The sequence below is a fragment of the Acinonyx jubatus genome, chromosome D3 (assembly GCF_027475565.1).
Source record: "Acinonyx jubatus isolate Ajub_Pintada_27869175 chromosome D3, VMU_Ajub_asm_v1.0, whole genome shotgun sequence".
Taxonomy (NCBI): Eukaryota; Metazoa; Chordata; class Mammalia; order Carnivora; family Felidae; genus Acinonyx; species Acinonyx jubatus.
In genome coordinates, this window is record NC_069392.1 from 52,729,827 (window position 1) to 52,874,005 (window position 144,179).

The following is a 144,179-nucleotide window of genomic DNA, read 5'->3' on the forward strand; positions in this document are numbered from 1 at the left end:
TGGTGACATGCATTAGGTTCTCCCAAGGATGTTCTTGCTTTCTGCTCTGGAAGCAGTGTTTTACAGCAGGCACGATAGCTTGGGGTAGGAGGTAGGGATCTCAGCTTCTACTCAATCAGATGATTCCAATTTCCATGAATGTCCGAGGGGAGATGAAATGCCTCAGCACTCTCTTGCCTACAAATTCCCTTTGAAGATCTCCCTCTAATTAATTTATAGTCCTTGCTTTCAGAAGTGCTTGAAGGTTATAGTCACTGGATCAGTAAGCCTCCTTCTGAGTAAGTCCTCTGGGGATATGACACGCACATATAGAAAATGTGGTGCAGCAGCCATAAAAATGAGCCACTCAGATCCTCCCCTGTAGGGAGCATACTTGACTGACAGGCCCAGCTGCTGCACTCTGAATCTATCACTGAGTTTATGCCAGAGCCACACTTCCCACAGATTGCTTCCAGCCAATGACCAAGTGTGTCAGGGATGCTCAGATAGCCTTGTTCCTATGAGGCGGAGAACTTTTCTACAGTAATTTTTGGCTCCAGAACTTCCCGTTGGCCTTCCTCAAACCTTAGACCTTTGCTGTGGCCGAGAATCTTCCTGCCCAGCCCTCCTTTCTTCCCTCGCTCCTTCACTGGACTGCAGTGAAGTCCTGAAGTTAGATCTGAACTGCAGTCTCAAGTCCTGTCTTCATTGGTGCTCTCCCCTTTTCCTTAATAGGCATTTATCTCAATACATCTCTTTCATGTCTACACCTGTCTTGGTGTTTTCTTCTTAGAGAACCTAAACTAACACGTATTTGTACTAAATACCCACTGTCTTCAGTTTTGAGGATTTAGCCGAAATTTTCATTTGAAACACCAGAAAAAAATCCATTTAATATCCCGCTACATATGCCATGGGTTCGAATTATAGAAGATTTGATTTAATGCCAGATATCTGAAACTCAAACTTTTTTGGGGGGGTGGGTGGGAGAGGAGGTAGATTTGAATCAACAGAACGTTTGAAGAAAAATCACTTTAGTCTAGATTCCTGGGATAATTTCGTAGGTTTCTAGCTCAGTTTACATGTCTAAATTGAAACAGAGTAGTAATAGAAAAGGATTGATTTGAGGCTCTGAGCCCAGTTATGTGACTCCTAAATTTATCTCTATCTCTTACTAATGCCGGTCCTGAATACAATACTTCATCACTGTAAAAATAATGTTATTACTCCCGTTTTGCAGATGATAAAACTAAGACTAAGAGAGAAGAATTCAACTGGCCCAAGTCAACCTAGTTAGGCAACAACAGAATCTAGATCTGGATAGGACGGTCAGTGGCTACAGTCTTGACTCTTTTCATCTAGTTAAAACTGCATCCAGTCATCTTTAAGATGTCTCCAATTATTAACTCGATGGATTTATACACTTGAAATTAAAAGATAACACTTTGTCTAAATTCATATTTTAACTGCATGGATTTTCTGTCAGCGAACAACCCTACCTTATTGGGTGATTTTAGTTTATTTTTCATTGGCTGCTTTACTGAGCTTCATCAAATGTATTTGCTTTGCAGAGCTGCAGTGGATTAATTCTGAATAAGTAATTTGGAAATGTTTTTATTCATTTCTGTGGAAACCATCTATTTGGATTTTCATATATCAAGATCATAGAGATTTGTCCCAGTCCAATTGCAATCTTAGTTACAGCAGTGCCGGCTTACATATTAAGGGCATAGATTTGCTCTGATGGCCCTTCAGAAATCTGTAATTGGTGTGGAACACTGACACTAACAGAATGTGTCTTATGAGGTCCTATGAGTTCGGCTTCTGCGGATTAAAGGAATCTTTCTTGATGGAACAAGCCCTTTGGAATTTATTAACACTATCTGCCTCTCCCATTAACTACTCACTTCTCACACAATTCATTTGATCTGCTTCTCCTGGCATTTTAGAGTCAAACCTGAATCTGAGAGTCTAACTGATATTCGAAGTAATATATACCAGACATAGTCCTTGACTTTTTACCCCCAAACAGGACTTTTCTTTGTTTGTTTGTTTTTGTTTTTGTTTTGGGATGAATAATGCTTCCTTATGTATTTCCTTTGTACAGAACAAGATTCTATCTTTTTATTCTCAGGAAATGTCATCCTGTCTCCATCATTACTTTATGCCCTCCACCCCTACACTCAGTTTTGGGATATTGGGGGGCACATGGTACCTTTTTTTCCTAAACATTACTGAGAGGGCTGTGTTTGTATGTGGGTAGATATTGGGGAACAGGCAGTACAGACCTTCTGGAGACTAGGAACCATGTTTAAAAAAAACAATGCTGTGGGGATGGTCTAAAGATCTAAATATCATGTTAGAAATTTAAGTTGCAGATATAAATTCTGAGACAGCTTATAATAAATATTTAGGATCTCTTTCTCTCTCTCCCTATTTATCTATCATCTATCTTTTTTCCTGTCTCTTTCTTTCCTTTTTTCTTTCATGTTAAATAATTTTGGTACAAAAATTGTTTCTTAAAACACTGATTAGTTACAATTAATTAATACTATGTAAAACCATTTATCTAATATGGCAAATATCACTAACCCAGAGGTGCTAGGCTTACCCATTTTGATGAACTTTTAAAATTCTGCTTATGTTTATATTATACTTAGTGGTATTACAGCTATACCAGCTTTCTTTTGGTATATTCTTACATTTAAATTTTATCTCTTGTAAGCGTTATGACAATCATATTCTTTTACTTGGAGTAAATTTAGTCCATTTACCTTTAATGAGATTACTGACATATTTCATTTTTTATCTCCCATCTTACTATTTGCTTTTTATTTCTTCTGTTTTATATCCACTTTTCTCTCCTTTCTTGCTTTTTCTTGAATTAAATATTTTCATTATACCATTTTTCGCCTATTCATTTGTTATTTTACATTTTTTCTTATTCTTTTGATGGTTAACCCAGAGAGACCACATGTCTCCTTGACTTATTATAAATGGTTACTTTTATCTCTTCCCTAATACTGCTAGAAACTTAGAACATTTGAACTGTATTTACCATTCCTTTTTGTCTTTCAAATTATTCTTATTTTACAATTTAATTATCTATATATTCTAAATTTCCTAAGAATTCACAATTTTTTTGTATGGTCAACATTCATTTATAGTTACCTGCATATTTATCAATACATATGTATATTACCCATATATAAACTTTTTTCTATTCTTTTTTTCTTTCTTCTCTCTGTGCTTCATTTGGATATTTTCTTTTTTTTTAAGTTTATTTATTTATTTTGAGAGAGAGAGTGAGTGGAGGAGTGGCAGAAAGCGAGGGAGAGAGAGAATCTCAAGCAGGTTCTCGTCAGTGCAGAGCCTGATGCAGGGCTCGAACTCACAAACCGTGAGATCATGACCTGAGCCGAAATCAAGAGTCAGATGCTCAACTGATTGAGCCATCCAGGCACCCCCATTTGGATATTTTCTATTAATCTTTCAGTTTACCAATCTTGTATTCTGCTATATCTAAATTGCTAATTAGAAAATTATCTAATTAACTCCATTCATTGGGTTAATTTAAGATACTGTATCTTTTTTTCTTTTTAGTTTTAGACTAAGCTATTTGATTCTTTTAAAATACAGATTCTAATATTTTGGTGAATTTTCCATCCTTTCATTTATATTGTCTACATTTTCCTACATTTTCTTTAATATATTGATCAAAGTTATTAGTTTGGTAACTCAAAAATCTGGATCAATAGTGCATTTATTTGTATTCTCTTTTTGTCTTTTTTGTTCTATTGATTATAGATTATATGGTCTTGTACTTTTTCTCCTGTATAGTAATTTTTGACTTAATATTGCTTTTTTGTATAAAAGAACTGTAGTGGCTCCATATAACTTTATTTTCCATTAGGAAAAGTTTCCTCTGAACTATTTTGTGCAAAGTGAGGAGGTGATTGTCTCAATTCATTCAGGAATTGAGGTTGGCTGGGGCTCATTTCAGGATTTTTTTTTTTTTAATGTGTACTGATATTTGAGAGAGAGAGAGAGAGGGAGGGAGGTTGGGGCAGAGAGAGGAAGACACAGAATCCGAAGCAGGCTCCAGGCTCTGAGCTGTCAACACAGAGCCCAGTGTGGGATTTGAACTCACGAACCAGGAGATCATGACCTGAGCTGAAGTTGGATGCTCAACCAACTGAGCCACCAGGCACCCTCCACTTCAGGATTTCTTAGTCTACCTTTAGTTCCTGTTCCTAGGGCAGTGTCTCCCAAACTCTTGGCTGAGAGTCTGGTCTTTGTATCCTCAGTCTGAAGTCTGATGAAGATTCAGTTCTTTCTTCCAGTGGCTTTCGGCTTTATTTTTTAATCTTCTTGACTCGTATACCTTTAAAATTCACAAATGTCTTAAGGGAATGAGGAGTCATATATTTTAGACAGTTCTCTTTACCTGGCAAATCTTTAATTCCTAAGCACTGTGAGATTGTGGAAACTTTTTCCTGTCTTCCAGAAGTTTTTGGCCTAGTTCCCTATTTTCCTGAACTCCAAACATTTCCTGTCAAGGAAAACTGGTTGTGCGTTTAGGGTTAGGGTTGTGCGTTAGTGATAAAAGTTTTCATTTTGTCACTTCAGTTCTGTATGACAGCTAAAAGCTTGCTTGTTTCTCTTTCCCACAGCAGATTCTCTGCCTGGGCCAAGGTTGATCAACCTGTGTCCAGGACTTGAAAATGTCCCAGGGAAAAAATTTACTGGTCATCATCAGCTCACTTTAGAACACTGTTCCCCTCTTTGGAACTTTAGTTCATTTAGTCTTAATTGCTTTTAGTGTTCTCTGATGCCTCACAAAATATTTTAAAAAATTAACTGATTCATTTTTTGTTAGTTGCCACAGTGAGCGTCTTGGATACTGTGGATTACTTCATTCTATGTAAACATTAAAAGTCCTTGCCCTCACACTTTTTCATTTTCTTCATAATTTATGCCACCATTCAGTACTCTACTCTGGAGAGGATTATAGTATATTTTATCTAGCAGTTTTCCATATGAAACTAAATTAGTTGTTACTTACCATATTTTCAAGAGTTACCTCACAAGCATTAATCGAAGAAAAAAATTCAAGTTATTTTCTACCTGTTCTTTGGACTGACTTTATATAGTCCCTCTGCCCTGTCCTTCCCTGATACCCCTAGTTGGACATAAACTCTTCCTTCCAGGAACTCTCACATCACCTTATTTATGTGTCTTTATTGCACATATATCTTGCATCATAGTTATATATATATTCTTTATAGGGCACATCACAGAGCTTTGTCCATCCCAAAAGAAATAAATGAGGAAAAAAACTGACAGCATAATACTGGAGATGCTCTCTGGTATACCAAGAGAATTATTACCTATTCATCCTCATAATTTGTGAAGAGATCCCCTAAGAAGCAATATTTGTGAATGTTTTCTGAACAGAGGCCAGAATTGCACCAGCACTATCTTATTTGTGTACCAGGGCAAAGATTTTTATAAAAGTAAGGGTTTAATGCAACTGAACAAGGGTTTTTTCATTAAAATTCTGGCTTTCACAGTCATTAAATAGAGGAAACATGGTTAATATGACAAAGGCAATTAGCTCACCCACACTTACAAACAGAGGCCATCGTGGAGTTTGTCATAGTGAAAGCAGTCAGAATTGTCCTTGAGAAAATCATGTACAACTTACGTTTTCAAGATTATGACCATAAAATTTCGGAGTCAGAAATGACTTTACTACTCCACAGATTCTAATACCTCAAAAATCAACCTCTTCCCATTTATTGAGCACAACTGTGGGCAAAACACTGTGGGGAAACACAATATTTCAGGCATTGTCCTTTCTGCACCAAGGAGATTAATTAAAACAAGGCATAAGTATGTCATATAACACCATCAATATAATAAAATATACGATGGATGCTATATGAATGTATGTATAGGTAGTAAATATTCTAAGGATTTAAAGGATATGATGACCAGCCTATGAATGGTTTAGTCAGAGACTTGAATTATATTTTCTCATCGGACATGTAGCCCCAAGGGCCTTTGGTTTTAAAGTTCTTTCTTTTCCTTTCATTTTTTTTCTTTCCTGTGAGTTGGATTAACATGGCCAATCATGTTGGAAAATAAACAAATACATTTAATATGGCACCCTATCTCAGCTGGTTTTAATAGTCTGAATTGCTTTTAAGAAGTACTTGTGAGACAAGTAAAGATCTTCCTGCCAAACTATATGAATACCATGTGTCCTGAATTGGGATGTTGGTGGCCTGAGTCCATTTGCAAGGAAAGTATAAGTTACCACAACTATTCTGGAAGAGCCTGGAGGTGGGGGGCGGCAGGGTGGGGGGCGGGCAGCGGCATTTCTCACTAGAAATGTTACATGAAGACAAGGAGCAGAGATGAGCTGAATAAACAAGATCTCTGGAGAGCCAGGGCTTTTATGTATTTCAAAGTGTTTGTTATAGTGAAACAATATTAGCAGTGGGTGGAACTGAACTGAGGAGTGAAATTGGTGGGAGGGAACCAGAAAGAACACGTAAGAATGCTGGTTGGGGATCCTGTGGCACCAGTACCTAAATCGAAACTTGCCAATGCTTGAATGTTCCTCTAGCATACTATGACCTTATTAAAAATTACCATAAAGACCACTTAGTCACATGGAAACAGGCTTGTGAAATGCTAAAAATTTAAGGCGTCAAGATGTAAATTTAGTTGCATAGAATGCAAAATGTCAAATGAAAAAGACATGGGTAAGAGTTCAGACCCCAAAAGATAACAATTATTGTGTTGTACGGTGGACTAAAGGTAATCTTTTTTTCCTGCCGTATTTCCCCAAATGTCCATAATTTGGTTATATTACATTGATAATTAAAGAAATATTACCTTTCTTCAATGAGTATTTTATGGCATTATGTTTTTTCAAAGGCACATTGTATGTTATCTCTACCCTCAAGGAACCCTGAATCTAGTAAAACCTCACAAATAGTATGGGATAGATAAAGTAAGAAAGCCATAGTAAGTCAGATGAAAAATATCACACAAGACTGTTGTGATCATGAAGGCTTAATGAAAGCAGTAGAGGTTGAACGGGACCTTGAAGGACATGATTTTAATAGATAGTGTTGAGCATGAAATGGCATTCTCTGTGGAGAAAACGCACAAGCGAAAGGGCAAAGATGGAAAAGCATAGCTGTGTTTGTGGAAAAGCAAGGATTCACACTGCTTAATGGACACTGTAGTAAAGAAAAATGTGACCTGAAAGTGAGGCTGAGGCCAGATTTTGAGGTATCCTGCAAGGCAAGTTGAAAAGTTGGACTTTGTCCTTGCATCCTGATAGTTGATCTGCATATTTTACTTTGGAGTTTACCAGATGCAAAGCATTTTCACATTCTTTATCTATGATTTTCACCATAATGCTTTGAAGAAGAGATTGTATCGCCCTAAGTACAGATGACAAAGTGGAAATTGGAGAAGCTAAATGACCCTCCCAGGTCACAGAGCAAGTTCCTTTTGCCCATTCTTGCACTTCCCTGTAGTTAATTTACACCAATAATGTGGCATTTGTCATGCTGCATCACCATTAATTGTTCCCTTTCCCCTCTAGCACAGCCTCTTCATATATGGCAAATGCAGACCATTCACCTGGAGTTTCTACATGACTTCAAATGGTCGACTTAAGAAGTTTCTTTGTTGTCAGGAGAAAATGGTGGTTAGAGGATGACTATTCTATTCTAATTGATCAATTAATTAATTGTTTTTAAGTAGGCTCCATGCCCAGCGGTGTGGGGCTTGAACTCATGACCCTGAGTCAAGACCGGAGCTGAGACCAAGAGTGGGAGGCTTAACTGACTAAGCCACCCATGCACTGCAGATGATGACTGTTTTAAAGCTTTGGTTTGAATCCTAGCTCCACTGCCTATCGGCTGTCTAACCTTATCAAATAGTTTACCCTTTCTGAGCATAAGTGTCCTTACCTTTAATATATGAACAATATTTACCTCAATAATTTACCTCAATAATTTACCTCAATAATTAAATCCTATTTCTTTTATTCCTTTTTCCTAATTTAATTCAATCAGTTCCCAAATGTCTTGAATTTGAGTGACTTGATTGGAAGCCAGAAGCCTGCCGTCTCTCTAAATGTAGGACGACTTTGCATGCAGTCAAATGTTTACCTCTCCCTATCCTCCCCACCCCCTGCCTGCCTAACCCTGTGTGTCATTTTGTTGTACATGGGGGTTTGGAAGGTCAGAGAGGAAGAGTCAGCCCAATACATAAAAACAAAACAAAACAAAACAAAACAAAACCAGAAGGGGAGGTTAGAATCAAGGATCACTTTACCTGAAGTTATATAATTCTTCTTAGACTGAGGAGTAGACAGTTCTACTGTCTACATGTTAACTCCCTCCAGTCATCTTGTTTTTAGCATCATTAGTGAGCCAAAACACTAAAGTAATATTACTCCTGCTAATGTTAAGAATCGACATTTAGTGAGTCCTTAATATATGCTGGGCAATAACCTGGAATAAAATAAGCCACTCAAACTTCAATTTGTAGAAACTTTTTTTTTTAACGTTTATTTATTTTGAGGGAGAGAGATGAGCAGGGGTGGGCAGAGAGAGAGGGAGAGAGAGAATTCCAAGCAAACTCCATGCTCAGTGCAGAGCCCAGTTTGGGGCTCTGTCTCACCACTGTGAGATCATGACCTGAGCCTAAATCCAGAGTTGGACACTTAACCAACGGAGCCTCCCAGGCACCAGAACACTTTTGTCTTATTCTTATGCCATTGTGTTGCATTCTTGAAGCACGTTTTTCGTATGCATCTGTAGAACTGAACCTTTTGTTATTGCACCATGCCTGAAAACGCAACAAATGTAGAATACTCCATCAAGAAACCCCATCCACTACTTGGCCCATGTTTATTGTACTAGCCAGGGCAGCCCTATACAGCTATAGCTACACAAAGCAAACATACTATTTAGATTTTTTTTTTTATATTGACCTTTCTGTTTCTTATTGCCATTTTATTTTCTATCACAGTTTCAACATCCTCTAGGTCAGGTGCTTCTAGGAAGTCAGGCTTGATCAGTCATGATCTTCCTGCTACCTCATCTATGGGAACTCAATCTATCAAGGGATGCTTTACCAAACTTATTTTAGCTCATTTGCTATTTCACCTAAAAAATGCTTTGACCTAGAGAACCGAGTTTAATAAGAACTCTGGCATTTATAGTGATGCCTTTTGGGATATGTTCAATAAATACTTGATACTTACAATGTCAATAATGATGACAATTTTTTAAGTGATGTGAGTGTCATGCAGCTGGGAAAATATAAATTTGGCCCTAACCGGGAAGCACAAATGCAGGCACTAATTTTTAGCCTTTAGACACAGCTTAACTGAAAAACCTGGTCCCTACGCTCACTCTCCCAGTTTTTGCCAGTCTATTTATGGACTTAAGTAGGTGGTTTCATGGGATTAAGAAAAAGACAAATTTTGTTTAACTGCCCATGATATTTGGTTAGTACTGGAGCTTTTGGGGATTCAGGCCATTTGGAAGAAACCCTACAGCAACTAGCCAATTGGCTCAGGAGAAGATGGTAACAGAGGCTACCTCACAGCAAGCATGGAGAGGTGAAGATTCAGTAGACGAACACAGAAACCCCATTTCTGTTGCTTTCATGGAATACTAGGAGGGATCAAATGATCCCCAATTGTGAGTTTAGTCATCAACAAAGGTACATTTGGCTGGGAAAAATTAAAGTAGGTTCTTCTAACTTGCAGGTTTCAGGAAATAGCTTCCAACCCTTCATACCTCTTTGCCTAGAAGGTTGACCAACTTCTACCTTCAGTGACATGCCTCAGTTTCCCCTACTGTCTCCCACACCCTTTCTTTGCACTGCACTTCTTTCTCAGATTTTAAAAAATAAAACACAACTAGATACTATGTATTTAGATAATTGTTCTAATTAGCGTGTGATTCACTTATTCTTTAGAAAGTGTGACAGCGCTGTTTAATACATATGGTACTTCTAGTAATTTACACAAAGAGTTATTAGATCTTAGATAACTTATGCCACTCTTGCAGTGGATAAATCAGATTCGAATCATGATTTTTTAAAAAAGTTTTTTTTAAGTCAGCTCTACACCCAACATAGGGCTTGAACTCACAATCCCAAGATCAATAGTCACATGTTTTACTGACCGAGCCAGCCGAGCCACCCCTCTACTTGTAATTTTTAACACAACATTTTTTCAGAAGCATTCCATAATTTTTTGCATTGTCCATACTGTATACATTTATATATTCCAGGAAGCTAAATGAACGTATAAAATGTATCAGCAGAATAAAAATATTTAGGTACTTACATATTGTAAACCTTTAAACAATTCAGTGTAGAGATTTATACATATGCCTTATAAGTAGGAGTATGAGACAGTTGAATTAGTACATAAAGTTTTTATTTAAAGTTTTCCCCTTTCAAGCAAGCTTCATTTACACATTCTAATACTGTACAAAATTTACAATCTCTGTGACTTACTTACTCACTATTCATTTCTAATAGTTTGTGCCTTTCTGAAATACAGAAAGCTTTACTTACAGTTCTCATAAATGCTCTTATTTATTTTGGCTAGAAATAAAAAATAAATGAAGAACAAGTCTAAGGAAAGTGAATATCCTTGTATAAACTGTGACTTTCAGAAGAAATGGTGACAGTTGACAAAAAAGGTTCTGAAGCAGACCTTGTTCTCTTCGTGACGTCAGCTGGGATTTTTCCCAATTACTGTAACTTTTCTTTCCTATATATATGTTTTCAAGGAAAAAGAAATGAAAGTTGATTGCACTGAATATATATATATATTTATATATATATTTTTACAACGGATCCTTTGGATCTGAACATACAAATAAATACAAAAACAACAAAGATTGCACTTTACTGTAGAAACGGCATTGGATTCCAGTACACCCATCTATCTCGACATGCTCCACGGTGAAAGTTTATCACCAAGGCATTTTTAGTCTGTGGCTTCCCCATGTTGTTGTTTTGAATGACACTTTTGTGGAGGGATTCAACAACACCTCTGGGTGATTAAAAAATATTTTAGGCTACAATTTAGTATTAACTGTTGTCTCAGCTCTGAAGCGCTTGAAAATCAAATTCATGTTCCTTCCAGTTTTGCTCTTTTGATTGTTCACATTGAAAACTATCTCATGCTCTCCTGACCTTCTGCTCCTACATTCCTCATGCTTCTAAAGACAACTAGCAATTGTTCAGCTAACTGATCTCAGGCATCTTTGGTGATAACAAACAAATACGATGAGTTGGAGAATAATCAGGGTAAGTCATGTGCTTTCCTAGAGCCAAATCCAGAGCCATTTCTAGAGCCAAAGGTGAGGAAGAGGGAGACATATTTGTTAAGAGCTATAATTCGTTCTTGTGGCTCTTTTAAGTGGTGTGTTTTAGGGACAGAGAGACAACTGGGATGGCACTTAAAAGAAATTTTTTCTTTCTTTTCATCCCTGAATTCCTGAAAGCAATCTCCCAGTTTCATCATAGGTTAAGTTTGGGTCAGACGTGTTATCCAACAGAATCTCTTCAATATTTATTGTACGAAAACTTTGTCAGTCCTACCTTTTGAAGGAAATAACAGATGTGTTCACTACTTTTTTACATACTGTAAAAAAAAAAAAGACAAAACATGAGCTTCTGTGGAATGAATAGTGACATAGTATGTTTTGTCTTAATCTTTCATATAAAATTGAGGACACAAATTATGACTGGCTAGCCTAGAGCCCACAGGGCAGAAAGCAATTGCTACGAGAGCCAACATCTTCCTCTTCTGTGATCCCGTGAGGTGCTGTAAGGGGCAGGCGGTACATGAAATGAAGTTATATAGAAACAAACATGTTCCCCTTTAATCTTATATGATTTTCTATAACTGTGTTGCCTATGGAGTCTGTGAAGGAGCCACAGGTTAGGAATATAGAATCGAGTGGCAATTTCTGTAATGCAGTGTAAGTATTTCAGTGGGTCGAATTCTGGATCGTTCATGAACACAATATCCCCAAAACTTCAACATAGGTCACATGCAGGTAGACTACAATGCACAATACTGATCTTAGGTCTGTCTGGGGCACTCTTCTGTATTGTATCTTTCTCCTTTTGAACGTTAAGATCCACATGAGGAGTTTTCGTAAAGCTGGGCCAAGTTAAAACCAGTCTGAAATGGAAGAGTCTGTCACCACAGGAAGTTTGGTGTGATCCGAGTTGCAGACACAGTATCTGTTCAAGAACAGGTCTTTTTCTTTTGTCATTACTTGTAAATCATTAGAACCCAAGGGCGGGTTTCGGCAGTTGTGCCGTTAGATGCACTGTTCCTAGTACAATAGTGATGTCAGCTGTCATTGTTTCCTAGAATGTGAAAGTGTTCATTCCAGGGTTCCCTGGCGTTATTTGTTGTAAGGTACACAGGCGGGCAAGATAACCGGTGCGCAGGCGGGACCTGCCAGTGGCTCTGCTACATCCCCTTCCAGTTCTGTCCAGGTGCCTTTTTCCGGGCAGTAGCATATTGTGGATGACTTGTAGGCCCCCTGTAATGGCAGAGGGGGGGCGTTTAGGGAAGAATGTTCCGAGAAGTGCAATGGCAATCCTACTTCTCACATTTACATTGGAAAGAAAATGTCAATTCTCTGCTCTTGCTAAAAAGTTCCAAATGAAAGTGGTGGATTTGAAACTGTTTTTCCTACAGGAAAATCTGAGATTCGCAAGACTGCAAAATCTGTGTGTGTGTCTGTGATTAATAATAAAAGTCGAGCGCCTTCAACACCTAGATGATCAGCAAAATCCTTTAAAATAATGGACCAAAAATTGGAATTTATCCAGCTGGTTTCAGTTAAAAAAAATTCATCTTAGATTTTCAAATAATTTGGGTCAAACAATTTGGTCAATTTTAAATCATTGCCTCACTTTTCCGGTTTTATTTTACTACTGTAGGGAATAAGAGATAAGATTCAAAACTAGTTCAAAATAAGCTGGACAAGAGGGCTTGTCAACTTCTTTGCACATTGATTTATTTTCAAGTGGCCACGTGAGAAATTAAAAAAAAAAAGTCTTTAATCTCGTTTCCTTTGTCAACCTCTGGGGGTAGTGCTTGTATGACACGTCGCTTCTAAAACCAAAGCAATTTGGCTTTTAGCATAGGCAAAACCCCAAAATTCCAACCAACCTGGTCATCATTTTTTGAAAGTGTCCTCCTGGTACCTGGTTCTAAATGTGTCCACTCTTGCAGCTAGTAATGTGCACCAGTGAACAAACCCCTTATGAATATGTAGTTCAATGTACATTTGCCTACATATAACTAATACCTTTTTAAAACTCCCCCCAAACGTTATACAAGAACCTCGTTTGATGCAAAAGAAATAAGCTAATATTATTAATACCCCAAATTAATATTAAGAAACCAACACCTATAAATCAACAGTCATCATTTAAAAAGTGAACATGTAGACCATGAGGCCATACGTGTCTATGTGATGTAATGCGATGTAATTCCAACTACATGGCCACCTCCTCAAGTGTTCTTAACAAAAGAGAAGAAATAAGGAACACAATAAATTTAAAAAAGAAACAGGCTGAACTTGTGTTAAGTCCTTATGTCTAACTTCCAGTTTTAGAGGAAATATGGAGACAGAGACTGTATTAAATGATATTGCAAGGTAATCATTAGCTAATTCCAGAATGTCAGCTTTTCTCTCTAATAACTGACCCTGTTTTTTTCAACAAGTTAATGGCATGGACGAAGAAGTGGAGTGGGGTGATTTTCCAGATTGCAAGAGATGGATGAGATATAATAACCAAATACAAGTGAGGGTATTGGATTCTGACTTGAACATATCAACTTAAAAAAAAATATATATATATATTTAAAAATTTTTTTAAAAATGTTTATTTATTATTGAGAGACAGAGAGTTGTCTGAGAGATGTCTGAGACAGAGAGACAGAGCATGAGCATGGGAGGGCCAGAGAGAGAGGGAGACACAGAATCCGAAGCAGGCTCCAGGCTCCGAGCTGTCAGCACAGAGCCTGATGTGGGGCTCGAACTCACAAACCACGAGATCATGACCTGAGCTGAAGTCAGACGCTTAACTGACTGAGCCACTCAGGCACCCTGAAATATATATATATTTTTACAAGTGAATAGGAAAACTTTGAATGTAGAATAAGGGAATTATAGTTAATTTTGTTGGGTGAGATGACAGTGTGTTTACATAAATGAATACTTTTTTATTTTTTTAATTTTTTTTTTTTTTAACATTTATTCATCTTTGAGAGACAGAGAGAGACAGAGCATGAGTGGCGAAGGGGTAGAGAGAGGGAGACACAGAACCCGAAGCAGGCTCCAGGCTCCAAGCTGTCAGCACAGAGCCCAACGCGGGGCTCGAAGTCACAAACTGTGAGATCATGACCTGAGCTGAAGTCGGACACTCAACCGACTGAGCCTCCCAGGCACCCCCATAAACGAATACTTTTTTAAAGATAAATACTGAAGCATGTAGGATGAAATACTTCAGCCAAAAGTTTTTAAGGGTGAATAGATGAAGTATGCCAAAATTTTGATGGATGTTGAAGCTGGATGCTAGGTTAACAAGAGTCCATTGTACTCTCAATTTTTGTGTAACCTTGGAAATTTTCCTGATAAAGATGGGGGAAAGTGAAAAGCCATGGAAAATTATATATCCTAAAGGGAATTTGTGGATAGTTAACAGGTTCCAGTGTTTATGCCTTACTGGTCAGAAACTTTTCAGACAATTCAAACAGTTCAACAAACTATTCAAACAATTTCAACGCAATATTTGTAAAACCACTTCAGTATCTTTACTTTAGTTGGAAAGCCAGAATCCCAAAAGCATGGCGAGAAGAGAGAAGCAGAGACCTACTGCATTTGGGGATATAGTTGATCAGACAGCAAGACAGCTCAATAGCAACCACACCAATTCTATTTTATTACTTAAAGTAACTTACTCCTAGCATACAAGCATGATACTCTTAAAAGGTTTATGTGTGAAAATAAATTCAAAATGGATGAAAGACCTAAATGTGAGACAGGAAACCATTAAAATCCTACAGGAGAACATAGGCAGCGACCTCTTTGACCTTGGCTAGAGCAACTTCTTACTAGACACATCGCTAAAGGCAAGGGAAACAAAAGCAAACATGAACTATAGAGACGTCATCAAGATAAAAACTTCTGCACAGTGAAGGGAACAACAAAACTGAAAGGCAGACTATGGAATGGGAGAAGATATTTGCAAACAACATACTGATAAAAGTCAGTATCCAAAATCTATAAAGAACTTATCAAACACAACATCAAAAAAACAGACAACCCAGTTAAGAAATGGGCAGAAGATATGAATAGATCCTTATCCAAAGAAGACATCCAGATGGCTAACAGGCGCATGAAAAGATGCTCAACATCACTGACCATCAGGGAAATCAAGATAAAAAACATGATGAGATATCACCTTACACCTGTCAGAATGGCTAAAATAGACAACAGGTGTTGGAGGATGCTGAGAAAGGGGAACTCTCTTGCACTGTTCATGGGAATGGAAACTGGTGGAGCCACTCTAGAGAACAGTATGGAAGTTCCTCAAAAAAGTGAAAATAGAATTACCCTATGATCCAGCTACTGCACTATTAGGTGTTTACCCAAAGGATACTAAAATACAGATTCAAAGGAGTACCTGCACTGTTTATAGCAACATTATCAACAATAACCAAACTATGGAGAAAGCCCAAATGTCCACTGACTGATGAATAGATAAAGAAGTTTATCTTTATCTATGGTATGTATATACAATGGAATGTTACTCAGCTATCAAAAAGAATGAAATCTTCCCATTTGGAATGATGTGGACAGAGCTAGAACGTATTATGCTGAGTGAAATAAGTCGATCAGAGAAAAAGAAATACTATATGATTCACTTATATCTGGAATTTAAGAAACAAAACAGATGAACATATCGGGGTAGGGGTGGTGGAAAGAGGAGAGAGGAAAAGATACCACAGAAGACTTTTAATGATAGAGAACAAACTGAGGGTTGATTGAGAGAGGTGGGTGGGGGATGGGCTAGATGGGTGATGGGTGATGGGTAGTAAGGAGGACACGTTGTAATGAGCACTGGGTGTTGTATGTACACAATCAATCACTGAATTCTACTCCTGAAACCAATATTGCACTGTATGTTAACTAAATAAAATTTAAGTGAAAAAAAAAAAAGGTTTATGTGTAGGTGGTAACATTTAGAGGGAAACACAAAGTAAGCACAAATAGAAGGAGAGGATGAGGAAATGTGGACACATACCATACTCCAGCTGTAGCCACCCACAAGGTAGATGCTGTCATCAAGCACTGCACAGCCAGGGCCACTTCGACCTTCCAAAATGGGAGTTTGGAGAATATTCCACTGGTCACCTTTTGGGTCATAGCATTCCACAAGCATTACGTCAAGGTGGGAGAAACCTAAGCGACATAGCAAAATGGAACCACATAAGAATAAACTCTCAGGGTGGCTGCCTGAGTGGCTCAGTAGGTTAAGCATCTGACTTCGGCTCAGGTCATGATCTCACGGTTGGTGAATTTGAGCCCCACATCAGGCTCTTTGCTGTCAGCACAGAGCCTGCTTCAGATCCTCTGTCCCCCTTTCTCTGCCCCTCCCCCACTCCCTCTCACATGCTCTCTCTCTAAAATAAGTAAACATAAAAAAAAAATAAAAAAGAATAAACTCTCAGGGTCCCAATTCAGGGCTAGGGCTTCTCCTTCTCCTCCTCCTCCTCCTCCTCCTCCTTCATCTTCTTCTTCTTCTTCGAGTTTATTTACTTATTTTGAGACAGAGAGAGAGAGCACAAGCTGGGAGGGGCAGAGAGAGAGGGAGAGAGAGAGAATCCCAAGCAGGCTCTACACTGTCAGCACGGATTTCCGACACATGACTTGAACTCACAAACTGTGAGATCATGACCTGAGCTGAAACCAACTGAGCCACTCAGGTGCCCCAAGGCTAGGAGTTCTTTTAAAAATAGCTCTAGGGCTACAAAATAGATAATTGTGTTTTTAAAGAGACAAAGGTATAAGTTTACTAGTGAAATAGGGAGACATGTTACGAGAGACCTAAAACAAACTCTGGGTATGTCCAATTCATTCAAAGCAAGAATGTCTGACTCAATGTCATTGGTAAATGTTGATTATACGGGGGTATATCTTATTTTAAAATGTTTATTAAAACCTTATTTAAAAGGTTTAAAATAATTAAACGTAAGCATTTTATAGAGTGCTTACAATAAGCTGGTTGTCTTCCAAATGCTTTCTGTAGATGAATTCACTTAATTCCTCTCAACCACCCCATGAGATAGTTATGCCATTATATTCATTTTAGAGAGGAGAAAACTGAGAGCAAGAGAGAAATAATGACTTGAGTAAGTCACACAACCAGTAAGTAGATAGGCTGAGGTTTAAACTCAGGCAAACAGGCTTCTGAGCTCATATTATTACAGGCTAAACTGTATTGCTTTTCCTAAACGAATATTTAACTCTCAAAATGTTTAAAAAAAATTTTTTTAATGTTTATTTATTTTTGAGAAAGAGAGAGAGAGAGAGTGTGCAAGCTGGGATGGGACAGAGAGAGGGACACAGAATCTGAAGCAGGTTCCAGGCTCTGAGCTGTCAGCACAGAGCCTGATGTGGGGCTCAAACTCACACACTGTGAGATCATAACCTGAGCCAAAGTCAGATGCTTAACCAACTCAGCCATCCAGGTGCCCAATCAAACTGTTTTAATTAAATGGTGTTCAGAATCTTTTACCTTTTTCAACAGTTTATGTTTATAAGCAACTATGATGAAGTGAATAGTTTCCAATATCTACTAAGGATCAAGGTCAAGTAGGGGGCTAACTTTCACTGAGGGCTTCTTCTCTCACCTCTGATGAAGTTTTTCAGTGACTGGGGCAGTAAGTGGGTTGCAGAGAACAACTTAAATTCTTAGACTCCACTGGGGCCCTGCCTTTAATTTAGAAAGTCAAAAATCTGGAGGGGGAGTGCTTCCTGGTCACTGAACAGACCAAATCCTTGATAATATTTTTCTTCTCTTTACATGTGTGCAATGGATATTTGCTAGCTGACAATTACAATGCATACACTCAATCAAGATCAACCTACTGGACTCTTCAAAGTAATTAAAAAGATAGACCAAAAAGTAGAATAATTTTCATTCTTGAAGAAGCGGACAAATTATTTCAGGCCACTAACTTCTTACATAAAATAAATCACATAGATTTGAGAGCAGTAGAGTGAAGGATTTACTGGAATCCTGTGGTATATTCCTTTCCTGTAAGATTATTGATGATAATTTCTGAAGCATGGATAACTGGAATGAGGACTGGGGAAAATTTCCAGTTCTGAAGTTCTAGTGGCATCATAGGAGGATACGTATGCCTTCTTGGTGCCCGCTACACATATGACATATGTTGATGATAAGCCTCAAAAACTATAAGGAAAAGATAATTACCCCTCTTTTATAGACATGGGATTAAGTGTCTTGAGTAAGACCACACAACCACAAGTCCATAACTGGAACCCAGATCCATACCCTTCTCTCTACACCATAATGCCTTCCTGAGCTGACCTAACTTTGATGTGTGTGTGTTCGCATTTAGGTTGTCATTACCCTGTCCAAGTATAACCTCAAATATTAAAGCTTCCTAGAATGTGGGGCAACTGGGTGGCTCAGTTTGTTGAGCATCTGACTCTTGATTGCGGCTCAGGTCATAGTCTCATCGTTCATGGGGTGGAGCCCCATGTTGAGCTCTGTGCTGACAGTGTGGAGCCTGCTTAGGATTCTCTGTCTCCCTCTTTCTCTCTGCCCCTCCTTCACTCGCATTCTCTCTCTCTCTCTCTCAAAACTAAATAAACATTTTTTAAAAATTCCTAGAATGTTTAGTCATCATTATGCAAAAGAAATTAGTAGAAATCACATTTTAATGTAGAAAGCTACAAAGTTAAACTGCATACAAATATTTTGATGAGAAGGAATGGTGTATGGCTTGAGATGAAAGAGAAGCAATGAAAGAGAAAAAGAATAAAAAGGGAAAAGTTGCAGCAGCAAAGGTAATCAATCCCTTCCCACTGGGGAGAGTACAAAGGTGAGCAGCATAGACTAGGGTATTGACATTTCTGATTGAATACGAACTTGGAAATATTTACATAAAAATTACACCTGTGTGGTCTTTATTATGTTAGGGGTATATATGTATTTGGAGAACCAAAAGGAATGTCTACATCTATCATTTTTTAGATGGTTGTATGATGGAAAAATAAATGCATAGAAGGCCTTATCTACCATACTTGGATGGCCTGTTTCACATTTGGTTCAATTTCAAGGATCATGGCAGGTCAGAGCCAGAGGAGATTTTAGAGATCATCTATACCAGTTTCTTCATTTTTAGGTAAGAAAACTGAGGCCCAATGCAGTTCAGGAATCTTAACAACACTGTTCTCTCTGCTTTCCTGTCAAATTCAGTGTGATATGCATGTGGATAGTTACACACATGCACGTAAACTACAAAAAGTTGTAGTTAGGGGCAGCTGGGTGGCTCAGTGGGTTAAGCATCTGATGTGGGCTCAGGTCATGATCTACAGTTCGTGAGATCAAGCCCCACGTTGGGCTCTGTACTGACAACTCAGAGCCTGGAGCCTGATTTAGATTTTGTGTCTTCCTCTCTCTCTCTGCCCCTCCCCCACTTGCGTGCTCACTTTCTCTCTCTCTCTTTCTCTCTCTCTCTCTCTCTCTCTCTCAAATGAATAAACTAAAGAAAAAAGGTTGTAGTCATACAGATATATGGAGAGGAGAGGAGCCCAAACAAAACTCTAAAAATATCATGTGTTTTTTTTTGTTTTTTTTTTTTTATTAAAAAAGCAAGTAGAATTTGAGAAGCATAGGTTTGGTGTTCAACTCTTAAAAGAAATAATTCCAAATTTAGACATGAAATTCTACTAAATGTTTTCTTTAAGAAAAATCACGTGTTAGGTTCTTTGTGCAGCTATGACTGAAGTTCTTTATGATCACTACAAAAAACAATTTTCTGGAAAAAATTTATTGCTATAACTTTGGAGATAGGGAATAATTTATTTTACTGAATTCATTGTTACAACAAATTGTGCTTTCAGTTATTAATGCTTCCGTTTTTTACTTTCTGTTGACATCATTATTCATTTCTTTAATGTGTGTGGTAACTTAAAAATAATCCTATCTGCAGAGGAGCCAAAATAAATGCCTGCCCAAGGGTACAGCTAATTTACACAGAGTAGATTTTATTTGGTCAACATGTTTTTTACTTGGTTAACTATGATTATCTAACGAGAAACCCCCTTAGCAAGAAACATGAGATGCAAATGATATTGTGATTAAAAAAAAAAAAAGAAAGAAAAAGACCTTTCAAATGATTTCCTCCAATTGCATACAAGCGATCATTCATTACAGCCAAAGTGTGGATGGCGCGTTTTGTGTTCATATCTTGTTTTCGAGCCCAGACATCCATTACAGGGTCATAGCAATATAGCCATGGGACATATTCTCCATTGTGTACACCCCCTGTGAATTAAACATATACATACAAGTCAAGAAAGTGCCTTGGAACTGAAGTTTGGAACAGAAAGTGGAGGAATGACTTGCCTGAAATGTATATCTTCCCATTGTGCACTGCTCCTGCGTGAGCAGCCAGAGGCTGGGGCAAAGAGGACACATAACGCCATTCGTTCGTTTCTAGGTTATAGCTCTCCACGCTGGACAAATAGCCGGTTTCGTTCCTTCCACCAATAACGTATAAATGCTTGTCCAACCGACATGCATAGAAACTGGCTCTTCTACAATGAAAACAACAACCCACCATAAGTCACAAAAGGGGCTCCGTCAGTCAGGGAAAAGGAGGTACATCCCGCTCTAGAAAGGGTTGCAGAAATTTGGAAATAACACACACAGCTCCCTTCTAAATCTGAGACCTTTACAGTAATTGTACGCATTGCCTGTTCTGGTTAGCAATTTCATATTAAAGTAACAGGAGAGGAGAAAGTCACCAACCCTGTTTCAGCTTCTTTTATCTTGCTTTTTTATACACTGTTAAAGTGTTCACTAATGTTTGGGATATTTGGTACCTTGTACAGATATCACAGCTCAGTAAGACAAAGTGAAAAATGAGGTAGATAATGTAACAATAATAAATTATCTTGACATTCACTTTTTTCATGGTCCTTCAAGGGTCATTGTTCCCAATTTATAAGAGAACTACATCATCAAAATTTTTCTTCAATTATCATTTTTTTTCTTCCCAGTACTACCACAAATAGAGAAACTTTTGTGAACTGAATAGAGTGCTGAAATTTTGCTCTTATACAAACCAATCGTAGGAATTTCACTGATAGAGCTTTTAGTGTTGTTTCTTACAAAGCTACAGGATATTTTTTAGTCTCTTTTCAAGAGAGGCAATTCATTAAATTATCCCATTATGCCTTCAAAGGTAAAAGACACAAGCTGTGTTGAAAGGGAGACCAATCCTGAGGTAGACCATAAAATAAGAGTGAGATATTGAGGACCTGAAGTAGAGTTTTATGGAAGACACAGAAGAGCTGAGCAAAAGATATTGTAAAGGACGATGTAAGACTCAGTAACTAGTAAGACATGAGAGCTGAGGGAGAATAAATGTTCAAAGGGGACCTGAAAATTTGGAGTTAGGATGACTGGGTTGATATATTAAGCAAGTCCTTGACCCTTTGCTTCTTTTTTTCTCATTGATGCTACTGGAATAATACACTTTATAAGGATAAGATATGAATAAGTACGATTGTTAAGTGCCAGGCCCCTCAGAGAATATAATTTATGTTTGATAAATGTATGGTCTTCATAAAAATAAGGGCCAAGACTCTTGGGCAATGTCAGTAGCAAGATCAAGAGTCCTAAAGATTTTTATCAGGAGATTTTCCAAGTTGTGTTTACAAAGTGCCAAAACCTCTAGGAAGCAGGAGACGGCGTCTTGATTAACAGTTTGGTCTCTGGAACAGATTGCGTGGCTACGTGATTTATTGGATGTGTGACCTTTGACACATTAGTTAACCCCTCTCAGCCTCAGGTTGCTCATTTGTAACAAGGGGATGCTAATGGTACCTTTTTTTACAGGGTTATTTGCAAATGCATATGTAAAGTGCTGTCATAGTGTCCAGCTTTTTGTTCATGTGTCAGAACCATCAGTTACCATGACCCGGGTAAAAATGTTATTAAAAATCAGCCATCAAGATGTTTGCATATAAACTTTGCCTAGCCATATTTTAAATGACAGTGAAACGTTTTAATGTTTGTGTAGGTGATTTATTACCAGTAGGTATGGTATATGTTATAGATGTTGATGTATTCAGTTTTATTTTTTTCTAGCTTTTTTGAGGCATAATTGGCAAATAAAGTTGTAATATATTTAAAGTCACAATGCAATAATTTGATATATAGATACATTGTGGAAGGATTCCCACAATCAAGTTAATTAACACATGTATCACCTCACATAGCTATTTTTTTTGTTTTTTGGTTTTTTTTGTTTTTTTGTTTTTGTTTTTTGTGTTGTTTTTTTTTTTTTTTGGTTTTCTACTCTCTTAGCAAATTTCAAGTATACACTACAATATTAACTATAGTCACTATGTTACATATTAGATACACAGAACTTCTGCATCTTAAAATTGAAAGTTTATACCTTTTGACCAGCCTCTCCTCATTTCCCTCATCTCCTGGCCCCTAGCAACCACCATCCATTGTTTCTTTAAGTTTGACTTTTTTCTTTTTTTTTTTTTTTCCAGATTCTACATATAAGTAACTGTGTTTCTCCTTCTCTGTTTGGTTTATTTCACTTTGCAAAACGACCCTTAATTTCATCCATGTGGTCACAAATGGCAGGATTTCCTTTTGTTATGGCTAAATAATACTCCATTGTAAAGATATGCCCCCTTTTCTTTATCTATTCATCTGATGACAGACACTTAGGTTGTTTCTATATCTTGGCTTTTGTGAATAATGGTGCAATGAACATGAGAGTGCAGATACCTCTTCAAGATATTGATTTCATTTTTTTTGGATATAAAACAGAAGTGGGATTGGTGGATCATATGGTTTTTATTTTTTTTTTAATAGTCCTGAAAATCATGGATAATTTTAGAGCAAAATTTTGGCTCTGTTTGTATTTTTTCCTGTATTTTCCTGATGCTTTTGAAAGAAATATGTGCTGTGGAAAATTCAGAAGGACAATGAAGAACAGCAATGATGGAAAAAGAGGAAGGAGGAAAGGAGGAAGAAAAATAAAGAGTAGGTGTGGCAGATTTCATAGTGTGAGTCTGGTTAACCTGGGTCTTCTGAGGGGTTCATGAAGCTCTGAAATTGTAATAAAATTGTAATAAAATGTTGCATATATAGGTCTTGCACGTATGCATTGTTTGGAGAATATGTTTGGAGAAAGGTATTAGGAAGAAGCTTTTTAATCAAATTAATCTAAAAATTTTGAGATTTCCTGTTACAGAGAAGTAAAACCCATTTAAATATAAAATCAGATTAAAAACAGTTGCAAAATTAAGTGCCTGCAGATGTCCATTGCTTCCTTCTATTTCTCTAACCAGATTTCAATTGCTTTCTCATTGAATAAGATAGGTCAAGGTTGTCTTAATAGTGCTTTTACCTTCTCAGTTAAAATGTGTCATTGAAAAACCTCACATTCTATAAAAATAGACGAAAGTAACATATTTCTTTGCGCCATCGACACAATCCCTCTTCCATATGATGATTCTATAACAAGTCTTAGAGCCTCTGAAATAATTAATTTACCAATCCTACTAATGGGCCATCTTTAAATAATTTGGACTATGCGGGCCATAAGGTGTTCAGTTCTTCTATGCGCTAGATACTGGTCTACAAGAGAAAATGCCTGCTAGTCATGACAAGTATGAAAACCCTCCACCAAATAAGTGTAGATAATGGAGAATAAGAGCAAAATCTCCTTGTAGTAGTGTGCACTCCTTTCATCTAGTCTAAATTTCAGTTTTCTCACTTTTTTCTATCCTGGTTCCTTCCTTCCTTCCTGACACTGAGTGAGCCTGTCAGAACTTGCTGTCTTTCTAGCCAAGATTTTCTTAATTTGATGCTTCGTGTGTACTCCTAGCTTTATCCACACAGTGTCACTGTTAGGATCTAAATGGGGAAAAAAAAAAATCAGTAGGTTCCGCTTCCTGACTAAAACTGCATTTTTATGTAGAAATTCCAATAGTGAAGATTCTGAGCCTATGACTTATTCCCTTGCATGTCCAAAGTGAGAATTCATGAGATACATTATAGGAACACTGGATAGTTAATGGTCTGTCAGCAACTGTGAACATTTGCTCCAGGCTAAAATTTTACCATACCAGGTCTCTCTTGGGAGTGCTCCCTGCCCCTCCTCCCCACATGAAGAGCACACATAATTAGGCTATTTGGGTGTTTTGTTTTGGTTTTTTTTTGGAAAGTAAGTTCAAGATTACTGAAAATTTTTAAATGGGATTACACTATTTGTATTGCAAATTGTTCATCTCTCCCTCCTCCAGCCCCTCCTCCCCCAATGCCAGAGGCAATAATAGTCAACGTATTGTGAGAAGTTAAAAAAGACTACCAGTTGCTGGTAGTCAACTTCCACAAACGCATTGTGAACATTGCGTATTGTACAGGTCTTTCCTCGTTCTTTCTGACCCTTTGGATGGTCAGTTTATATCCTAGAGCATGGGATTGAATTACTATAACCTTATCTCAGCTTGAAATCTTGACTTTCACCATCATGTTAAAAACAACAAAAGATTTTTTCAGACAGAATATTGTCTCACATTGTTTCTTAAGGCTTCTAGTAACCATTAAAATTTGGAAACATTTTTTACGTATTGCTTCTAGCTTTTGTCTTACTCTGTGAAATATAAGCTTTGCTGTCCGTGCTTTCCAAACTGCTTTTTCTTTTTCTTTTCTTTTTTTTTTTTTTTTTCTAGACTAGCTAGGGGTAAGAGCTACAGATGAATCACACCTACAATGTTTATTTTTATTGAAGAAAAATGTAAAGTTACCAAAGCATTTCTATTGATCTTAGTTTTAATTTTTGCCCTCTTCCTTTTCCTGAAGAATCAAATCCTATATCTGAGACCACAACAACTCAGTAGCATTACATTTAAGCGTGTATTTTCCTGTAATCATTTCACAGATAACAGGGATGCATTTCATGAGTCGGTTGAGTAAGCCTAGAAGCAGTGTGCCCATTTCCCTGCTGAACTGGGGGATAGTCTGCGCTTTGATTATAGCACTCCTTTAGAAGCTCTGATTAGGTGAGATATCCTAAGAATCTGTCCAGCCGGCTCGAAGAGTGGGTTATCCCAGAGGTGGTTTTCAACAGGCTTCTATTATTCTTGGTTTGGTAACTTCTCAGCAGTTTGGTACCAAGAATGGAAGGAGGGAGGTGGGGGAACTTCTGGTGAGCCTGATTCATGATCTATACAATGTACAATTAATTCAATTAAATGTTTCAAGAAACTTCAGATCTGAAGGGTGTCTCATATATATTTTTTTTCTTTTTTTCTTCTTCTTTGTGTGCTCACCAATTAAGCCATGATGGTAACTGACTGTATTTGCTACTTAGAATGGAGGCTTGGCAATGACAGAAAAATTTCATTTTAGGTTATGGATTGTTGCCAGGGTCAACCAACCCATAGGAGATAGGGAGCTAGAAGATTGACTGGGCATTTGTGAGATCTGCCTTTTCCCACTCAGCTCTGTAAGGAGCTCTTTATTTGGTCTATCGAGTTGATTGTTCTAAATCTAAAAAAAAACTTCTTTTACTAGGGACCTGACATGATATACCATAATGACTTAGAAAGAAACGTTAAACAGTCCATCCTGTCAACGGTGGCTGCCGGGCGCCGACAGACCATGGCAGGTCTTTTTATCAGGTCAATGAGCTGCTAAAAATTGTCTAAGTAGGACCCTGCCATGATGGGCCATAGTGCCTCAGAGGAAGTCATTATAGAATATCAAGTAAACAATACACATTTAAAAAAATTACTAATTAGGTTTTGCAGCAATACTTCTCATCCTTGGGGCTCTAGAGTGAGATAATTGACCGCGACGTGAGTTATGCCTCCCAAACGGAAGGCGTGAAGGTTAATTATCGTGGTGTGCAGCCCCCCAGCAAAGGGGACCGCGGTGATGAGATGCTGACGTTTCCAATAGATTATTGATATTCATTTTTTAAATATGTTTCTTAAAGAAAACTTTTTGGAATGGTTTTGATTAAAGGGTAGAGTGACACAGCCACAATAAGAGCAACCAGGAAATAACCCCAAAGGGAGAGAAACAAGGTGCAGTGGAGAGGACATCAGGCGGCTTTTATGCAGGCACGTATGCACGAGAGGAGGACTGGGAACTTTGTCTGGATATTAACTGACTTAGAATCATTTCTTCAGGTACCTTGGAACTGCACATTCCCAAAAGTGTCTGTGCTTCTTACATTGTGCCTCATCGTTTCCAGTGTATAGCTTTTAGTCTCCCGAAAGAGGGTTTTAATATATTTATAGAGAAGAGAGGGTTAGATAGGGAGTTTTCTCATAGCATAGATTCATACTGTCCTGCTGCAGGAATGCACATTTTTGAATAAATGATATTATCCGAAAACTTCTTTTTGACTTGGAATTTATGAAGGACCCGATTGGATCTTAGTGATGTAATTCAATCTAATCGAATGTTTATAAACGAGATGTTAAGGTGACGAGTCGTGAGGGAAACAGGAAAAGAAGTTATTTCTTAAATACTTCAGTTGAGAAGAAGCAATAGGTTGCAGCTTATTGTAATTATATCGGATACTTTGCTCAAGAGGATGCTGAAGTATTATTTGAAAAGAATCAAGGGCTCAGAATTGTGCATGAGAATTTGCATATGCATTGGCCTTATGTAGGTAACAACCAGGAGAGGCAAAACATAGTATAAATATATAGTATTTAAATAAATACTATATAAATATAGTAAGGTATACCTATATACTATATATAGTATATAGGTATACTATACTATATAGTATATATAGTATATATATATATACTATATATAGTATATAGTATATATATAGTATAGTATATAAATAAATTTATAGTATAAATATAGTTAGTAGTCACTTGTCCCTTGGCCGCTAGGAGACTGGGGTGAGATGAACACCAAATATGTAAAAAACTGAGATGATACTTTGCAAAACTCTTTTTTTTTTTAAAGCTAACAAACGACCTGTTCTTGAATGTATAATGGGAGGATAGTTGAGAGGGCAAATGTACAAGATATGAGTTAGTGAGACTTGAAAATTTAAGACTGAAATTTCTGTATCAAAATGCATACCATTGTAAGAATGGTGTTTTTTTTTTCCAATTATAGGATTTAAATATATTATCACCAAGAAAAGTGGGATAGGCAGTGAGATTTTAGCTGCACTTGCCAACAAATCAAAGTAATGTAATAATGGAAGACAAGCATACATTTTTTCCTCTTCCTACATTAAGACCAATAATTGATTTACTTGATTAGTTTTCCCCATTGAGTTAACAAAGGAGTTATTCCAAATGGGCCAGGCCAAATTTTGTATTTTGACTCGTATGTCTTTCCTTGGCTCCATTTAGCATAATTTGTGATAGGAAACCATTCAGCATCTGTGCTTCCTGTAAAGTAGCCACAAATGTTTCAGACATAAGAAACAAACACTTACCTTTCTTGCATGGGTGGAAGTTGTATCCAGCTATTAAATCGAGGATCATATCGACTGACAAAATTTGTACTGTGTTTTCCTGTAAAAATATATGTGAGACATTTAAAACTTAGTTTCCTTTGTTGTTTTGCACATCTAATAGTGTTTGTAAGATGTGTCTGTTTTCAGGTTTAACACACACATGAATTAAGTAGGGGGACTAGTTAGCCCAGTCTGAGAAGCATTAAGTCAGTAGAAGAATAAATGTGCCACCTCAAATATTTTTCCTTTTTCTTTTTTTCCACTCCATCTTCTCTTTCTTTCATTTTTTGGACTGAGTCAGAACAAAACTAAATCAGCCATTATGATAAAAGCAAGTCTGTTTACCAAACCAGTTTTACCACAAAGTTAGGGGGAAATTTTCTGAACTTTGGTATTTTTGTGTTTTAAAAATAGGAACTTATTGTCTGTAAATAATCAGTTCCAGAGACTTTTTAAAAAGTTTTTTTTTTTCACATTTATTTATTTTTGAGAGACAGAGCATGAGCAGGGGAGGGGCAGAGAGAGAGGGAGACACAGAATCAGAAGCAGGCTCCCTCCCGGCTCTGAGCTGTCAGCACAGAGCCTGATGTGGGGCTCGAACCCATGAACCGTGAGATCATGACCTGAGCCGAAGTTGGACACTTAACTGACTGAGCCACCCAGGCACCCCTGTTCTAGAGACTAACTTGTATAATATCTGTGGTTAGAGCCTTTTTTTTTTTTTAAATGATCCAAGAACCTAGCAGTGGTTGAGTCAGCCCTCTCCCCATGGAAATAACAGCAATCACTTCAGTGAGAGTTTGCATTAGGAAATCAGTTTTAGTCCATTCACGTCACGTAAGTTCTGTGTGTGTGTATTTGGGGGAAGCATGGTTGCAGGTACATGTGCTGAAGTGGGAAACATGAGTCCTCAGAGCTGGTGAACCAGCTTTTCCCCTCTGTTGTGCCTAGGAAGCACAGCAGTGCCTTTAAGGTATTAAAATGAATCCTATTTTACATATAGATTGACACCAAAGCAAGAAATGGAAGTGAAAGACTGTATTCCATTTTCTGTGTAGCACCTGAGATGACAATCATCTATAACACTTGAAGTTTTAGCTCTGAAAATGTTTTTGTTCATATATGTAAAACTAAACATTGAAATACAGGTACTAAACTTCACCACAGGAATAAACAGATAGGAGTGTGTGTGTGTGTGTGTGTACATGCTTGTGTCTATCCAACACAATTATTAATTGCATAAATATATTTTGAGCATTTATTGTATGTCTTATGTGCTCTAGGTTCTGAGAATATATTGGTGAACAAAAAAGGAAAAGTCCCTGTTCTTGTAAATGAATAAAGAAATATATATTTTCAAGTAGAGACGAATGTTATAAAGCAAGGATTGATAGGGGGCAGGCTAGTTTAAATAGAGTGGTTACCTGCCTACAGATGTTTTCTGCAGAATGAGCCTCTCACACAGTGGGCTTGGTGAGTAGAAAGTCCCAGGGGTTGGCCATGAGTTCAAATCCAGCAAGAATACTGGGGTGACTTAGACAGAAGTCAGAAGCATATCAAGGACCAGAATACAGTGTGCCTTGTGGACTGGTGCAGGATTGTGTCTTCTGTTACAAGAATAGGAGGAAGTCGCTGGAGGGTTTTGAGCAAATAAAAAACATGGCCTAATTTATCTCTTACAAAGATCACTCTGGCTATTGTGTGAAGAACAGACTGTAAAGGGGCCACTCTGAAAGCAAGGGAGCTATCAGGAGGCCATTATAAAAGTCAAGGCAAGGGGTGCCTGGGTGGCTCAGCTGGTTGAGCGGCCGACTTCGGCTCAGGTCATGATCTCGCGGTCCGTGAGTTCGAGCCCCGCGTCAGGCTCTGTGCTGACTGCTCAGAGCCTGGAGCCTGTTTCAGATTCTGTGTCTCCCTCTCTCTCTGACCCTCCCCCGTTCATGCTCTGTCTCTGTCTCAAAAATAAATAAACGTTAAAAAAAAAATTAAAAAAAAAAAAGTCAAGGCAAGAGCTGATGGAGGCTTGAATGAAGGTGGAGGCATTAAGATATGTTGGGATCTATTGTATGGGCAGTGCCGATAAAATTTTCAGATAGACTGAATATTGGTATGAGAAAAAGTAAGCAATTAAGGATGGCTGCCAGATGTTGAACCTGAGTAACTAGATGGAAGGTCATGAAATTTGCTGAAGTACAGAAGACCAGGCAGGAGGAGTTTGAGGATTAGGAAGAGAAACCATTAGTTCTTTTGTGGACTTAACCTTGAGAGACCTATAGGGTCTCAAAGTAGAAGTATATGGTAGGCCACTGGCTCAATGAGGCTGCAGATGCAAATTTTGGAGCCATTAGTCTAGAGATATTATTTAAAATCACAGAACAAAATAAAACCCTTTAGACAGAGGATATGGGCATGGAAAATAAGAGTCTTGAGAAAGAGCCCTGGAGTACAAGAAGAAAAACCAGCAAAGGAAAGGAATTGTCAGAGACAGGAGCGAAAAGTATGATATTTTGGAAGCCATGTCAAATAGTACTTCAAAAAGAGGAGCGAACAACTGAAAATTGACCGTAGTATTTGGCAACATGGACGCTGAGGGTAGTCTTGACAAGATTGACTAAGATCTAAGAAAACAGATGCAAGAGGAAGGCAATGCTTCTTAGGATTTTGCCACGAGAAGGAGTAGATTATAGCTGGAGGATGCAGCATCAAAAGTAGGTTTTTTTGGTAGTTTGATTTGTATTTTTAAGTCCAGAAATACTGGAAAGTCCTTGAGGGAAAAGGCAAGAGGGAATGAGAAATAGACCTTAGGTTGGAGCAGAAACAAAAATAGGAGGGAAGATAAAATACATGGGTAGCAATGGTGGTAAGTGAACAGATTTGGTAGTAGCAAGATGAAGATTTTATCTTCTGATTGCTTCTATTTTCTTTGAATTAAGAGACAAGGCCATCAGCTGAGAGTGCAGAGAGAGGTTTTGGAGAAAGAGGCATTTGAAGAGAGAGAAAGTGTGAGAGAGTTAACTTGGAGGGTGGAAGAGTATATTGACCAGGGAAGTTTGGTGGAGTTGGCTAGTAGTGAGCATGGTTCATTGGTAGCCAGTGTGGCTCTGTGGTTTTCTACATCCACATTTAGTTGCTCAGGAGAGGGAAGAGGTGGAAGGGAGTTGGGTTTAACCAGGGCCAGGGCTTTACGAGGAGAGTATAATGAAAGGAGAGGTGGATGCAAGGACTGCAGGTATACGTGCTAAGGTGATCATAGGAATGGGCACTAGACTATAAACCCAGTAAGGAGGGAGGTAAGGACATCAGGGGATGATGGACAGTGAAAAAGTAGTAGGGTAGAGTGAAGGAGGTGTCATTTCCAGGATAACTGTGGCTAGCTGCCACATGAGAGGGCAGAAGGTAAAAAAAAACAAACCCTGAAGATATTCTTTACAGTGATGGATTTTAAGGTTATGGGAGTGACAATAAAGCAACAGTAGAAAAGCTTCCTGCCTCCAATAATAAGAAGTTCTGGGCTCAGGTGGTGGAGCCATGCAGTCCCCATTAGAGAGGGTGGCTGGGAAAAGAGTATTCTCAGAAGATAGCCAGGTTTTGATTAGAAAAGAATGGAAGTGATCATTAAGAGGAGAGTTGAAGGATTCCGAGGATTCTGTGGACGTGATATTATGAGTTCTAAGGACCTTGTGAGAGTCTGGATAGTGTGATTGGATGGTAAATTAAGTTTGATTTGGAGGTGTACAGAAAGAGTTAAGAGTGAATGACCCCCAAAATTTGGATTCCACAAAGGGAGGCTCCAGCTCAAGGAAGAATTATGTCTAGAGTTGGTTTATAAAGGAGTTTTTGCAGAATGTGTAATCACTTTATTCTAGACAAAAATATTCTTAGTAGGTTTCAAGGTTCCAAAAGAATCTGAAGATAAATGCTGTTAATAGGAATGTAGAGCATACCCGCCATATATAAGAATGTTTCTTTTTGAAGTTTGGTTTAGAATTTCCACTTAGAGGAGGACATCTGCCTCCTTTTAGCAATGGGGCAGAGTGCCTTCACATGCTGAGCAGTGGTGGCAGAAATTTGCAATTGTGCTTTGGTTGTATTGGTAGTGGCCTTCACTCAGAGAAAGGCTAAGCAAGGACTGGTGTGATATGGATGTGGATGTGGATGAAGAATTTCCAGGGGCAGAGTCACTGGTGTGAAGGAGAGGTAAGGATGGAGGACTGGGGACAGAAAAAGAAGGAAGGCATTCAGGAGATGGCAAAGGATGTGGTGAGGGGTAATGAACCTCAGAAGAAATGAATGTGGTAGAGTGAGGAAGATGAGCTCAAAAGAAATTACTTGTTCCTTCTTATGGCTCCTATTGGACTCTACCAGCAGCTTAAGAATTTTGGTTACTTCACTCCTTTAGTTCCTTCTCATCTTTTCTACTTTTTCCTGATTCTTCCCCCAATTCTTCTCTTTTTTGTGGTGATGCCCTGTCACCAGACAGGTTTGCTGACTACCCCTTAGGTGATAGGTAAAATGGAGCATGGGTGGCAGTTTTCAGACATGGGGGAAAAAGAAGGAGGGGGGAGGGAAGGAAGTTCCCTACAGGCAGTGTTTTTGGGAGCCAATCATCAGTAAGTGACAAATGTAAATTGGTTTTCTGTAAGCTGGGGCAGTGAGAGGATAGATGCATATGTATTAAAATATTATAATGCATTCCTATCACTAATGATGTGAAGGGAGTAAATAGGAGTTATATTTCTAGCTGAGTAGAAAAAAAAATGGGAGCACCTGGGTGGCTCAGTCAGTTAAGTGTCAGACTCTTGATTTTGGCTCAGGTCATGATATCACGGTTCTTGATTTTGAGCTCTGCACTGATAGTGTAGAGCCTGCTTGGGATTCTCTCTCTTCACCTCTCTGCCCCTACCCACCCCTCTCAGAATAAATAAACTTAAAAACGTATGTATCCTGCTTAAACTTCTAGTAACTAATATGTTTTATGATTTCAAATTGTCTTGTAATCAAGACAATAGATAAATGAAATTATATTTGTATTTTATGAGTACATACGTGTTTTATGAGCATGTGTTAAATTTAACAATTTTGAATTTCATTCAAAGACATGCATCTCAGGCACCATTTTTGTAAGAACTAAAGTTTAACTTAAGATTTCATCTTTGGAACTGACATATCCAGAATATTTGAATTCATGGATTTTTAATTTTTCCTCCCTGGTAGCAATGAAATTAAAGCACGTTATATATTATCATCGGATTGTTATTCTTTATAAATTTTGGTATTAACTGCTTACTTTTTAATTGCAAAATGTATTATAGTATGAAAATCCCATTTTTTTTGAGATGATTGAGCCCCTTCGTGGTTCTCTAAATCAGAAGTGATGAAGATTCTTTGAGAATAAGGGCCCTTTCCACTGCGATACAATACTGACTTTATTTCAAAATATCAAAGGCAAAAACATGATTGTTATTTAATATTAAACAAAATCCGTATGTTTGCGTGAGGGGGAGTTGTCATGCAATATGGCTCTGGAGTCAGACAGACCCACACTGGAATCAGCCCATCTTCGTTCAAACTGTACGTGCTGGCCAGTTATTTCTCCTCTTCAGGCTTAGACTCCTCATAGTAACACTAGAACGATCATGGGACAGACCTCTTGGGATGGTTGTGAGATTCGGTAAAATGGTGCAGGGGAGTGCTTAGCAAATTTCTGGGAAATAATTAGTACTCAACAAATACTACTGCTAATGGTTTAAAAAGAAAAAAAAAAAAGAGTTGGCTATGGTTGACCAGACGGTTGTCGTCCGGGTTGCTCATTGTCACCGCCGTTCCCTCTCTGGAGAACCGCTCTCAGCTGTACAGGCAATGTCCCTGCCTGCCCTCCTCCCTGACGTGGGGGGAAGGCCCCCGCCAATGACTGAATGATTGACGGGAAGACTTGCCTGCTTGCCTCCTGATGTGACCAATTCTCCTCTGTTTAGGGGAGCCAGATCAGTGGTTCATCAGCATTTGCCCAGCTCTGTACAAGTGACTTCACATGCCACACATAGCAGCGACAGAATGACTCAACTTTGCAGGTAGGACTCCCACAGCTCTAAAAGGGGGTCTTACAGACACAGAGTTAGCTGCTAGGCCCATATTGAGAGTAAACATAAAATTAAAATACAGTAATGAAAGTTTTACTAAAATTCAATTCTGAGTCTCCTAGTGGCTAAAGCAAAAGAGGAGGGACACGGTAAACCATACAAATGCATTAGTGGTAATTTTCAAAGGCACACAGGGACTCGGTATTGTGGTCTGGCAAGAATTTGTCACATGGGTCTCCACATGGGACACACCGAGTGGTGAGTGACAGATGTCCCTGCAGTAAATGCGATGCTGTGTTTTCTACAGTATTTTGTCACAGCATATTCACTGAGGCCTTTAAAATGAATTCCTGTTCATCTCAGGCGTGGGGGAGGCAAGTCAGTGAAGCCCAATGGCACAGTTTTGTGGGACTCTGAGTTAGTTCAGAGATAACACTTGGACTCTCCAGCCTAGAGGAAGGAATATGTCCATGATGCTGTTCCTTATCGCCCCACCCAACCTCTCAGCTGTGTTTGATAGAAAGTTGAACAGTAAGCAGTTCTAGGTTATTTTAAGGAAGAGAGAGCATAACCCGGGGAGCAGGTTTTCTGTGTTGCTGAAAAAGTCTGTCTTAGAGGAGTGGGAAGTTCATAGTGTTTTGTGAAAACTAAATGGTCGCACCAAGACTGGTACCTTTTCATTTCATTTCATTTCATTTCATTTCATTTCATTTCATTTCATTTATTTTACTTTATTTTTATTTTTTGAGAGACAGAGAGAGAGAGGGAGCAAGTGCGTGAGGGGCAGAGAAAGAGAGAGAAGTGGGGCTCCCCCAAAGTGGGGCTCAAGTTCACCCGAAGCAGGGCTTCGATGTGGGACTCGAACTCACGAACCGTGAGATCGTGACCTGAGCCAAAATCAGATGCTTAACCCACTGAGCCACACAGACACCTAAGACTGGCATTTTAAAAGAGGCCTACACGATCTGGGAAGGGAGATGGGCTAAGAGAACATTGTCACCAGAAAGAGGACTTTGCAGCCTTCTCTTGTCATGTGTTCGTTTTAATCTGGCCTTCAAAAAGAATGTTCCGTAGATACTTTGCTTAGATAAACCTGATGGCTGTGCACTGTTGACTTACAAAGACTCTACTCAGTTCAAATTACGTTGGAGGGAGAACAGGTGAAATAGTAATGGGGAGTTACAGTGGATTGTATATATGCCAGTGGTGTTTTCGGGGCGGGTAACGCATCAAGCCTGTCATTGCAAAGGTAAGTTAGAGGAGAGATATTAAATATCATTTTTGCTCCTGTTCTAAACCTGTGTCTCACAAAGCCCAGGAACTGTCCTCTTTGGATAGGAACCAATAAAGCTGCAGGTTTTGGGAAAGAACGTCCTGCTCTCTTCAAAGAAATGTTCTTGGAGGGTGGCCGGGTTGTTTTCCTTTAAGATTTTCTAGAGTGAACAGATGTAACAATTTTCTATAATTTGCCTTGGTGCAGATGCTGAAAGAGAGCATTCACAATAAAATATATGCAGTATATGTAATTTCACTTGGATGTTCTGGGGTTTTAAAGTAAAAATGTGTACCTGCAAGCTGTTTTACGGTTTCTCAGTCATAATAATCTCTGTTACACAGAAGGCTACAACTGCAACCCCTCCTTCATGTGCAGGAGTTCCAAAAATATCTTGATAATTTTGCGCATTCGGCAAGGCACGGTGTTCTCCCTGGGTTGGCTTGGGAGCGGTGCTAAACGTGTTCAATTTCTCTTTGCGAGGAATTTATCAAGTAACCACATCCACAGGGAGGATGGTGGACAGTCTTCGAAAGGAGCCCCAACTAGAATGGGTCTCAAGTAAGAAATGCTGCAAGAGAACTTGAGCTGTGAAGTTCACTTCAGTCGGACTGCACATGACGCTTATCTACTGAAACTGCGTTATTACACTGATAAAACGGGAGGAAAGTGGTGGAGAAGGTGGTGAGAATTCTTAATAGCTGCAGCTTGCTACCTGCCTCTGGGGAGTCTGTGCTTATGTTTGTGACGTTCCTCAGGGGACGGATAAGGAGAGGGGCCGGGGCGTCACTGCAAAGCCAAATCCCCAGACGGTCCATGAGCGAATGCTCCACTGCGCGCGTCCTCTGCCAGCTCAACGGTTGACCCTCCCTCCAATCGTCAGCCCAATTTACCGACTGCTTCGTGTGTCCCTGCGCACAGAAGTGCATTTCCCACAGTAATCACAAAACAGGCTGCCACCAGTGCCTTCCACAACGCACATGCTCGCGCACCTACTATTGAGCAGTTCAATAGTTACCATTGGGGTTCCATTGGTCCTCTCCACCCAGCACAAACAAGAAGTTTTCTACCTCCACAACGCAGTGGTGGGCACTGTTGTACGGCATAACTGGAATGGAGGGGGGGAGAAAAGAAAAGACGCATGAAATTCTCCACCTTAGGACTTGAGACCTTGGCTCACTAGTTATTTGCTTCCACCAAAGGGTGTCAAATGTGAGAGTAAGTCGGAAGGAAGAAGACAGCAGCAGCCGCAGAGGGGACACCCGCCGGTCTCCAGTGGTTCAGCCGTGTGTTCACAGCAATTTCAAACCCAGCCCCTTTTGATTAATTTTACATAATGTTATTCCACAAATTAGTCAAGAACAACCTGTCTTGCCGCTTTCGAGTCTTAAGTTGTCCTCACCTGCCTGATGATGGGGATCGAACTCTAAAGCAATGACTGATAGTCCCAAATGGTCAGGGCTGGGGGTTACTTCTTGGAAGAAATAACCCTGCACGCCCTTGGAGCCGTTAAGATGCTCTGCCCAAACTTGGTTTGCTGGCAATCTTTCCATAAACAGACTCAGGGTGCTTGGTAGCTTTCTATTCCACAGCAATGAGCAAGCTGAATTTCCATACAGTTTTAAGTTTTTAAATTAAGGTCCTGCTGATTTAATGCCTTCTCCAAATGTATACGCTTAATTTCCTGTACAATGTCATTAGCAGCACAATCACACATTTTCTATCTATCTGCTTAGGAGCTCTTCTGTGACGAAGATAAAAACTGTCAGGAACATCACAAATATCCATCCGTTCCCCTGGTCTCGCCCTTCGCCCTGCCCCAGTGTGGTTGGTGTCAGGAGGGGGGTGTTATTGAGAAACCCACCAAAGCCCCGGTTGCTCTGTGTTTGTTTGTTCTCATTTACATTTTCTTTTGGGAGACACACACAGTATGAATAGGACAGCCCTGTCACCCCATGTGCTGTGCAGTGTTGGTGGCTGCTATTGTAATATCATATGGCAAATGTAAACTCGAGCAGAATTAGTTATCACATCACATGCAGTGGTTTGGACCCAGTGACACCCAGTAGGAAAAATGATGTCCTTGTTCGGCTCATCATATGGGCACCTTAAATCTAGGTGAGGACAAATGGGGAGGTGATGTGCATGTTCAGGCAGAGAACTTATTGCTTGACACGGATCAACAGAGCACTTAAGAAACCAGTGCAGTGGGAAATCAATATGAGTCAGGGCCAGCTCTTCCTCTGTGCTCTTTTGCCAATGCCGAAAGAGACAGAGCCTATCCTAGACCCAACTTATTTGGGATGATATATATCTCTCATTTCATTTTGTGTTCATCATCTTTTCTTTTTCTCAGAATGCACTTATGCTGGCTAACATATGTAAATAAAATTAACAAGGGATAGGCACAGCTTCGAAATCTATAATACAGCTTCGGAAAGAGCGAATCAGATCATTTAAGCTTCTTACTAAAGGATTTTAGGTGTTTGGGCTATTTTATGAGTTATTTATTTTTTACTGTGCGTATTCATTGTTTTTAAACTTATATTTCTAATGCTAGAGGCCTTGGTATGGAAACCCCTGATTTCTGGGACAATGTAGAAATTGGATGTGCTATGGATTTGTGTGGTCTATTAATTAGGTCATTGACGTAGGGAGTCATCTTGGGGATGCCCTTTTGCCCCTCAACCCTCAGTTATCTCTTTGGAAAATGCTTTTAACCACATAGCTCTGCAGAGATACCATATAGTTTCTCAGAATCTACTGGGGCAGAATATATGTTGAGTTCACTGACCAACTAAAATCAAATACATTTTGAACACCTTTTTTTTTTTTTTAATTAAACATCATTGTTTGGATTATGATGCTGGTTCCAGAATAGCAAATACAAAACTATGCTGCTCATATATGATGTATATTGTGTATATTGTGAACAGCCTGGTGCCACTCCAGTTCACCATCATGTCAGCTGGGCAGTGTAAACTCACAGGCATGGGTTATCATCTGCATGTGTCTATTCACATGGGACCTGAGGATAGGAATAGGGCCATTGACTATAACCAATGACTTTATGACTGCCACTCTTTCAATATTTAAATTTTTGGTCAGTTCAAGCCCCAAACCTTATAAAAATGAAAAACTGCATTATCATCTGTTCAACCAGAAGTCCTGCTTGGTAATGAAGCACAATCTCTGAAACTATAACAACACTTGTGTTTTGTTCTTGCCATTTATTTGCTCCCATTCAGGCAAGCAGAAATTAAGTGAAGGAAATAATACATGATTTATTCTTAAGCCTCTTTCTCATTTGATTACCCCTATTGTTATGCTTTATGCAAACAAATGAAACTATTGCACTAAACTAACTATTGGAACCTTCAAAATAAGAGAGAAGGTCTTTGCAGTCCTAATATAAAGGCTGTTGAAGGCATCCTCATTTTTTACTCTTGTTTTTAAACCTTGTATGCTGTATTTCTTGGCTGCGTATTTTAGTATTCTCGTTCCTGAATTATTGTCTTTTCTAAATTATTACCGTGAATCGAGGCTATAAATACACACAAATAACTCTTTGAAATTATTCTGAATGTGAAACGTTCCAAATTTATTAGAAAAAATCTATATTAAATCAATGTTTGAGTTTTGTAAAAGACCTCATTTGACTTCGGATTAAACCTGAAGGAAAGCAAAATAAATAGGGCAGTAAGCATGAGCAAACATCTGTTTAAAATGGCGCTGGTACTGCACGTATTTGATTACCTTTTAAATAACAAGGGATACATGCATGACCCTTTCCGGATTTCTCGAGAGGTGGACACCAGCCTCGCCCTCACAAGCAGGAATTGGAGGAGAAGTTTGTACTCATGTTCATATACAGCCCAGTGCGAGTTTTTAGCGTGTCAGTCAGTGAGTTAGAGGGAAAGGGTAAAGAGAAGCTAATCAGGATGAAATGAGATTAAAGGCTGTCTAATTTTACAGCAACTGTGATCCATCAGCCACTGTGAAAGTGACAGTGGAAATGAATGATGGAGACAGACAGGTGGGGCTGTACATTTCACTGATTTATCCTCAAATGCACTGGGCCTTATTTTATTGAGTGAACATGACCGCATTTATCATGACTGTCATCTAAACCCACTTCCCTCCATTTAAAAAGGTCACTTTACTCGGAGGGAGTAGGAGAGAGGCACTTTCAAATCAAATTTAAAATCTCATAACACGTGTTTATAAGGCCCTTTGTGAGAATTCTAAACTTTATTAAACAAACTTGAAATGCCAGAAGGAAAAGGAAGGAAAAAAAGTCAGAAAACTGAAAAAGAAGAAACCTTTGGTCACCTGAAGGGACACGTTCATTTAGTCTCTAAATTGGAAGCAATTTGTATCATTTTCCCCTTTCCCGCTCCAAACACGTGATAGTCTATTCTAGTCTGGGGAGTTAAATAAAACATTTACATTTAGTATTTTTAATTAAGAAAGTAGGAAGCAGGTAGTACTATAAAATTAACTTGGAGAGGATATTAAGTCACAGTATTTACTCTGCAGAATGATTAATCATCACCCACACAGTAGATGTTAGCAATTGTTACAAGCTGTCACAATTTACTTATGTACCTGTTAATTGTTTCCCCATAATTTTAAGGCCATAAAAAAAAAATCTCAGTTACACAGATTCTTTTACCCTTCCCTGTACCAGTGCAATAAAATGTCCTGGAGTGTTATGTACAGAGTTGGTCTTCGTGGATATGAAAATGGAGAGTCAAACCTTCAGAGTATTTTGTGTTACCTTTCATAATACTAACCACCATTTACCAAACATTTACCATGTGCCAAGCATGGTTCAGGTGCTATAGATATAGATAAAGAAATGAAATATATTATGATATTCATGTATAGTTACCTATATTGTATCTCCAAAATATAACACTTGTGTTTTGTTTTTGCCATTCCCTTGTGTCCACTCAGGCAAGCAGAAATTAGGTAAATGAAATAATATCTGATATTATAATGCATGATAAAATATAATTCCTGATAAAATGTAGCAATATTTTATTTACTGATATCTTTGATTTAATAAAACTAACTCCAAGGGAGGCATTACTCATTCACTTCATGAAAAATACTGAGGCCTTGAGAGGTTAAGTCACTTGTTGAAGGTCATACTCAGCTAATGAACAGCACAGAGAGAATCCAAACACAGGGATAACTGGATCCCCACCCATGTTCTTGTCCATTTCACTCTACTGATTTTCAATAGGTATGTTCATCCAACCAGCAAGTAATTACTGAGTACCTGTGTGTTCAATGATGGTGTTCCTGAAATTTCTGCATAATTTTTTGCATTGAATCATGTCTTAAAAGTTTATTATTTTCATATTGGAAGGAACCCTTAATTAGAGCAAGTGGATACTCCTACAAAATTTTCTTTTTATAAATCCAGATATTCAAATAGTTGGTTTTCTTAAAATAAGATACCGTTGTTTGATAAAGCCAGGAAAACACTGAACAAGTTAGCCAGTTAAGGATTGGTAGAGTCTACTGAGAGCTTTTATTTTTTTAAAAAACAATGAGGTCATAGTTTAACCCTGTAAGCAGATTCAAAGTATCTTGGGCACACAGGCCCTTTTCCTGACATGCAAAACACGTAGGGGGCTTGTATTTATGAAGGTCTTATTCTGTTAAGAGATCCACACTACTTTGTTTTCTCACATATATGTCAAAGCAATATATATCTCTTCCAGCAGAAAGTATAGGTATCATTCTCAACCACAGATGTTCATGAACATCCAAAGAAGAGATTGCATATGGCTAAGCCAAGTTTAAAGGATTGCTAAATCAATAGTTACTGAATGCTTATCATTTTGCTGTAACATTTATGGGGGCCTTGGTTTTCTGTTGGCCTCAAATATATAGACTTGCAAAACTGTCAACTATGACATACTTCTTAGGTAAAAAAAAAAATTAATGCCCATGGTAAAAATACAATCTTATAAAAAGTAAAGATATGCAGGACCAGTAAGTTTTCCTCCTATGCCTGTGCTTCCTGTTTTCAGTTCCTACCAGAGAGACGATCACCATTACTATGTTCTTGGATTTTCCTTTCAGAGAGTTTATATAGATAGGAGTCATTTCCTTTAATACAAATGGCTGCAGCATACAATGGACATACTGTTTAGTACCCTTCTTTTTGCACTCAAGAATGTATTCACTTACTCTTTCTCCGCCAATCAAATATTTGTCCAGTTGCTACTCTATGCCAGGCAATGTCCTACCTGCTGGGGTGGTCGTAGCGGAAAACAGCATCAAGGAACATGCTAGTCAGGGGAAGCACGTAGTGAACAAGTACACAAATAAACAGACACTTTTGTTTCAAATGATAGGTGCAATGAAGACAAGTAACGCAGGGTCAGAAGAGAGAGAGTGACAGGGTGGGGGGATGGTGCTAGTGGTTAAGGAAGGCCTTTGTGAGGAGACTTTTGACTCATCTCAAACTGCCTGAGGAGAGCCAGGAAACCATGCAGGGTAAAGGTGCAGGAATAACAAACACAAAGGCCTTGAGGCATGGGTGTGGAATGATTCCAGAACACAAGACCAGATCAGAGAGGCATTCAGTAACTATTTATTTAGCAATCCTATAAACTTGGTTTAGCCGTATGCTATCTCTTCTTTGGATGTTCATGAAAATCTGTGGTTGAGAATGATACCTACTTTCTACTGGAAGAGATAGATATTGCTTTGACATATATGTGAGAAAACAGAGTAGTGTGGATCTCTTAACAGATAGACCAAGATGAGGTCTAGGTGGGAGACCAAGGGCAGGCCAGGTGCAAGGATGCAGGCCCCCTCTGAAGAGAATACTTGGGTTGTCCACCACTGCATTCTTTTTTTTTTTAATGGCCGCACAGTGTTCCGTTTGATGGGGATCCTATAATGTATTCCATTCTTAATTCATTCACCAAGCATTTATTCAACACTCATTATGTGCAGACACTTTTCTGGTTGCTGATAATGCAGCAGGGAACTAAGCTCGCATAGAGCTTACATTACAGGGGAAAGAAGTATGTAAACAAATACATAATGAACAGGAACATGGCCAAATGAAAATAGATGACATCAGGAGAAAGAAAATGGGATGATGTGTTACAGAAGGAGTGCCTGGTTATTGTTCCACCCGGGGTGGCTGGGGAATGGCATTTAAGATAGAGTATGAAAGGTGACAGGGAGGCACCACTATAACACAAGGGCCAGGAGTCCATGCAGAGACCCCGAAGCACAAATGAGCTGGATGTGCCTGAGAGGCCCACGGAAGCCTCTGTGTCTGGAACTCTGAGGTTATGGGATGGAGTCAGAAGGCAGGCAGAGGCTGGGTAGATAGGTCTTCATAGGCCAAGGTAAGTGGTGTGGATTTCATTCTTAGCATGATGGAAAGGCATTGGGGGGTGGGGGCGGTTTAAGCAGCTGAATGACATAATCTGGTGTATGTTCATAAACATTACTCTGGCTCCTGTAGATATGGGAGTGAAAGAAGGGAAAGAGGGAGACTGGGTAGGGCACCCTGTCTGTCATCGGGGTGAGAGATGACAGACACCTGATTGGGAAGCAGTGCTAGGGATGGAGAGAAGGGACATGTATTGAAGGGCTTTGCTCCAATGGTGCCCTGCTATGTCCTTGTAGGTACACAGCATGCATACACAGGAGTTCATCTGTAGGATTGATTTTCTTCCATGGAGATTTCTGGGCCAAACTATGGCTGCATTTTAGATTTTGTTGGATATTGTTACACTGTACCCCTTTTTACATTTGTGTCTTTGCCAATATGGTAGGTGAACAATTGATACCAAGTTAAAATGTAAATATGTACATATTTCATTATGCTAGAGGTTGAACATCTTTTCATAAATTTAAAATCTGTTTTTCATATATTATTTTTTCTGTTGAGTTTTCCATTTCATGATATCAGAATTTATGTTACTTATAATTATGTGATTTGTGTTTTTGATGTGTTCTTTTCTATGGAGCTATCTAGACTGGCAAAATAAATGATATTCTGGAAGGATGATGTTGCTAGAATATATATTTGTAAAATATTTATTCCTTGAAGCAAATTCAAATAGCAGTTACATGCTGTTGAAAACAAATACAACATAAAAGAAAGATGCCCCACTTTAATAATATTGAATGAGTATTCCTTCCTTGCCATAGGATCATATAGGAATTTTTAAAAACAATTTCTTCAACTTTATCATAAATGTAATTGGGAAACGTAAATAATTTAAAATCTTATTAGTTTAATCCTACCCTCTGTGAAGACTTAGCAACTTGGCCAATGACTCCCTGGTGACAGAGACAGATACATAATAAAACATCTTGGATGAAGCAGGTGTTTGATAGATACTATTGAATAAATAATCCACAGAAAAGGCTCTATTACTTTTTTTTATGTCATATTCGGACTGTTCTATTTCTGTAAACTACCAACAGTAGTTTGTGAATTTGGGGAACACTTGATCACTGTGGACAACTAATCTGGAAAATTAAGCCCCGTAAGAAGTCTACATGGTCTGAGTTCAGTGGTGAGTTGGTCGATGCTCTGAATTAACCCAAAGGTTACCAACACTTTCTCCCTCATCCCCAACTTGTTCTGCACATCCTGAGCCAGGATCCCATAGTCCCATAGGAAACAAAATTATTGGAGTGAGTTATTTATATTTATATATACTTTTTTTTTCTGAAGAAAGTACATGTGTATTAGGTTTTGGAAGTTGTGCAGGAACCAAGAGAGGCTGTTTTCTGTCTTACAGTTCAAAATTATAGCTCAGGTAAGAGTTTTCCTGACAGAGAGCATTGCTTTGTTTCTTCCCGTACCTTGCAACAATGGTGCTAAACGCATGCCTTTATTGTACACTCGACAAGTCATGACACAGTATATTAAAATTGCCTGTCTTTTGTTTGTTACCACTAAAGGATCTGTGAGCAACTTGAGGCCAGACTGTGTCATCTTTATAGCTTTATGCCCAATACATAGTACCCAGGCATTGCTATAGCTTTTATACCTAATACATTAATTAGGAACGCTGGTTAATCAATAAATGTTAGCAGCATGAATGAATGGATGCTAACTAAAGGAGATGGTGAAATTTACTTCTTTGGTGGATGTGAAAAATGTGAGTCCCAGAAGATGTGGAGGAGAGAGGGGTGGAAGGAAGAAAGGGAAGAGAGAGAGGAAGAGGTGCCTTAGATGACTTTTAGAAGAGATGTCACCCTATAAGCAATACTTATGTTTTACACAAAGAAGGTTTGTAAGTTCCTCAAAAACTGTGACATATTTCTTTAGGAGCTATCATAGATTTAATTGTGCCAAGGTCAAAGGTTTTCAATAAATCCTTGTTGATTTATGGTTTTAGTTCTGAGCTCTGGGGACACACTAACAACCAGCTTAAAATAAGACTTCTATTATCTATGTAAGCAAAACTGACTTTCAAAGCCTTATTTTTATTTTAATTAGAATATTTTCACTAATTTGTTCCTAAATTATGACTGTGTTTTACCATATCAACTATTCAATTTTGGATACTTCCTGGCATGTTAGTTAGAAATTAAATGTAGTTTGATTTTCTCCTTTTGGAAAATAAAAATATCTTTGGGAATAAAAGTTGCAATCTCTTCCAATAGTTTTGTGGGTTTTTTTTTTCTGTTTTATAAAGTGTCGTGTTTTCAGGGACAGGTTGATGAAACATGTGTGTGCCTTGATGTTTACCCCTTCCTATGAGCCAATGCAATTGTTTCCTGATCTTATCTTTGGGGGGGGAAATGAGAAATTTCATTTTTCATTCTACACCTAAAAAGTCTCACTAAAAAATCAGTAAGCTCTTTAAATGAATTAAAGTAGCAGAGCACCACATATTATTTCAAGCTGTGAAAATAAGACCTTTGATAAAAATCAAGGGAGCCACAACTAATTACTTTGGACAGTATGACAATAGGGTAGCAAATATGATTGTCAAATAATTTGAAGTCTTTTAGATGATGGCCCCCTTGTCCCAAATTACTGAGGGCAGGAGGAAGGGAATGGGTGAGGTCCGTATGATGAGGATTCACCAAGAAGAGTGTTTTTGGTGTAGATCACATAAACTCAATATTGGAAAGTGAGCACTAGTGGTTTGCATTAAAACCCATGAGATATCAAGATCACTTGTCTATCAACTATTTTTTCGTTGATTTGATTCAAAAACATGTATTAAAGAACTAGTAGTTGCTGTGCTAAACTCTGGGACGCCATTCCTGTATTCCAGATCTCACAGTGTAAGAGAATATACGAACAGGGAAACAGGACACACAGTGCTCTTGGAGAAGAGCAATAGAAGTCCCAGGGAGGAAATGACTAAAACTTCAGGGAGAAAGAGAGGCTTAAGCTAAATCATAAGGCTAAAAATGCATTTTCCAAGTTGTCACAGCAGCCAAAGTCATTGTCAGAAAAAGGAATATCGATTCAAGAAATATTTATTGAGCTCTTCCCATGTGCCAGAACTTGGACTAGACGCCGGTGACATTATTTTTATTTTTGTTAGAGTATTTTATAAAAACTGATAATTAAAATTAGATCAATTTCCAAATTGAGGAAACGTGTTTGGGGAATGTGGGAACAAATAAAAGGGATGGACCATTATCTGTGCTGTCTTTTTAGGCAGCTGTCCTATGGCCCAACTCAGATTCCCTCTGCAGCACTCTCTCCTTAGACAATCGGCAGTAATGGTCTCTGCTCTAATTAAGTCTCTCCCAACATTTGCAGTCACCTGCTAGTTCCAGAAGCAGTTGGTAGGATTATCAGAACAGCCAACAATACTTTTGTTTCTTGCAGACCATCCTTCACTGCATTTGCTCTTGTGTTATTATGCTATTGCACTTATTTGACTTCAAAGGAAATTCCACTGCAAGGATTCAGAAGGATTTGCTATACATTCCTTCCATGGCCATTTCATGGTGTGTGTCTGTGTACATTCACACAAGGTTGTGTGTGTCAAATCTGGGAAATACTAGGGCAGTTGAGCCTAGCAGTGACAATTATACAAAGTCAATGCTTATGACACACAAAAGAAATTAAAGTGCAGCCCACGGTCTTAGGAGATGAGCCCAAGTTGGGTGGTATTTGCCACGGAAAGGCACCTAGAACTGTCTTGAGAAAGTTCTGAAATCTTTATTTCTGGGGAAAAGTGGAGAATTGTAACAGTGTGGATCTAAAGAGAGAGACAGGTAGGGAAAAACTATGAATACTGAAGTTGCCTTTTCACCTTTTTTTTGGCACCATTTTTTACTGGCAAAACTAGACAGTCATTGGATGCTAAGTGATATTTACTTATAAATATATTTATGAATGTGCATGAATATTTGGCACTTTCCCTGTCTTGGAATTTAGGCTGATACCCTAAGGCTGAAGCTAATCTAAAGATATATTCCAGGCCATCTATGCAAGACTAAACTTGTTCTGTCTGGTTACATGTGTATATACACACACACACATGCACACAGACACACACATGCACACTTGGACACCCCTATTTAGCCTGCATGTACAATGACGTGGAAGACTGTTAGCAAGTGGGGAGTTTTCCTTGAGAGAATGTTGTGGGAATTTGTGGGAACCTTGGACATTTTCCATCTGCAGGAGAACAGAATACTCCTCCCACCTCCACCCCAAACACAAATCAAAGACTGGTGGAAGATTCTTGGGCCAGATGTTTCTTTGTCTCTTGGGGTTTGGCAGGCACAAGGAGAAGTCTGAAGGCAAGAAGCTGGTAGGAGCCATCTGGGATGGGAATGTGGCGGGAGAGAGCTGGGTCAGAAGGGGCCTGCATTTGTGGATTTGGGGGGGCAACAGTACCTACTACCTGCCTGTGCACTGAGCTGGTGCTTGGGAAGCTTGCTTGGCTAAAATTGCCATGCAAGGATCCAAGTATATTAATTTCCAGGTCAAGGTGACCCTAATAGAAGCTGTGTGGTGGACAGCTCATGGTATAGTGGAAAGTCTTCAGAAAGAGGTTTATAACAGAACCCATAAAGACAGCTCATCAAAAACAAAGTCAGCTTAAAGCATTTGTCTCCTGAAAGCCAAGTTCTAAAAACACTAGGCAAATAAGACCTTTTCTCCCTGTGCCTTCCCCTCTGCCAGATCTATTCCTGGTAGAACCAGGTTACTCAGGATGGCCGAGTTTTCCTCCAGGGCTGGTCAGCCTTTCTCACCCTCATGTCAACGTTGGTACAGGAAAGGGCTAACCCAGCAGGCCTGAGACTGCTACCCATAGAAAATCCTGGCCTTTCTTAGAAAAGTTGACCTTTGGCTGATATCAGGGAATTTAGATTTTAGGGTTGTTCCCACTACCTTAACTAAGAGTGGCTATTTGTGCTCAAATTGAAAAACAAAGTGGTTTATCCTTAACACCTGCCTTTTTTCTGGGAGTATGGAATTTTGGACGTCTAGCTGACCAGCACTGAGTCTCTAATGAGCTTCACTGGTAGACAACATTTCACCGTATTACTGTAATTGGATGCTGGAGGAAATAAGTGTGTCCAGGGGGACTTTACTGGGAGAGGACTCTTGGAAGCTTGCACCTGGTTTCCTCCAGACTTTGCCACGTGCACCTTTTTCCTTTGCTGGTTTTGCTTTATATGTTTTCACTGTAATAAATCACAGCTGTGGGTACAACTATATGCTGACCCTGTTAGTTCTTCTAGTGAATCACTGAACCCAAGGGTGGTCCTGGAAATATCTGATACAATAGGAGACATAGAATCTTCAAGTGTATTTAAAGAATAAGGTTTTGATTTAACATCCGGTATAACTGAGGAGGCTTTAAGAATGTCTTGGGGCGCCTGGGTGGCTCAGTCGGTTGAGTGTCCGACTTCGGCTCAGGTCATGATCTCACGGTTCGTGGGTTTGAGCCCCATGTCGGGCTGTACTGCCAGCTCGGAGCCTGGAGCCTGCTTCGGATTCTGTGTCTCCCTCTCTCTCTGACCCTCCCCCGTTCATGCTGTCTCTCTCTCTCTCTCTCAAAAATAAATAAACATTCAAAAAAAAAAAAAAAAAAAGAATGTCCTGAGGTTGAAGCCCCAGGGATGGGTGTGACATCCAACAGAGAGGTTTTGAAAAATCAGTGGTTGGGAAAAATCAAGTTGCTTTTAGTGAAGTTCTTTCAATAAACTGATTACGGATGCATATGTTTATGATGAGACTGCTTCTGGACTTCTGAGGAACCCTCTTGGCTGGACAGGCATGGGTTCCATATTTCCTCTGGTTGGAATCAATGTGTAAATCTCTCCTGAGGATCTACTAGTGGCCAACTCTGTCCTGTCAGAGGTGCTGGAGGATTTGTCAAAGAAATCAACACTATGGCCCTTCTTAATTTCCTCAGAAAATTTACAGTCGAGTTGAAACACTGCATAGACATATTTGAGACCACTTGGAAGGAATAATGCAGTGGTGAAGGAGCTTTATGTCAAAGAAATATGAAGAGGGAAGAAGTCCCTGAGCCTTGGCTTAGGTGGTGATGTGCTTCTGCCTTCCATGTCTCTCTAGCATCACTTCCTTCTACATCTTCACAGGGTGCCTTTCATATCTTAAAAAAAAATCCAGAAATGGGGCACCTGGGGGGCTCGGTTGGGTAAGCATCTGACTCTTGATTTTGGCTCAGATCATAATCTCATGGTTTGTGAGTTTGAGCCCCATGTCGGGCTCCTTGCTGACAGCCTGGAGCCTGCTTGGGATTCTCTCTCTCCCTCTCTCTCTCTTTCTCCATCCCTCCCCTACTTACACGTGCGCGTGCATTTGTGCTCTCTCTCATGATAAATAAATAAACTTAAAAAAAAGAAAAAAAAAACCCAGAAAATGCGAACTTCTTTCATCCTGCTGGCCCTTCCAGCTCTCCTTAGAGCAACCCAACTCCCTGGACCACAAAGCTGGTGAATGAACACAGTGAATGATTGGTCCCATGTTGGTCCCACGACTCAGCCAGTCCCTTCAGAGGGGTTTTCGAACTGGAGCTGACAAGAGGAAACCTTTTCTTACTGACCACGGATCCTGGAGGTGCTTGTGGCAACAGAGAAGCAGTTCTGAACAAACGAGCTTGTGCAGTGAGGAGAAAAGAGACTTACAGAGAAAGAATCCTGATAAGATGTCAAAGTTTTGTTTCTGAGTCATGTGTAAGGCCATGTGCTGCCCTGCCCTCCTGGTGATGTGGACCCATGTGGTCTCTTTCCCCTGGGCTTTTCCAGCATCCTCCTGCCTCCCTGCTTTTGCTGTTGTTCCTATTTGGCTTAGTCTTTCCAGAACACTCACAATGATCCTTGCATCTGAGTCAAGTCAGATGATGACACTCATTTCTATTAGGTCTTTTCCTTACATCTTGTCACCCTTAGAATAAACATTTGAGTTTTCAGAATGGCCTACAAGGACCATATGGCTGCTGGCCACCTTCCTAACCTTCTTTTCTCTCACTCTCCCCTCCCAGGGGTGCTCCAGCCATACTGCTTCCCTGTGGTCTCCCCACCACCACAAACACATTCCTGTTTGAGGGTCTTTGCACTCTGTTCTCTCTGCCTCTATGTTCTTCCTTTGTGTATCTCACGACTCGCTCTGTCACTTTATTCAGGTGACTGCTAGAAAGAGAGACCTTCCCTGACAATCCCATTACAAAAGGACTCCCTTGTTGTTCACCACTTCTTTACCCGGCTGTAATGATCCTGATAGCACTCGTTAATGCCTACCATGATATAGGTTTTTTGTTTGTTTCTAAACCATTTCTATACCAACAAGTAGGCCATATACTAATAATACTAACTGCATGCTGCATGACTGTCATACTCATCACCAAATCCCCAGTGCCTAGAACAATGTCTTGCACATTGTAGGCATCCGGTAAATATTTGTTAATGATGAAATAGTTTAAGTTATGCTGAACTGTATTTCTGTGACTCACAACCAATACTTCTAAATTTCAGATGGAGAACCTAAAGCAATATGGTTAAGGTGAAATAGTAATTCAATAAGCATGTGGCTTTAGCTACTGGGTTCAGTAGTGGAGACTTAAGTGCAATTTACGTTTTAAAAGGGAAGATGGTACATTGTCACACAGATCTAGGTTTTATATCATTTAACCGTGTGAGCTTAGGTGGCTTGATTTCTCCATCAGTAAGATGTAGATTATAATATCTACCTCAAAGGGCTATTGTGAGGATTCAATTCAGTTGGATAACTTACGTAAAGCACCAGGCTCATTATCAACAAGCTATAAAAGTTAGTTCTTTTATTGTCCCCTTTCCACTACCAAGTATTTGTGCATTGTTTAATTTTACAAAAGACAAAGCATTTCCAGACAAGCAAAATTCCATTACTTGTGATATTAGCTACCTAATAAAAGTATGGAATTGTTAAAGCATAGATTTGATATAGAATTGACTTAAAATGTAGTTTTGACATATGGGAGTCAGAATGTGTGGTTCTCAGAAAATCACATCTGGACATGTGGATAGGATGAAATGGTCCAGGTCTCCACATTTTCAAGAGTCATATCGGTATGCTTACAGTGGTTTAAACTAACTTCCTAAAAACACACAGTGCATGAGGGTAAGAGATTTCAGTTAGTTTTTACTTAACATGTATCACACACCTACTACGTGCTGTGTGTGAAACAGAGAAGAACATGAGCACAGACCCTGATCACACCCATCAGAGGAAAAATTTACACACATATGTACATTTAGTGCAAAGCAGACTATAGTTAATGATATGACAGAGGTCCAAAATTCAGGGAAAGACAAGACAAATGAAGAGTAATTATTTTAGTTGTCCTGGAAAATCCACGCAGGTGGATGTGTGTTGGGTCTGTGCAGGAAGAGTGGGAAATGAACCGGTGCAGAGGGGCTCGAGGAATTCCAGTCAATGCCATCCGTGTGCAGAGAAGCATGGTGGCTGGGGAACCGTTAGGCAGTTTTTTGTGGCTAGAGTGTAAAGTTTGAGCAGCAATGGGATGTCAAGTTGAAAACTTAGCAAGAGACAAGGTCATAGAGTTCCCCGAATACCAAAGAGTCTACCACTCTTACCAGGGAAGCACGGAAGGTTTAGGGAGGGGAGTAAAGCCTGAAGTGTGTGAACAGGTAATAGATCCTCTCTTTCAATCTTGCTAACATCCTTGCCCCACTTGGGTATATATCTGCTAAAATAAAAACAGTCATCATCTTAAAGGTCATAAATCCAACGAAAGAGAGAAGGTTCTATAAGGGGAAAAAACATGAAGAGTAGGAACACTTTTCAAGTGTCTACCCAGAAAAAGTAAAACACAGCTAATGAAAGTAAAAATAGCTAATGAATTGTCCTCTTTCCTCAGAAGGACACATGTAAAGGCTAAGAGGCAAAGTGAGACATCAAAAGAAAAAAAAAGAAAGACCACTAACGATATAAGCATTATTTGTGGAGAAAGATGAGGCAAGAAAATTTTTATACAATAAAGGAGAAGAAGAGAGGAAATAGTTCTAATAACTAAGAAACTAGGCATAACGGTAAGCAAGGTTGTCATTCAAACACTACTTCCAAATTGGATTTGCATTATCTTTCCCCTCATGTTGATACAATAGGGAGTAATATTACATCTACCCTACAGAATGATGACTGCTCTGTGCATTGTGACCCAACAAAGTTTGAATCACTATTTAGCTCTGACTCTTTACTAAAATAGCTAATGAAGAATTGTCCTCTTTCCTCAGAAGGAATATCTCAGCATCAAAGATTAATAGAAAGGCCTAAATCCATTAAGCCCACCTCCTTCTCACTGTCCTTCGGAGCCCGTACCCCTCATGTCTGCACCTCCCCCCTGACTCAGCTTAGACTTCATTGCTCACCTCCATAGTCATTTTCTGGCTTACGTACTCAACTCTCTTGTTCATACTCGCGGTGCCAAACCAGATCTTGGTTATATCCAGCCCTATGTCAACACCCACACAACTGAATGTGACTGGAGATATTTATACCACCATGTGAACAGTCCTCATTTTATTAATTAATTTATTTTTTTCTTTGCTTAATTCACCCTTTGTCTTAGAAACTTAAAAAAGATATACAGGAAGGGTATGTAAAAGGAGAGTCCTCCTTTCCCCTTCCCCCAACCCTCCCTCTCCAGAGGTGGTATCCAGACCAGCCCTCCCACCATCCATTTTCAAACTTATACATAAGTAAGAGGCCAGGTTTGGGTTTGTTTCTTTTAGTAACCAAAACCATGCTATAGGTATTGTTCTTCAATGTGCTTGTTGAAGATGTTCCCAACCCAGCACATTCCTTTTTTTTGTTTTTTTGTTTTTTTTACCTTTTTTAATGTTTATTTATTTAGAGAGAGTGTATGAGCAGGGGTGAAGCAGAGAGAGAAAGGAACAGAGAGAGTTAGCGAGAGAGAGAATCCCAAGCAGGCGCCTTGCTGTCAGCACAGAGCCCGACTTGGGGCTTGATCTCATGAACCGTGAGATCATGACCTGAGCCGAAATCAGGAGTCAGATGCCTAACACACTGGGCCACCCAGGCGCCCTTCCCAACCCAACACACTCCTTTCATCCATTACATGTTCCCCCAAATTTGTGTCACCAATGGGGTTGCTTCATTCTGTGGTTTAAATTATGCTCACTTTTCTGCACACATTTAAGTACAGGGGCTGGAATCTGAGGGAGAGTCTCAGTTTGAGCCTCTGTTGATCTGAGGTGAAGGCATGTTGACTTGACGTTAAGTAGGTGGCAGGCAGTGCACGCTGACTTGGGCAGGAGGGTGGCTGGACTGTAGATTTGGGACCGATAGGCTGATGGCACCATGTGTGACAGGGAAGTGGCTGGTTTTGCTCTGGGTTTAGAACCGGCCTTATTTTATATATATGTAGATATATACACACATATCTATATCTATATATATAAGTTTTTATTTAAAACATTTATATATATATAAATAAAACTTGTTTATATATATATAAAAGTTTTATTTAAGTTTTTATTTATTTCATGAGAGACAGAGGGAGTGAGTGGGGGAGGGGCAGAGATCGAAGGAGATTGTGAATCCCAGGCAGACCACACAGTCAGCATGGAGCCCTACAGGGGTGGGGGGTTCACATTCACAAATCCAAGAGTTGGATGCTTAACTGACTGAGCCACCCAGGTGCCCCAGAACAGACCTCATTTTAAATTCATGATATTGTTGCCTGAAATTCCTACCATGTTTCTCTAGACTATTCATGATCTCATTCTTTTAGGTCAAGGGTTAACAAACTATAGCCCTTGTGCCAAATCTGGCCTACAGCCTCTTATTGTAAATAAAGTTTATTGAAACACAGTCACACCCATCAGTTTATATATTGTCTATGGTGGCTTTCATGTTGCAATGGCAGAGGTGAATAGTTGTGACAGCTACCTAACGGCCTGCAGATGATAAAATATTTACTCTCTTGCCCTTTACAGAAAAAGTTTTCTGACCTCTGTCCTAAATGATGATTGCACATCTTGTTCTCTCTCCAACTCTTTAACATCTGCTCCTTGACTTGCTTTTAGCTGATAACCTTGTTTTCTATTTCGCTAAGAAAATAGAAGCATTTAGAAAAGAACTCCCACAGGCTCCCAGCATCATACCTACCAAATTACCTATACACTGCCTTTGCTTTTGTTTCCTTTTGTTATTAAGGATGGATGGGCTGTCGCTGCTCCTTTCTAAAGTCAAGCCCTCTATTCGTGTAGTGAGTTCCATTCTCTCTCGACTACTCAAGGATATTTTCCCAGCAACATTATCATGTCTCATATCATCGGTCTTTTCCTGTTTATCAGATCTCTCCTAGCAGCAGAGAAACATGCTGGTAAATTGCCACCTTAAAAATTTTCCTTGGGTCAGTATCCTCTTCTTCCTACCCATCCCATTTCTCCGTTTCTCTTTACATAAACAGTCCCTGAAAGAGTTGTCTTTACTCAAAGTTTCCAATTTCCCCCTTCCATTTCTACCTAAACACTTTCCAGTTAGGCTTTTAGCTTCATCATTCCCCTGAAACAGCTGTTGTTGCGTTAACATCCAGTGCTCATCTCACAGGATCGATCTGCAGCATCTGACACAGATCACTGCCTCTTCCCCATGTATCCTTCTGGGAGACTATTCTCTCTGGATCCTCCTTCTACCCTCTCTGCCATTCTTTGGTCCTACTCCTTACTGCTTCCTTCTCATCTTCTCAGTGTGTAAACGTTGGCATGCCCCAAAAGTATGCCCTTTAAATCTCCTCTCACCTCTACCCATACTCACTACCTCGGTGGTCTTCCAGCCACATGACTTTAGAGCTCCACGTGGGTATCAGATGGACTCTCCAACGTCACACGCTCCCAAACAAATCCCTGGTTTTCCCCTGCAAACACTCTGCTTTCCAACTAAGTCAATGTCAACTCTGTCCTTCTACTTGCTCAGGTCAAAAAACTAAGTGGGCATTTTTGACTTCTTTCTCTCATATTATGCTTGATAAAATACAGTATTTATTCCCCTTGGGATTAAAAATATCCTTTTAGACTTTTTCTTTGCCTACTCACAAATAGATAAAGGTGGATCATGACATATATGATTTTCTAATCTGCTCTTTTTCACCGTGAATATATGGTAAACTATTTTCATTTCAAAAAATATAGATCTTCATTAATAGTTTTTAATAAACTATTGGTAACTGGTAAACTAATGGTAAGCTATTGGGGGGAGCAAATAAACTAAAATTTATTCAACAAACCCTAACTGTCAAGCAGAAGTTTGAGCCCAGTTAATTGCTGTGATAAACAACACTGAAGTGACTTTGAACGTGAATAATTATCTCCTTAGAACAAATTTTTAGAAGTAGGACTGCTGAAATCAGGACCATTATATTTCTTTAAAAAAAATCTATCTTTTTTATGTAAATTACATATAAATATAAATATTTTGTCAAGGTCCCTAGGTGAGAGTGATATACCTGTATTTATTGATGAAAACTGTATAACACCATAAGCAATTGATAATTTAGTAATGCTCTTTTACTAATTACATTTGAATTGCAATTATGAATCCAATGTATGCAGATGACATCACAGATTCAGTCTACAGAGAAAAGCCTTGTGAGGTGAATTCAAGGACCCTCTGCAATGATTCCGTGGCTCTCCAGGAGTTCACAGACTGGCAACCACAGCTTTGGTTGATGATGATTTAGACACGCAATTCACTTAGCATATGATCACAAATGGAACCTATTTCCTCTTTCATCCAAGTTGCTTACTTCATGCTGTAACAAAGTATTACAGGAGTAATATTAATTCCAGTACTAAGCAGGCAAGAAAAAGTTCTCATTAAAGCAGAGTAATTATAGATACATATCGGAGTAAAGTAGGATTTTAACTGTGGGCTATTTAAATTAACTTCCTAGACTGAATCTTTTCATGTGCGGTGAGGGCTTCCGCCTGGAATTCACGGCAACCACTTCGGTGTTCTTCAGGCTCTCGGAAATGCTGAAGAACTGCCTGTCAATTGCCATGGCTGCAGCCACTCCCTGCTGCTTCCTGCTCAAACTCCCCTTCCTTCGACTGTTGCAATTTTGAGCGGAGCCACTAGATGGCGTACACTGTTCTTTGCTTGCCCCCCAGAAAAAGCACCAAGAAAGAACTATGCGCAGATATGGGGCTCTAAGTAAGGCCAACAAAACAAAGAGGGAAACTACAACAGTAAGCTGAAAATGCAGAGAAAATTCTGGCGTTCAGAGTAATCCATCTTTAAACTTCATACACCTCAGTGCTGAAGGTAATGTGGTTTATTTCCTCTTTCAGAAACTTACAAGGACAAATACTTAGCAGTGATACTCTATGGTAATAATATTAAAAGGGGATATTAAAAGTAGGCCAGATTCTCCAATAATTAAAAGATCTGCAGATAAGTCCTGCGATGTTTATGTGGCACAGATGTAATGAATTAGAATTTACTGCTGTCCTTTGGTCTCCAAGAAACTTTGATCCATGCATCAGTATAAACTTGTATTTCTGTATATGGTGTACACATGGTTGGGGAAATGATCTGATTTTCTTTGCTTTTTAGGGAATAAATCCATACAACATTTTTAAATGGTAAATTGCTGTAAGAAGCAAACTTTTTAGAGAAAGTGAAGGAATAAATAAAGTCCTTTGCCTTACCTTAAAATTCTCTCTTGGGCTTTTACAAATACACAGGCATTTGACTATGGATGACATTTTTTTTTTTTAAGTAGCTTCAGTATTTATTTTACTCTTTTAAAAACTATGTTTATTTATTTATTTTGAGAAGGGGGAGGGGCAGAGAGAGAAGGAGGGCAAGAATCCCAAGCAGGCTCCACACTGCCAGTAGAGCTGACAGAGCTCCTGATGTGGGGCTCGAACACAAGAACCATGAGATCATGACTTGAGCTGAAATCCAAAGTCAGGGGCTTAACCGACTGAGCCACCCAGGTGCCCCTCCTTTACTCTTTATTGAATTCATTAAAAAAAATTTTTTTAATGTTTACTTATTTTTGTGAGAGAGAGGCAGAATGGGAATGGGGGAAAGGCAGAGAGAGAGGGGGAGACACAGAGTCCAAAGCAGGCTCCAGGCTCTGAGCTGTTAGCATGGAGCCCCACGCGGGGCTTGAACCCATGAACCGTGAGATCATGACCTGAGCCAAAGTCAAGCGCTCAACTGACTGAGCCACCTAGGTGCCCCTATTGAATTCGTTTTTTAAAAATAGTAAATTGCTTTCAGTTAGGAAGCAAACATTCTAGGGGCGCTTGGGTGGCTCCGTCGGTTAAGCCCCCGACTCTTGATCTCAACTCAAGTCATGATCTTGCAGGTTTGTGAGGTCTGCACTGTTAGTTAGCATGGAGCCTGCTTGTGATTCTTTCCCCCTCTTTCTGCCCCTCCCCTGCTCACGCTCTCACTCAAAATAAATAAACAGACTTTAAAAAAAGAAGCAAACATTTTCGTGAAGAAAACAAACAGGGTTGCTGGGGGGGAGGTGGGTAGGGAGATGGGCGAAATGGGTGATGGGCAGTAAGGAGGACACTTGTGATGAGCACTGGGTGTTGGTATGTAAGTGATGAATCACTAAATTCTACTCCTGAAACCAGTATTACACTACATGTTAGCTAACTGGAATTTAAATGAAAACTTAAAATATTAAAAAAAAGAAAGTAAAAAAAAAAGTCCTCCCCCTCACCTTTAAATACTCTCTCAGATTTTTACAAATAACACATGCATTTAAACTATGTTTGATCCTTTTCTGATTAAGTAGTTTCAACATATCTCCTACTCTTTCTTGTTGTATTAACCTAGGTCCTCTATGAATTATAGCTCCTCATCTCAGTAACAGTTAACTTTCTGAATCCTTAATAGTCACAGATGACTATAGCAAATCAGTAGGGGCATCCTTTGTGGGGAAAATAGTCTTCAAACCAATCAGGGCCCCTGAGCTGACAAGAGCTGCTCAAAGTTCATTTCCTCCACACAGTAATGAGATGGAAAAAAAACGTCTATAGGTGGATCTTCACTTGGAAAATCTAAAAAGTCAGTGAAATTACTAAAAGGCCTTAATGGTGCTTCTGAAAACAGATACTAATTTTATGTTCTCCTCTTTTGAATTACAGTCATCTGACATTTAGAAGTAATTTTAAGGAAAATTTTTTTATTAGCTGAGAGACGAGATTTCTTGGACTATAATGATAAACGATGACTGTATTTTAGGAATATGGTCAACTCATGATTATTCAGTGACCGGTGGTCTGGTTCATATATTATTCCAGTATTATTATTTCTTCTGTTACCTCCTTTCAGCCTGTCCTTTGGTCATTTAATTCTTCAGAGAGTGGGTAAAGCCAAAGGGCAGTGGTAAATGCAAATAAATTGATCATGTATTAGCCATGAAAGGCTTTGCTCTTGGGCGGGGGTGTGTGGTGAAAAAATAGGAAGATAAGGTTAACATTTTATAAACTGTGAAGTTTTTAGTTTGCTGGAATTTTAACAATCAATTTTAGACTTTTATTTCATATAATTAATATTTAGAAATTATTTTTTCATGTTGTTTTGTATCTAGTTTGTACTTTAATTTTTTTTAAATATTACTTTTATAGATATGAACCTTTTACATTATAACTCCTGAAAGCTTTAGATATAGTTTGTCCCGCTGTCCTCATTTGCCAGGCTATGCTGGGCCTATAAGAGCAAAATCAACTCAGATTGAGATTGAAATGTCCTCTGTCTCCAAACTGGCCTTCCCTGTGATCGTCAAGGTATTGGACCAATAACTCCAAAATCTCTTATGCATCATGTTGCATATACGAGTCATAGTAAATGAAGTGAGTGGAGTGAATATTTTGGTTCTATTTGGCCCACTTTTAGTGCATGGAAAACTGTTATGAAAAGTTCCTGTCACTGTTGTAGTCTTAAGGAAATAATAATCTGTTTACAACTGCAGTTTGATGATAGATTTCAGTAACTGGAAAGAAAACATGTGGAAGTGAGAAGGACAAGGGGAAGAAATTCCTCATGGTGGCCTGAAATTTAGGCATTACAGTTCATGGTTCCTCATGGAGCCAGAGGATGAATTACAGAATTAGTCTATGGGATTCAGACAAAACACTTCAGACCAAACAAAGGGCTATTACAAGACTCCTAACTGTACTTCCTTTACTCCTGAAAAGTTGGTATTCATTCATTCCTCCATTCATGCATTCAACAGATAGCTCTTTATTGAGCCCTACTCTATATGCATTGGACACACATAATCCTATTTTCTTAGAGTTGAGTAATTAATTCTCTTTTGCCTCCATCTCTTCTCCCTTTCAGATCTCAGTGATGCTATTTGCTTAATGCTGACTTCAGAATTTGTATTTCTAGCATTCTCTTCTCTGTCATATAGACCAATTCCAGTCCTCTCTGGGTACCTCCCCTTGAATATCTCCCAGTCTTTAATTCTCCCATTCTTCATTGATATATTCACCAAAAATGTATTGAACATCTATAATTGTACAGGCACAGGTCTGGATATGATAAATATAGACACCACAACATGGATGTTCAAGACCGCACTGATTCTCCTGTAAACTTGCATCTTCTTGGTTTCCTCTTTTGACCAAAGGCATCAGCTCAATTTGAGCAAGCCCCACCATCTCTTATCTCCTATTGCCCAGCATTACCAAATGATGTTTAACTCTATTTATGAAATGAGTTCTAATTTTACCATTCTTTCATTGTTTCCATAGCCATTGCTGTAAATCAGGCCCTTATCATGTCCTGCTTGGGTTATGCATAAATGATTAGCTTGTCTCCAATCTCTCCTTTTCCAATTTGCCCCAAATTAGCTTTTAAAATACAGGTTGAATTATGTTATTTCCCTGCTCAAAGATTTTTGGTGACTCCCCACTGAATGTAGAATAAGATCTAAATGGTTTCCACTTGACCCTTTACACCTGTTCTCAACCCACCTTTCAGCAGTTCCCAACTCTTTGCAGTTTCCTCAATTTAAAATGAAGTGTCACACACCTTTGTTCATGTTGTTCTCCCTCTGGCCAGAATAAGAACTCATCACCTTTGTAGGTTACTTGCCAGTTTACAAGGGACTTTCCCAGGCACCTTCTGTGAGGTAAGGCAGGGATTATTTTCTAGAATTTAAAATGGGAAGAACTGAGACAATGAACACGTAAATCGTTTACTGACGGTCATATGATTAGCAAGAAAGCCCGGATACTAAACATCAATGGACACTAGCACCAAAAAAAAAAAATAAATAAATAAATAAAACCAAAAAACCAGATTAGATTCAGGTGTAGCATTTTACTGAACAGAACGAATTTGGAATATAGGTTTCCATCAGTTTTTGGTGTCGTGTATTTTATCTAAGAGCTTCTTTTACACAGAAAGCCAATTCTCGCATTCCGTACTATATCTTTGGATTTATTACACTAATCAGAGCTAAAAAATAGTTTCAGTATTTTATAGTCACTGTAATGAGCTCCCCTCTATTTTCATCTTTGTGTATTTTTACAGTGACATAGATATACTCGACAACATTCCTATAGTTTAGCTTTCTTGAACATTTTGTAAAGATAGCACTTGCCAGTTTCATCAAAATTGATAATACCTGGTGCTACAATTTGTTGGAAGCACACTATTTCAACAAATATTTAGCTAGTACCTGTTTTGTGCAACTATGGTAGGCACTTAGTACACAGTCCATAGGAAAGAACACATTTTCAAAGCTTGCCCACAATTTTTGAACTTGAACTATAAACAAGGTATCTGTATCCCTTAAGTCCCTGTTCAAAGATCTGGATAAATGAGATATTTATGTCTTCATTAACAACTATAAGCCCTTTGGGGCCTCACTATATAACATTATATATATGAGTATATACGTATATAACATTATATACAAATGTATGCATGTGTGTGTGTCTGTGTGTGTGTATGTGCGCGTAGCTCAAACAATTTGATGTAACGCTCCTCCAGATTGATCACTGTAGAAATAAGATGTGAAGGTAAAACTGGCTTTGATGTCTGTGAGTTTATTGGCTGCTGGGGTTGCTTAAGCTGCTATTGTTGTTCAGGCACTACTCACTCATTTCTTCAATAATCACTACATGTGCTTGACATGGTGGCTATCAGATAAATAAGGCACAATATTCTTGCTTTCAATATAGGAAGGCAGATATTTAAACGACAACACAAAACAATAAGCTTCCTAAGGTAAGCGTGGGCAGCGTTCTGTGACAACACAGAGGAGACAGCAATTATTTGTCAGAGGTAGATCAGGGGTGACTCTGGCACATGGTCAGAAGGAGGTGCAGGGCCAAGTAGTTGTGACTCTGTGTGCTCCCTTAACACCCTGTACTTCCTTGTATCTTGAAGGCCTATCATATTATATAGAACTATTAAACTGTGTTTCGTATGAAGATTGTGGAGACTTTCAGAATATGGTGTCTTATTTGTATCCCAAATTCCTAGCACAAAGCTTGAAATGCTGGAACAAGTGTTGCACAAATTATGTGTGGAATTAGAACTGAAGAGCATCCGATGCAGAAGAGAGGGCAGGAGCGACGGCCTGGGTGTCAGAAGGATGACATTTCAGGGGTCTGCATGTAGTCTGGAAAAGCTGGAGGAAAAGGTGTGGGATGGGAGAAAGAACAGAAGTGAATCTGGGAAGGCAGGATTTAGAAGCTGTGGCGAGGAGGTAGATTTCACCGTGTGTGTTCTGGGGATTCATCAAAGATTTTATACGAGGGACTGACAATGTGAGTGGAGAGCAAAAGATGGGTTAAAACAGAAGATAATAATGACAGCGCTTATTCACAGGATGAAGGAGGGCTTAGAGAAGAGGGACAGGTCAGGGATGAAACTCCAGTTTTCAGGTTGGGGAGACGAAGATACCATTTACTGCAAGAGAGAACAGCAAAGATGAGTCTGAAGGCAAGACAGTGGTTCGAAGGCCAAGTGGAGATGTTCAGGAGGCAGGTGGAAATACAGTCTGGGAAGGAAACAGAGCTTAGTAGTCTGTCACCATCTAGTACGGATGCCACAGAGCAGGAAGGGTGCTCAAGATGAGAAGAGGGCTGGCATGATGTTTCGCCAAACACTAGTACTTAAAGGGTAACTAGAAAAGAGGCATCTAGGAAGGTACCCTAGACATCACATTCTTCCCAAACCTACATTTTCAGAGTAAGAAGATGACTTAGCCAGATAGATACAACCTTCACTGAGGCGAAGGATATATTAGAAGTGCAGAATGGATACTCTGTGGACCAGAACTCATGGCCAAATAAAACCCTCCTTGTTCTTCGTGATTTCAATACCAGGCCCACCAAGCTTCCTCACATATTAACAATTTAAAAATTGTCATTCCTGGGGCGCCTGGGTGGCTCAGTCGGTTAAGGGTCTGACTTCAGCTCAGGTCATGATCTCGCAGTTCCTGAGTTCGAGCCCCGCATTGGGCTCTGTGCTAAAAACAGCTCAGAGCCTGAAGCAGCTTCAGATTCTGCGTCTCCCTCTCTCTCTGTCCTTCCCCCGTTCATGCTCTGTCTCTGTCTCTGTCTCTCTCAAAAATACATTTAAAATGTTAAAAAAAATTAAAAAATGTCCTTCCTTTCCTATTCCTCAAGTTCTTCTCCTTTCCTTTGGAAACACGGGTACTTTAAGATGATCTTCTTCACATTGGTTTTACTACATGGAAATACGGGAGACGGGCGATGGCACATTGGCAAGGTGAACCGTAGGGTTGTGGAGAACAGGGTGTGTTCTCTAAAGAGAGGGCTCTTTGCCCACAAGTTGGCCATGGGCTCAGGGTGCTGGGGCTCTGAGGCTGGTGAGTTTTGAGCCACTCTGACAGTTACGTCCTCAATTCCATGCCTCTAGACATTTTGGTAACATTTGTGGGCAGGGGACAACAAAAGTGGCCAAGTCCATATTTAAAGTCCTATTAACAGAAAACTTGGGCATTTCTCAGTAGTCCAGTGTGGCGCCCACCTTTGGGAAGTTTTGGAGAGATCTAGGCCAGCCCTGACGCCCTGTGCCGTGCATCACAAGAACGGGTAGAGATAAAAGGTAAAAGGTAAGCTCCTCCTAAGGGGACCCATCTATGTAAGGGATAAAAGAAAGGAAAAGAATGACTTTCAAACTAGATCTTTATTGAAGTTAATAATACTCGTTAAGAATGATTCCTTATTGACATCTACATGCACTGAGCATTTGTTCAGACTTGAGTCCCATAACATTTACATTTTTACCTGTTTTTTGGTCCACTCGGGGAAGGCCTCCTCTCCCCCAACCTTGACATATTTGTTTTAAATGGCTAATTAATCAAGCTCTTCTTTTTCCCATGACTGGCCTTCCTCAGTTCCCAATCTAAAAATCTTTATGTGGTGAAAAATGTTAGAACGCTTCATTCTCACCCAAGTTTGGGGAAGCCTTCTCCAGTAGCCTCTGTCTTCAGATCACAAGCACAGTGAACTCACTTGCCTGACTCACCCGTTGAAATCCGCAATTACGCATCTGACCTTGAAAGACAGACGGCGTGACTCTCCCACAGGACCCTCCCAGGAATGGCTTTTCCTTCGGCATTTAGTGACAATCAGGAGGCCCCAGCTCAAACCTACGCTGTCCCTCAGACACATAGTGCCTTTTCTTTATCAGAAACAGAGCCTCCAGTCTAACATGATAGGAACGACAATGACAAAAAAAAGAGAGAAAAGTGTAAAGGAACCTGGGGAAATGGAAAGAGGCAATACAGTAGCAGAGCTGTGCTCTGTAAATAAGGGACCCACAGAGCCCTACAGGAATCCACACTGTTGAAGACAGCGGTCTCAGGTCTCACGACAAACACCAATAGTGCTTTCTGATAAAGGTGAGTCAGACCACGAATTTTTACTTTGTAACTTTAAGATGTGAAAAGCACAATGCTGTACCATGCAGAATGTCTTCGATTTGCAAAGAGAATCATAGGGAAAAAGAAAAAGTAATCCATCTTTTAGAAGTCAAACAAACATTCACGGTTATTCTTACTGTGAGCGACGGGCCTGGGATAATACTGGTTACAGGCTTGAGCTGTTAGTTGTTCCTGGTGGACAGGCTTGGTGGTGTCGTGTCGCTGTCCCTTTGTTACCTGCCTCCACTCCAGATTGTTAATGTGGTAGTGAGCCAGTTAGATCCAGTAGAAACTATAAAACAGCTCAGGTTTAAAGGAACTTGGGTAAGCCAAAGTAGATATTACAGTTCCAGAGAGCTGAAAATGTATCTGCATTTTGCCATTTTCAATCATCGAGTTTGGTGGTAAAAAAAAAGGCAGCTTATGAACAGCCGGTGGGGGGGGGGGGGGGTTTCTGATTGTCCCTGCAGATCCGCCCCCCACCCCCAGTTCTTCAAAGGGCTGATGGTACTGTGCACATCTAGCCTCCCTCTCCTCTGGCTTCTGCCCGGATTCGGTTTCAGAAGACTGAGGGGAGGAGGAGAGGAAGGTCAGGGTATTTCTTCCCCTGGCTTCCTTCCTGTGGGTCAGTGTGGGCCGCTTCCCTTGTTTGAATGAAGGTCCTGTTAGATGATCTTCTCAGCACAGCCCCTCTGTCCCTGGTTCTGCTAACTTCTCCCTCTCCCTGCTTTTTTCAGGCCTAGGTGGGAACAGTGCCCCACCGTATCGGCACCAGGGTGTGGGAAAGAGGGGTGTTCCACTCTTAGCCCTTGCCCATGTCTCTCCAACAAGCTCTTATATCTGCTTCCTGTTGGAACCCTGTGTCATTCATCAAGTATGCTTCAGCTTTGATAGGGCATCTTGTGAGTTCCCAGGTCTGCATTGTTTGCAACAAGGAGTTAATTATTTTCCATTCAAAATGGCTCAAGTGAGTTAAAGGCTTCTGATACATACTTTACTAAATAATCCAGTTGGAAAAAAAAAATACCATGTTAGAGAGAGATCAAATAATGTCAGTTACAGGTCAAAGAACTCCTAATAAGGTTTCATAGAACATGGCTTAATAGAAAGAACACTGAACTAAATTAGGTCAGAAGCCATGGGTTTGAGTCACAAAGTCATCAATTATTGCATGACCTTGACAAGTCACTTAACCACTCTGAACTTTAGTTTCCTCATATGTCAAACAGTAATAATAATGCCTGACCTGTTTATCCCACATGGTTATTATGGGGGACCCAGTGAATGGCAGACTGGAAAGTGCTTTACAAATGTGAGGACTGGATAGAGATACTACCCAGGGTTGTTACAAGAATAAAATGCATCCAGTAGATACACTTGTAAAGTTCCGTTATCCTGGAGAGCCCTTAATACATGTCTACTTTTATCCTTAAAATAGTACCGACAAGATGAAGGTGGTAGTGTTGAGTTTAAGAGGTAGAGGCCACTGCTTGGGGGGACCTGGTGACTCAGTCGGTTAAACGTCTGACTTTTGATTTCGGTTCAGGTCGTGATCTCATGGTTCGTGAGATAGGGCCTTGCGTCTGGCTCTGTGCAAACAGCACGGAGCCTGATTGGGATTTTCTCTCTTCCTCTCTCTCTGTTTTTACCCCGCTCATGTGCGTGTGTGTGCTCATGCTCTCCTTCCCTCCTCCCACCTCTCTCAAAATAAATAAATGAACTTAAAAAAAAGACAGCTGCTTGGGTTCATAATCTGGCTCCACCATGAACTTTCCTAGAAACAGTCCTTGACCTTGGTTTCCTCATTTTTTAAAATGTTTATTTATTTTCAGAGAGACAGAGAGAGAGAGAGAGTGAACAAGCAGGGGAGGAGCAGAGAAAGGGCGACAGAAAGAGAGAATTCCAAGCAGGCTCTACACTGGCAGGGAGCCCAATGCAGGGCTCAAACCCATGAACTGTGAAATCTGAGCCAAAACCAGGAGTTGGATGCCCAGCCGACCGAGCTACCCAGGCACCCTGACCCTCATTAATAAATGGAGAAAGTAATGATCTCAACCTCACATCGTTACTCTGAGTATTTAATGAGATAATCCATGTAAGGCATGCAGCACACTGTGTTACACAAACAAGTTCCCCATCAATGTTAGCTTCAAGCCGTGGAGCATCTCAGCGAAGACAGTGTCATACAGTGGTTAAGCATCCAGATTTTGAAGTAAAAAATTTGTACCTTGGAATATCAACTATAATTTTCAACAAGTTATTTAGTCATCCTAAGCCTTTGTTTCCTGAATCCTTATCAGGGTAGTTGTCTCTGCCTTAAAATGTGATCTAAATAAGAAGATGTATGTCATCTGTTCGACATGGTGCTGGGCACATAATAAATGCTCATTAAAATGTTCATTATCGTCTTGGTGTTGCTAAAATCAAAACTCTCTTCCTTATCCTTTTCTCCTTTACTTCTTTTGCATAGATAGTCTGCAAAGAGGCTGGTTTTCATAACAGATATTTGCAAGTTCAAAGACAGAATAAAGACAAGCAAAAAATATGACCATATACATGCTGGACATGTCCTTGAGAGGCCGACACTGTATCAGCCTAAGCAGTATACGACTTTCTGGAGGACCCCATGACTACTGAGTCAATGTTTAGCTACTTTGGGGACTGGCCTGTGGCCCTGGCAAGCGTGAGAGTTAATCCCCTGATGCAACATTTGCCCAGTGTCTGTTGGCTATGTCCGGTGAGCCAGGCAGGGGAGTGGAGCGAGTCAACAAGGTAGATGGAATGTCTGCCCTCATGGTGCTGGCGGAGAAAGTATCTCATTTATGTTCACAACAGAGTCTGTCTCCAAAGTTAAAGAGGAAGATCACAAAATATTCCCTGGGAGTCAGTATGGCTTGTGACTTAAGAGCATGATCTCTGGACCAAGACTACTTGAGTTTGAATCTTGGCTTTGCTTCTTACTCAGGGCATCGAACAAGTTATTTTATCTCTTAACGCCTTGGTTCCTCTTCTATAAAATGGGAGTCGTGATAGATCTTGCACCATGGGATTGTCGTGAGGGTTAGATGAGCTAATGCATGTAAAGGGTTTTGCCAGTGTCATAAATGTTAGTTATGAGACCGTAAGTATTGTTTTACTACCGAGAGGTGTGATTGATGAATAAAATAAATAGATCCTTAGATTAGAGTGCAAAGGTTGGCAAATTACGCGCTGCAGGTCAAATCTAGCTCTTCCCCTAGTTTTATAAATAAAGCATTCCCAGAACACAGCCACACATATTCATTTATATATTGTCTATGGCTACTTTCATGCAACAACAGCAGAGCTGAGTAGTTGTGACAGAGACCTCATGGCTGCAAAACCCAGAAGATTTACTATTTGGCCCTTTACAGAAAAAGTTGGCTGACCCCTGGATAGACAGCTTCTACTAACAATATTTCTTCTCAAAAGGAAAAGGTGCCACAGGAATTTTTTATTCTGGGAAACGTGTTTATTTTCATGTGTTTGCATTCTGGCAAGTGACACATTATACACTGCAAACAAGTGAAACTCAGAAGACCTCAGAAGGTACTGCTCTGTGCCCTCCCTGCCTCCATCAGTTCTGCTTAAGGAAGCAACATGCATGAGGATGATGCTACTAACCTACTTTCAGCAGAATAAATGTCCTGTTATTTTCCAGTAGTGTTAATGGATATGCACTGTTCCATCTCTCTTTCAGTGGGCTGGCATTACCAGCAGTCACATATGCCCCTATGAAGCCGGTGGGGCACAGCTTGTGGCTTGGGAAAAGAATTCCTTCTATATGAGGCCAGCTGGGCTGTAAAGAGAATTGGACTCTTATCCTTGGTTTTCCTCCAACCATGAGAGACTAGGGATTGGCCATTATATTTGCAAGTGACTACAGTTTACTTGGTAAAAAGAACAAAAGTTGCTTCTTAAAAAGATATGTATTTGACGTTTCTGTTTTCCTTTTGAAAACGGAGTCTGGGAAACGTCACAATTTTCCAAAGGTCAAGAAAGGTTACTCTGTCCAGTGAAAGCGCTTGGTAGTGCTACCCTTCTGGCCTCATCTTGTCCTCGGGTCTACCAAAGCTTTTCAGTTCAGGGCTGAGACCAGCTGGCGATGAAACCCTAATGCTGTGGTTAACAAATGAACTGGACAGTAGAAATATATATACACAAAATATGAGAACCATCTTGGATTATTTTCTGAATTAGATCTAGAAACCCACTAACATGTATTTGTTACAAACACAATGTAAGATATCCGACCTTGCAAATTAAAAAAAATTTTTTTAAATGTTTATTTATTTTTGAGACAGAGAAAGACAAAGCATGAGTGGAGGAGGGGTAGAGAGAGAAAGGGAGACACAAAATCCGAAGCAGGCTCCAGGCTCTGAGCTGTCAGCACAGATTCCGATGCGGGGCTCGAACTCATGAGCTGTGAGATCCATGACCTCAGCCAAAGTCGGACACCCAACCGACTGAGCCATCCAGGCGCCCCCCACCTTGAATTTAATAATAAGATTGAAAGCACAAAACCATTACACTTCTCCTTAATTCATCTGCACATAGATCTTTTGATTATCACTCAGGTGGGAAAAAGGACTTGGGTTTTTGACAAGAATAAAGACAAAAAAGGAAGATCTATCATTTTTTTTTTTTAAATGGAAGCTCTAAAGTGGAAGAAGTAATTTAATCCTAGGAAATATTTATGCACACACAAAAGCAGCTACTGGTATTTGGTAAACTTAGTGATTACAGTAATGAAATACTTCCGACAAATTTATGAACGGACAGGGAACGAAGATCTGAGATTTACCGATACACTACAGACGAAGGAGGCCCTCTGTGTCACTAATACAAGATAAAACAGACAAGCAAGGAAGCATACATGCACAGTTTTTCCCTCGTTAGCGAATCATGTGTCGGCACACAGATCTTACACGGATCTTTCTGCAAGTGAGGAGGTACATACAAAAGCAATGGCAGGAGTGGCAAGTCCCTTAGAAGGGAAGATCACCTCATTTCTAGGATGATGTTCCCCTAAGAATAACTCAATCCAGCATTCTTTAATTAATAACAAAGGAAATACTGGAAAGTTCAACAAATAGATATGCATGATATCAATGATATTAATATATTCAATTTGTGCAGAGAACATTCCATTCTATTCTGCATAAAATGCTGAAGTGACCCGTCCAGTGTTGCTTCACCTTGAACTTTTTTTTATGATATGCACTTGGCTATTACTTGAGTAATGAGAAACAGAAGAGTGCAGACTCTCGAGCTTTATTTGGGTACACATTTTGGCTCTGCCATTTACCATCTGTGTGATCTTGAGCGAATTACTTGATGTCTCTGTGCCTCCATTTCTTCATCTCAAGTAGGGATCATCATGGCGCCTAATACCATAGTGGTGCTGTAAGAATTAAATGAATAAATGCAAGTGAAGTGACTAGGATGTGTGCCTTCCACACAGTAAGTGTCTAACAGCTGTCTGTCTGGTTGTATGTTTTCCTTATGTGTATCGTTTGCTAGGGGTTGTGAGGTAATTGTGTCTCCCGATAAGATATGTTTAAATCCTAACCCCCAGGACCTGTGAACATAAACCTATTTGGCAATAGGGTCTTTGTGAATGTAATCAAGTTAAGATCGGGTCAGACTGGATTAGGGTGGGTCCTAGAGACAATGACAGCTGTTTTTATGAAGGAAAGGGAAGAAAGATTTGGATACAGAGGAGTGTCACGAAGAAGGAATCTGTGTAAAGACAAAACAGACATTAAAGTGATGGAAGCTACAAACCAAGGAATACTGAGGATTTCCAGGAGCCACCAGAAGCCAGGAAGAAGCAAGGAAGCATTCTCCCTTACAGTCTTTGCAGGGACCCATGGCTCTGCTGATACCTTGATTTTAGACCTCTAGCCTCCAGCAATGTGAGAGGGTACATTTTTTGTCAGTTTAAAAAAATTTTTTTAATGTCTATTTATTTTTGAGAGAGAGCAGGGGGAGGGACAGACACACACACACACACACACACACACACACACACACACACACACTCACACACAGCATCTGAACCAGTCTCCAGGCTCTGAGCTGTCAGCACAGAACTTGACACGGGGCTCGAACTCATGAACCACAAGATCATGATCTGAGCTTAAGTCAGATGCTTAACCAACTGAGCCACCCAGGAGCCCCCAAATTTTGTTGTTTTAAGTCACCTAGTTTTTGGTATTTTGTGACGGCAGCTCCAGGAAATGAATACACCAGACTTGGAGAGAATGTGAAATTAAAAGGTGAAGCTCTAGTACCTAGAAAAGAGCTCACATGTGGTTCATTGGGTGTTCTTTGGATTTACTTATTTCACGGGGTCACCTATTTTTTTCTTTGCACAGAGGGGACTAGGTTTGGGCCAGCAAGGTCGGGGTGGCAGACAGCTCTCCAAAGTAAAGCTGGGTATCGCAAAGCTGTCATCTAGAGCTTGCTCTTGGTGCAGAAGCCACTTACTATGGGAGGTGACTTAAATGTAAATTTATTAAAATTAGATAAAATTGGAAACTCATTTTCTCTGTTTTAGCCAACATGTAAAGTGCTCAATGGCCACATGTGGCTAGTGGCTGCTGTATTGGACTTTGATGTTAGAAAGAACGTTTCCATCACTGCATTAAATTCTATTGGATAGCACTAGATGATATTTTTGTTGTTTAAGATTATTTAGGAGGTAGTAAAACAAGCATACAAGTTATGTAGCAAAAAGGAAAGTGGCAGGGGCGCCTGGGTGGCTCTGTCGGTTAAGCCACGGTTAGGCTCAGGTCATGATCTCACGGTCCATGAGTTCCAGCCCCACGTCGGGCTCCATGCCGACAGCTCAAAGCCTGCAGCCTGCTTCGGATTCTGTGTCTCCCTCTCTCTCTCTGTCCCTCCCTGGCTCATGCTCTATCTCTCTCTGTCTCTCAAAATTAAATAAATGTTAAAAAAAAAAAAAAAGGAAAGTAGCATACTCTTGTAATAAGGACAAACAACTCCATCATTTATTAAGGAAAAAAAGAAAAAGTGAATATGGTAAAATTGATACTTGGGCAGCTGTTCACAAGGTAAGTCTCACTTGTTGAATGAGCTATTGTTTCCTTCATAAAGTCACTTATATCACTGCTTTTCTGTAACTTGGACAAAGGGTATCTTTTAGACTGAAAATTAGTATAGCCAAAAACTATCCTATATCCAATGCCAGGCATCACCAAGGCAAGATATGGCCTGTTTTTATCTTCATCTCTGGTTGAGATACACCTTGTATAAAATTGGTTAATATTTTGGTCCCTTAATACTGTGAAGGAAGTAAATGCCATAAGGCGACAAATGAGATCAAAATCTGTGAGCCACAGTCTCTCTCCTCCTCTTCAGATCTAATCATACAGATGAATAAATTGCTATAAAAATACCAAAAATAAAACTAAAAACAATGACTGAATCATTTTTTTAAAATCTCATGTACTCTGTGTTCAGGTAGCAAGAAATTTAATTCCAGTCAGACCAGTCTCCTGTGATTTTTTTTTTCCTTTTCATCTAAGATATTTTTAATGCTCAGAGGCATTATAATAGAAAAGCATGTATTTTTGCTTGGTTTATACCCATCATCCTTACCATTACAACAAGACAAAAGCATTAAAGTAAAATTAATCATGTCAAAAGATTTTAGCAAAAACAAGTGAGACCATGCATAAAGCATCGCTTTGTCTAGTGTGAAGTCATGCTCTGATTAAAAACATATAATGAAAGCAAAAGCGATACATCATTGCCTTAGCAGTAGGGTTTTCTGAAAGTGCTTTGCGGTTCTCAACATAAAAATGTGGGAAGATTTTGGTCTTTGAAATTCACAATGATTATTGTTCTAGCTAAATAACTGGAGTTCAATCTTATTTTTTTTTTAGAGAAATTAAGACTTAATGACAAAACAAGGCATGCCAGTAGGATTAATAATTAGCACCCGCTAGAAGGAGCAATTGTTTGCTTTGGCATCCAGACACAGAGGTAAGAACATGTCTGCTCAACAGTCCCCTTTCGGCAAAACCATTGTTGAAGCCAGCTAAATGTGGCCAGGCTCTTAAGGTATCTTCTAGGAAGCATGACTGTTTGTTCCATCAAAAACAATATAATTAACAAGTACAAAGGTGTGGTCAGAGAGTGATCATTTGTATATGACACACAAAACCAATTTCTAACTGGCCACAGAGTCATGAAATACACATTTATTTCCTAACTCCAGCACAAAGTGATCTTGAGAATCTGAAAAGAAACAGTTTGCTTATTTGCACTTTGCCTTAATTACTGCTTTATTTTGATGGAGGTATTTGCATAGAATAATCACTCACCCCAATTATCTTTCCATTTTTTGTTGTAATTTTGAAAGTCATTTTAATCCTTTTTTTAATGAGTTCTCTTTAAATGATAAAAACCATTCTGGTCTATGGGAATTCTGTGGATCAATGCAATTTTTATCTATATACATGTTTGCATATCTATATTATAGTTGTGTAGTAGTTTACATATAACAAGCAGTAGAAATAGTTAAAATTACATAAACTCAGACATAATTAAACTATTTGAGGGGAGTCAAAATTTTATTTATTATTATTATTTTAATGTTTATTTTTGAGAGAGAGAGAGACAGAATGTGAGCGAGGGAGGGCCAGAAAGGGAGGGAGCCACAGAATCCAAAGCAGGCTCCAGTTTCCCAGCTGTCAGCACAGAGCCTGAAGTGGGGCTTGAACCCACAAACTGCGAAATCATGACCTGAGCCAAAGTCAGACACTCAACTGACATAGTCACTCAGGTGCCCTGAGGGGAGTCAAAATTTTAAAAATTCCACCCCAGGGGCACCTGGGTGGCTCAGTTAGTTAAGCGTCCAACTTCGGCTCAGGTCATGATCTCGCAGTCTATGAGTTCAAGCCCCACCTTGGGCTCTACGCTGACACCTCAGAGCCTGAAGCCTGGTTCAGATTCTGTGTCTCCCTCTCTCTCTGTCCCTCTCCTGCTCGTACTCTCTCTCTCTGTCAAAAATAAATAAACATTAAAAAAAATAAAGATGATAAAAATTCTATCCCAAATGCATTGTAGTATTTGGGATTTATTTATTTATTTCTTTACTTATTTATTTATAATACCTTTCTTTCAAAAAAAATTTTTAAATGCTTGTTTATTTTTGAGAGAGAGAGAGCACGAGTGAGCAGGGAGGAGCAGAGAGAGAGGGAGACACAAAATCCAAAGTAGGATCTAGGCTCTGAGCTGTCAGCACAGAGCCCAATGTGGGGCTCGAACTCATGAACTGCGAGATCAACTGAGCCGAAGTTAGATGCTCAACTGACTGAGCCACCCAGGTGCCCCTCTTTCTTTTTTTAAAAGTTTATTTATTTATTTTGAGAGACACATAGAGAGAACAGGGGAGGGGCAGAGAGAGAGGGAGAGAGAGAGAATCCCAAGCAGGTTGTGCACTGCCAGGGTGGGAGCTTGACGTGGGGCCTGAACTCAAAACCATGAGATCACAAGCTGAGCTGAAATGAAGAGTTGGACGCTTAACTGACTGAGCCACCCAGGTACCCCTGGAATGTATTTTTAAACATTTCCTTTAATACAGAGGTGTCTAATCTTCTGTGAATAAATATCAGTCCTGTCAGCAAAGTCACACTGATGCAGGAACAGATAGAAAGATGCATGAAGCAGCTCTCTCTTCTAACTCATCACTGTTCACAGAAGGAACGAGGATAGTTTGCATGTGACAAGAGTGGTTCAAATATTCACTGAACATGGGTGCATGGTTTGTAATCATCAGGGATATTCAAGAAATATTTTGATAATCCTGAGAGCTTGGGAGGATTGTATTTTTCCACCCACTTTGAAGTTAGGTGTGGCCAAGTGACTTATTTTGCCAATAAAATGTGCTAAATTCAGAGCAGGAGCTTAGAGTCCATACAAAATTGTCCTCTCTCTTGCCATGGCAACAGCGACAAGTTGAATCATGGAGCTATCATGAGCCTGAGAACTGGAATAAGAAGTGCAACAGAGATTCCAGAAAACCTACCAGAGACAGGTGACTTGAAGAGAAATGAGCCAGTGAGATTTTGGGATTGTCGTTATGACTCCCTAGTCTAGCCTAACATAGGGTTTGCTATCAAGGAGGCCCACAGTGGCTGATGACAAGGAAGTTGAGACTGGAGGGTGGAAAGATGAAAATGCATGTTATGGCATGGAAAACCACTTGGTAAAACTGCTGTTTGGTCTTATTTAGATAGCTGATTCGTTATTTAATAATCTTTCACCTCCGGGCGCCTGGTGGCTCAGTCGTTAAGTGTCAGACTTCGGCTCTGGTCATGACCTCACAGTTTGTGAGTTCAGGTCCCACATCGGGTGAGCATAAGCCCCACTTTGGGTGAGTTTGTGCCCTGCTTTGGGTGGATACAAGCCCCAGCTGAGCCCCACTTCTCTCTCTCTCTCTCTTTCTCTCTCTCTCTCTGCCCCTCACTCTCTTGCACCTCCCCCCCCCCAAAAAATCCTCCACTTCCAAGGCTGGAAAACAGAATGTTCACAATGTTCACAATTGTTTACTGTTGGTAGCACTTGGCAAGATCTACAAAAAAAGAGGTGATCTCACCAACAAAATTGGCTTATTTATTTATTTAAAGTTTATTTATTTTGAGAGACGGAGAGAAAGAATCCCAAATAGGTTCTGTGCTGTTAGCACAGAGCCTGACGTGGGGCTCAATCTCAGGAATCATGAGATCATGACCTGAGCTGAGATCATGAGGCAGACGCTTAACTGACTGAACCACACAGGTAACCCCAAATTGGCCCATTTATAAGCAGGATTAAGGAAATGGAGTCCAGAAATTTAGGAGTGTGCAGCATTGAAAGAAGTAATTTTTTTAAAAATCTCATCTGGTAAGAGCTTTTGGTTTTGTGTATCATACACAAAATGAAGTGAATCTTGAGCAAAAAGTGTAAATTAAAACTCAGCTGACAGAGACAAAGTTAAAGATATGGTTTTCACAGTAATTTCACCACATTAGAGTATCTCAGAAGAAAGTTTGAGTGAAGGGCGAGATCCCCAGTAAATTCTTTTAACTCAGGGAAAAGAATAAAAAGGGAGCTTTCCCATTAAAGACTGATAAATATACAAATAGAGAGAGTATTAGAGTGTGTGTGTATGTGTTTGTCTGTGTGTGTGTGTATGTGTGCATGGATGTGTGAAAAAGAGAGGAAAAATGAAAATTGAAAAAAAAAAGAAGGAAAAAGCAATCTAAGAAGTATATCGGAAAAGAACTGTGGGCATGGTCACTGGCCATGGAGTGGATGTAAACATAAGAAGATAGCTAAGTTTTCTAGGGAGTTAACTGCCGAAAGAGCCACCAGCCTGGATTAAAAGAGGCTGTGAAAATTAGAGACTTAAAATAACCACTGTCACCTAAATGTCTACAGACATGAAAGATACTTAAAAACTCTTCGGCTTCCAGGAAGAGCATAGTCTCAGGTTCACTTCAGATATGTCCAAGGAAGATAATGGAAAAAGATAATGGGATCTCCCATAAGGTGGAACCAGGGGCTGTGGGGGACAAAGGACAAGGAACAGAACTAGGGAGGTCCCTAATCAAAGAACACAAAGTTGGATAGGCACCCTTCAAAATGTCTGTTTGGTGGGATTGCTAAATTGTGATGCTCTTTCCAAATGAAGATGTTGATTGTGCTGATCCTGTTCCTAATCCATCACTGTGCACGATGTGGGAAGAGACTACATAATTTGATTTTTTAGTTTGTTTCCAGATCCAGATCAAGAACAAATGAACCTGATATTGAGATGATTGTCCATCACCCAGACATCATCACTGAGCTTGATGATTTAGGGTGATCTCCCCTTGTGGGGAGGGGTGAATGTGCTTCGAGCATGGCAAGGAGGGTGGATGGAATATTTAATGTCCAGTAGGACAGATTATAGTGGACACATTGCATTGTTCACCAGGTACCTGGATTCTCTTCTTCCTGAACCCTGGTAAGATTGCACTTCCCTGCCCACTTAAAATGGGGCGCGGTCTTGAGACCTAGCATAAATGCTAAATGTCACTTTTAATTGCCAATGCAAGACATTGCAGCACATTCTTCCCCCATTGCATTGATGACAGAAATACACGTTAAGATGCAGCCCCATATGCCTGGATCCTTAATGACTGATGAACAGTTGCTCTCTGCCAACCCGTGTTGGACACATAGCATGAATGAGAAATAAATTTTTTGTTGAGATCTTGGAGTTGTTTCTTACCACAGCGTAATCTAGTCCATCTTGATTGACACACATCGTTTCATGCTAGACATAGAAATTTCGCTCTGAATCAAAGGTGTATCTTCTTTCTCAAACCCTCGATGAAAGACAAGATTCAACCTTTTGGCTTCCTCTGTTTGATTATATGCAAAACTAACTAAATAGACTAAAGATTTATTAAGGAACAGCTATCTTCCAGATACTGAGCCTAGAGCTTGATTTCTATGATTTGACTTAATTCTCACAGTAACTCTAAAAAGGTGGGTATAATTATATTCACTTTGCAGATGAGAATGATCAGAGTGAAAGCAGCATTCCAAGATCTCACAGTCAGCAAATGTCTGGGGGTATATTTCAATTCAGATCTATCGGTCCTGAAAGATGTCACTCTGTGGTGTGTGTGTGTGTGTGTGTGTGTGTGTGTCTGTGTCTGTGTTTTGTTGTTTCATTTTTGACACTGCTTCAAAGACAGAGTGAAAATGTTAAGAAACCTGCATTGAATTATGGCTTGTCCAGTAATATGAAATGCAAATTTTCATACTTTGCAGTTTCGTCCATAAACCAAGATAATATTCTTAACCTCTAGGAGTAGAATATTCATTCAATTAACCTATACCAGTTTTAGTCTCTGAATGAGGTTCTACGACAAGTACATTGGATCCATTTAGATTTTCATGGGTGAAATGGGTCAGCACAGATTAAATCTCATTCATCTGCTTGGGCTCTTGACTAATGGCACTTGTTGGTGAGACAGATTGGTGTGGTACATGAGGCAGCACTGTTTGATGGAAATACAGAGGCCAGTGTTCTCTTCCTCATCCTGCCACTAAATCATCGTGTGACTCTGGGTATGACACCTTCTCTCTTTCAGTCACTTAAAGTAAAAGCCAAATTTGTGAACCTGCCATAGATGTGCCTCCATGGTCTGGTTTCTGCTAATGTCTTTTGCCATATGTCATATCTTTCTCCCCTTCACTCTTTGATTTCAGCCATGCATCTTCTTTCTGTGGGGTCTAAGTACTTACTATTAATTTATCATTAACTAACTTGGAACAATCTTCTTTTCACATCTTTACCTGGCTAACTCTGTCTCATCCTTCAGTTCTTAGCTCAAATGCCTCTTCTTTGGTGACATTCTCTAGGACAGCTAAACTAGATCAGCCGTCTCTGTTACAGATCTCACACACCTTTTACACCTTTACGCTCTTCCTTCAGAACACTATCACATTTTATTATTATATATTGCTATCTGGGATTATTATTATTTTCTATAAATTAAAAAAAAATAATGTTTTTTTTGGTGTTTTTTTTTTTTTTTGAGAGAAGGAAGAGAGAGAAAGAGAGAGCACGAGTCGGGGAAGGACAGAGTGAGAGGGAGACACAGAATCCGAAGCAGGCTCCAGGCTCTGAGCTGTCAGCACAGGGCCCGACGCGGGGCTCGAACTCACGAACCGTGAGATCATGACCTGAGTCGAAGCTGGACCCTCAGCTGACTGAGCCACTCAGGTGCCCCTATCTGGGCTTATTATTAATGCTGCCCCCCCACCCCCCGCACCACCAAAATCTAGGATTGGTGTGATAATATTTGCTTTGACTCAGCACTGTTTTCTCTGTATTGAGAACAATGCCTGCTGAATAGAAGATCTCAATTACATTTGTTGAATGAATGAAATTAATGTGTAAAATGAGAGGGCTGGGCAAGGAGATCATCTAATCTTTTAGTATTCACATTCATTGGCTTGCCAGACTTAGTCTGCAATTTGCCTAGGAAAGACACAGAACAAATTTAAGCAGCCCATGTGACTCATACCTCCTTTCTACCAGACTCAGTAGCAAATATTACAGCTTGTGTGCAAAGAAAGCATCAAAATTATTTGTACACATGCTGTTCTCCAGAGAAAAAGCAATTGCTATATTCAAGGGAGGTATAAACCAGAAATAAAGTCAACTAGTTTTTCCAGGCACCCAACTTCCTTGAAATACAGTATTTTGGAGTGACCATCACACATATTTAAAAAAAAAAATCTATGAAAAATCCACTAATGCACTGGGGCATGAATACACAGTAGCAAATAATTCAAGATATATAGCAATGTGCAGCCAAGTATCTCAAATTAGAATTGAGCTCATTGAAGGTAAAATTAGATGCTAACATATTTAAAAAGTCCAAACACAATTCTCTCTCCTTCTTCTTGTCCAGAGTCATGGAAACAACCACTCCATGACCTGAAATAAGTTCCAAGCTAAGAGACGACTGCCATGCTATTATATAACGTCTTTAGATCACTACGTTTTCACTAACACTGAAAACTAAAATTAGAAGAGTATTTCTCCTCAGTTCTTGCTTCTTAAACCTATCTTAACAATTCCTTGAAATAGTCCCATATAATATGGTTCGTGGTTAACCCTCCAGCCCCAACATATACTTTCCTAGCCTCAGACTCTCCAAAAGATGCATAAATTCATTTCAGTTTCTAGAAGGCACCAGCTCTCTCTTGCCTTTTGGCATTCCTGGTCCTAGACCCTCCTACTAAAATACCTCCTCATCCACTTCTTTGCCTTAATAATTCCTACCCATTTTTTTCAACTTCACAGAAAGTCATTTTGAGGAAATCTTCCCTAACCTCTCCTCTTTATTTATTTTATTATTTTTTTAAACACTTATTTATTTATTTTTTTTAATTTAACGTTTATTTTATTTTTGAGACAGAGAGAGACAGAGCATGAATGGGGGAGGGTCAGAGACAGGGAGACACAGCATCTGAAACAGGCTCCAGGCTCTGAGCTGTCAACAGAGTCCGACATGGGGCTCAAACCCACTAACCGTGAGATCATAGCCTGAGCTGAAGTCAGACGCTCAACTGACTGAGCCACCCAGGCGCCCCATCCTCTCCTCTTTAGACTAAGAGCCCCTTCTGTGTTCTTCTCTAGCACCCTGAGGGTTCCTTCTCTATCCCTTAGCACACTCTATTATAATTGCCTCCTTAGGTTCTCGAGAGATTATCTTTTATCTACATTCTATCCTCCCACCCAGCACAGAGTGGGTATTTAATAATTGCTTGTTACACGAAGGAACAAAGTCTGTAAACAAGTCTAAATTCTTCCCAGACAGCTTCAGAGTCCTTCTGGGAGCACCTAATTGTTTTCTGAGGTTCTTCTGCAATGAGAAATGCACTATCTATAGAGTCTATCTACCTGTCTAGAAATGAAATGAAATGAAATAAAATTAAATACTTTGTGGGGTTTGGGTCTAAAGATAATGTAAATAAAGGAAACCCACAGGTATAAAACCCTCAATTTAACTTACTTTTTATGTCTTGCTAAATAAATAATCATAAGAAATGAATATTAGCTTTTGACTAACTTGACTTTCCCTCCAACACATCCTCGAAGAACAGAAATAAACTGAGGTCAAGAAACAGAAGGGCTAAGGAAAGAAGTCCAGATGAAAGTATCAATACACAGGTTTATGATTTTCTGAATAATCAGCAATTATTGGATATTGGATATGATCAACCCTGTGTTTATCTTTTGGGACTGAAGTTCAATGTCTTTTATAAAATTTGTTTTCTTGGTACTATTCCTTCAACCTTTATGGAAAGTATAGTTAGCCTCTGATCTTTGTGACGTTCCTAAAATTAATCGCTGACACCCTGCCCAGGGCCGCCCCTGTGGGGATGGAATCAAGTTCAGTGTCCTCCAGGGATCAGAGGAGACAACCCAGGAAACCTGGGCACAGGGGTTTCTTTTATTTCCTGTGACTAAAAAACACAAGGCCCCAAAGCCTTGCATTACCAGGTAGAGTCCAGAGCTGCAAATCAACCGAAAGGGAGGGGGCAGAATACGCATTTCTTCCTACCTGTGACAAAGGGAACCCAGTGGCCGAAAGAACGAAGAAACCTTGCTAACTTAATTCTTCTAATTTTCATTCTAACGTTATGAAAGGGGAGTCGTCTTTGACACATGGAAGGACAGATCTGTGTTTTGAACTCCTTTCCTTCTCGTTGCTTACAGAAGGCACCTAATAAGTAGACTCTCTCATCCGAAATGTAGGAAAAAGGAAGCCAGTCCCCAGGAAACAGCTTTCCCCACCAGTGAAGGACTTGGCCAATGAAGAAGACAAATAAAATAGACGGCTCCTTAGTGCTATCTCTCAGGGTGGGGGTGGGGGGATGCAAACCACTTCTACATGTGGGCTTCATAAAAACTTTGATCTGTAAGCAATGTGCTATCAAAAGTACAGAGTAACCACAGGAATTATTTTGTGTGATCTCTGCACCAAGGATTTGGGGCCTGCAAAGTACAGGAGGCATGTTTTTTTTGCACTGGCCATTTTAGTATTCATGTCTCCTGTACTGCTTTCTAATAAGTTAAGAATGAAACGGGAGACTGCGTGCAGGAGTGAGAAATGCAGGAAGAGCAGAACTGTAAAATAAAAATGAACGAAAGTGCATCTCAACCTCCCGTCCGTTATTAACAATCAAGAGGACAACAATGCCAATTTTACTGTTACTGCTTAACATTTTGCACTGACAAAGGGACTTTATAGTCATTTTTGCCTGTTATTTCTCGATACTTTTTTAAGAGAGACCACGGAGGTCTGTCACCATTCTCAACGTTAATTATATAATGCTGTATTAAATGATTTTTCCGAAGGGGAGGATAAAAATGCAATCTGTGCCAGCATGTTCCAAAAAAACAGTCTTTTCAGCGAGAATAATTGTTCCCTTTGCTGTTCAGGTAGACCAGACCGCTGACTGGCTGATGGTTGGATTTTGTTTTCTTTATGTTCTGTAGATCCACTCTCTCACTTTTACTCTCCCCTCCTCCATTCAACTTATTATTTGTGCACCCCTTCAACTGTGATTCTAAAACGTAACGTAACAGGGTGAGAAAAGAGAGAGAGGATGACTGCCTTTCCTCTTAATTCTTCTTTGTTATATAATTCATGTAAGCCATGGCTCCCACAGCGGTGGTCATGCTCCTGTCCGTGGAATGGCATCTTTCTCAAAGGAGCATATTTGGGAGACAGGCTGAGAAATGCGTGCTCGAGCCAAGTGGGCGAAGGAGTCTTAAGATTCAGAGGCTTTGGCTAACCTCGAGTTTGCTAGTTAAGCTTGTTAGTTTGTTTGTATGGAGACAGCCATTTAATAAATAAGCAGACCCCAAACCAGGCACCATCTCCTAGCCTTAATTGTCGTCCTGGTCCCCCTGCCAGAAACTTCAGCAGTTCATCTGGGTCAAAAGAACGTCAGTGGGCAGCTTTGAAATCCATAATGCTTCATTGGATTTGGGGAGAATGTGGATTTTTGGTTTTTTTATTTCACTGAGAAACATTTCTTCCTTTATTGTTAGATGGCCCAAATAGTGTGGAAATCTTTCAGTGACCTGACTTATTTATTAGTCAAATAAGATGCCTGGATTAAAAAATACAGACCAACAGCAGAAATCATCCAGGTAAGCTGTCTATATCTCTCCAACCAACCTGAAAAATATGCCCTCACTTGAGGCCACGTGGTCACAGCCCAACAGGTAATAAACTCTATTTTTTAAAGTACAGGTTCCAGTGAAATGAAGAGTGTAAGTGGAGTAGACATTATTTCAGAGCTAGGAGTGTGCCTGACTGTAGAAAAAAGGTTCAAGGTCTTGGAGTATGCTCCCGTTATAAGAAGTCTATACATTAATGTCTTTGTTTCCTTCCACGTCAAACCTGGTGAATGGAGTCAACAGATAGATACCCATTTATCTTTACTTCTTAGTCTGTGGATTGCCACATCCAACATATGAAAACCATGGAAGACAGGCTCCTGACTCGGGGGCAGCGGGTCCAAGTGTTGTATCTGTGGCAGTGCAATTTGTCTCTCCTCTGCACGGAGAGCCTGAGTTGACCGATAAGGGTACAAAACTATACACAATCCTTGTGCTAATATTGGTAGTGATGTTACAATACTAGTCATGATACCTGCAATTTGTGGAGCTCACACAATGTCAGATGACTTATAAACACTTTATTTTAAAAATACTCAAATGGTGCTGACAAGAATGAAGAAGCCATGAATTGGGATATTTACATGCCTCGCTCAAGATCATAGACATGGGTTTGAATCAGGTCTGACAGATTCAAGTTCATGCCTTCTTACCAGTTCCTTCTAAGTAAAGAGCTAAATCAGGCAACGTGAAAGATTTGAGTAGGGTGACCTTATGTTTCAGTGTATACCTATTGTCCCATCAGTAGGTCCCCATTTCATGCTCTAAAGTGTCCCAGTTTGGAGAATAAATTGGATGACCACCCTGTCTCCCAACAAGGTTTAAAACGAACATAAGACTTTTCTTAGGTATTACTCATGATGCTTTAGTGAATCTTTTTGCCTTTAATGAAGGGCTTCAAACCAATAACAAATTGGACCTTGCCTGGTGTGTCTGGGAAAACAGACGGATTTGTGAACGAATATCACTTACTGCTTGAGTGTGATATCCTTTTGCCTCTGTCTATCTCCGTCTGTCATCGCTCTTCAAGAATCTTTGTCTTTCCTTCTTCTCTCCTCCCCCTAGTATCCGTGTCTTATGCTGCCTAGGCTTTCTCTATTGATCAAGTGTCAGGTAATTGATTCTTTGGTTTTACTTTAAAAATACCGGTTGGTCACTCGTTGTTAACAGTACTTTTGTCAAAAAGAGAATAAAAAACATTTGAAGACATCTCTAACTTCTTTTTCTTTCTTCCTTCTCCTTAAGCCTGCAGCTATTATCCCCTCACTTCTTTACTATAACCGTGGTGTACAGGCGTCCAGGGAGCTTCCGCGTTGTGCTCGCGGACAACGCTACTGGTAGTTTCGCTGGGGTAAGCCAGCTCCGAAATGTATTATTTCAAGCACCACCTCACATGTCTGTGCTCCTCTTCTGCTCTTATGGGCAAACTGTTGTCCTGTTTCTATTCTTTTAAAAGGCTTTAGTAAGAGGAAAGGAACGGATTTAAAAAAAAAAAAAAACAAGCTGATAAAATATATAACTGCTTCAAAGACACAATGCTGTAAGAAAATGTAACTTTTTCTTTTGTCGGTTTTAAATGTATGGCTTTGATTTATGGATCAAAATTACTCATTTATTATTTTATCTATACAGCTCTGGGCAATTTTGACAGTTAAAATTTAGTTTTATTGACCAGTGCAGCCACTGTGCCCACGAGGGGCCTGGTGCACACAGCCTGCTGCACTCAAGAAATGATGATTTTTGATTCCATGACTGAGTCAGATTGGGAATCATAACCAATATAACAATAAGTTCCAAATCTCGGTGCCCAAGGCAAGAGGTTTGCTATAAAACACAATCACCCTGTAAGGAGGGGAGGAAGAGAATCTTGGGCCGAAGTCTGCAAGCACAGTTTAATGCAGCTGGGACAGGCCCTGGGTATCTGTCCACCCAAACTGTGGAGCAACAGAAGGGAGTGCTTCTCTAAGACCCAGTTCCACAGACTAAAGATTAACGAGCAGAAATGCTTAAAAGGCAAAATGCATGTTAGTTACATAGAAATGAACTAAACAACCATCAGGATATGAGAAAATTTAGTGCTATTCACCAACCTTTCACTTTCCAAGAAACCAAAAAATAAAGAAAGAAAGAAAGAAAGAAAGAAAGAAAGAAAGAAAGAAAGAAAAGAAAAGAAAAAAGAACGGAAGAATTTCTTTTGGAACATCTCAGTTACTACCCCCTCTCTGTCACAGAAACACAAACTCGTGCAGTGGTTAGGCCAGTTTAATTTAGGCCTATTCCACGACCAAATTGGCCACCTCTGCAATGTTAATGTAGTCTTTTACTCTAAATCCCCTGGGATACATAAACAGACCTCCAAAGGGTAACAAATCAATAAAATGTCTAATTTGATTAACCACGTTTTCGCATCCATCAGGACAGCTCTGCGCGGAAATAAATAGGTGGGTAAATGAATAAAGAAGGGCACTCACTTGTGAGTATTTTCCACGTCTTCTTGTCATCATCATAGTACTGGACCAAATTGCTGGGGAGCCGGTCCGGCCCGGGAGGCAAGCCTCCAACCAGTAACAGCATTTTCTTGTTAGAGCGAATTCTTCACCCAAAACAAAAGAGGAGATGGAGAACCACATTATTGTAGAGCCTCTTTAGTGGCAACGAAATCATAACCATCAAAAGAATGTTCCTTGCTTGCAGATTTCTATTTCATTTTTTCCTGTTTCTTTTCCCATTCATGTCTCAACAGTTTTTTTTTTTTGAACCAAGCAGAAAAATGATCAGAAGAGCAGCATATCCCCATACTCATGGAATAATAAGCTCCCTTTATGCAATTTGTTAGAGGTTCATTCTAGAACGACCTTTTTCTTATATTATCCCTTTAAATCATCACTCTTTACAGCTGAGTACACATGAAATGCTCTGGAGTTGTACTAAGGTTAAGCATTAAAGTTGCATGTCAAAAATCGTATTAGTCAAAATCATTATTATAAGCCATTCTCCACTCAAAGAACCTTGAAAAAATTAAGGTTATGCAGAGAGTTTGTGAGCCAACTCTTTAATCACCCAGGGAACTTCCAATACCAGTTTGGTACAATTAGTAGCACGGGGCTAACTGGGGTGGGTTAACCAGTATCGAGGAGAATTTTGTTTGTTTAATTTAGCTGAGACTTCTGCCTTCATCTCCTTCCCAGCGCCCCCTCCCTCCCCAGCCTCCCCCCGCCCCCCACCCCATCCCTGGGCACCACTGGCGACACAGCAGCACCAATTGGTAAAAATGAGACTGTGAGGTTGTTTTGAGCCTCCCCAGAGTGGAGCCCTGCCAATGCTTGCCACTGATCCAGCGGCATGAACCTGCTCGACTGTGCAAAGTCACTCTAATTCCCTCCCTCTGTTTTTCTACCTTCTCCCCCAGGGGGCAACCACTGAAAGGAGTGACTACCCACCCATCAAGAGCTGGCAATTCGCTGCTATTAACCGTGACTGTGATTCCCAGTCTGCCTGGCAGTTCCTGAGAACAGGCCTGCAACGTCTCATATGCAGTAAAAGCTATAAGATGCACCCTGGCCGGCACACTCGACCTGATGGATGTGCGATCCTCAGGAAGGGTAATGGATTGAGCACACTTGCGATTGGAGCAGGGAGGGGAGGCCCAGACCCCCACAAGGGGCCTGCTGATTTAACGGTCGCTTTACATATAATTGAACTTTTCATTTACCTGAAAGGCTGAAGGTGGTGGTGGCAGAAAGGGAACAACCATGACTGAAGGAAAACGTCAATAAATACAAAAGGGTTCCCCTTAAATATGATCACAACCCGCGGTGGTGGCTCTGAATCTATTATTACATATTCAGCCTGTCGTTCTGATTCAAGGACGCTTGGCAAAGTACGCCCTTGTGGAGAAGCACTGTTTGTTGGTTAAGAACCTAACATTCGGAGAGTTAACTTAATACAGTTAATGACATTTCCATGTGAAGGAAGGGAACAAGAGAATTCCTTTAATGAAACTCTGGTGCCATTGAATGCATTGTATATGCCTCAGTAGAAAAAAAATACCTTCTGGAGAAACTCCTATCGGGGAATGGTGGATAGTAAGTATAGCCATACTTATAGAAGAATGCATACTGTGATAGCAGCTTGCAATATTAATTTTGTCACAAAGAAAACCCCTCACTTCTTTGAATTCACAGTACTTTGGAACTGTACCCATATGCCTTATAGACCTGTAGTTGTGAAACAAAAACAGAATATGATAGCAAAGAGCTCCATACTTTTTTTTTTAATTTTTTTTTCAACGTTTATTTTTTTATTTTTGGGACAGAGAGAGACAGAGCATGAACGGGGGAGGGGCAGAGAGAGAGGGAGACACAGAATCGGAAACAGGCTCCAGGCTCTGAGCCATCAGCCCAGAGCCTGACGCGGGGCTCGAACCCACGGACCGCGAGATCGTGACCTGGCTGAAGTCGGACGCTTAACCGACTGCGCCACCCAGGCGCCCCAAAGAGCTCCATACTTTGAGGATTTCAGTGATCGGGGTGGTTGGTAAGAGGGGTTATGGGAACTCAGTGCAGTAAGTACCTTTCTTTTATTTTGAAATGAGAACATACATGACTGATGTGCTATATAATCTCTTAAATGCATGGTTACAGAACTATTATAAGAGGATTTTATTATTGTAGTTTTTGGGTCCAAATAATCAGCCAGCCTGTGAGTATATGAGGAATCAAGATGAGAGCAGATATTCTGTTGCTTGTTCAGGGCATCTGCACGAGGACCTCTGCTGCAGCTCTGGTGGTGGCAGATAGACCACTATCTACGGTTAGATGTAAGAGGAAAGGACTCAGTGAGGTGGTAGTGTGACCAAAGCAATATAATTAAATTTCCGTTATGATATTTAAATAAAGGTACTCCTTTTAAAATGTGTTTCACGAATGACACATGGAGATAAATGAATGGCTTACATTCGTTTGTAAGGTTGTTTCATTAATTGATAAAGCCCACCTCCCTGGACCAATCCACATCGGTGATTTTCAACAGCGATTTAGATGGACCATCTCTGCAGATGAGGAGGGGATCTAGAGTCTTTGTTCTCTCTGCCTAAAGAGATGCTTGCTGCCATCTGTCCCCTGAGAACTGGCCTGAGACTACCGATCCTAAGCCACTGAATAGCTGGCAAATGACAACAACCCTCACCCCCGCCAACGATGACACGATTCAAAGCTAGCACAGCAGCAGTGACGGCCTCCACAGAAACTAAGACGAATCTCTAAACCAGCCAGCCTCCGCAGGGAATGTGACGAGGAATTCCTCGGAAGGAAAGGAAATCCCACCTACCCTCAGCGGCTGCGTGTTTCCTGTGAAGGCGAAGTGTTTGAAGTTCATCATGCGCGGCCTTCTTAGTGAGTGAAGACACATTTTAAATCCCGTATCACTACATTCATATCATCATCTATTTCATTTATTATGGCATTGCGCTTGGAGCATCTTGTTTCTAAAGCTTGTCGTCACTCACTTCTCCAAACCAGTATCGATATTATTTAAGTCTAAACAAAGTTTAAAACTCTACCTGGTGAGGGTGAATCACACAGAAGCCAAAAATAGGATAAAGCGTGTGAGAAGTAACAGAGTGCAGAAGAAAGAACACATAGACTAACAAAACACGTGGGAGTGGTTCCTCACCATTTTCTCCATTGACTGTCACAACAGCCTTACGTCCCAGATAGAGCTCCATTTTACAGGGAGGTGAGAAAGTTCCCATAGTCAAAGCATACACTGTGTTGAGACCTAGGCCTTCATATGCTACCACGCCTGTGATCTTTTTACAATTCAAATTTGTTTTTTTTTTTTTTAATTTTTATTTTACCATAACTTCTGACTAAGACCCAGATGACCTGGATTCTAGGGCTAATTTTGCCATTCGACAGAGTAACTTTGTATAAATTACTTGGCTTTTTGGAGCCTCTGATTTCTCATAATAGATGAATAGTATCTGACTTGCCTCTTGAAGGGATTGCCATGAGGATTATCCAAAATGAAGTGAAAAGTTCTATGTAAACTCTAAGGTAAGTGATTATTGATCTGTAGATATTGGCAACACAACGTGGGCTTCATTTCAACATACCAAGCCCGATTAAATAGTTAAAAAAGAAAAATAATATTTTTCTCTGAGATTCTTGTTGAGTTCATGTATATAAATACAAGCTAATGAAGAGGACTTCACTACCCAGCTGTTATCTTATGTGTTCTTAGAAAATTATCACTTTAATTACATTGGATATCTTTTGAGCCTTGTTATAAGAAAATATACATTTGGACAGTACATAAAACTGAACCTTTCTGGATCCAAATAAAGGACCCTAATAGAGATCACTCTACATTTCTTATTTCATAAGAGTAAAACAAATGAGACAAACCATCACATATTTTACTTTGATTTAAATGCAATGTCAACTATTCAATTACTCCTAGAAAGTAATACACGTGAATAATTCCTGTGGAAAAGCTTCCATTCTTTTTACAATGTGCAATTATAATAGTGACAATGACAATAATGACAGATAATAATGCATGTGTATCGGATATTGAAACCTCTGATTATCATGCTATTTATTTGATGTGTGTGAACTTCAATTTGAAAACACCATGATAAAAAAGATACCTTGTGAACCAGAAAAGTAAAATTAGGAGAATCTGAATTAACTTGCTGAAGGGGGTTTCAATTACTCTTTTCTAAATAATTCCAACAGAGCCTTACAGGTTTCATTTTAGATTAGCAAAATCTACAAATGTAGCCCTTTTGCAGTGATTAGAGTTCCTTCATATGGCTACCTGTATACCTGTTAGAAGCCCTTTATATAGGGAACCAATTTAGCCAAAATTAATATGTTCTCTTCAAATTTGTTAATATTTTTAAAATACATGTACTCCTTTTTACTCTTCAACTTGACACCACCTAGATCAAACTAATGTGTTTAAAAGACATGGAATTAGAGACAAAGAGCTTAGTATGTCATGATTAATAATATTATTTCGATGCTTTTGATTTGGGCTCCTAGATTCCTGCATAGAAAAATATAAGGTTAAAAAGGCGATGGAATTTGAAGGTCCCTTTTGTTCCATCTCAGTAATTGCCCAACATTTACCATGTGTCATATTTGTGTGTGTGTGTGTGTGTGTGTGTGTGTGTATACGCATGTGCTCACGCGCATATGTAGTTTGGTTACGGGGATGAATGATTGAAGGATGACCTAAAACCTCCTGGTGTAAACAAATTTTTCATCATACTGGTGCTATAAGTACAGTAAAGTCTCATTTATTTATATTTCAGTGATTTGGAACTTTAATTATTGGGAAACAGGCCAGATAAAGTTTACCTTTCCATGATACATGAAAAAAGTTTCATCAACTAAATTGCAAGAAGAATTTTAACCTGTTTAACAACTCAGGAGGCCTGCTGGCATTTTAGAGCTACCTATGTCCATTTAGACCAAATTCATTTTACAGACTACAAATCTTTCTCATTTATGTGGTAAAGAAAATATTCTATAATCTTCTAAGACTCATTAAATGAGGGAGTTAGAAGACAACTTTGAAGTAATCTAGTTCAGTGATCCCCAAGCCTGGTGAGTCACCAGAATCATCTGAGGGGATTACAAGATTTAGATTCTTGATATGGATTCTCCAGGCTCCACTCCCAGAGATGATGATTCAATTGGGATGAGGCCTTAAAAATCAGTAATGTTTCACAGTCTTCCAATTGATTCTAACTAACATAGAGCCAGATTTGAGGTCACTGATTTGGTCCTGCTCTCTACCTAAAGTAGAAATCTTTTCAGTAGTTTTTTTTTTTTTTTGGTAGGTAATTATTCTTATCAATTATGTGATTTATTTTATATTTAAAAAAATTAATGTTTATTTTTGAAAGACAGAGAGAGAGAGAGAGAGAGAGAGAGAGAGAGAGAGACAGCGAGTGGGGGAGGGGCGGAGAGAGAGGGAGACACAGGATCTGAAGCAGGCTCTGGGATTTGAACCCTCAGTACAGAGCCGGATGCAGGGCTGGAACTCATTAACCTGTGAGATCATGACCTGAGCTGCAGGCAGATGCTCAGCCGACTGAGCCACCCAGGAGCCTCTCAAGTATGCAATTTATAACAAAATGGACCTTAGTTTTTCAAAACTGCTTTATTGTGGAAAGATGTCGGACAGTTGTGTTAAATATCTGTTCTTCTCCTTGTGCTGAGCTGAAAATCTACCCAAGTCTTTTAGAGAAAAAAGAGCAAGCACTTGTGTCTGTTCTGGCAGGCTTCAAATATCGCAAGATAGTTGCCATAGGTCTTTTCTTTTCTGTGTTAAAAATCCTTTCTTTCTGAGAAAGTTTCCGTTTTCCCTACATCACACTCACCTCCTTAAAATATCTCTGCACCATCATTGTCCCCTTTTAAATATGTGATCAGAATTGTATACAATATAACAAATGTGGTATGTGATATGACGTATACATATTCATATATATAAAAATACATGCTATAAGGTTTTCTAAAATTACAGTAGTCCTTTAGCAGCCACAGTGCAGTGGTGGATTCCTGTTAAGCTTCCAGAGGACTACAAATATAAAATTTTTTTAAAACCAAGAGTTTTCAAGTCAGGTTTTTCCTATCCTGTATTTCTTCTAGTTAAATATTTTAAACTTCAACACGTGATTATTTTTAAATGTTTTTCTATCTTCTACTGATTTAGGTATTTTGTTTCAATTCACTTTTTTTTTAATTAAAAAATGTTTATTTATTTTTGAGACAGAGAGAGAGAGAGAGAGAGAGACAGAACATGAGTGGGGGAAGGGCAAAGAGAGAGGGAGACACCAAACTTGAAGTGGAGTCCAAACCTGGAGCTGTCAGCACAGGACCTCACGTGGGGCTCGAACTCACTAACTATGAAACCATGACCTGAGCTGAAGTCAGATGTTTAACCAACTGAGCCACCCACGCACCCTTGTTTCAAGTCACTTATTATTTAGCAGTTATTGAGTTTGTACTATGTTCCAGGTACCTTTCTAAACACTAGAGCTAATGATGGGAATAAGAGGTATAAATTCCTTGTTCCACATGGCACTTACTTCCATCCTAGAGGGAACATCTATTGAAAATATCATGGTTCTTGAAGTAGAGAGCCTGGTTGTTAAGGGCATAAGCCTTACAACTTGGGCGAGACCCCTGGTTTCAGTTCTTTCAAGATGAGTGACCTTGGGCTCTTTTCCCCTTTTAACCTTATTTATAAAAGAGTGATAACGTGGGGCGCCTAGGTGGTGCAGTCGGTTAAGCGTCCAACTTCAGCCAGGTCACGATCTCGCGGTCCGTGAGTTCGAGCCCCGCGTCAGGCTCTGGGCTGCTGGCTCAGAGCCTGGAGCCTGTTTCCGATTCTGTGTCTCCCTCTCTCTCTGCCCCTCCCCCATTCATGCTCTGTCTCTCTCTGTCCCAAAAATAAATAAACATTGAAAAAAAAATTTAAAAGAGTGATAACAACAGACGTAAGACATAGTTTTTTTTTTCCAGGAATAAATTAAACAATATATGCACAACATTTATAAAGTGCTAGATAAATTCTATCATTACCATCCTCCTCTTCTTCCTCATCACCATCATCATCAGTATTAGCTATTTCTTTGTGTAACTTGCAGATTTGACAAGGTAGTGTGGCCTATGTCCCCATCCAAGTTTTATTACCTAAAAATAATAGTGTTGTATTTCTTTTGTTCAGGTGTTTTAATTATCGTAACTTGTTCACAATACTAACTCATTGGGGTTTTACTCCGGAGTTCCTCATATATAGCCTTTAGGAGTATATAGCTTTTTTTTTTTTTTTTTTTTTTTGTAACATAGAGATTTGATGGAAAAACTAGGCAGTTATGAAGTAGCAAAGTAAACTGGGATAGATAATCATCTCCCATCCTCTTAAGGCCAACTTAGTTTTAATTTAAGAGTCAGTCACACGTGAATTTAAATTCTCTTTCTACCACTTCATAGGTTCATACCCTTGGGTATATTCAATCTCTTTACACCTCAGTTGCTTCATCTGTAAAGTGGGGGTGCTGTGAGGGTTAAGTGTAATGGGAAAATAAATGGTTGTGAATAAAATCACCTTCTAGAGCCAGTCCCTTTAACAAATGAAAAGTACTTTGTGCTGCTGATGCCTTGAAAAATAAGTGTCTCTGCATAGTGAAGGAAGAGAAAAACTGATACCTCCAACATAATCCAGTAGGGAGAGGCTGGAGAAGATTGGAAGAAGTTATGACTCATTCCCATTACTTTCCAGTTTCAACGGACTTTCCTAAACCTATGATGGCTTGGTATTTTCTACTAGCAGGGAGAAAGGACAATTTCACATCTGGTGGTACAGCAGGGATGTATAGGGGTGGTCTGGAAGGCAGGAAAAGCCAGAATGAGGCAAGCCCCCAGGGATTCACAGAAGTGACGATGGTTTTGGGTTTCCACCGGCCATGAGATTGGTGGGGTTTCCAACAATTTTACCAGATCTGGGAAGCCACCAGCTGACATTTGGCTCACATGTGGAAAATATTTATGTCGTTCCCGTGGTAATCAATTAATGATAACAATTATTATTATGCATGATTATTAACTTTACAAATCACTCATGTGAAAATCAATCATTGGCATTTGACTTTTTCTTATATTGCTTAGAAGCCTTTCAGAAACCATAGGTTGTGCTGTTTATAAATAGCCAGAATCTTTACTGCATAAGCAAGTTTCACAAAAATATAAAACCACTGGGCTTCCTACAGTGGTGTGGATCCAGATCTCATTAACAAATTCAACCTGCTCACCCTTTGGTCTGCCATCTCTCTGTTAAAGATGTCACCAAACCCTATCAAAGTCACCAATTAAAATAAACTTTTTTGATGTTTATTTATTTTTGAGGGAGAGAGAGAGAGAGAGAGAACCTGAAGCAGGCTCCAGGCTCTGAGCTGTCAGCACAGAGCCCCTGGCAGGGCTTGAACCCATGAGCTGTGAGATCATGACCTGAGCCAAGGGCGATGCTTAACCAACTGAGCCACCCAGGCACACCTCAAGTTACAAAGTTTTATGATAATCTTGACCCTTATAGTCGATCTTTTGCCAAGTCCTATAGATTCTAGAGCCGTAAAGTTTCTTCAGCCTGTCTCTTCATCCCAGTCAGACCACTATTAGCCTGGTTCAGCTGGGTTGGCTCTCTCCCGAGCTGATGTAGCAGTGGTGTCTCTCCTTTCTGCACTCCCATTGAATCTCCCCTCAAATTTGAATAAATTTGTCAAATTAATTTCAGCAAAGCCTGATGTTAACTATCAACTACTTCAGTCTTCTTTTGAAAAACTATCAAACAATTCTCCATTGCCTATCATCTACAGGGGGCACATTTCCCCCACATTGTAACTTCCCTTTTCTCTCTCACAGGTAAATGCCTTCCCTGAGATTCTTTTCAGGGATAAAAGAGTTTCTGAGCTAAGGTCTGAAAAAACTTGAAAGACGAATTTCAGCTGGAAATTGCTTAGACCATGGGGAAAAGTAAGCAGAGGAAGATCCGGAGTGATTGGCCAGGAGGAGACTTTGAAAATCAGCTAGCCTTCCCTAAACTTCCAGCTAGAACGGTCCCCAAAAGTCCCCAGAGGACAGCTGCTACCCTTTTCTTAAATTTTTCCAGAGAAGTAAACTCCCTTGAGAATTTGTTCCAGCTGATTTGCTGTTGTATTTAGGTTTCTTTATCATAGCTGTTCTTGGTAATTACACAGCAGCTTTCATCGGAAGAGCCTTTAAATAGACCTGATAATGCCTCTCTGAGGTAGGTAAACACAAAGTATCATTATCCCCATTTAACAGATGAAAGAATAGAGGAAAAAGGGCTTGGGCATCTTTTCCAGTGCCTCGGGATGGGTTTTATTTCCTCTATTTCACAGAGGAAATGTCTCTAGGGTTTCCTCACACCACCCTTCTGTGATTCTCAGGGTCAAGTGTAATTGAAAATGCCTTAGCTTCCCATCTTCTGACATTGGTGCTGCCCCTCTTCCTACCACCGTGAGTCTGGCTGCATGATGACAGGGGACTGGTCAGTTGTACACATTATTCAGTTTTTCTAAGATGGAAGTAACTTTAAGATTTGCTTGATCATATCATAAAGACAATTCATGCTTGCTGAGAAAAATTCTGTCTATACTTATAAGCAAAAAGGACTTAGTATCTAATAGGTGGTCAATAAATACTTCTTGTGTAAATGAGAAAATGATAAATTAAAGAACGAATGCGTGAAAAGAGTCACTGGTAATCCCACCTTTGAGATACATATCATTACAGATTCTTTATCATCTTTTTTCCCCCTCTCATCTGTTTTAACTTCCAGTCAGTGAGTGTGGTGGTGAGGACATGAGAAGGCAAAAGGGGATGAGGAAAAGTCATGTTTCTGAACTATAAGGTGGGAGAGTCAGAGAGTAATACTTTGCGGTACAGTCTTATTAACACACACCCAGATCTAACCTGCCACCTTTACTCTGCACTGCCCCAAACCCTTTTGTTTTTTATGCCTACCTGCACATGTCCAAATAATGTCTTACCGTTACCACACATCCATGAGTGTTAGTGGATACCTCTGTCTTTCTCTTTGTTCTTTGAGATTATTATTGTCTCATAGAAGGGGAGCTACCCGGATAGAGAAATGTTACCAAATTTCAGTTATTAGCACAATATTGAACCTTCATGACATTTGCTACCTTCACACACTGATATTATTTAATATTTTATTTAAAGCTGCTCACTAAAAAAATAAATTAAAAAAACCGAAAAACAAAAAACATAAAACTGCTCACTTAAAAAAATGTTTAATACCATTCTACTCTAAGGTTCCCAGGGCTGGTTGCTCCCAGAATCACCTGGGAAAGCTTTTACAAAGTATCAAGAATGGAGGCAACCTCTCAGAGATTCTGGTTTAACAACCCAGGGTGGGACCCAGCACTGGTTTTTGTTTGTTTGTTTAAAGCTTTCTGTGGGATTCAATTGCACAGGTAATACTGAGAATTACTGCTCTAAGCACTTGTATTTATGAATTATGGGCTTCATGGGTTAATTGTTTATTTCTAATACATGCTCAAATGTAGTAATACCTCAGAAATAAATAAACATTTAAAAATTTTTAGAAACGGGGGCGCCTGGGTGGCTCAGTCGGTTAAGCGTCTGACTTCGGCTCAGGTCATGACCTCACGGTTCGTGGGTTCGAGCCCTGCGTCAGGTTCTGGGCTGACAGCTCAGGGCCTGGAGCCTGCTTCGGATTCTGTGTCTCCCTCTCTCACTGTCCCTCTCCTGCTCATGCTCTGTGTGTGTCTCTCTCAAAAATAAATACATGTTAAAAAAAAATTGAAACGCAGTATTACCTAACTTGCTACGAGAAATTTAGAAAGGGCTTTTTGTGTACCGTCTGAAATTGCCTCACGTCCTCCCGGTGGTAGGTCATCATAGTTGAGGACACGCTATCATGAATGGAAGAAACCGGGACTTTAAAGTTTGAATCTCTAAACATTGGGTTACATTCCACCCCTGCCACTAGTTACGTGTTTGGCCGTGAGAAGATCAACCTCTTTGCTGACTACGGCTTTGCACTTCGCAATCCCAGATGACCACCTTCACGCGCCTCACCTCAGCCCCTGTAGCTCGCCAGGGTCTCCCCAATTCTTCCCTGGCATGTACGAATTCTGGGTGAGTTGGGAATGTGACCATGTCTTCCTGTGTGTGGATGGGGTAGTTTGCTCGTGCCTTTGCCTCTTTCCTCTGGAACCAAACCTGTAGACTGGTTAATGGAGGTAGGGGTAGATGCGACAAAAAAGCGTTCATCTGAACCCATGAAATGCAGGCCTCCCCGGGGCTTAGCTCATAAGCCTGAAGGGCCAGAACAGGGCCATGTTTACGCTGTACAGAGCACTTCTCACTCCATCCTTGGTCCTTGGCTTCACGAGGGACCATGGCTTCCGGCCAACTTGACACCCGCTGCATGCCCTGCCCTGCTCCTTCCACACCTCCCAGATTAAAGCTTCCTTTAGCAACTAGAAGCAGCTGAATATCTTCTTTGCTTGATTACCTATATAATCCCTAATTCTAATACCTAGTACTTAGTGCCTTTCTTCTGAAGAGCATAAATTGCAATGGAAATGGCATCTCATTAATCCTCCTCGCATCCCTGTGAGGAAGTTGAGTGGCAAGTATTACCTCCTGGACTAATCCTCGTGCCTGCGCGTGGGACACCGGGTCTCACTGCTCACTAGCACGGATGCTTGCTACCGAACGAGCTGGCAGGGACAACCAACGTTTGTGTGATAGGAGAAAGCTCTTCTCCTTGTTCAAGGGAGAAGTGGTTCTATGCAGCCTGTCACAGAGGAGCCATTCGAGCTCTGTGTAGCTCGGTGACAGGGGGAGATAGAGCATTACTCACGCTAGTGATGGACTCATAAGTAATGCCTGCTCTTAAACTCCTAATAAAGCTCAATGTTTAGACTCTGCTTCCTCCTGAGAACCAGTCTCATTATTGAGACTTCTCTCTCTCTCTTTCTTTCTCTCTCCAGCCCATCTGGCCCGCTTTTTGAAGAGATAAAGTGACTTCCTGACCTGAGGAAACTGGTACCTGCTTGCTGCCCAAGAAGAAGTGCAGAAAGACACAAGGATACTGTTGAAAATTCACGTTCGGGATATAACAGACCTGGCTACAATTCCTTGTCTCTGAGAGTCTGGGACGCAACGGTCAAAACGAATAGATTAACAAAATCAGCATTCCGAAGGAATCAGCGTTCCAGTGATGCTGAGGGGGACCATGGCTAGATCCTACCTCGTGATCTACAGCCTGATTTTATCCATTACTCTAACTCCAGGGAGAGATTTCTCTTGGGGAAGCTAGGAAGCTTGTTCTGAGGAACTGGAGCCAGCCTCCCGCCAAGCGGGCTGTTTCCAGTTGGAGAGTCACTGCAGGAGTGGCCATACAGGAAGACAGTGAGAAAAGTTAGTTAGGAACCGAATATATTACTCCAGGCTTCTCTTGGAATATTCATGGCAACGCATAGGTGTCCATCTTCAATTCAAGAAAAGGGAGTTTCGGCTGATACCTTCTAAATGGGCCCAGAATTTGAGTTTAGGGGAAGAATAATTCTATGAAACCATCCTGGGGTTAAGACAAATGAAGAAGGTTGCCCTTACTTTTGGGTAGACACATAGCAAGGGACTGAGGCAGGCGCGGGGTGTGTGTGTGTGTGTGTGTGTGTGTGTGTGTCTGCTGTGGAGACAATGAGGTGTGGCTTGTGGGATCCAGCTTAGGGACACCCTGCTGCTGTGGGTGAAATAGGAATCTCTTATCCTCCTCCTCTTTTCCTCTCCCTCCCTGTGGGGAGCCAGTTCTTTCTGTTCTTTGCTGCTTCACCAACCCTGGAGGGCCTAATGCTAAAGTAAACCCTAGCTCCAGGGCTCTGTGAGGCTGAGAGACTCTCCAGCGTTCCCCCGGCAAAGGGCATCTGTGTGGAAGGCTCACAGACCCTCCCAGTCGGCCAACGCATGACACTGCCCTCTTCAGTTATCAGATTTTCGCCAGGCGGAAACAAATTATCTTGGGAAAATTGACCACATTCTCTAAAACTGAATTGTGAACACTGTACTGTGTGGCTTGACTTATTCTGAAAATTCTCTGGTGCAGTAGGTACCCCAGTCTCATCATGAGGACATAAATCCCTTAGAGTCTGGTAATTCCAATAACCTTCTCTATCACTCATTTCCCCTCTCCTCATGTTAGTTTACCAGAGTACTTTGAATTTTGCAACACATTTCCCTCAGACGTATCTTTCAGTAAATTACTGTTCGCATTTTCTCCCTTCTTCTATCATAGATATGTAGCAAATTGGAAAACAGAAGCAATTTTTTGTTTAGTCTTATGATTTTCGAAGTGTGGTCCAAAAGCCACCAGTAGCAAAACCACCTGGGATGTTGCTAAATATGTAGGTTCCTGGGTCCACATTCCTGATCAGTTCATGAAGAATCTCTGAGGTAGGGCTAGGGAAGATATATTTATTTAAAAATCTCTATTGTTGATTCTTAAGAGAAATACTGACTCACGCAAGACTTTCTGAGGTCGAGGAAAGAGGATATTTTTCTCTTATAAAGGCTTTGTATTGCTGGAAGAGCTATTAATATATTGCTGACTTGGATCACTGCTCAATTGCCTATATAACTTTGCCGTACAGACTTAGTTGAAAAGTTAACAATTCAGTTAGCTTCCCTAACCTGCTTTCAGATGCCTGTATCCTATCACTGGCTCTTGTTATAAACCGAATTGTTTCTGCCAAATTTATATGTTGAAGGTCTAACCCCCAATGTGACTGTACTTGAAGACAGGGCCTTTGGGAGGTAATTAAGGTTAAATGAGGTCATAAGGATAGGGCACTAATCCGATAGGACTGATGTCCTTATAAGAAGAGGAAGAGACACCAGAAATCTCTGTCCCACTCTCTCTGCCAGTACACCCACAGAAAAGGCCATGTGAGAACATGGTGAGAAGGCTGCTGTCGGTAAGCCAGGAAGAGAGGCATCACCAGAAACCAATCCTTCCGGCAACTTGACCTCGGACTTCCAGCCTCACAGAACTATGAGAAAACAAAGTCCTGTTATTAAGTTATCCAGTCTGTGTGGCAGCTCAAGCAGGCTAATACAGACTTCCTTACAACTGTCCAACCAACAGGACCACAGGGCAGAAGAGACCAATGAGGCTCACACTCACTTTTGGGAACTAAGCCTTGAGAAGGGATCTTCTATGGTCAAACCTGCACAACTACCTCGAGAAAGGATCTTTCTAATTTCATCACAAAATAACCATACCTTATAGCAGCCTACCAGCTACACTCTATATGGAGAATTTGGAATATGGGGAGGCAGGCTCTTTAGTCCTGTTTGGTGCCCAAGCACTGTACATACGCAGTAAATGTTAATGGATAACAATGTTCCAGTAGAGGAAGGGCAGCTAGTAGGGATAATAACAGATATGGCTAATGGAGAGAAGTGATTCGTATAAGCTTTTGTGGCGGACTCTAATTAGTGCCTATAAAGCCATAGACACGAATTTCTTTGTGCTTTCAGAAATTCTAAATGCTTCTTACGCTCTGAAACTCTATAGTTTCCTTGCCATAAAAAAAGTGAAACATTTTCCAGAAAAATCTTTCAGAGTTGCGAATTATTCTTTCTAGGTCAAAAAGACTGTTGTTTTCTGGAACTCGGGCTCTCAGTTTGACTAGGCTGATGGAAGGCTTGAGGGGCTCCTGTCTGTACAGGGGGTGCTTCTTCCCTGGAATAGAGTTTTACTTAGACTACCTGCTGCTGGTTTCGTTTGCTGTGTCCTAAGTCTGGAGAAATCACAAGCCTTGAGTTCATGTGAGTGCATTACAGTGATGTTGACATATTTCCATTTTGCTTCATCTGCTTTTGTCTCTTCCCAAATGTTTACTCTCAGAATGTCTGAGTGACAGCTGAAGTTTGTTAGGCTTCTAAGGATACTGAAATGACTGCCTAGAATGAGTACCTTCTCTCCGTAAGACCTCCACAGACGGAAGAAGATGGCTGCCTTCTAAACACACACACGAGTGACCGATTTGGAGAGGTTACCTGCTTTCTTGGGATCTGTTGGCAGTGCATACTAAAAACTGTAAAGTTATCATATTTTCTGAAAACACTTTGTCCCCTTGAGTCTCCAGCTAAAGAAATCCACGTTAAAATTCCTACCACTTTGCACCCAGATCTGTGATGGCCTGGAGTCTTCTTTGTTATGTAATGGAGACATAAACCTTTACAGAAAGCAAAAATTTGATTGCTCAAACAGATGCATAATCAAAATAGAAACCGTCCACACAGAAGCATAAACACTCAGTTTAGGAAACAATGTGCTGAACATACTTCCGTATCCACACGCTCAAAGCAACAGTTAGTGAAGTAACATGCCTAACCTACTAAGAGTAGCAAACGTAATTTCTTGTCAAGAGTACCAGGTATCTTTTGTCCCCGAGGAAAACTGCCAGGAGACTGCAGCAAAGGAAGATGGAAGAGGACAAGTTACTCTCATGCTGAATTTAGCTTTTCCACGTCAGAAACTGCCTCGGTGATATGTGTAGTGAAGCCCTCAGCTGAAACCCAGCCATGACTGAAAATTCTGGGCTGTACTATTTTCTGCCGATCCCCATAAGGAACACTTTTGCCTCCCCTTCCAATGGAGAGCACTTGTTTAGCAGTTTTGTTTTCTTTTTACATATGTCTTCTTCTTCTGCAGTGGCTCTTCTGCATTAGCATTGTCTTGGCAACCAAAAAATTTAACCTCATGTCATTGTCTCGGCAACCAAAGAGTTTCCCCACGTTTCCCTAAAATAATTATTGTGTAAACAGAGTTTGAATAAAAATGTCTTATGTACCTCTAAGAAAATTTAAATAAATAAATAAAGTACATAACAGTTTTTTGAATACAATTTTTGCTTCACCAAGTCCAAACTATCGGTTGAGAAATACAATGCCTAAGTAAATATAAAGTCAAAATCATCACACGAAGAAGAAAACAAACAACAAAGTCAACCACAGATATTTTCTCCTGTCGTACCCAACACCAGGAGTTTTAGTAATAGACATATGTGTCATACCAGCTTATCTTGAGAGTTTTCCACTGTACGTCAGCATGCATTTTCTTTGCATTCTCATCAGCTGCAACACCCAATTCCTGCAGAAGGTGGGCCCTGGGGGTGATGCAGGAGCCCTAAGAAACACTACTAAAGATGCTTCAAAGGCTCATAACTCAATAAGAAGGAGACAACCCAGCTAAAAAATGGCCAAAGTCTTTGCATAGACATTTTTCAAAACAAAAGGAACACGTGGCCAATACGCATGTGAAAAGAGGCTCAACATTGTTAGCCATTAGGGAGATGCAGACCACAGTGAGCTAGAACTTCACAGCCACAAGGACGGCTATGGTTAAGAAGATGACAACAAGCCTTGGTGAGGATGTGGAGAAATTGGAAGCTTTACACCCCGTTGGTGAGAATGCAAAGTGGCACGGCTGCTTTGGAAAACAACCTGACAGCTCCCCAAAAGGTGAAACATTTGTTCCTTGTTTTCTAAATACCATATGAGTACTTCCACTCCCCAGTATACATATATATACACATCCACAAGAAATGGAAACATAGGTCCATACACAAACTTGTACATAAATTGCCCATAGCAGCATTATTTATAACAGCAAAAAGTGGAAACAACTCAAATGCCCACCAACTGATGGGTGAATAAAATGTGTTATAACCATACAATGAAATACTATTCAGCCATAAAAAGGAATGGAGTACTATTATGTGCTTCAATGTGGATGAACTTTGAAAACATTTTGCTACATGAAAGAAGCTGGTCGAAAAGACCACGTGTTGTGTGATTCCACTTATCGGAAGTGTCCAGAAAAGCAATACTATGGATCTCCGGAGCCAAGAAAGTGGATTGATGGTTGTCTAGGGCTGAGGGGAGCAGGAGAGAGATGGGGGCTGATTGCTAACAGATATAGGGTCTTTTGGAGGGGGGTGATAAATGTTCTAAAATTAATTATGGTGATGGCCGCACAACTCCAAAACTACTGGGTTTTACACTTCAAATGAACGAATTGTATGCTATGTAAATTACATCTCAAGAAAGCCATTCGACATGAATCCACCATGGTTTTTCTAATGTTTCCAATTGCTGACATGGATGGATGAGGAGGACAGAACAGACTCCAAGCCTGGCCTAAGCTCTGTAGTTCACTCGAAGGTGGATAAAACGGACACTTTTAGCAGAAACCTTATCACTATCAGAGCAACACTTGGGATTCATGCCATGAGAATCCAGCTCTAGAAAGAATGTATCGTATGGTATTAGGAGTCCTAACAAGTAAACAGAAGAGCAAATTAGATATAAATAGAACTACTCTTGTGAAAATAAAATCTATCAATTATTACGTGTTCATAGCCAGGCACTATGTTTAGTGTTGTACCTACATTCTTCCAACATTCAGAATTGCCCAGATGAAGTGGGTATTAGTATGTAAACTTTATAGGTAAGCAATCTGAAAACAAGTAAATTACCTAAAGAAAGCCAGCTTATAAGTGGTCCAGGTAGGATCTGACCCACGTCTGTGTGACTTTTGGGTCTTAATTACTATGCCATAGAACTGTTTAAGATATTTTCATTATAACATAACCATTTCATTGGTACCTCCTCTTATGCCATACTCTCTCCCTTATTCATATATGTGTATTTCCTAGCTTTACTTTGTAGTCCCTACCTACAAATGTCATTTTGGATGAACACTCAGGAAAACCTTCAAATAGGGAGATTACAGGGATTGCCACTAACAGTCGTGGTGTAGTTGTCATAGTTACCAACCCACCCAATTGGTCTTTGCTACGAGGCACACACTTCTGCCTCTGTATAATACACCAATATTGGCTGGGTTCCATCACAGTATCACTGAACCCTGTTAATGCATACGAAGTAGAAAGTGCTGAGGTTCTAGTGTGCATAGTAAAGCATTAAAGTTTTTCCTTCAAAGTTTCCCTCTCGGACTCACAGGTATTACATTCTCTCTTCTAACCCCTTCCATTTGCCCAGGACGTTCTGGTGTGGTTGGTCTTGAGAGGTGCTGAAAATCAGGGCCACACAGCGGTCTGCTGCTTTGTTCTAAGCAGGATTTACAAACACGGTTATTTTCTTTTGGTGAAAAACTGATTCTCCCAACCCAGTAACTCCTCACTCAGAGCCAGACTGTGAGTTGTTGACTGAGCTGCATCCACTCCCACATACAAAATAGACCTTCCGCTGCTAAAAACACATGTTGAAAATCTCTGTACAGAAAAACTTAAAGCTGGCAGCCAGCAATACGCACTCTGGCTGTGGATACGCACACAGACACGTACACACATCCATCTATCCGCATTTTTCCACAATGCCTTTACATTTGCAAGGACTCTTTCTTCTCTAATATTGGTGCTGTCTCTCTTCCTCCTCCTCTCCATTTCACCGGCCTCGCCTGTCTTCAGAGGCACCTGAAGGCACATAAGGCAGGGAAGTGAAACCGACTGTAATTCTTCAGTTCACTTCTCTGCAGCCTCCAGTGAGCCAGTCTCCATACGGTGGCCCAGCTGAGCTCTGAGGAAGTTCAGAGTCCCTGCGCAGGTGCAATTTACCAACCGCTCACAGGCGCGCTGGGAGCCCAGGACCTGACATATGCATGTGAGGGGCTCAGGGACAGCAGAAAACGAAGCCTCCAAACTTGACTTTATGAGATTAAAAAGAAAACGGACTCTCCTCTATGAATGGAAGAAACCAAAGGCTTTTATACCTAAAAAGGCCATCATTTTCCCTTTGAAGAATTATATATAAATTACTGAGAGTAATCAGAAAGTCTAATCTTCCCACTTCCTTCTGATGCCCTTGTGTTCACCTTCGGGTTCCCTCTACTTCATTCTTCTGGTCTTAAGAGTCTCTGACTAATTCTGTGCTCCAGTGAAATCACAGATATGTTCGAGAGGTTTCTTGACAGGCAAAAATGTATTTGAGTAAATTTTGCTTAATGTATCTTTTAAAATTAGTAAGTTAATTTTAAAGAGCATTTTCTGTTTATATATGTATAACACACGTATGTGTGTTATGTGTATACACATATACACATATGTATATATACACACACATATCTATATCTATATATCTATATGTCTATGTTTTTGTTTGTTTGTTTGTTTGTTTTCCTTCATTGTCTCAGCCTATCTTCACCAAAACCCTGGCAGGTAGAACTATAATTATTAACCCATTTTACTGATGTGGGGTTCAGCTAAAGTGGAGCTAGGACACATATTTAGGTTTATGACTTCAAAGGCAGTGTTTCTACCATATTATTGCTTATTGTCTCAGTTCAAATTAACAACAACAACAACAACAACAAAACCATGCTGATTGTTTCCACTGTGGAATTCAGCCATGTACTTGATAATCCTTGACAGGTCCTTCCTCTATGATTTGGACAATACTTCCCACATAACCCCTAGCCACATACACTTTCTGTCTCTGGAAGGTACCAAACTTTTCTCTGCCTGGTGCTCACGTGTGTTCTCTTCTCCCAGCACGTTCTTTCCCTGGGAGGCACACCTTGCCTTCCTCCAGACCCATCACTCTGGATATCTTATCTTTCAAGGCTCATCTTAAACTTCTTTGTAGAGAAAGTCTTCTGTGGCCACCCCGATGAGGTTATAGCACTTGGTTATGTTGTCCCACTACATGGCAGTTGGCTACTCTATAGCATGTATTACCGGTATGACTGATTTATGTAATTCTTTATTCATTTTCCTTACACTGTAAACTACACAGAGTCAGCAATATGCCAATACCTAGTCCTTGGGGGATAGTCCACATCAGAACTTCTTGTTGGTGGTTTATTGCAACGCATGATCCCAAGTTCCCACTGTCGGGGTCGGTTGGTCATAGGCATGGGTTTAGAAAAGCTGCCCAAGGTTGTGAAGGTCCCCTCGCTTCTCAGGTCTCTTGCCAGTTCCAATTATACTGAATTATCAAGATGATTTTCCAAAGAATGCGCTATATTTTCATCTCCTCCTTTGGCATAACAGACTGTCCCCTTTGAACTCTGACACTTCTGAAAGTACTGCATTAACTAGCACAAGAACACAGAGGTTTTTGTTTTTAAGTAGGCTCCACGCCCAATGTGGGGCTTGAACTCATGACCCTGAGATCAAGAGTTGGATGCTCTACCAACTGAACCACTCATGCACCCAAAGAACACAGAGTTTTTAATAAAATGTCTTGATTAACTCAGATTACAAATATATGATTACTGAACTGAACTGAATCATAAGAGTGAAATACCACGATTGACCTTTTTTTCTTGGGGAAACATTCCTTTTTTGTTTCTTTTAAGGACTGACGTTTTTCTTTTCAATGGAACACCATCTATAACCTTGTAAACTATATAAGTTGGGTATGTAGTGACTTAAATGCTTCTAAATTTGTACTTCTTTGTCCAAAAAATATTGAACACTTACTTACTCTCCAAGCTCTAGAATTTCCTTGCCCATCTTTCTATACTGCTAGTCCTCTTTTTCTTTCTTTTTCAGATGCTTTATCTTTTAATAATTTCTTTGATTTCCCATATTGCCTTATATTTTCCTTACTGCTTCTTTTTCTTCTTTTTCACTTCCCTAGGATTTATTTTCTCTCTTTGCATCGTAAGTATTCACTACTTTCATTTCCCCACTATTGTAGGCTTTCTATACTACCTTTCTGCCTTAATTCTGATGTTGCAAATAGTCCTAACCCTATTTTCATTAATATTATTTGTGACTAGATAGACTGTTTTAATATTCACAGTGAAACAGACATATTCACTGGTTCATCTGTGTTACAACTGAGAGTCCTTCTTCTGGTTAAACTCATTCTCTTGCCTATATCATAACAGTGTTTCTTTTTTTAAAGAAATCATCATTAGTAATTCATGCATCATGAATTATCTTGGAAGTTAATGGAAAGGACATAACAATGAATATATTTTCTGAAATTCTAAGTGAATGACAGAAGGTATAAACATTTATGGCATAACAATTGTTAAAATGGTTTTCTTGAAACAAAATATAAACAGAATAAATTTCCAATTAGAGTAATCTTATTTTATGTTATTAGAATATACAGGCTTTTTTTTTTTTTATAATTCTGGCTTCTACCTGTTGTATTCATCACCTATAAGTATCACCAGTGTGAATAGCTCTCTATTGTCCTCACAGAAACAAAGCGATACCACTCTAGTACTCAGTGCACAGAAACCTAGAGGAAAAAACCTCTTGGTTCTAATTCAAGCACCTAGGCTTTGTTTTAGTTTCTTCCATTTTCACAATTATTTTTCATAGTTAAATTTAAAGTTCTTATATTTATTGATTTATTTAAAATATATTGGCTCATTGTATTTTTAGTACGTTCGTTTCATAGTGATAAATCCCAGCAACCCCATTACATAGCTTTTTAATCTCAGAACTGATAATTAGGTATGGTAGACCAATGGTAAAAGATTTCAGCTTTCCAATATATTCCTCTCACTCCTTTTCATTGTTTGGGTGGGTTGAAGAAGCATTAGGAAGTTGTAACTTTTTTTTTTTAATTTTTTTTTTATGTATTTATTTATTTTTTTTTCAACGTTTATTTATTTTTGGGACAGAGAGAGACAGAGCATGAACGGGGGAGGGGCAGAGAGAGAGGGAGACACAGAATCGGAAACAGGCTCCAGGCTCTGAGCCATCAGCCCAGAGCCTGACGCGGGGCTCGAACCCACGGACCGCGAGATCGTGACCTGGCTGTAGTCGGACGCTTAACCGACTGCGCCACCCAGGCGCCCCAAGTTGTAACTTTTAATCTCTTCTGTGGTGTGATAAAACAAAGATATGGAAGGCTTGGATTAGAGTTTGCTTTCTGTCTAAGCCATATTTATAATATACACTCATAACAAGGGAGTATTCTTCAGATGATGATGACCTACTTCCAACTCAACCCTATCTAGATAATTAGACAAAATTATCTAGCCTCAATTCTGAGCCTCAATTTTCTAATAGCTAAAAAGATGAAAAGAATGTTACAAGGACTAGAAAGAATGTAAGTAATATGTCAAACTCATGGTAGGTACTCAATAATGATAGCTACTATCACTGTTGGTAAACAGCAGTGTGTGTGTGTGTGTGTGTGTGTGTGTGTGTGTCTAATAATCTTCAAAACAACCTTCATTTTTAGTTCAGCATCGGCTTTGTCAATTCACACTTAACTGAACCAAATCCTAAGTGTTCACTTCAATTATATTTAAGGCCAATATCAATTCCAGTTGAACTCACATTTCTAGATCAAGGTCAGGTGCTTGATCTACTGAGGGAGACAGACACATGAACCAAACCTACAAACCTACAACAGTGCTTCTTCAGAGGTTAGTCATTTTCGAGAAGGCAGGGAGGTTCTATAGGCATACTCAATGCAGTAAATTCACTCCAAAGTCAGGAGTCCTGACACCACTTACCATTTGATCAAAGCAGCTGGAGATCTGAGATGGCACTTAGAGAAATAATTGTTCATGTGCTCATTTATGTGCCTTGATTAGCCTGCTGGATATGTGCACGTCAATCTGAGCAATGTGTTAAATGTATCTAATTTCCTACTGGAAATCATTTAAATATCATACAAATGATATTTAAACCTCTTCTGAATGACTATGTTAGTTGGTTCTATATATAATATGCTTGATAAAAATGAGCAGCTCATTCACTTTTTAAATTAATTACTATTTACCTTCTTAAGATTGCTACTTAAATTCTTAAGTTTTATTATGGAAAATTGAAACTAATTTGGCATTGGTAGAATTATTGAGACTTGTATTCTTTCCAAGCAGAGAAAGAAAGATCAATTGGATTCTTTCCACTAGAAGAAGGACAAAATTTTGTGTCCATTTTGGTCACTGATGTATCCCAGGTGCCTAAGACAGAGGTTTCTAACTATGACTCACAGAGCAAATCCAGCCTGCCTCCTGTTTCTAAATAGCCTCCCCTCCACTCCCCCTGCCCGCCAAATGGTTTTTACATTTTTAAATGGTGGGGAAAATATTTTAAAAAGAAGAATATTTCTTAAGATGTGAAAATGATATGAAATTTCAGTGCCCACAAGTGACATTCTAATGTAACACAGCAATGCCCATTCATTTACATATTGTCGTTGGCTGTTTTGTGCTACAAGGGAAGAGTGGAGTAGCTTCAACAAAGATCGTGTGACTTCCAAGGCCAAAAATAATTACTGTTTGGTCTTTTACAGAAAAAAAAAATTCTGACCCCAGAACTAGAACAGCATCTTTCCTTAATTTTTTAAAAAGTCAGATATATTAATACTTAACCCTCACATGTTTCTTTCCACAAGGAAAGTCTTGAGTCTATGTATAACTCTAAGAATGATCACTAGATCATATCCTCGCATGGAGAGGCTCATAGCAAGAAGCAGAACACTGTGGATGAGAACAGTGCCATAGTGCCAGGGCTCAGACTTTGGCTCCATCACTTACCAGTTGTGCAAGCCTGGGCAAAATGCTTAACTTCTCTGTGTCTCAGTTTATCCATCTATAGAATGAGGTTAATTATGGTACCCATCCCTTAGGGCTGTTTTGAGCATTAAATAAGTTCATGTTTGTAAAATGCTTAGAACGTCCTCGGGTATGAAGTGGCTGTTGTAAATAAAGGAACTTTTTTTTTTCTTACTGTATTTTTAAGTTAAGAAAATAGAGATACTTAGAAATTAGCTAAGGTAATGAGTGAACCTCCACATGTTCATAAATATGGAATAAATACAAGTATGAATTAAAATTTAAACATGTCCACTTTTTGTCAGTAAATCCTCTAAGCCAATACAACACATTAATATCTACTCTAATTGCCTTTTGATTGTAGGATATAACTATTTGGCTCCCATACCTGTGGTATAATTTTGTAATCAATGGTCCTGTTTCACATAATAAACAAATTGTGTTCTGAATGGTTGAGTAACTTCTGATACAAAAATCTAACTACCTAACAACTTCTAATTCGAGGGCATCAAATTGATATAAAAGGAAGTAACAATTTAGAGAATACATGGATAAAAGATTAGTTTGCTTTGCTCAGGTTGTTTTTCAGGCCTTATGAGGAGACCCAATCGAAAATATTGTCCTACATTTAAAGAGACACTTTTTAAGCACCAAAGCCAGGAATCAAAACTGTGTATTAGGAAAGCTAATGGCTTTTTAATCATTACAAGTCATTTTAGCCAATAGATAATTGTCCTTCTGATGTTTAAATAGATTTTCAAATTAATTTATGTGAAATCTTTAAATAGACTTTTTTAGAGAGTGAAATCTTTATAAGGTAGGCTTCTGTCTTCTATAAAATATAATCTCTGAAAAAGTACACTTCAGTACAGGACTGTAAAAGGGACTGTAATAGCTGATGGTTAAATGTTTTACAAAATATGGTTATTTTCACTAATGCTTTTCTATGACAGGTGTTTTCCTGTAGGTTCAATAGGCTTTTGTTATGTGCGTTAGTAATGTAGATTGAGGAACACATTGGTGAAGTGCGACACTGAAGCTTTCTTGTTTTATAATCTTAATTCTTTCAACTTTCAATGAGCATTTACTTATACATTGTGTGAGATGCAATGAAAATGTAAACAGGAAGGTAATGAATGCAGTCCAAATGGACTTATTTGAACGACTACTAAATTATGCATTCAATTTTTAAAAATACAAGGAAAAAAGAAACTTTGGGGATTACTTAAGCTAAACTTAGACTATATGCCTTCTGATATTTACTTTTTAATGCCTTAACATTGCATATTATGTCACTTATTAAATTAAATTTTCATGCTTTAGAAGCTTTCAATAATGACTTTCCCAGAAACTTTTTCAAGAACTTATTTCTTAAGTTTTATATTTCTTGAAAAAAAAAACAAAAAGAAAATAAGAAATAAGACTTCAAATGTCTTAAGTTTTGTCTACCCAAGTCCTTTTCTCTTAAATTAGTTATGCATATATTTGCATATCAGATAATAAGACTCTTATTTTTAATTTATCATTCTCAATGCTTAATTTGCTAAGATAAAATACAAATTTGAGCATAAATGGCATATTTGGAAAGACTAAGCAACTAAAACAAAGATTAAAAATTAATTTGGGTATTTATAAGGTCTGTAGGCTTGGGTTGCTTTATTTTTCTAGATGTAATAAAAATTCAAAATTACTTAATAATCTTTAAAAATATTAAAAATATTGTTATTACACTAATAGCCTTACTTTCTATAGAGAAAACGTATTCTTAAACAAGTAAATTCTTTGTGAAGTCATTCTATTTCCTTATATTTTGTACTTTTTCTAACAGAGGAGTTAATTTTAATTTTTCAACTCCTTGCCTAAATTTCAGGATTTCTTTCATATTTAGACCTTAAAAAATTTAGGTGGATAAAAAGTAATAAATATTGTGCATCTCTAGTCAATTGTTTTCAATAAGAGTGATGTGTTTGCAAAAGCAATTGTTCAACACATTTATCCTTCTGTTAAACTACATGTAAGTCTAAGAGAACATTTTTATATTATGCTGACGCTATAATAAATGGGCCAATGTGATACTATTGGTCGCAACTTATAGCATCTTTGTCTACATTAAAGTTAAGATCCTGATGGGTAGCCTTACATTCTTTCTGCGCATTAAAATTAGAATAATGTAATTAATCCCGAAAAATTAAAATGCCACAGTTATCAATAATGGAACAAAATCGAACTTGTAGTACTTTGAGATCATCAATAGGCTCACATGAACTGTTTTCTTGTCTGCGTCTTCCGCTTTTAAGGAAAAATACAGTTTTTCTTCCTACCGCAGAACTATCAGATTCTTGCAGCATCCATGACACTTGTAAGCATTTAGTGGTCAGACGCCACTACATATCCTTCAAATGATATGGCCCAGTGAAGCTGGAAGGTGTCGTCACGGAGCCGGGAAGCCTGCTATCTTAGCCACCCGCCAGGGCAGAGCCAGCAGGCCCCAGCTGGTTACTGAAGCCAGGTTAAGGTGGAAAATGGATTTTGCATTTTGACAGTCAACTGTCCTAACACTGGACCCTGGAAGATACTTATTAGACAGAAGTGCATCAAGGGCTTGAGAAATTCTTTATGAGATCAGATCTGTAATGCGCCTATCCTCCAATCATTCTTAAAACAAGTTAAGCCTTGATCTTATTATCCCTCTGGATTTCTGAACCTATGCTAGATTTTACATGCTTTTAAAAATATGAACAAATACATGTTCAGGACTATAGCTGTGTTGTCTGTGAATTCTTTGAATATGTATAATATATGCTAAATTAAGTATACTTGTAGGTCATTTAGAAGTGATAAAAGTTAAGATTACAGAATATTAATCAGCAGTGCCCATTGGTGTGGTGACATCTGCCCATCACATTAAGTTTTGATCTTGAGATGAATGAAGAACTCTTACAAAATAAAAATACATTTCATGTTCTTGTCCATACTTAGACTCCTGTGCTCACTATTCAAGTACCCAAGGGTTTGGGTTCTCGCTTGTGTTATTGTCCTACTGTCATTTCTTGACACATTTCATTAACTCATCTCTCACAAATACTAGAAAATCAACTTAGAAGGTTTGTAAGTCCAAGGTTTCCCATACCCCTGTGGGCCTCACCTGAACCCCAGTGCTGTCTAAACTGTCTTCCTTCTCTTAAAACGTTTCTAGACATTTTAGAAACATCCTGACTAAAAATAAATATTTAATTCCATAAAACTGCACATAGTGACCCCCCCCCCCCCGCCTTTAGATATCCTTCGGAATGGGAAAATGCCATGATGCATTTTTAAACCATGTAACGCTTTGCTGGATTAGGCTGGGGTAGCCTGACATCTGAAATCATGATGTTTTATCATGAGAAACTGAGACGATACTGCTTCTCTTTTCTAAAAAGAGAAAGAAACCCTCTGCTAGGGCTCACTAAAAGGGGTTTTAAAATTGGAGCCAACGAAACACCACGACTGTCAATGCCTACAGTTAAAACAAACCAACAAACAACTCAGCAACATTTTAAGCAGGTGTCATTTCTCTCTCCCCTTTGATGTGAAGCCCTGTTTACAGCACACACAGACCATTGCAAAGAGCAACAACAAGTCCCCAACTTCTTTGTGACTTCAGAGCAGGCACGAGGACCTAACTGGAGCCAGATGACAGCCCTCCTCCCAGGTTTCAGCTGTTTCCCCTTAGAGATGGGAGCTACAAGGCATGATTCACTCTGACACCATGCAACCTCTTACTTTGCTCTCCTTTAAAAGTGAAAAGGAAGGGCTTTCCTCAAGACAGAAAAGTCTGCCTGGATAGGTGATGCCAGAATTTCCAGTAGTGACCCTAATAGACAAAACCCTTGGGAGCTCTAACTTCCAAAGGGAGCAGACTTCAGTCACTCAACAACAACAACAACAACAACAACAACAGCAGCAGCAGCAAACCTTGAGTGTCTGACAGAAAAAATGAAAGCTCTCCTCATGGAGCATCCCCAGGGCGCTCGTGCTCACCCAAGGCAGGGAAGAGGCGGAGTGGGCTGGGGACTTGTCATTGCAGGATCCTTTTCCTTAAGCAAGCTCATTTTGAGATTTGGAGGGAGGATTGGTTAGAGAGGGTTGCAAAGCTGCACTTCTAACTGCCCCGGCCTGTGGCCCCACCTGCCTGTCAATTTCAGTCCACAAGTCCCGCATTTCTTGCTCTGGGGATGTTGAGAGAACACAGGCTTTCTAGCGCTCAGGGATGCTCTCAGGCCAGTTCCCTGCTGACCTTTAATGGACTCAGAAATCAACTTTCCCCACAGTCTAAATTGTTTGTTTGCGTTTGTTTTCAGCTTGCCGGAGCCTCCCACACAGCCCACCCCTCTCCCCCTCCCCTCTGCCCCCTCCCCTCCCTCCGGCCTTTCGTGCTCACCAGCCCCCCCCCCCCACCCGCCCCCCGTCCTCCTCTTTGTTGTCTCCTACCTGCTGGCCAGGCTCTGCCTGCAGTGCTGCCTGAAGGGCATCAGGTGGTAGTTCATGGCGTCCAGCAGCAGCTTCTGGCAGACCGGGTCGGTGCGCATGAAATCCACTGACTGGACCCGCTCCACCAGCTCCGGGGCCGGGATGAGCGCGAAGCGGAGGCGCTTCATGAGGTCGGGCGCGTACTGCATGCGGGTCTCGCGGTCGTGCTCCAGCCACAGCACGGACATCTGGAAGAGCGCCAGCTCCGACTCCACGGGGGGCGGCAGCGAGTCCAGCAGGGCGCGCATCTCCTCGAAGTTGAGCAGCAGCACATCCTCCACCAGGTACTTGTTGGCCAGCTTCTTGGTCTCCTCCAGGCCGTGCAGCGCGGCGATCTTGCACACCTGCTTGTAGTTCTGCACCGAGATCTGGTCGTTGAGGAACTGCACGCAGAGCTTGGTGACCTGGGGGATGTGCAAGATCTTGCTGACCGACAGCACCTCCTCCACCGTGTCCAGGGAGAGGGTCACGTTGGCCGTGTAGAGGTACTCGAGCACCAGGCGCAGCCCGATGGACGAGCAGCCCTGCAGCACCAGGTTGTTGATGGCCCGGGGACTGGTCAGCAGCTTGTCGTCGGGGGAGGAGGAAGGAGTCCCGGGCTCCTCCTGCGGCGGCGGCGGCTGCTGCTGTGGCGGCTGCTGCTGCGGCTGCTGCTGCTGCTGCTGGTCCTTGGGGGCCCCCAGGCCGTCCTGGCCGCCGACCCCTCCCCCGAGAGGGGGGTGGCTGGAGAAGAGCGATCGGAAGTACTGCGAGCAGGAGGCCAGCACGGCCTTGTGGCAGTGGAACTGCTGGCCCTGGGCCGTCAGGGTCACGTCGCAAAACAGCTGCTTCCTCCACAGCAGGTTGAGGCCGTGCAGCAGGTTGTCGCTGTGGCTGGGGTCGAAGGTGGAGGTCCTGTCCCCGGATCTGGACATGGCGAGCTGACTCGGCGCACCTGGCTTTAAACCCTCCTCCAACCTGGCACACAGGGGTGGGGGATGGGAGGGAGGGGAGAAGGGTAGCGGAGGGGGTGGGGTGTGGTCAGGGTGGGGAAGGGTGTGGAGGGGAGGGGAGGGTGAAGAACAACAATCAGTGCTCAGCTCGGCTCCTGCCCGGCGCGCCCCGGGACCCAGACCCTAGGAGTAAGGTCGGAAGGCAAGGAATCCGTGAGCGCCACCAAATGGGCCCTGTCTGGGGTCCGGGCGCGGGTTCAGCTCCCTGCTACTCCTCTCGCCACCGCCCACACACTTCGTCCCTCACTTTCCTAAAACCACCCCGGCTCGGCTCTTGGCAGCGACAGCGGTGGCAGCAGCGACGGCAAAGTGGCGGCGGAGGCCAAGACACCTCGTGGGCTTGTGTCCATGCCGGGCCTGAGGAAGGGAGAGGCCGGGGAGTGGGGACCCGGGGGTTCCCCGAGAGCGCAGAGGCGACCGTCGGCGGAGGTTCCAGGTCAACTTGTGCCTGCAGCTTTGCTCTTCGCAGTTGGTCCAGTTTTTTTGGGGGGGGGGGAGCGAAGGGGACCCGACAAGCGTGCGGGTGGGCGATTCTCAGCCCTCCGAAAGCTGGGAACCCCCTCGATTATCCGTGCTGCCCCGAGAAACTCCTAGGCTAACAGTGTGAGGTAGCAGATAAAGCCCTTTCTTCTCCCGGGAAAGTGCAGCGGAGCGCGGTGAGGACCAGCTCAGTGGACTCGGCAGAGGCGGGAGCTGTCCTTATCAATTCTAGCTCATTTCCCTCACCCCGGCCCTGCCTGCTTCCCTGCTTCGCAAACTGTTGGCTTCCCCGTCACCGCTCAGTTTTGCTCATTTTCCAGAGATGCCTTCAGACCTGGCAGGAGAATCCTTTCAGCCCCCCACCCCCGGCCTCCTCTCTCCCGCCCCCCCCCCCCCCCCCCCCGCATCTCAAAGCGCGGAAGTTCAGACGTGTATCTCCCCTTCCCTCGCGGGGCGGCAGCGGGGAAGGCGAGGAGGGAGCCGGTGGGGCCACTGGGGCGGCTTTAGAGCCGGAGCCCGGAGGCCCCGAGGGATTCACGTGAAAGGCTGCGTCTCCCAGGGCAGCAGGAACACAGGCTTTAACTCCAGCAACTGTGAGAAGTTCAAGTTAACTGGCAGGTGTTGGGGGAGGGGGTGGGGGCTGGCCAACGTTGGGAGTGGGGTGGGGTGGGAGGTGGAGGTTCCGTGCGGGGTCTCCGCATCCCACCCCGCGTCGCCGCGCGAAGCCGCAGCTTCTTTCCGAGCCCCTCGGTACAAGCCCCAGCGGCCCCCCACTCGGGCACCCCCACTCTCCTGGCCCTGGAACTACTTCTGTAAAAAAAAGTCTGAGCCGCCCGCATCCAGGCGGAGGACGGCAGGCCGGGGGAGGCGAGGCGAAATCGATCCGCCGGGTCCTTAACCTGTAATTGCACCTTCCAGGGCCGAGCAGAAAAGGACCCTCTGCCCACATCCCGCCCGCGCGCCCGCCCGCCCGCCCGGGAGAGCCGCCGCCGCCGCCGCCGCCGCCGCCACCCGGCTCCGAGGGATCCCGCCGGACCTGCCCCTTCCACTGCGGCTCACTCTCTGCCCTGCCTGGCGCCAGTCCTGGATCGCCGGCTTCCTATTTATACCACACTGGGCTCCTCTCGACTCACTTTACCATCCCGTTCCAGGTGGACCCTAACCTCCCTCGAGCTCCCTCCCCCGGCAGGACCCCCTCCCCCAACGGCCCCCCAAAGCTCGGGCTTTCCTGAAACATCTCCCAGAGTCTCTCCCTTTAACTGGACCCGGTCATACCTCTCTCTCGCTCTCCCCGCTTCGTTGTCTCGCTCCCCACCCCCCCCCCCGCCCCATTTTCCTGTTCCCCTTCCTTCTTGCTCTCCTCCTTTGCCTTTCCCCCTCATCTGCTTATTTCTTGCCATAGGAGTTTTATTCTTTATGAGCGTTTGCCACACAACCCCCCCACCCCCACCCCGAAACACTCCCTCCCCGTCCCTTCCCCCGCCAACAACCCAAAAGACAGAACAAAATACACACAAGGCAGACACAAGGCCAGAAACTTACCTGCTTTCAACCAGCTGCAAAGTCAAGGCTCACTTAAGCTCCCCCCCAAAAATCAATTGTCCTTCCTTTTTAAAGGTTTGCTCTCTCCTTGGGAGGGGGAAAACACCTTCTGGATCCCAACTCCAGGCAATCACTCTTTACAATTTATTTTGTCGTACATCATTTGATCACCATGAATTAGCAACAGCAAGAAAATGTAGGAGAGGGAGAAAAGAGAGAAAGAGAGAGGGAGAGAGAGGGAGAGAGAGGGAGAGAGAGAGAGGGAGCAGAGCTTTCTGCAAGAGAAGAAGAAGAAAAAATGTACGTGTGACAAATTATGCTACCAAGAAACAACACATCATTATCCTTGGGCCTGGGGCTCAGTGAGTCGTAACGAGAGTAATAGGAAATCCACGGTTGGGGAGAGAAACGGTCGTGCTTGGCCAGTAGAGAGAGACCATACAGGGGGATGGATGCTGGAGAGACTCGCAAAATTATGGCTCAAGGCTATTGTAAAAATTGTCGAGCGTAAATGACTGCGATTTCAAACATCTTTGGAAGAAAGAAGGGGAAAAAGCGAGCCCCCCCTTCCTCCCTCTCCCTCTCTCTCCCTCTCTCTTCTCTCTCTCTATAAAGAACCGTCAAGTTTTAGTGCGCATTGCTAATTAGTCAATTTCTCTCTGCCTTCACAGGCTGGCGACTTCGCTGCTGAGCTGAAACTGCTAATTTCTGTGACCAGCTTTTTTCTTAGCTGTGATCTGGATGAATGAGTAGCTGTCTCACAGAGATGACAAAAATAAACTCTAATCCCCCCCAAAATTTCCACTACATCTTTCTCATGCATAGATTTATGATCTTCAAGCGCTCTGTGCAATATGCAAACTTTTTTTTGTGTCTGTATATATGCTGTTGTTTCCAGATTTCACTACATTGGTATGCTGCTCCCCCACCCCCACCCCCACCCCATGAAATGCAGAAACCGTCTGATCTCAAAGTATGCCAGGATGCCACTTTCTAGTGTCTTGATATTTGGGGTTTGTGTCTGATTTGAAAGACACTGGCCCTCGCCTAAGAGGTGAGTGGCTGAGTGTACAAACTGGAGGGGGGGGCGTGGGGTGGGAAATTAGAACTAGTAGGACGGAATAGAGGACAGCCCTTCTCTTTACGTGTGTTTCCCTGTACTATTCAAGCTTTCTGATCTTGTTGGAAAACATATTTTCTCTATTATTTTGTCTGGTTAAGCAACCATCTCGGAACTTCTGTGTCAGCTCTTCAACAGATAAGGGTTCAGAAGTCACATTTTTTTTTTTTAATTGAAAGATTATCATATTGTCAGATATGTCTTTCAATTAGGAGTGTTTGATTTGCAGGAGCTAGAGAGTCAAGTGCTAGGAAGCCCAGCTGCAATTTCACAAATGTAACCTTTAAACTTTGGACCTCATCTGGTGTATAAGGATGACCACATAAACCTCACATTTTTGACCCTGCTTAGCATGCAGAACGAAGCCCAGAATGATTCTGGAATTTCAGCTGTACCAGAGATTCATGAGTATTTTGGTAGAGGACATGTTCTCTAGACTCATTTCATGATGTATTGCGCCCTTACATTTATAGCCCTGCATTTTGGTTGTCAATGGGGGTTGGGGTTGGAGGTGTCCAAGAAAGAAAGAAGGGGGGTGGGGGGAAGAAGAAGAAGAAGAAGAAGAAGAAGAAGAAGAAGAAGAAGAGGAAGAAGGCATGCCCTTGAATAAAAGGAACATGAAAGAAAGCTGGATATGAGCTAAATTGAGTTTTCTTTGCCATTAAAGATATGAATATGATTCATTCTAATTCATATGTGCTCTGATTAGTAAACTTATTAAAATACACATCAGGGCACCACTGAAAGGCTGTCTTTCCACCTTCCCTTTTGATTTGTGAGAGATGGAAAGAAACCTGCTTAAATGGGGGGGGGGAGAAACTGAAAATTCTTTGGTTTAGAAATAGGGAATTCCCCATTTAGAATAATAAACATTAACGTGCATGTGGGATATTTGCTCTTCAATAAATGAAGAAAGATCCAACTGAAGAATTTTACTCCTCACAAAGGCCCTTCTCCATCAAGGTCCTGGGTTGTCTGAGAGTAAGATACTTTATTCAGATCTTGTTGAGATGCTGCATTTGATATTCATATGCATAACAAAAAGCTCAAATACATGGTAAAGTAATAGAAAAGGATTTTTTGTTTAGAGCAGGGAAAAGAAAGAGAATAGATTATCCAAATATTCTGGCCCTACTATTTGTTTTGAATTTTTCCTTTTTGAATTTCCCCTATTTAGGTCCTGAACAAGAAGATTGTGTAAATGTAATATACAGTCTTTTTGTTGATTGGGGGGGGGGGTCTGTGTCATTAGCAATTAAAGCTATCAAGTATGTGGAGTATCACCAAATTCTCATAAATTGAAAGTATAATTTGTATAGTATGCTTTTGATGTTTATCTTGTATGAGCTTCCATTAAAGTATTTGGAACTAAATTCAAAGGTCAATAAGAGTATTGATCATTAAGCTATTGCCATCTTTCCATTTTATCAAAAAGGAAGTAAGATGTGCTTTGTAGATCTCTAAATATCTTGATTTTGAATTTATATGTATTTTTTACTGATAAGATATGTTGATCACTAGTTATGATTACAAGGATCTTTGCTGCTCCCAAACAATATGAAAGGGACGTTTCAAAATTTTTAACTATCTATAATTTTGATGCCTATTTAACAACCAGAGTGGAAGGGGAAAAGAAGAATTGGGGTTCTTGCAATTCTAAAGCAGCTGTTGAAATCAGTGGCTAGTCTGTTTTCTCCTGGGTTTTAAAGTTACACAATTTGAGAATGTTTAAAATTTCAGAGAAAAAATTACAATTGTGGCCGTTTTGTAAGCAATTAAAAATAATGTTGATAATAAAAAATCTCTTCATAATCTATGTGTAAACTAGCATATCCATCATGTAAGGCTCACACCTCCAATATCTTGCACTGGCTCTGAATGAAATTGTTGCAGAACTCACAAATGATATGACACTATTTACAATAAATCCTGTTATGAAAGATTCAATTTGCAGCAATCAGATGCTAGCTACTAAGCGATTGTAAGTATTTGAATTTTATCCTACTTCGCTGTTCAACGTACAGCAATTGCATCTGTGTGTTTGATCTGTCCTGCTGAGCACTATCAGCCGTTTGCTTCTCTGCCACTATTGTTTTTAAAATGGCAGGAAGGACGTGACTAGTCAAGAGCACTCAGCAGGATGGATTTCACATGGCATAAGAGAAGCCGGAATTGTCTTATCAAAAAAAAAAAAAAAACAACTAAATATGATCATGTAGTCATGTAATTCAAGCAGTCTTCATACTTTGGCAGAATTATCAAAATTATTCATCGGTGAATCTGCATTGAAACCACGTACAGTGGAGAGATTCTGAAGCTAGTGCCACTGAGCAGTCCACTAGAGCAGCCACCAGCTCTGAGCAGTCTGGTCAGCCTTCAGGGTGGCAGGCACCTGGGCGAATCGGTGGGTCTGGTTGCTTAGGACCATCTCGCTGGACTGGATGAACTTAAGATTCTCTTCAGAGCAGTTCCAGAAGTCTTTCGCTGCTTCACATGAAGGGGCAGCCACACCGAAACCTTATTTTCCTCATTCTTGACTCTTCTGCTTAAGATGTATGATTATCACTAAGTTATATAAACATCACAGCCTGGTGTCTCCTGTGTTTCTTTGGCTTCGTAAATACTACTTCCTGTGGCCTGACCTTTCTGATTGCCACCATTTGTAAAATGGATGAGGGGAAAAATTTTCCATTTTTACCATAAAACTGAACAAAGAAGGACCTCCTAGATCCCCAAAGCCAGGGAGAGGCATGACCCAGACAAAAATCATAAGTTTCTATTTTACATCGTGAGTAGATATGGCCAGAAATATCACAAAACCATCAGCATCAAGAAACTTATTGAAGGACAACAACAAAAAATAATAATAAATAACTGAAGTAGAAGTAAAAGATAAGAAATGGTGCTGTTGGCTAGCATTTAGTCAAAAGCCAATGGTTTACTGTTACCCCAGGGTCAAGCCCAACTCCTTGGCCAGTGTTCCAGGTTCCTAGGCTCCTGTTCTAGTTCTTCTGGGAAGTCTGCCGTTAGCTGCTTTCTGAATACATCCCACTTTCATACCACATGTTCACGTTGTCTCCCTACGGGAAGCCTTGGTTCTCTACATATAGAAATCCTACCTATTTCACAAGATTAAACTCATTCTTTTCCACACTGAAACTCTTCTTGGCAACCTTGAACAGAATGACCATAGCTAATTCTTACTGAACTCATTACTTGTTTGGTGCACACTAGCCGAAATCCTTTAGATGTTTTATTTTCTTAATCCTTTTGCTAATCCCATGACAGAGTATGGTAGATGGTAAGAATGATTCCAACTCTTCATCCTTCCTGGTATAAATACCCGATTATAAGGTGGCTTTGCTGTTCTCCGCATCAAGAGTGAAGTCTATTTCCCCACTCCTTGAATGTGATCTGGCCTTAGGACTTGTTTGATCAATAGAATGTGCCAGAAGTGACTGTGTGTCAATTCCAAGTCTGAGCCTCAAAAGGCCTTGTATGCTTCAACTTGCCCTCTTGGAGTCCTGCCAGCTGCCATGTGAAAAGTCCACGTTAGCCTGGTGGCAGATGAGATCCCATGTGGTCCCAGCTGACCTGATAACTGAACTCAGATGTATGAATGAGCCAGCCAAGATAGGGGAACCAATATAGCCCAAATTTACTGACACGCAGAACTCTTAAGGAAATAAATGGCTGCTATTTGAAGCCATTCATTTTTGGGGTGACTTGTTCCATAGTAAAGTTAGCTAATAAAGAAAGGTATCATTATTTTAATCTTACCAATGAGCAAAAGGAAGTGCAGAGAAATCAAGTAAAATTTTCAGGGCCATACAGCTTTTTAAAGGTAGAGCCAAGATCCAAATCAGTACAACCTGACTCCAGAGATTAACCATTCTGCTACACTAGCCACAAAAGAAGTGCCTGCCTTCTATGAACGTCATTCGTTTATTCACCAAGCATATGCTAAGCATTTATTATATACCAGACAATGTGCTGAACATTGAAGATACAATGAGGACTAAAACTGCATCCTTGCCCTCAAGGGGCTAACATTCTAATGGAGGAGACAGGCAGGTAAATTAGACACAGCATGTGAATAATTACAAGGTGATAATTGCTCTAATAAGGGTATGTGTAATGAACTACTGGAGCAGAAAGAACAGGCTCCTACCTTCCTTATAGAACTTATTACCTGTAATACTCTTTTGACATGTATTATTTACTGCTTTGCATTGTTAGTTGCTTGTTTAGGTAAATATATTTTAGGATGTCAACTAGATTATAAGCTTCTAGAGGAGAAAAAGCCTTGTATCTGACAAAATCTCCCATGGTCCATAGCTCTGTACCTTGTCCATAATAGTTATTCAATAAATATATTGATGGAATATGAAAGATGAATTTTCAAATTTATCAGGGGAACAACAGAAAGAACAAGGATGTATTTTATAATCAGGGACTGTGCTGGGCATTTAACTAAAGTGACGTTACTCAATTTCTTGATTTTACTCATCTACTGCCTAAAAATTAATAAAGTCTTCATAACATTGTGAAGGAAACATTTATTGTTCATAGCACATAGGTAAGAGTCTGATAGAACCTTATGAACGTTTCCTTCAAATCCTTCACTTACGGCAACCATCACCAACAAAGTGCTCTAAAAATTTGAAGAGAATAGGTACTTTTATGGAAATACTGATTAAACTAGTAAACAAAGATAGCAGAGAGCCGTGATTCTCAGCCTGCATTCCGGAAGGAGCCCACTGACATTTGAATCCCAGCTTTGCAATACTTCCCTTCTTTGGACTTTGGATAAATAACATTTCTCTGCCCAGTCTCTGCATCTGAGAATGGGGATAATTATAGTGCTTTCTCCTAGGGTTTTATAATGCTTAAAATTTTGGAAATATTTGTAAACGTGCTTAGAACAGTACTAGATACCTAGTGAGCACCATGTCAATGCTTGCTACATAAAAAATGCACATATGTAGCTAAAGACTTCTTAGCTTTCCTTTTATTTTTTTCTTTTCTGCACATTATATCTAGCCCTCAACAAATATGGGACAGAAGGAATAAAGAAATCTATATTTCTCAGGTTTGCAATAATCCATAATGCTGTTGAATAGATAAGTTGCCACTTTAATAAAAGAACCATTTTTTTTTTTTACCTTGTTCTTTAGATATTTTGTGTTTCAGTTTGTTTTCCTATAGTTTTAAAAACCACCATTCTTTTACCTTGGGGAACATTTGGTCTTTGATGTGTGTGTCTTGGGTAACTGAGATTCTAAAAATGAAGGGCATTTATTATTAATAATGGTTTAACGATAGGTTGCCAAATATATACCCGACTCTGAAAAGTGCCTTTTTGGCAATTGGCCTTCATGCCAACGACTGAGCAGAGAGAGGATGTTGTTGGGCTACAGCTTTTGTCTTTGACATTACTTGTGACCCTGGACAAATCACTTTTATTCTCCAGGTCTCAGTTTCCCCATATTTGGGGAAAAAGAGGATTTTATTCATTTAACTAGTATGAAGCTGCACTGAGACAAGATGAGAGTGAACATTTCCCAAAGACCAATTGGGAATTTTCTTCGTGACTTGTAGACTAAGATGAAGGTTTAAACAATACAAGAAGAAAAAAAATTCTTCTTCCCCTGAAAACTGGTCGGAGGCTTGAAGTCAGAGTATTTTACTCAGTCATCTTTGTACAAATAGTCAGATACAAACACATAAAAAATTGGAAGGATTTTGAGTGTATCAACAGAGACACTCACAAATAAATTATTTTATATGCATCAAAGTTTTTGAGGAGTTGGGTTTAAGGGAAAGTATTTGCTTTACTATGGAAATGCCATATTCTGAATGATGAGTAAAGGAAGGCCTGGAAATCATTCCCTGTTAGCAAGGCAATGCATCTTTATCACGAAGGGTTGTCACCCAAATTTGCAAATTATCCTAACCACCTTCTCCTCCCTCAAAGTTTTCTTTATTTGTGGCATTTTTTTTTGTGCTCTTACTAATTCTTAAAAATAAAAATACGTATTGCTGTGTTGGAATATTCACCAGCTCACTGAAATTTTTTATAGTTAAATAGAAGGATGTAAGTTTGTTAGTCAAATACTTAGATGCTTTTTTTAAATTAAAAATTTTTTATTTTATTTTTGTTTTTTTGAGAGAGAGAGAGAGAGAGCGCGCGAGCATGAGCCGGGGAGCGGGAGCCAAAGGCGAGGCTGAATGCAAGGGATATGACACTCCATGAAGGGGTGCTCGATCCCAGGACTCTGGGATCAGGACCTGAGCTGAAATCAGTAGTCGTGTGCTCAACCAACTGAGCCAACCATGCCCCCCAAATACCTATGTGCTTAATCAGTAAATATTATTGTATCATTACAAGGGAATACCATCTTGAATGAGGTCTAATTTCCTTTACAGATAACCTGTTTATATGTTTAAATATCTATTTGTTTCCATTCCCTACTTCTTTGATATTAGTACAAGTTTCTCCAATTGTCCATTTTCAGAATAGCCTTTCTCCATTGCTCTCTTATCTTTTTCACCATACGCTTTCTACTCCTCTATCCCACACCAGTACACTCAATCCTATTTTTACATATGTTTGTTTAAAATACAGTGTTTCGTAATATTTCAGAAAAGTTGTTCAAATTGTTCAAATTCTATTAATTGATATGGTTATATTGTTAAAGTATCATCTGACAGTTTGGATACGTTTTGGGATTTGGTTGGCTGAGGTGACAAAGAATTCTGTTGGGGATTTCACTTCATTTTATTTTTTAAAAGACAACTGCCCAACTAAAGGATATGTTTTCTCAAAATCTGATGTAACATGCAGCCACTGCTAATACAACATGGTAAATCTAGATTGGAAACTTTCACTTTGTCTTTATATATTATTGAACTCAACATTAAAGTAACTTGAGTCAAGATAAGGACTGATTTAAGTTCTCGGTGGGGACTTGAATTTCATCTGCAAGAATATTTTCTCCGGTTTTATCTTGTTTTATATCAATATCAATCAATGTGTATCAACTGGCTTTCTAACAACAGTCAAAGGAAACCAAATGCTTCAAGAGAAAAGTGTCAAGAAATGCTCTTATTGTATAAGTTTAAGATGGAGCTCTTAGGAGTTCTCATCTTTTAGAAGGGCTTTGGGGGGCGCCTGAATGGCTTAGTCAGTTGAGCGACCGACTTCCGCTCAGGTCATGATCTTCCGGTCTGTGGGTTCATGTCCCGCGTAGGGCTCTGTGCTGACAGCGCGGTGCCTGGGGCCCGCTTCAGATGGTGTGTCTCCCTCTCTCTCTGCCCCTGCCTTGCTCACACACTCTCTCTCAAAAATAAAATTAAAACATGAAAGAAAAAAGAAGGGCTTTCAATTGTAACTGCTTTTGCAAACCTAAAATGCATATGCTCTTGACACAAAATTCTACAGCATCTCTAAAGTGGGTAAAAATTGTCAGTTGAATCTCAAATGTAAATGCTTATTTGCCCATTTAATGGACATGTGCTATAGATGCTTGGGAAAAACTCAAATATAATGATTTTAGGTAACATGTGCAGTATTTAATTTTGAAGGTAAAATTTTAAATGTGTGTGTATATTTGTTCTTGTTCTCCAAAGTTACTACTCTTCAGCATGGGTAGCTGTCAGTATTTGCCAAGTGTATTTTCTCTTGAAACTATTATTAACGTAATATTTTATTTAGTTTCTTTCTAAGCTACAGAGGTACTTTTAAAATAATGTTTTTATTTTAAAATAGATTTAGATTTACAGAAAAATGGAAAAGATAGTACAGAGAGTTCTCATATACCTGGCACCCAGTGTCACTTATTATTAACATCTTATGTTAGTATGGTACATTTGTTACAATTACCGAACAATGATTTAAAAAAAATTTTTTAATGTTTATTTATTTTTGAGAGAGAGAGAGAGAGAGAGAGAGAGAGAGAGTGAGCAGGGGAGAAGCAGAGAGAGAGGTAGACACAGAATCCAAAGCAGGTTCCGGGCTCTGAGCCGTCAGCACAGACCAAGCCACCTAGACTCTCCTTAACGAACAATATTGGTGCATTATTATTATTAACTAAAGTCTATAGTTTTTTACAATTTACTTCATTTTTACCTAATTTATTTTCCAGGATCCCATTCACGATATCACATTACATTTGGTTGTCATATTTCCCTAGGCTCCTTTTGGCTTTACGGTCTCTCATACTTGTGTTTTTGTTTTGTTTTGTTTGTTGTTGCCGTTGTTGAAATAGATTCCACACCCAGCACAGAGCCCAATGTGGGGCTTAAACTCATGACCCTGAGATCAAGATCTGAACTGAGATCAAAAGTCAGATGCCCAACCAACTAAGCTACCCAGGTGCCCCAGACTTTCCTTGTTTTGGATGACCTTGAGGTTTTAGGGATATTGAAATAACTTATAAAATGTCTGTCAATTGGCACTTGTATGATATTTTTCTCATGATGAGACTGGGTTTATAGGTTTTTAGGTGGAGACCACAAAAGTGAAGAAAGTGCCGTTTAAATCTCATTGTATCAAGGGTACATGTGATCAATATGACTTATCATTGTTGATGTTAAAGGTTGATCACCTGGCTGAAGTAGTATTTGCCAGGTTTCTGCACAGTAAGGGTACCCCCCCTCCCCGCCCCCCGCCTTTCCCCCTTAAATTGTACTCTTTGGAAAGAATTCATTATTCACAGGCCACACTTAAGGAGAGCAGAGTTAGGATCCAACTCCTTGGGGTTAAAGTATGTACATAAAGTATTTGGGACACGTCTTTAAAGGAGATTTATCTATTCTCCCCTATGTATTTATTTAATCATTTCTCTATATCAGTTTGGATCCATGGATATTTATTTTTGTTCTTTGGGTTATAATCCAGGACTACTTTATTTTGTTGCTTGAACTGCTCCTATATCCCTTGACATACTTCTATCATTACTGTCCTCCTTTCCTTCCTCCATTTTATTCCCTCCCTCCCTTCCTTCCATCCTTCCTTCCCTCCTTGGCACGGCAAGATATTGCATGCTCACGTTATATATTTAATGCCTCAGTCCTAGAATCAACCATTTCTCTATGGTATCTTCCTTCCTTTTATTGGAGGCAGGATTAGAAATGAAGATCCGAGCATTAGGTGTGCTAGCTGCTGCTGGGGTGCTTCCGTTAGAGCTGACAGCTGACGGGACAAGGAAATATACGTATGTATAGTATCCCGTATGTACACACGTCTATACATGTTTCTATATGGAGCCATCTGTATCTGCATTAAGCTAACCACAAGTTCATGTTGAAGTCTCCAACTCTAATCCATTATTAACCCACTTTATTTTAACTGAAATGGCTTACATGGGAAAAACATGAAGAGAAGGAAGAACAGGCAAAACAATGTCCCTACTTTGGGGTTGAGGAGGCCATAGAACACACTGGGCTCTTGCAGAATGTAAACAAGTGCTCTTGTGCAGGAATAAACTACATACTTGAGTAACAGTCTTCAGATTTATCATCTAATAAGGTTATACTTTAAATGTGTAACATGCAGAAAATGAATATTTGCAATTGAAGTCAAATAAGTTTTTTAACTGAACTTTTCCAAGGCCAATATTTTGTCAATAACTTTTCAATAAGAAAGGTGTCAGAATTCTGTAACTGTAGAGGAAGAATTCTAACACAGGCCTATTGAGAAGAACGTTAAGAAGGCCTGTTAAGAAAAACATTCCGGCTCTAGCTTGGTCTTGTTTCTATAGACCTGATTTTGCTTCTATTGATTCTGATGAGCACTAGAAGTTCCATAACAGGATGGTTGTAGATATAGTTGGTCTAATGGTTCAAAGTCCAAGGGGAGTAAGGGAAAAGAACACAGAATTTAGGATCGAAAGAAATGGATTTGAGGATCACCTGCATCATTCATTGACAGCATAAATATCCTGATGCCTCTAACCTTTAATTTTCTCATTTGTAAAATGGGATAATAATAATTTGTATAACATTTATCTCTAAGAGCACTATAACAGTAAATTAAGCAAATATATGTGAAAATAATTTTTGAACTGAGAAAAACAATGTAAAATTATTATGGGAGGAAATTGTACCCATGTAGGTAGTTGGAGGTGATACTGCATAGTGATCAAGGATGTTGGTTTTGGAAAGAGATTGAGTTAAGACCCCAGCTACACAATTTACCAAGAAACCTAATTTCTCAAAGGATCAGTTTTCTTATGGGTAGAATGGGATTCATTTGGATTTCAGTTTAATCATCTATGGAAGAGAGAAGGGCATTATGTGGTGGATAATACCCTTTTAAGCTCTAAATATCTAAATTATTTCCTTGCAATGCTGATCAAGGCATTGGATATGGGATCCCAGCTCATAATACAGAACATAGGTAAATTCTCTTGAAGTAAGTAGGAAGATTGGGCCTCCAAAGCAAGCCTGAGGGACCTCAGATAAATGATGCCTGCATTCAATGATCAGAGGAGGCTATACTCTGGGAAGCCTCCTCACTTGCAAGGGCCCCTTCCAAGCCTCTAGGAGAGGCCCTTGCAGTGTGCAAAAAAAATTTTTTAAAAAGGATGTTTTGATTGCAACCAATTAAAATTTCTATTTTTGCTTTGAATTTCCCTCATGTCAGATGGTATTGGGGGAGCCATAAACATTTTTGAGATGTGATGGAAGGGAAGTTGAACAGAGAATGTAGTGTGAATTGAGTAGAGTGTATTTATGTGTTCACAATTACTTTTGTGTAGAATTAGGTTATTATTAGCTGCCTCAGTGAAAAAATGACTATCAGGAATATTCTGGCTTTCCATTGTAATGACTCATACAGCATCAAGGAAAAAAAAGTGTAGGATTGGAAGTTCTATTGTGATAGGAATGTACACTTGAAACAGTCCTTAAAGAATATGGGGGTATTTAAGATGATTCCCTGCACAAGAAAAGTGAAATCTCATAGCTTGTAGGTGAAAGAAACTTAAGAGTTTTCCCCAAAACATATCGTACATGTTGGGAAACTGAAAGAAGTGTGCTATGCTATCAATAATAATAAAAAAAATTGATCAATCATGGTAGAAGAAAGACTAGAAAGATGGCTCTTTTGTTCTCTAAACAACTATTACAAAATTTTTGCCATCATGCAATTGAAGACTATGAAGTCAAAATTTCATGGAAAAGAGCATTATAAAGGTATGTATTAGTTAATTAGTTAAAGTTATGTTATTTTTGTGGATTTTGCAATGTTTGTAGTAATGCTGCCTTTTAAAAATTTGTCATTTTAGGCACCAGAGAATGTGTATCTACTCATGTTTCCTTCTTTAAGAATTCTGCCAAGTCTGTGCAAATAGCTGTGGTGGTAGATGGATTTCTCTGATGCACAAAGATATAGGCTGAATGTATATTTCCTTTTAGATGTTTTGTATTTCAGGAATTCCCGTGAAATGAACAGTTGAAGTTCCTGGAGTTTCCTTCTGTTTTTATGGCCTCTCCCTGCCGATCTGGAAGAATCCTATGGCTTCTGAAGGCCCAACTTGCTACCTGGAGGCGCTTAGGCAGTTAACTGATCACCACTGGGGATAGAAGGACCAGACTTGTTTGTTTCAGTTGTGCTGGTATACAGATGGGTCTCACTATGTATTCATTCATTCATTCAACAAATATTTGATGCTATTTGTGAGACGACTTTTGCATTCACAGGTTGTTTCGTAGAATAAATGCTTTGAGGTTCGTGCAACAGAAGAATTGGCACTGTGAGATCATCTAAGCACACCGTCACTTATCAATACGGTTCTGAAATCTGTAGAAACCTAAAAACTCTTCTGGGATCCCAATCTGGATTTTTTTGAACTCATACAGATATGTGATGGCAATTCAGCAGCTTTCATCTTCAGTTGCTTTATTCTAATGGCCAACATGTCAGAATCTGATAGAGTATTTGTGCTAAATAAATTTCTTAATAAAAATGCAATGACTTAAAAACAGCAAATTATTTGGGAAAATAATGCATTGTTGATTAAAACATCTAAATAACAATTTAAGTAGTCAGTTCTCTATCCCAGGGTGATTTTGCATGTAGGTTTATATGCATTCATGAATGTATCCATGTGTGCACACACACATATGTGTGTGCACACATGAATTATACTTTTCCATAGATGCACATCTACATACACGTCCATAGATACTCATAGTGTATGTAATGTCTGCATGTGTGCACTTTGTAAAGCTTAAGAATTGCTTTACCCATTCTTGGAGGGTATGGTCTATTAAAATATTGTTTTAAGACCAATGTAATACCTTTAGTGTAGTAAGAAATATTACCTGTTTCCTATGACCCATGTGGATTCTGCCATATAAGAATATATACACGTTTGCTCAGTGGCCTTGTATATTTCCCAAGAGTGGGGCACCAGGTGGCAGATGCCAACATTAAGCAACTAAAAAAATTTCGCTCTACTCTCTAAATATTTCAAAGTCCCCAGAATCTAAATTTTTGTACAGCTCAGCCCCACAGCATGGACTGAATGGAAGGCATATGTTTTAAGTGAAGGACTTTCTGAGCCCATTTCTGGCACCCAAGCAGCAAATACTGGCACATGAATCTGAGCTATAGATCATTCAGAGTGGAATTGGTCATTTTACCCTCTACTATCTGCAGAAAACACCAACCTGTTATCACAATATCCTAGTCAGCAATTAACTGGAGGCTGTGCCCATCCTCCAGGGTCCCCTTCACATTGGAGACACTCTCCTATTTGCTCTCTTCTATACCCTACTGAGAAGATATGTGGTTCCACTATGAGGGCCCAGGGGTAGCTTAAATAATTTCTGAAGTTATAGCTTACTGTAAGCTTTCATGCACTTACTCTGCTGAAGAAAATGAATTTACTACAAGGAATCACACTTCTCCCACAATATCCCTGGGTCTCCACAACCTACAGACATATAACAGGCAAAAAAGTGCTTCTGGACACTCATCTATTAAACCATTTTCCTAAAATACCTACAATCTTTTCATATGAAACAGAAAAATAAAATCATTAAACCTATGGTTTGTCAATCACTTTGTCAAATCTCAAGAAATTGCATAATAAATTGCATACCTGCATCAAACACGAACACCAGAGGAGTCTAACAAGCTATGTATTTCCAATCTGCTTGTTCTTGTATCCAAACGGTAGCTTTTGTTTTCAAGAGCAAGTCTACATCCTTTTGGAAGGCTTTTACAAAATATGGACATACATTTATCTATCAAACTAAGTAGAAATAATTGAAACACTTAACATGCACAGTAATGGGGAAATGCACGAATAACTTCATTATTAATGTCTATTGATTATTTATGTTTTCAAACAGGCAAATGTGCTGCTAGTATTTTTATCATGTAAATCTATATGTGCATTTTGGTTTTACCTGTTTATTGGCAAATTTACAATCCACATTATGGGCATTTTTATTGCTTTACACACTTATTTGGTATGCACATAACCAAGGTCAGTTTACAAACTGACTAGTGTTTACTCAATTTGATTACTATGTTACATTTCTGAGCAAATTTTCCCTTTGGAAAATTAACTGTACAAGGAAGCCCAGTAAATCTTTACTTAAAAATTCCAAACTTTAGATTGATTTCAGCAGTGAGTTTGTATTGATCTCAAAAGCTTTGCGTTCCTAACTAAAAACTAATCTTTATTTCACCCTTTAGTGACTGCAGCCATAAATATGCTCACTCCTACCAGTGTAGAGTGGATTAATGGTTATTGGAGATTGGGGCTTCCAACTGAGTCTGGGAAACCTTAACCTTTGGAGGACAACATGAAGGCATTTACCCCTTGTCAGCTATAATCCCTAGGTCCACTTTTGACATTTACCTGAGTGTTAAAGAGGAAGCAGAGCAGGGACTGGGGAATAAAGCTCCAGAGATTCTGCGTGGCTATTAATCACTCACAGTTAGATTGACTGCTGTGCCTGAAGCGGCTGCTTCCGGCCATCAGAGTCACGGGAAGGCAAGGCCCCCCGGCTCCACTCTGGAACCTGGGTTAACTCCTCCTGGGGAAGACTTGTACCGCGTGCCTGCAAGGAGGGGCTCCCTGCAACGCTGAAACCCATCTGTCACTATCCTTCCTACTTTGCTGTATTGATGGAACTAATATTCTGGGGAGTGTGTCCAACCCATTTGTATGATCTAATTATAGAGAGTTAAAGAGTTAAAAAGGAACAAAACAGGATTTGTTATCGAGGGATGATCAATAACATTCCGGGCAGTAGCAGATGAAAGGCTGACAAATGGTAATGAAGCTGTAAAGCAGTGTTTCTCAAAGCGTGGTCCTGGCTACCTCCTGGATCACAATAACTGGATGAGATTGTCAACGTAGAATCTTCTGGCACCAGTGTTCCGAACTTCAACAAGCACTCCAAGGAGTTCTTATGTCCCACAAAGTGTGAGACACACAGTCACCCTTTTCCACTTTATTTTTATTAAAAATTTTTTCTTAAATGTTTATTTATTTTTGAGAAAGAGACAGAGGGCAAGCAGGGGAGGGGCAGAGAGAGGGGAGACACAGAATCCGAGGAAGGCTCCAGGCTCTGTGTCAGCACAGAGCCCTACGCTGGGCTCGAACTCACCAACCGTGAGATCATGACCTGAGCCCAAGCTGGACGCCCAACTGACTGAGCCACCCAAGCGCCCCACCCCTTTCTGCTTTCTATGGTGGAAAGTAAAAGTTTTAATTTTCTTGGAAATGGTGGCAGAAATTACTATTAGCTAACTCAGTACCCATATTTGTCTTTCTTTTTTATAATGCAACCTTAATTTTCACCTGAGCTCCTTGTTGCACAGTTATTATTTTCCAGCCTTCCTGACAGCTAGATATAAGAGGGGCTTTTGTGTAGGCCTCATAAAATGGCTCCTTTAAAGGGTTGGGGCATGCCCTGTATCTTCCTTTTCTTCGGTGTGCTGCCTAAATGTGTGTCCATATTAACTGGAACCTCAGCAGCTCATCCTGGACCACGAGGACAAGGCTGACACCTGAGATAGGTGGGTCAGAGAACTTGAAGGGGCTTGGGTCCCTGATGATTTCATGACAATACCACCCTGGTCCTGGGCTGCCTATGACTGGATCTCTTTTACATGGCAGAATGAAACCTGTGTGTTTAACGCTTTCCTGGGGGAGGGATTCACTATAGTTCATAGCTGAATGAGATTAATAACTGCTACAGATCCCTTGACGATTATGGGTTAACTTCAGGCAAAATCCTCCCACTTTGGATGACCCAACTTTTCCCAAGCTTTCTTATTGCCCGTGACAGTGAGAGTGCATCTGAATATTAATCGTCATTTTGTTACATTTCTGTGGGCTCAGGAGTCGGGAAGGTACTCCTAGAATTTCAGAAAGGTCTGTGTGCTGTTAAAAAAGCTGAGAAGCTGTTACAAATGTAAAGTCTTGGACCCGGTCCTGGATCTACTGATCTGTTGTCCACAGAAAGGTGATAGGTTTGCAGTGGCTAGGTGGCTGGCCATGGGGGTTCTAGGGAGGGCGGCAGCCCCAAGGACAGAGGAGCATGCAGGAATCTAGATTGTCTGTTAGAGCAATTGATCACTTAGTGGTGCCCTCCATGCTCCATGAAGTTAACCTTTATCAGACTTAAGGCTAGGCCTGTTACATATGGATGAAATGCAGTGTCTTAAAGACATTCGAAGCTTACTTAAAGTGTTCCTTTTACCTTGAGGAGGAAAAGATTGTATTTCTTTTCTCCCATTAGTATTTTTACTTCTTCTGTTTCCGAATCTGATGCTCTCAAGTCGTTATCTTTGCGTAGGGATAACACTTCCAACCCTTACGGTCATGACTCTTAAGACAATGAGCAAATACAGCAAGCAAAGATTCTCTATTTCCGTCACTGCTGCTGGCGCAGTCATTGAAGTCATTTATTAGAGGCTTTGTCTCTTTTTTTCTTTTCACCTTCATTCTGCCACAGATGCAGTTACAACCTTTAACATGATTATCTTTATTGATACATTGATTAATGAAATGGCTACAGATTCACTTGCCCAAATTCATTATTTAATATCATAGTCCAACATCTCATATGACTCTAGTTATATTAGAACAGGGACAACCAAAGTGTGGTCCCCAGACCAGCAGCAGTAGCATCACCTGAGAAGCTGTTAGAAATGCAAATTCTTGGACCCAGTCCTAGATCCACTGAATCAGTCCTACTTCCACTGGAAGTAGGGTCCAGAAATCAGTGTTTTTATAAGCCTTCTAGATGATTGAGATGCCTGTTCAAGTTTGAGAACCAGTGTTCCAGAGTGAGTCCAGGCATGTCTTCAACCTAACCCACCAAGAATACTTAAAGGTATATTCCTCAACGTTTCCATACAAGTGAAATCTTAGATTCCTATATGTGGGAATTGAACATTTAATTATATTACTTTTATCTCATCTACCTTCAGTCTACAAATAACTGGGCCAGGCAATAAGATGATTCACTTTGTGCTAAAATAACACAAATAATAATAACAGCTTACAACATATAGTATTTTTTCAGTCTTCAAAGTGCTGGCACATTTAAAATTTCATTTGATTGTGCGGCAGATTCAGATATACCATCTGAGTTAATGCAATTTAATTGTGGGACAAAATTATAAAAACAAACCGTTGCAGGGCCATGTTTTATTTTTTTCTTTGTCCCTATCGCTGAGTTTTCTGGCATTAGAAACTATACTTGGTAAAATAAATATTACTTAGTGAATGATCACCTAAATGAACAATTTTTAATAATACTATTTGATTGGTATTTGCTAATGAATAAGAGGGAAAATCTATGGAGCTTTAGGTCAAGTCCATTTGGAAGGAGAGATAATTTATGAAAAACATTTCAATTTTGTAGCCATGTATTTGACACTAAGACCTTTGACAGAGGTTAATACTCACTGACCTACAGATTACACTGGAAAGCTTGACTTACTGTCCTCATTTCAATGGAAAACACAAGCTCAAGATGACTATTGGATCACACTCATGGGGCAAATATTCTTTTTGTGTTATTATGAAATATTGTTAGATGGGAGAATATAATTTTTCAAGAACATAAATAAAATATTTAGGAATTTGTTTTAAATGATTCTTAAATCCATTTTCCTTATACCTATAATACAAATTGTGCTTTTATACTCCATTAGTTTACTAAGTATGGCTTAAATAGTATTTTTAAAAATTATATTAAAGATAAAAATTAAAAATTGCCTTTGAAAATGGGGAGAAATAAAGCAAAGAACTTTAAAAAGAAAAGCCCAGCTTCTAGCTAAGTGCTGAGTTTATTTAAAGGCATTAACTAAGTACTTTTACTAATATTCCAGGATTGTCATCCCAACCAAATATTTCAGGGTTTGATAATATTCTCTCTTAGCTCTGAGACTCTTAAAAAGTAATATCAATCCTAAAACCCTTAATCTTTTCGTAAGCTTTCCAAAAACAGCAAATCCCAAACCACAGTGTTTTGAAGCAAACTTCTGATAAAGAATTTGGAGTATTTTCAATAAGAATAACAAAATTAAATTTCCAGGAGCGTGCTTTAGTGGAAAAGATTCAAGCTTTGGAGTTAAAAAACTGAGCTCAATTTCCACCTCTTTGACTTACTAGCCCTAAGTCCCAAGTTAGTTATCCCACTGAACATCAGTTTCCTCATCTATAAATTGGGACTTATAATAATATCTCTCTCATGGAATTTTTGTTAGCATCAACCAGAATTATGTGTGTTGATTTTCCAGCCTACAGACTGGCAAATAGAAAGTCCTCGATATACAATAGCTCCCGTTATGTGAAAAAACAATGCAAATGTACATGAGATAATTTGGAAATGTAAAAGGATTCATCCATGTTGGTTTGATATATTAGTTTTTGCGGAAACAAAGTGAAACAGTTATAGTTGGGGAATCACTATTTCTAAACACACACTTGGAAAATTCAAACCTGTTTGATTTCATGACTTTGTTCAGTTAGTGCACTAAGGACTCACGTAAAATCTGAGGAAATAGCAAAGTCTTCTATCAACGTGTATGAGGGAAAGCTATGCCCAATTTCCTAGTAATTCAAAAAGAAAGCTGATCTGGAATTCTGGTATGCTGAAAGGCAGGGAACTCAATAGGCACATTCGGATAACCTGCATGCTTTTTTAGTAACAAGAATATAGTGCTGAATTTTTAAAGAGAAAAATAAAGATGACAAAGTGACTGACAGCATCCAGAAATGATCCTATCCCATCTTCCATTCTTAAATAAATTTCACATCGCCATCTACCACTTACCCTAAATGTACAGTAATAAAATAAGGGTGAACAATATTACTCAGGAAGACAACTACCCTGTTGTCTTTTAATTCACTGAACCCCCAGCCTCTCCTGAACACTTACAAAGCATCATGTGTTATGAATTCCAAAATGAAAGAGATATAATACCTGCTCTCGAGCAGTTCAGCAGTCCAGCTCCGCAGAACGTACGTGAAGGACAGATATCTCAAAGAACCTTAGTAATTGTCGAATATGGGGGTAAAATCAGATGAGTGAAAATAGCCAACAGACGAAGCACTAACTAAAACCCACTCATTTTGAGGAACTTTCATGATAACGCATACATAGTTATGCACACCTTACAAATAATACCACAGATAAACCAGTGAGAAAAGGCCTGAAGGCGAAGATACAGAGTTTCTCATAGCTCTAGGATGCTCCATTTTTTTCAGTCCTAAGCACAAGATTATTTATACAGAGCAACGGTTCTTAAAGTGTGGTCCATAGACCCCTGATGGTGCCTGAAATCCTTTCAGAGGGCGCACGAGGCCAAAACTATTTTTAGAATAAACCAAGACGTTATTTAAACTTTTTAGCATGTTGGCATGTCTACTTAAGTGGAAAAGCCGTGTGATAAAATTGCTGGTGCCTTAGTAAAAATCAGGGCAGCAGCACCAAACGAAACAAGCAGTCATTGTATTCTTAAATGCTACACCCTTTCAGGTTAAAAAAAAATTGCCAGTTTCATTTAAGAATGTCTTTTTTTTAACGTTTTTATTTTTTTATTTTTGAGACAGAGAGAGACAGAGCATGAACAGGGGAGGGGCAGAGAGAGAGGGAGACACAGAATCTGATTCCATGTTGCAACTGATTCAAAGGTAACTACTATTTGTTGAATTGATGTAATATCCAAAAAGAATATCACAGTTATCTGAAATGGGTACACAAATGCCCTCCCTTTTCTCTCTACCTCTCTGTGTGAGTCTGGATTTTCTTCACATGCCTCTCCCAGAGCAACATATCATAGCAAATTGAATGCAAACGTAGACATAAGAATCCAGTTGTCATCTATTAATCCAGGCATTAAAATGATTTGTAAACATATTTTTTAAATGACAGGCTGTTCACTAATGTCTGTTTGTTTAGGACAATATAGTTACTTTTCATAAAATTATGATTTATAAACAGGTTTGTCATTTTCAAATGAATGAATAAGTATACATTTGAAATGTCTGCCTTTTCATTTCTAGCAAGGTAAATATCAATAGGTATGATTCATGTAATTAAAATCTCTTTGGACTACTACATATTTTTCAAGAGTGTAAAAGTTTCCTGACACAAAGGGTATGAGAATCACCAGTGTGGATTATAAAAAAATAACTCTTGGTAAGGTTTTGATTTCGTAAACATACTCAATTTGGAAGATCTCAACAACCTTGGTCAAATGCAACATTTGAGCATGAAAGGCCAAAGTTAAAATTGCTGTGTTAAATGTCATAGAGGGATTCTTGTGGGGGCTGGGAGTTGTTAATGGACTTCCAGAAGAACCACAGGAAGTGACTCTCCCTTATAAGCAAGTCCCCCTGGTAAGATCCTCAGGGCATTTATTCTCTGAAGGCCAAAATACTTCTAGCACTGGAGCATAAGGTACTTTGATTTTGTGATACCCCAGGATGTAAAAAATAATCTCAAGGGATGATTATAAAAAACCTTCAGTGTCAAATAATTTTCATTTGCTTTAATTTTTAAAAGCCTTATAAATATTGAACTTATGATTGCTTTTTAGAGATATGTTGTATGTGTGTATATCTATGTATGTGTGTGTATGTATGTAAGTGTGTGTGTGTGTGTGTGTGTGTGTGTGTGTGTGTGCTAAACTTGGTGTCTAACATTTACTACCCGAGGGATATGGATGTCAAAACATTAAATGGCATCCATGGCTATGACGACAATGCTTGTGATATGAACTCATATAACCATTACTGAAGCTCACGTGTTAAACTTTTCCTTCAACTCTAGCCACTTCAGTCTTTTGTTTGTCCTCTTCCTTCCCAACGAGGTTCTAGCTCAGTACCCTCATTGTAATTGACTCCCCCAGGCTCTGTCCATTTTTATTAAGCACCAAAATGTCAGCTAGTTAGCCAAAAGATGTTGCTGAACTCTGCATGGTGCATTGCACACACTCATATTTAAAGGTATACATGAGCAGGGGAGGCCTTCTGCAGAGCCAGAGAAGCAGGTCACAGGAAAAGGAAAGCCTCTTCTGCAGTCACTCCTGCCTGCCGGAATTTCCTCTTGGAACAGAATCCCTTCCGTTTAAAGCTGAAAATATGGGGGAGATCCAGATACCTCCAATGTTGTACCTGACTGCGAATGAAGAACTCCAGAATCTGTTCAGCAGGTATCTGGAAGGAGAGGCTAGCGGAGGGCCTTCCTGTGGGAGAGGAGAGCTGAAGGGTGCGGGGGCCAGAGACACCAACATTAGTTTCCCTGGGAGTCCAGGTGGCGTGGTGTCAAGACCATGAAGGCTGGTGCCAGCTAGACCTGAGTTTGAATCCCTGTTCACCCACTCATTTACCAGCGGAGTGACTTAAGGCTATCTGCTTAATCTCATGGAGAATCAGCCTCCTCATGTGGTAAATGAGGACAGCCGTATCTACCTTGCAGGGCTGAGTGAAGATGCAATGAGAGCAAGCGTGTGACATGCCTGGAACACAGTAGGTGTCCAATAAATGCCTATTTTCTGTTTCTGTTTTAGAGGTTTTCACATACATTTTGGTAATTCGTTACCTTTGGAATGCGCGAATGGACCCATTTTTCAGGGAATAGCTAGACATATCTTAACGTCTTCCCCATGTCCTAATGAGTTTACCTGTTTTAAAACTTTTCATAGTATTTAACACAGACCAGTATCAAAAGCTTTCTTTAAAAAAATGCAAAGAATAGGGTGTTCATTCTATTCTCTCAGTCTTCATGGTCAGTTGTGTCTTCCAGAAATTCCAAGAAGTTAGTGAGGCCCGACCTTCCTCTTTTTCTTCTTTTCTTTTTGTAAAGCATGCCAGCAATCTTTAATCATGCTGTGATTTTCTAAATGCCACCCAGGTTAGCTTCTGAAATGGTTTCAAAGAAAGATCTAACCCACAGACACACAAGTAGCTCATTTGCAATTTTTAGAGAGGACTCAGAAACATCTTTTTTTAAATAGTACATTTGTCAGTTTTCTCCCTTTATTTTCCTATTCATTTCTAGAGGGAAGCATTTCCTTTGTCATATAAATTTTACTAAAAATTCAAGCCTGATTACAGTTTGGTGTGTGTTATGTGTGTTTTTTGTCGGGGTGATTAACATGAAACCGCTTTATAATGTCTTTTTCTTTTAAAAGAAGAAAAGTGGGTATGTAAGGTGGATGGAGTTGATCTATTAGCTACTTCCCAGGTCACCTAGTTTCTGATTGTTAAAAACTAATTTGATCAATAGAATTTACTGTTCAAAATGGGAGGCTTTGGAAAGGAAGATTAGTATAGAGAGAATAGGCTAGAAGGAGGTCGAACCAAGCATAGCAAGTGCTCTATGTATTAATAGAGAGTGTGCTGTTGACCTGTCTTATTACAGGCCAAAAATTAGCCATCCAATCACTCTGATGGAAGAGGAGAACAGTTTAAAAGTTGGTGTGAGACGAGTACAAAGGGACAGAGGCAAGACACAAACAGCCGGAAAGTCCAGTGGGAGGAATTTCATCAGAGATGTGAGTACACCTTACAGAAGCAAAGCTCACATCAAATGGTTTCTTTGAAGCAAACGTTTCTCTGCCTGCTTTGACATGGCAGTGACCATACCTGAAGTCACAGTTCAAAGGGACAATCTCAGAATGAGGAAAATGGTAAACCGGACTTAAAAAAAAAATACGGTGATCTCAGAGATGTATAAGAAGCACACAATGGCAAAAGCTTCCTTTAAAGGAGCTATTTTTTAATGGTATTCTTTTCATTGATGACAGACAAATCAGGATCCTTTCACTTGATGAAGTGTTATTGCCAACAGGAAACTCTTTAAAAAAATTTTTTTAATGTTTATTGTTTTGAGAGAGAGAGACAGAGTGTGAGTGGGGGAGGAGCAGAGAGAGAGGGAGACACAGAATCCGAAGCAGGCTTCAGACTCCGAGCTGTCAGCACAGAGCCCGAAGCGGGGCTCGAACCCACCAACTGTGAGATTATGACCTGAGCTGAAGTCAGATGCTCAACCGACTGAGCCACCCAGGCGCCCCCAGGAAACTCTTTAGTGTCGACACCCAGGGATAGCTTGTCTGCCTGGGGTTACCTACCCCTCCTATGCTGAGCAATGATCAGATGAAAATGTTGGAGCTAGTTTTTGGAGTGAACTGAAGCGTATGGTGTGTGATAAGCCAAAAACATCAGTGGCATGCAGGGATGAAGGCATAATCAACTGGACTTGGGGCCTGATGTGGTATGCCTTCTTGCATTTCCCTCTACCTTACATTTCTGTTTGAGAGATTTGCTTTCATTCTTTTCAGACCTCCAGTGCGTGCAGTGGAAATCCTCCTCAAGCATTCCTCTCTCGATTTTGTTTTCTCTCCCGATAGATTGCATGCTTCCTTCCCCCTGTGAGAAATAGGTCTGGCAGCTTCGAGGCGGGTTTCTTAAAGTGTAGTGGGAATGCCTTGCGCTATTTGTTGAACTTCTTACAATGGTTCTCCTACATCATGCCCAACGTGCTATTTGCAAAATGCACGGCAAATAACCATTCATCACTTGACATCACTGTAGCACGCCACCGCTTTATTTCTTCTCCTCTAGGTGAGTGGAAATGATGATCTAAATGAGATCACAATCATTGCTGATCAGTACCCGGCCTCCTGCAAAGGCCCGTGTGAGCACACAGACTTTTTGTAAGATGCCAGCCTCTGAGCAGATATCAGATGGAGAACCCTCCCCCATCACCTTCTCGCTGCTGAGAAACTTACTAACTTGGTATTGTTCAGGGAGTCACTCAAGCGAGGAGAGTGGAATTCTACCTGTTCCTCAAGGTAGAGTATCTGGTAAGCTGCTGCAGAGACTGTAAGGCACTTACAGCTCTTTCTACGTATAAAGAGCTCATGGTTAGGTGAATGCAAACCTTGAGTGAGAGCTTTGTAACTTCCTGTGTTTGTCTGAAGTCATGCACAAATTAAGCCAGTGTTGTAAAACAGAGCCCAACAAATATAGTCCCCTTTTTCAGGGGCTGTATATTTTTTAAAGCTGTATTTCCCCCCCTACACACACACACACACACACACACACACACACACCGGGGAAAGGTGTCCTAGAAACAGATCAGAAACACGCGGAGCTGAAAACTTTAAAGAAAACTTTCATAAATGCCAGAAATGCTCATGTAAAGGTTTCTTTTTTGTTAAAACATTGGTTGTAATTTCTACTAGGTGTCACAACTCAGTGAACCATTAAAAGTGAACCGGCTCACTGAACCGAACTGAACTGAACAGATGGAATCCCACCCTCGCAATGCTTGAAAGAGTCTGTGAACAATGCGAAGTCTTCTCTTAAGCTCCCTCCTTGCAGGTGCTTACCTCACTAGTGCACACATGTGGGGGGATCTCAGGCTAGAACACAACCCCTCCGCCCTTTGTTTGGTTGTATGGTGCCCTTGTTCAAGCGGCAGGGAGGGCAGTTCATTTGAAATCCTCAGGGCCACCCCCATCATTTTCAAAGTCCCAGTGTTATTTTCCATTTGTTTCCACGTGTAAGTTTTAGGAGGATGTTTGGTTCTCTTTTCATTTTGCCTTGAGTTGTAATTTGCTCTAATCTGTATGGATACAGATATACCTCAAAATGTTTTTTGAAATATTTTTTCTTTTGCCAAATTGGCCTGAACGACACGGACTACTGTTGTTATTATTATTATTATTATTTTTTGCTGGTCTTTGGTTTATTATTTAAATTTTCTTTCTTTTCAGAAAATGCAGTTGAATGCCAGATCATGACACAGGCAATTTTAGGCTGTTCTTGACTTCTTTTTTTTAATGTTTGTTTATTTTTGACAGAGAGAGAGAGAGAGAGAGCGCGCATAAATGGGGAAGGGGCCGAGAGAGAAGGAGACACAATCTGAAGCAGGCTACAGGCTCTGAGCTGTCAGCACAGAGCCCGACGTGGGGCTTGCCTCATGAACAGTGAGATCTTGAACCAAAGACAGACGCTCAACAGACTGAGCCACCCACATGGCCCTGTTCTCGACTTTTAAAATCCTCATGACAACATGGGGGAGGTAAGCTGATCAACACAGTTATAAACGTGTGTACTGAAGTGCCAAAGGTAGTCTTACAGGACCAAGAGATCAAAGGACTGTTTTTAGTCAATTCGTTAAGCATTAGTTATTCAATTGATTAGTTCAATACGTACCTATGAGGGCTAATGAGGCCCAGGCATTATACTGAACATTGTGTGGAATCTAAAGTGGAATGATGTTCAGCTTCTGCTTTTAAAGAGACGTAATTTAAAAGAGAGAAGCTAGACAACAATTGTGCATTTGAAAATTCGTACCCTCAAGTGGCTCTTTCATTTCTATATTTTTTCCTGCTCTCCTTCCTTTCTGGGCTCATGACTGGTGCCATGTTCTGCTGCTGTGTGATCAGCCCATCAGAATGTTCACTTTTGGGGTTTTGTAGATATGTTTATTTTCAAGGCTCGTGTTTTGTAAGGCTTCAAGATGATTTTGCTTCTTTGAAAGTCAGACTGTTCCTTCAAAGCATGTTCTAACAGGGTTTGGGAGACAATGGGCCAGAGAGAAAGCCGGAGACCCAAGACTGGGAGCTTGGTTAGGCACAAAGGTTACTGGCAGGTGGATCATTGATTAATTCCAGAGAGGTCAGTTGAGGGAGAGATTAGCAAGTAAGAGGACAAGAACCAGGGAGAGCGGCATCAGGGATCGGATACCAAGGTTAGGATTCTGCAACACACAAGGTCAGAGGGTGAAAAAGAAGTTTTTGGCAACATTGGGTCATGAGTCCAGGTCACAACCCCTCAACAACAAGAGATTAGGAGCTGTTCAAAAGGTCTGAATAATAGGCATAGGATGTAAACAGAAAGCACAAGCTTGATGCCGACAGATCCTGTGGCTCTCAGCCCTTCGACGTGGCTCTTGAACTCAGGCTGGAGCTGGTTACAGGGGCAGGCATGTCTGTCTGAGTCTACAAGCAGACAGTTTTTTGATTCGACGAAGGATGGGGCAGAGAATTAAGTATTTTGTGAGAGCATTAAAATATTATATTTGGAATCTGTCGGTGAACCTGGATTTCTGAGTTTACATATTCCTTCAGGATTAAATCTGCCATCTAATTTTTACACAGTAAAACATAACAGTGAAGTTCAGCCTTTCACATTGTAGATTTGAGCTTGGGTCCATGTCGTACATATGAACTTATGTAGGGTACTTAACCTCTCAGAGACAGGGTTCCTTCAAGTGTGAGATACAAATGACACCTATGTAAGAGTGTGAAATATTCTCAACATTTAAAAATAGTAGATATAAAATTATTAGTTGCAGACATTCTTATTATCATAGTCCTCATTATTACAAACCTGGATTTTTTTACTCAGGAATCTTATCCTTTTCCTTTTCAGAATGCAAATATTATATTCTATGAAATTAATAGTTTGGTTATTCTCATTGATTTTTTGTAAGCCAGTGACTCAATCTTCTTTTAAAAAGTCTTTGCCTATTTTTTATGGGTCCTGATAAGCAGCAATAACATAAGCTTATGAGGAAATGTAGTTTAAACCCTCCTGCCCGCCCCTAAATTTTCCAAGCTCACATCCAGAGGTGCCCATCTAGGAACATGGATTGTAACACCAGGAGAAGGACTGAGAAGCCTAGGAAGAGCAAATATAAGTCCTTCTCTATCTTGTTCTCATGAGGCAAACATTTTACAGTGTCACTACCCCAAAATCACACAAAAATGAGTTCCTATGTGATTCCTTGGATTTCCCACATAGGAATCGAGTTAATAAGGTTTTCTTTTGTGTGTGTGGTCAGTACTTAAACCAAATGGATACTCAACTGTGGAATAGTTCAGAATGTGTTTAATTTAAATCCTATTTTAACTACTCCCCATGAATTACTATAGAGGGAAAAATACCCGCCATAAATGGAAGACTCCCAAAGCGGAAACTGATGGGTGTCATTACAAAGGAAAAAAGTTTTCTTCCCTTCTTCACATTGATCTTTCATACACTTTATTTAAAAATTATTAAACTAACATCAAATAAAGGGCAAGAATTTTGCTTCTTTTAGGCTAGATCGATCCGAAACTGGATTATCATAGGCTCTTGAGAAACGTGTTTGAGGGGAATTTTTTCTTTGTCCCTGATGCCTGCTTGCGTTCTCATTCTTGCTACTTACTCCCTCCCATCATTTTATCTCCAGTAGTGTTTTCACATCCATTTCTGAACCTTAACTCATTTGTGTCGCCTGAATGTTGGTGTCACACGCAGTGTGGCATCAGTTTGGATGTTGGGGACAAGAAGGCCATGGTCCTAAAAGCAACCATCAGTCTGTGGCTGATTCCACAGTCAGACAGAATTCACTCATCTATAAATTAAGCATACCTCAGAATTTTATGCTTTCACTTGGGGAACAAACTGGTCACTTGGACTTTTTGCTTGATAGGAAGTTGGCAATATCTTTGCAGTTGTAGATTCTCACTACCCCACGGGCTTTGGGCAGGAGGACAGAGGAGTGAGACGGCTATGTCTACATTCAGATTCTGTGGAGCCATTGAAAGATCTAGGAGCAGATGGATCCCTAGGAAGGAAGAAGCCAACTGTACTACGCTCAAGCCACACTGTGAGGGTTCTTTCCCCTGTACGTCTTCCAGATTACAGGGTCTTAGCTCCATGCTTCTGCCTCTGGAATGCCTATCTCCATCCCTTGTTTGCTTCCAAGTTCATATGTTGTCTCTTTTGCGACACTTCCTCACACACTTGTGTTCTCTGGCCCCAAACAAATTTAACTGCACATTTCTCTTTACTTCCATAGCAGTTATTTATGAATCTTCTTCCTCCATTCACCCATGAACTTCTTCACAGGAGGTTCCATCTAATCTTATTCATCTTTGGAAGGCAGAGTAAGTTAGTGGTTAAGAATATGGACCCTGGAGTTAGAAGGTTTGGGTGAAACTTTTGTTTCTTCCACTTACTAGCTGTGTGATCTTAGAAAAGATGTATGGCCACTCTGAGCCTTAGTTTTATCATCTGTAAAATGGCTGTTTGTTATGCCAGAGGGGTTGCTTTTATAAGTAAAAGAAAAATCCACAGAAAGCACTTGGTACAAAGTAAGCCCTAAATAGCTACGAACGCTGATTGATCATGCTGTTTAATATGCTTAGTGCCGAGCAGTGTCTGGCTCATAGCAGGGCCTCAGTACCTGTTTTGTTTCATTCAGCCGATGTCATCATTAAATTCTGTGGTAAAAAAATATATGGCTTCAAGAGGTAGCCTATACATTTCTTTCACTACAGGATAGGAAAGAGTCAGGATAGAACCTTTCCATGAAAGACGGTAGAATGGAGATGGAAACTGAACCAACTAAAACCTATTGAACATTGTGAAGACTATTGCTCAAGCAAGAGATTGGGGAG

General features: G+C 40.1%; 2 protein-coding genes across 4 annotated transcripts; one reads left to right on the forward strand and one right to left on the reverse strand.

Annotated features, from left to right (window-relative positions):
• Nucleotides 1-10,448: 10,448 nt before the first annotated feature.
• On the reverse strand, nt 10,449-115,341 carry KLHL14 (kelch like family member 14). 2 transcript variants are annotated; one of them, XM_015086694.3, is made up of 9 exons: nt 115,111-115,341; nt 112,058-113,053; nt 83,899-84,020; nt 36,237-36,326; nt 27,845-27,923; nt 20,737-20,927; nt 20,497-20,655; nt 16,378-16,535; nt 10,449-12,599 (listed from the first exon to the last, which is right to left on the reverse strand). In XM_015086694.3, exons 2-9 carry the CDS (start codon nt 113,008-113,010, stop codon nt 12,459-12,461), a joined length of 1,893 nt encoding a protein of 630 aa, XP_014942180.2. In that variant the 5' UTR covers nt 113,011-113,053; nt 115,111-115,341; the 3' UTR covers nt 10,449-12,458. The 2 variants fall into 2 exon arrangements, with proteins under 2 accessions (XP_014942180.2, XP_053062527.1); XM_053206552.1 differs by lacking the exon at nt 115,111-115,341 and adding an exon at nt 114,605-114,694.
• Nucleotides 113,107-117,603, forward strand: LOC113602236 (basic proline-rich protein-like). 2 transcript variants are annotated; one of them, XM_053206553.1, is made up of 3 exons: nt 113,107-114,161; nt 114,487-114,719; nt 115,782-117,603. In XM_053206553.1, the coding sequence occupies exons 1-3, from the start codon at nt 113,891-113,893 to the stop codon at nt 115,857-115,859; spliced, it is 582 nt and encodes a 193-aa protein (XP_053062528.1). In that variant the 5' UTR covers nt 113,107-113,890; the 3' UTR covers nt 115,860-117,603. The 2 variants fall into 2 exon arrangements, with proteins under 2 accessions (XP_053062528.1, XP_053062529.1); XM_053206554.1 differs by having other exon boundaries at nt 114,487-114,648.
• Nucleotides 117,604-144,179: the final 26,576 nt, after the last annotated feature.

Coding starts and splice junctions, on each gene's coding strand:
- KLHL14 (XM_015086694.3), bottom strand. CDS start 113,010: ATGTCCAGATCCGGGGACAGGACCTCCACCTTCGACCCCAGCCACAGC. Junction 27,924..36,236: donor GGACCAATGGAACCCCAATG/GTAACTATTGAA, acceptor ATATTTTTACAG/GAAAACACAGTACAAATTTT. Junction 12,600..16,377: donor GTGGCTACAGCTGGAGTATG/GTATGTGTCCAC, acceptor CTGCCATTACAG/GGGGCCTACAAGTCATCCAC.
- LOC113602236 (XM_053206553.1), top strand. CDS start 113,891: ATGCCTTCAGACCTGGCAGGAGAATCCTTTCAGCCCCCCACCCCCGGC. Junction 114,162..114,486: donor AGGCTTTAACTCCAGCAACT/GTGAGAAGTTCA, acceptor TGCACCTTCCAG/GGCCGAGCAGAAAAGGACCC. Junction 114,720..115,781: donor ACTTTACCATCCCGTTCCAG/GTGGACCCTAAC, acceptor CTGCCTTCACAG/GCTGGCGACTTCGCTGCTGA.